This window comes from Beta vulgaris, chromosome 6 (assembly GCF_026745355.1).
Source record: "Beta vulgaris subsp. vulgaris cultivar EL10 chromosome 6, EL10.2, whole genome shotgun sequence".
Lineage (NCBI taxonomy): Eukaryota > Viridiplantae > Streptophyta > Magnoliopsida > Caryophyllales > Amaranthaceae > Beta > Beta vulgaris.
The window spans coordinates 48,385,392-48,529,570 of NC_079207.1; the positions used below are offsets into that span (position 1 = coordinate 48,385,392).

The 144,179-nt window shown below is 37.4% G+C and overlaps 5 protein-coding genes and 2 long non-coding RNA genes across 7 annotated transcripts; 5 read left to right on the top strand and 2 right to left on the bottom strand.

Annotated features, from left to right (window-relative positions):
* Window positions 1-13,816: 13,816 nt before the first annotated feature.
* Window positions 13,817-18,003, top strand: LOC104896700 (uncharacterized). Its single transcript, XR_790505.3, has 3 exons — window positions 13,817-16,658; window positions 16,806-16,983; window positions 17,702-18,003. It is a non-coding gene; the product is annotated as an uncharacterized LOC104896700 (long non-coding RNA).
* Window positions 18,004-20,235: 2,232 nt separating this feature from the next.
* On the top strand, window positions 20,236-23,635 carry LOC104896698 (nudix hydrolase 25). Its single transcript, XM_010683466.4, has 6 exons — window positions 20,236-20,403; window positions 21,795-21,845; window positions 21,931-22,023; window positions 22,166-22,260; window positions 23,051-23,162; window positions 23,260-23,635. Exons 1-6 carry the CDS (start codon window positions 20,338-20,340, stop codon window positions 23,362-23,364), a joined length of 522 nt encoding a protein of 173 aa, XP_010681768.2. The 5' UTR covers window positions 20,236-20,337; the 3' UTR covers window positions 23,365-23,635.
* Window positions 23,636-27,605: 3,970 nt separating this feature from the next.
* Window positions 27,606-29,367, top strand: LOC104896697 (serine carboxypeptidase-like 50). The gene has a single exon (XM_010683465.4). The coding sequence runs from the start codon at window positions 27,704-27,706 to the stop codon at window positions 29,051-29,053; it is 1,350 nt and encodes a 449-aa protein (XP_010681767.2). The 5' UTR covers window positions 27,606-27,703; the 3' UTR covers window positions 29,054-29,367.
* Window positions 29,368-55,746: 26,379 nt separating this feature from the next.
* Window positions 55,747-57,922, bottom strand: LOC125498603 (uncharacterized). Its single transcript, XM_048646836.1, has 2 exons — window positions 57,753-57,922; window positions 55,747-56,023 (listed from the first exon to the last, which is right to left on the bottom strand). The coding sequence occupies exons 1-2, from the start codon at window positions 57,920-57,922 to the stop codon at window positions 55,747-55,749; spliced, it is 447 nt and encodes a 148-aa protein (XP_048502793.1).
* Window positions 57,923-63,814: 5,892 nt separating this feature from the next.
* Window positions 63,815-64,303, top strand: LOC130591845 (uncharacterized). Its single transcript, XM_057395784.1, has one exon. It carries the CDS (start codon window positions 63,815-63,817, stop codon window positions 64,301-64,303), a length of 489 nt encoding a protein of 162 aa, XP_057251767.1.
* A 6,342-nt stretch (window positions 64,304-70,645) lies between these two features.
* LOC130592015 (uncharacterized) lies at window positions 70,646-73,240 on the top strand. The gene is made up of 2 exons (XR_008970048.1): window positions 70,646-71,945; window positions 73,091-73,240. It is a non-coding gene; the product is annotated as an uncharacterized LOC130592015 (long non-coding RNA).
* Window positions 73,241-116,298: 43,058 nt separating this feature from the next.
* Window positions 116,299-116,649, bottom strand: LOC125498602 (secreted RxLR effector protein 161-like). The gene has a single exon (XM_048646835.2). It carries the CDS (start codon window positions 116,647-116,649, stop codon window positions 116,299-116,301), a length of 351 nt encoding a protein of 116 aa, XP_048502792.2.
* Window positions 116,650-144,179: the final 27,530 nt, after the last annotated feature.

The following is a 144,179-nucleotide window of genomic DNA, read 5'->3' on the forward strand; positions in this document are numbered from 1 at the left end:
GTATTTAAATATAACTATCACTTACCACCTCTGTTTTTTTTTAGTTGCAACATTTGCTTTTTCACATTTGCTGAGACGATTCTTTGAACACTAATATCTCATATTGGGTGTAAGTAAAAATTATAAAAATTTGATATTTGGAGTTGTCGCATTGAGACAAATCTAACAAGACCCCACTTGACTATGTTTTTTCTTATATAATAATGCGAGATAGTTCAAAAAAAAGTTGGTTGATGAATAGTGCCACAAACCAAATGTTGCAACTAAAAAAATACGGAGGTAGTATTAATTAGCATAATATAACTATTATTATTACTATTTAATTAGAGTTATGAATTGAGTTTCTAAATGTTAATTGGACTCTTTACTTAAAGCGTTATTTATACAACTATCATTTGTCTATTAATCAATTAAGTAATGGCATAATTATACTTCTTTAAGTGAACTTATATTATAGTATTCGAATGGTTTTACATTTTAATACCAATGTACAATACAAAAATGTTTAAACATATTGATTAAATTAGAGTTTATTGGTACCAAATCTCAAGTATTATTAGTAATAAGAGGATTGAACTCTTCAGACATAGCACATTGCAATTCACGATCATGTGAAGCTTTCTTAAAACTAGTAGGATCAGTAGGAGTAACAACATGCACTGGGAGAAACATTGTTAGAATAATGTTTGGGTTTAATAATACCATGTTTGGCACGAGTTTGCATAGGAGGAGACAAACGCAAAGAAGATGGACCACTTGAAGGAGATAGGGCATCAACATTGGATGAGGACCGTGTAGCACTCGTTTTATGATAGGTTTTCTTGATCGATACTTATAGGCTTCATATCAAGACCTTGTTAATAAGCAATAAGATTTAATCAATTAAGATATTGTTAATGTGCAAAATGATACAGGAATTTAACAAACCTCCTTATATGTTATGACTAACTTAAATGGAGCATTGTTGTGTTGAACTAATCTATTGAGTTACAATGTTCTACATCTGTTGCAACTGAATTAGATGTTTTTGGTTCCATGATGAATTTAACTTAAAGTGATTAACTTAAGTATGGTATTGTTATTATCTTGAATTAAACTTAGGATACTGTCAAAGTAGTTGTTTTGAGTTTCAATATAAATTCAACTTAGAGACGACTAACTTAAACGGAGTATTGTTATATTGAAGCGATCTACTAAGTTACATTATTCCACATTTGTTGCAATTGAATTAGATGCTTTCGTTCCGAAATGAATGCAACTTAAAGATGATTAACTTAAGTAGAAAACTAATGTTATTATCTTGAAATAGTTTATCGCCTTACATGTTGATACATATAATGTAACATCAATTTCTTTCAATTTGACTAAGATACATGAGTTTCAAATTGAATATAACTTAGCTTGTTAACGATTAACTTAAATGGAATATTGTTGTCTTGATCGATTTAACTTATCGATTCACATAGATATATACCTTGAACCAATCCACTATTAACTTATTTTACGCGATTATATATTTTCAGTTTTCAAATGCATAAAGCTTAATGACCTCAACTTAGATTTAATTTAAAGGTGGTCGATGATTAAAAACAGCTTAAGCAATGCAACAATTGTTTTCCTTTTCAATTTTCTTTTTCTTTTTAGAGTTAGACTTGTACCCATATGGCCATATCTACATCAATATAAAAGAGATCTTTACGTTACAGGTTGATCAACGGAGTACTTGGTACAAAGATAGATATGCCTTTTCAACCATTAAAGCAAGTACTTGTTGGCTATTGCATTTCCTCTTAGGCTCTTATATACGAGGGTGTGCATGTTTACTAGCTAGGAATAAAAACACTATCCTTTTCTACACCAACAGTGATAACTACCATTTCTACAAGTGATAACTACCACATTTGTTTCTTTTTAATGTAATACTTTGATTTTGCTAGCTACTATTCACATATATACTTTGACTCTATTTTTTTTTCTTAATATATAAAATAAAAATATGATATAAAGTTGCTCGGTTTGTTTTAATAAATATATTCATAATATCAATTTTGTATAACTTTTACAAATTACCTAATTAGATATATTAATGGTCAAAATTGTGTATTGGCAAACATGAAAGTCAATCTGTTGTAGTGATTTAGATGAGAAGAATTATATATTTTGGCAGAATCTCTTGCCCCTGACTCCCTGATGATAGTTGTATTGTTGGGCGTTAAAAAAAAAAGATAAATTTGTTGTTTTTTTTCCCATAATCTATAAACATCTAAATTATCGAGTAATTTCATAATAAAAATATAGATAATTTGAGTTTTGAATAAAATAATTAATTATAGCTCTAATTCCCACCATGATTGTCGATACGCATACCGCTAATCGAGCTAAATGTGGTCATCCAGCCCCTAGTTCATTGGAAACTCTTGTACTATCAACAAGGAAAACAAAGACATCAAAGCTAAAAATTAAATTAAAACAATTTTTGAGTCAAACAAAATTATAGTAGTACTTCCTTTGTGCCCTATTACATATTTAACTTGACTTCTTTGGCCAAAGTATAATAATTTTTAAAACTTATTATTTTTAAAAGATTTAATGAGATCTGATTTGATTTTTTTGAAGTTATAAAATTTTCATCAAAAATGTTAAAAGCCCCCGCCCTTCAATATTTTGAAAATTTTCGTCAAAAGTTTAAAGCCCCGCCCTCATATCATTCTGATTTTTCATTATGGTTTTCATTTAACTCTCATTTCTTCTCATCTCTCTCTCTCCTAGGTTTTCTCTCTCCCTTCACTTCCTTCTCATTTCTTCTTACTATCTATCTCTGAAGAACCGTTGCTGCTGCTGTGCCTTGTCTTTTACCACGCGACTGCCGCCTCCTCTACTCACTCACCGGACGATCCTTCACTATTTTTTCTCATCTACACAGGTATTTTTTTCTGGTTTTCCTTTTTTTTCGATTGAATGGGATTTTTGCTTAATAAGTTGAAAATCTTGGTTTCAATTTTGGGGTTGTTGTTTCGATCTGAATTTGGGGTGAAATTTCGAATTTGGGTGGTTATTCGGGTGGATTAGGGATTTGGGTTCATAAACTAGTTCGAATTTTGTGGGGGTTTTATACTTTTGTTCAAAAATTTTGGAATAAATCGAATTTATAGCACCATTTTCACCAGTTGACAAAACTGGATGTCCAATCAGACTATTCAACACTGTTGATTTACCCGCACCGACATTGCCAAGTGCGACAACATTGAAGAAAGTGGAGTTACAGCGAGACGACGACACAGAAGTATCATCAACATCTTCATCAGCGAGCACAACAGATTCATGTATTTGGGTTTTATATCAGGCTTTGAGAATGAATTGTAACTGACAGAAATCCTTTTGATTGTTGATGGTTTAGTTGGGGAATAATTGTAAGAGGAACTAATGTAGGATGAAGTAATTAGTCATATTCCTCAGACTTTTAAGGTTTTGGCTGGGATTAAAATATTTCCTCATATGCTATGAAGATAAATGGTTGTCCCTTATTTACATTGATTGAATTTTGAGCCCTAACTTGCCTTTTTATTTACCTTTCGTGAAAAAAAGAGAGTCTGAGCTCTTAGCATGCTTTTGCTGAGTTGTAAAATCATGAATGTTGAATCTAGGATCTTATGTTATGTTGGTCTGTGATTTGTTCTCTCGAACCACCCTGTCTTTTCATTATTGTTGAGGGGTTCTCTGTTTTACTACTCAATGCAGTGAATTGAGTTACTTTTGTTAGGAAGGTCCCGATAGTAGGTAACTATTACTTTGCTGTTCATTATTTGCTTTTTTTCTTTTAGCGAGTCTAAGTTATTGATGTTTTTTAGCGTGGTGTTTGCTTTCATATAGGGAAGTAACCTTCTTTTTCTATACCATAATAACCTAGAATTGCGTTCATATTGATCTTTTTTGTTGTTTGAATTTGCAGATTGGATTGCGTTCAAGTTGAAGTTTTATGTTGAAGATTCACTGAAGGTTGAATGTCGGTTGAAGATGGAATTTCTACATATTTTTTATTTTTTTTTATTTCCTCTTCTGAATGTTTGTATCAATTCGTCAAAATTGTTAGTAATAGTATATATTTTCTAGTTCCTTTATTAATTTATAATGTTATTTTTTTTTTGTTGATGTAAGAATGTGCTTGTAACTGTTATTGTACTAATAACACAATGTTGACGCTTACAAGTGTCTATATAGTAGCTTCAAATTGCGACATCTTCAATTGGAATGATGCTAAAAAGCCTCAACATTTTCGAAGCCTATGAGTGTCGTTAATTATCGATGGCTAAATGTTCGCCGCTCCTTTAGGGAGTCGATAATTTTTTATTTCGATGCTTATAAACGTCAAAAAATCCCCAAAAAATTGTCGAAAATGTGGAAATTCTAGTTGTTGTTGCATCTAAAAACATTCTTTAGCGACAGACTTATGGTTGCATTAGATGCAACTCAAAATTAGAGACGAACTTATGGTTGCCTCTAAATATAAATGGCCTTATCACCAATGTAACATGTGTGCCCCAAAAAGGTGGCATTATGGGCAACCTATAATTACTGACTGGCTTATGGTCGCCTCTAAATGTAAGTGGCTTTAGCAGCACTATAAGTTATGTGCCTAAAAAAGGTGGCATTAGGGGCAACCAACAATTAGCGACAGGCATATGGTTGCCTCTAAACAGAAGTGTCTTTAGCGGCACCATAACTTGTCTGCCTCTAAAAGGTGGTATTAAGGGCAACCTATAATTAGCGACGGACTAATTAGAGGCAGCGAGAAAATTGCTTCTAATCACCATTAGAGGCTACAAATATATATTTAGATGCAATTTTAGATTGCCTCTATATGTAGTTTTTTTGTAGTGATTTTCCCAAGATATTGAGTGTGATTTTAATTGGAATAATATAAACTTGTACCCGTTCTCTCGCAATAATACAAACTCTTGATTATTTTTAAATAATACAAACTCTTGATTAGTAGGGCATGATCGGTTAGTCACTTGTTGGTGCAGGTAAATTGCTTACGTGACACTTAATTCTTCTTCCTTGTTTACTCTGGTTCTTCTTCCTTCGTTTTTTTTTTCCATTTCATTCTTCTCTCTTGCTCCCCTCCACCGTCTTTCTCCCTTGCCCACCCCTAACCCTACCCTCACCCCCACCCTTCCTCCCTCCATTACCCTTTTCTCCTGATAGAGCCTCCCCCTTCCCCCAAACAGTTGCTACCCCCTCCCCTCCACTGCTACCTATCCTTTGACCACCACCTACACCAAAATTGCACCTCACCCAGTCGAATTAGCTCCCCTCCACCATTGAAACAACCCGTCACCCACCTATGAACAACCGCAACACCCAAAACAACCCACTTACCTGAAATCAGACCCCCTACCCATTACCCACCGTCCTACCCCATAACAACCCTTCACCCACAAGAAAATGGCCCCCACCTAACCCACAACCTTATCCCGAAATCAGCCCCACCTAAAAATAATGGTGGTGATGTTTTGCTTTGGCGATTTTTTCGGGATGGTTTGGGGTTTTTATTTTGTGGGTGATTGGAGTTCGTGGTGGTGAGTGTGGTATTGGTAGGATTTGGTGGGTGGGGTTCATGGTGATTGAGGCTGAGTTTTGCGTATTTCAGGAGTGATGGAGTGGAGGAAGATGGTTTTCAAGGCTGGGGTGGCTGGGATTGGTGGTTTTCGGGGGTGAGGTGGTTGGTTTTGGTGGTTTTCGGGGGTGAACGAGTGGTGGGGATGGTTTTCGGGGATGAACGAGTGGTGGGGGTGGTTTCGGGGGTGGGGGAGAGAGACGTGATGTTTTCGAGGGGTAGGGGGTAGGGGATAGGAGTAGTGGTTTTTTTCGCAGGTGGATGAGGGGAGACATGGTGTTGTCGGTGGTTAGGGTGGGGGAGGAGGGGGAGGGGGAGAGTCCAGTGGTTTCGAGGTGGGGTTTCAATTGGTAGGGGAAGGGGGGAAGAAAGAAATAGATTTTCGGTATTTAAAATTTTTCTTTTACCTATTTTACAGGTTAAAGGTCACATTTTCCTACTGAAGGAATTTTAGGAAAAAGTTTGTATTATATAAAAATAACCAAAAGTTTGTATTATTGCGAGAGAACGGACAAAAAATTATATTATTTCAGTTAAAAAATCCATTAATGTCCATTTGAACTTGAGCCTTGTGCATAAACTCTTTCCTTATGCATAAAATCTTCCAAAATGTCTTGTTATTCCTTGATGAAGTCTTTTATGCACGATATGACCTTGGAGACAACACGTAAAACATAAAAGAGTGCATTCCAAGGTTCTAAAAGATAGCTAAAAGACTAATGAATAAATGAGCTTACTCTTATGAGCTAATGAAGTTACTCGTATGAATAAATGTGGTTAACCTGACGGATAAGGTTACTCTTAACAATAAAAGGGTGTTACCCTTATAACCAAATGTGGCTTATTACTTTTATAATTGAAAAAGGATTGTAATTAGTTTACTCTTATAAACAACAAGGTCACTCATATGAATAAATGAGATTACTCGTATGAATAAATGAAGTTACTTTAGTGAATTGGGGTTACTCGTATGACTATAAGAGTCGTCATATAATTAAATGAGTTTATTCGTACAAGCGAATTGTGTTTCTTTTACGATTTGACGAGGTTACTTGTAAGATTAAACGAGGTTATGTATAATAAAATAAGGTTATTATTCCATAAAATTAACGGGGTTACTCATAATCTAGGCTACGCATAACAATAAAAGAGGTACTCTGATAAACAAATTTGTGTGGTTACTCTTATTCGTATGAATAAATGTGGTTACTCTGACGAATGAGCTTACTCTTAACAATAAAAAAAACATACTCTTATAAACAAATGGGGTTATTTTTATAACAAAAAGGGGACAATAATCATTTTACTCTTATGAACGGATTATCAAGGTTGGTCGTATGAATAAACGAGGTTACTTTTGTGGTGGTTACTTATATGATTAAATGTGATCGTCGTATAATTCATCACTTTTCTCATATTTCGCCGATACTAGTCAAACAAAAGTGGAAAATCATCAACTTTATAATGTTTTTAATAACGGCTCACGCTTTATGAGTTTCTCATATGATAAAATGTAGTTACCCGTACTCTTAACAGTAAAAGGGGTTACTCTTATAAACAAATGAGGTTGCTTTTATAACAAAAGAAAATACTAATTAGTTTACTCTCATGAAAGAATGTGTTACTAGCATGTATAAAAAATATGGGATTACTTGTATGATTGATTGATATCAGTGATATGAATAAATGAGGCTTATTTATGATTAAATAGGGTTACTCATAAGATTAAAAGAGGTAATAACTCATATGAATTAAGGAGGTTACTCCAAAAAAAATATTTTTATAGTTATGCATAGCAATAAAAGGAGGTTACTCTTCTAGATAAATATTTTTACTGTAATATAAAAACAAAAGAAAATACTACTGAGCTTACTCTTATGAACCAATGAAGTTACTCATATGATTATATGTGGTTACATTTGACGATGAGGTTACTCTTACCAAGAAAAGTGGTTACTCTAATAGACAAATGAGGTTACTTTTATAATAAAAGGAAATACTAACCAGTTTACTCTTGAGAACAATTGAGTCAAGTTCAAAAGGCCATATCTACAGCAAACTCAACATTTTGGGAATATTCAAGTTTGAGATGAAAATTTGGCTCGATAGTTGAAGAAACTCAACACTCAATGATTTTGGTTTGATGATTTATTGGTTTCAATCCAATAATCAAGTTTTCTATTTCCTCTCAAAATCGACTGAGCCAAAATTATATCCTATATATACTCCTATCTCTAGGAAATCTAGATCAAAAGAAAACAAAATAACTACCAGTTGTAAATAATGACAAAACAAAGGAAAAAGGTGATCCTCCTAGGATCATTCACCCATCAGTTGATAATAACTTATCCCACTACACACCCAATAACTATGTGCATAAAGAATAAAAAGATTAAGTCTAGGACATATTCATAAGACACATAATATACATATGCACACAAATCTTCAACCCCCCCTCCCCTTCAAGTTGGAGCTGCTATAAGAAGGCCCAACTTGCAAGATAGATTGTTGTGCTGATTTTCACCAAGAGATTTTGTCATGAGATTTGCTAATTGAAGATAGGATGAGATGCGAAGAGTGTTGATGAACCCATATTCCACATTGTCTTTGACATAGTGACAATCAACGCCTAGATGCTTTGTTCTTTCATGGAAGATTGGATTGTGAGCCAAATAAAAGGTTGCTTTGTTATCACAAAACAAGTCAATTGGTGTGGGAATATCCACTTTTAATTCTTCAAAAATGCCATGAATCCATACCAATTCACTAGTGGTCTGAGACATGCACCTATATTCAGCCTCACAAGAAGACTTAAACACAATTTTCTGTTTCTTTTTCTTCCATGGAATTCGACAGTTGCCTGGAAACACACAATATCCTGTGAGGGATCTTCTTTTGAAAGCACATTTCCCGCAATTTGAGTCACAATACCCTGTAAGCTTAAGTTCTAAAATTGTAGGATAGTAGAGTCCCCAATTTAAGGTCCTTGAGAGAGATATAACCACATGTAAGCCAGCTTGAAAGGTGTGGTTTTCTTGGATATGACATGTATTGACTGAGTTATTGTACAGAATAAGAGATGTCGGGTCTTGTAAGATTGAGATATAATAACCTCCCAACTAATCTTCTGAAAATTTCTGGCTCCTCTAAGGGTTCACCTTGATCAATGTACAATTTCAGTCCCTTTGGAAAAGGAAATTTAGCAGGTTTACAACCTTGCATTGCACAATCTTGTATAATATCAGTGATGAATTTCCTCTAATTCATAAGTGTGCCCTTAGGACTCTTGGAGACCTTTATCCCAAGGAAATACATAATCTCACCCAGATTCTTCTTTGTAAATTGCTTGTCTAGTTCTTCAATTAAGCATGTGATTCCATCTTCATCAGCTCTAGTTATGAGGAGATCATCAACATAAACAAGGACTTGGGTGTCCTTGCCTCCCACAATCCTTGAAAACAGTGAGTAATTTCTTTTGCACTGATAGAAGCTATGATTCGCAAGGCTCTTGGTCAACTTAACATTCTATTGTCTAGAAGCTTGTTTCAAGTTATATAGACTTTTCTTTAATTTGAACACCTTCCCATCACTTACTATGTATCCTAGTGGCACCTTCATGTACACTTCTTCTTCTTCTAAAAAGCCATGTAGAAAGGCATTGTTAATGTCTACATCATGCAATGGCCATCCTTTGATTGTGGCAAGGGCTATCAAACTTCTCACAGTTGTAAATTTTGCAACTGGGGAGAAGGTGTGCTTATAGCCCTTCCCATTCTGTCTCCTCGAGCCACTAATCTTGCTTTCAACTTTCAATCTCTCTATATTTCCATCGGGTCTAAATTTTACCTTGTAGACCCATTTGGAATCAATAGCTTTGTGTCCTTTAGGTAAGTCAACAAGCTCCCAAGTTTCATTCTCTTCTATTGTCTTTAGTTCATTATCCATTGCTTCCCACCATCCTTGATCTCTTGAGGCTTCTTTATAACTATTTGGCTCTCTAATTTTCTACACATTATTTAGAGATGATATATACTCATTGCAATACATCTTTTCATCCCGAAGTTTTGTCTTCATGAAAGAAACTGATGAGTTTCTCTTCCTTTACTTCCCTTTTTGGGAAACTCAACCACATAATCTTGTAATTTTGGTGGTTGAACTCTCACTCTTATTGATTTTCTTGCCTTTGGTGCATCATGTGTATGTTCAACATCAGCTGCTACCAACTATTTTGTTCAATCTGCTCAATAGCTCCTTCTATTGCAGCATCTCCTTCATCTTCATTTGTATCTTCTTGTTTTGTAATTTTTCATAAATTCATCATCTGTCAGCTCAGTCACAACATTGTGTTCATCTTTTCTCAAAGCCATCTCAATTACATCTCACTTTTCCTTAGCATGAAAGGCAAAAAATTGTTCATGGAATATTACATCCTTGCTAACATACACCTTTTTACTCTCCGAATCCATAAGCTTATACCCCTTTTGGCAGTATTGATAATATACTCTTTATCCCTCTTTGCAAATTTATCTCTAGGTTTCTTGCTTCCACTTCCATAACAAAGACAACCAATCACTCTTAAGTGATCATACTTAGGCTCATTTTCCATTAAATTCTCATACGGAGTCTTCCAACTCAACATAGCAGTAGGTAGCAAGTTTATAAGGTGTGTTGCAGCCAAATTACACTCTCCCAAAGATGATCAGGTCAATTTTCATGCAACTTCATTGCTCTTGCAGTCTCTAGCAAGAATCTATGCTTCCTTTCCACCCTGCCATTTTGTTATGCCTACCTGGCATACTTCTTTCATGAAAAAATCCTCTGTCAACGAATACTCTTCCACATTGGCTTTTGAGTATTTCAGTTCCATTTTCACTCCTTACAGTCTTGGTTGTAGTGTTAAATTGATTTTCAACATGAATCAGGAAATTTTTAATGATTTCCTTTACTTGTTCCTTGTTGGACATTAAACGAGTCCAAGTCACCCTACTGTTGTCATCAACAATTGTCAAAGAATACGTGGAACCTGTAATAGCTTTAGTCTTATATGGTCCCCGCAAATCAATATGGATCATATCAAACACATTTTCAGCAATAGATTTACTTGGCATTAATGGCAACCTATGGTGCTTAGCAAGAGCACGAATGTAACAAAAATAGTGTTTTAGATGCTTACAATTACATAAATAAATATGTTGCATTTTGACAAAGATATATGCCCAAATCTTGCATGAAAGAACTCTAGTTTTATGTTATCTTTACTCTTCTTCTCTTTCTTCTCGTCAGTCTTAGCAACATTACAAAAATCTTCACTTATGTTCTTCCTTTTCTTCTCTTCACTTGCTTCATTCTTTATTCCTTAATTCAGTTTAAACAGATCCTGCTCATTCATGCCACTAATCATCCTCTTCTTAATGATAGGGACCTGTAAATGACACACATTTTCATCAAAAACAAATTCTATCTTGCTCCCTTGCAGCAACTTGCTTACAGACAACAAGTTATTCTTAAAATCAGGCACATATAAAACATTTGGCATCCAAATGTTATCTCTCAATTTCACATCTCCTATCTCCTTCACTAATTTTATTGTTCCATTAGGTAAGCTCAATCTCACGTGTTTCTTTAATATTCTTATATTTCCTTCCAAGCAATTTTTTGTTGCCTATCATGTGGTCACTTGCTCCCGTGTCCACAATCTGCACATTTTCATCACTTTCAAAACAAACAGTAGCATTTGAGGATGAAATTTTACCTGCAAAGTTGGTGAAACCTTGCTTCTCACCCATTGCTTTCATGATTCTTGAACTACTGCTGAAATCATAGCACTTTCTACTTTGTTCACACTCCCTTTTCCTTTCTCTGAAATTGCATCCAGAGGTGCATTATCTTCATAGCTTCCCTGCTCTCTTCGTACATTTGTTGCTTGTTTGTTCCTCACTTTCTATAAATTATCATACCACTCAGGAGCTCCCTTAATCTTGAAGCATTCATCCTTTAGATGCCCTCTCTTCCCATAATGATCACATCTTTTCAATAACTTTTCCATCCTCTTTTAAGTTCACTCGAAATCTCTTTTTGTCTTTCAGCTTGAAGCACCAAGTTGTATGCTTTGTTCATTGGCAGAAGTAGATCCATAGACAGGAAGTTTGTCTTCATTTGATTATATCCATTGTTCAAACCCAACAAAAACTTTAGCAACCTATTTGTTTCCTCCATTTCCATCATCTTCTTAAGAACATTACACTTGTATTTCTCCGTAACACCACAAGTGCACACTGGTATTCCTTTAAGACAAGAAATTTGATCCCATAGAGCCTTCAGCTTGCAGTAGTAATCCCCAACAAAGAGGTCATTTTATTGTAGTTCATAAAGTTCTTTCTTCAGTTGAAAGAGTATGGTGCATTTGTTTGCCCATATCTCCCCAATATCTCCTCCCACAGTTCCGTAGAAGATTCACAAAAACCAAACAACTTTCGGTTTCATGGTTGCCAAGATCCAACTCCTCACCATCTAATATGCTCTTATCCAACTGTGAAGATCATCTGAACTTTCATCAGGCTTGACAAACTTCCCATGCAACAATCCAAGCTTATTCTTTGCTCCTAAGGCAGTTTTAACATCCCTGCTCCAGTTTGCAAAGTTACTTCCATTAAAAACTATGGTACCCGGTGTTGTAGTTCAACTTTCATTAACTCCTACGAACAAAGGGTCCTTGTAAGGATTCATGAGATGAGTCTCATTTCCTTCATTCTTCTTCTTGTTTCCTTTTTCCTCCATTTTAGTTCTGCTTCTTTTCTTCTTCGATTTTGAGTTTCTCAATTAGATCATATAACCTTGCTCTGATACCATGAAGAAACTCAACACTAAATGATTTTGGTTTGATTTACTGGTTTCAACCCAGCAATCAAGTTTTCTATTTCTTTGTGAAATTAGTATTCACATTTTCTCTCAAAAACGGCTGAGCTAAAATTACATCCGATATATACTTATATCTCTAGGAAACCTAGATCAAAAGAAAACAGAATATCTACCAGTTGTACATAGTGACAAAACAAAGGAAAAAGGTGATTCTCCTAGGATCATTCACCCATTAGTGGATAATAACTGATCCCACTACACACCCAATAACTATGTGCATAAAAGAATAAAAAGATTAAGGCTATGACATATTCACAAGACATATAATACACATATAGGGGTGAAAGTTCGGTGTATGGTTTGGATTAGGGCATAATCCAATCCAATTCGAACAAAATTTGAATTTCATTCCAATCCGAATCCAAACCGATTAGAGTTTGAATCCGATCCAATCCAATCCGAATTTTCATACTTTAGATTGGATCAAATTCAAATATCCATTTTTTCAAAACTATAGTTTTTCGATAAAGTAAATTAAGAACAATAGCAACCTAATAGATTTAACAAATGAGAAATTGAGTGCTGTTAGAGTTTTAGGGGAAGGCTTGAAGTGATAGGCCTATTGGGATATGGACTAGGCTTTTCTAAAAAAGAAATCCAGTTTAGTACTTAAGCTCAATCCAGATACATAATACAAGGCATATTGCTATTCGGTTATATTGGATTCTTGGATCCAATTACCCTCAATCCAATCTGATCAAAAAATCCAATTTTTCAAAAAATCTCAATTGAATCCAAGCTGAAACACAGTTTGAATTCGATCAAATTACTAATTTGGATTGGATTGGATTGAATTTTGGATTTTTATTTGAATAACTTTCACCCCTATATACATATGCACACAAATCTTCAAAATAGTACCCAACGCCTGATCAAAAACTTAATTCCAATGAAAAATGAGTGAAATATGACATTTTGAAAAATGAGATGACATGTTTTGTCGCGTGCGCGCAACTACACTATGTCACCGACCTCATATAAGAAGCACTCCCTTATGATGTTTTACTCCATGTAATTCACATATAATGAAAGAAAAAAGAAATTGCCATGTCTGTAAAAATAGCCAAAGAGACTACATAAGAGACCGTTTGGGTTTACTAACCTGTTTCTTAAATATGTGAAACCAGTAATTCTCCAAAATCGATTTCTTAAATTAAATTAACTAGTTAACTTATTAAAATAGTTGTTGAGAAATAAGCAAACTACTTCTAAGTAAAATCGGTTTCCTTGATTTTTTTTTTAAATAATTTGTTTTCCAACATAGTACTGTTGCTACATGGGGTAGATTTCCTTTTTTTCGTATATTTTTTAATGTGGTAAAAACAATCAATGCTTAATTAGATTAGAATAATACTCCACATGTCTAGAATAACGTAGCCAAGTGCCAACTGCTAAAGCCATCACTGCTAAGCAGCCTCGTCGTTCGTCCGTCCGACATCGACGTCAACGATTACGAGTCCGACGAAGTTCGTCATGATGCTCCTCCATATTCGCGCCGAGATCGTTATTTTGATTATCCTGGTTCGTTTCCCCTTTTATTTTTCCAGATCTAATTTTGCTCTACGATTTTCTATCTAACCTAATATTAGGATTGTTGTCTTTAACGAAATCTGGTTTTGTTTATTTTTAATGATGGATTTGGTGTTGTTTTGATATGTGAATTATGAAATTAGGGTTTTTTGTATGAATTTTGTATTCATATTGTTTTCATTTTTAGATTAGAGTACCATGTGGTGGATTGTTGATGTCGGCATGGGTTGTGTGAGAGGTAAAATAGTTGGTTGTTGACTTCGCTGCTTCAATTGCACCATTGTGGTCCTTCCTTTTATAGTCATCATCACTTTTCTTATAATTATTTTTCTTTCTTTTTAAATTCTATTATGTAAATCTCTATATCGTAATTCCCAAAATCAAATCTCTATCAAAAAGTGTTTTTTTTTTACCTCATTTTGGATAGATTAAACCAGAGAATGATACAACGAAGTTGGTTACCACTTACCAGGTACGATCTATATGCATTGTTTTTTTAGTTCTGATTTTGCTAGCTTGTGTAGACGCCTGTCTCAGTACTTCTTCTTATCTTATTAAATTACTTGTCTTTTAGTTCTGATTTTGATTTGATCAATTGTATAGTATAATTCTTATTCTGGATTTCTAGTTTCATGGTCTATTTGCTGCAAAAATCTATTTGGATTTTAATATACGAATTTTCTCCTATTATTTTTTAAGTTTCAAAGGAAAAATAGAGATGACTCTTGGTAAGATAAAGTCCAAAACAGAGAGAAAATCAAAGAAAATGAAGCATGTTCCAGGTAAAAATTCCCCTTTGTTGCCACCAAACACCATGAAGAATCTGGGTTTGATGAGTTTAATGGGGCTCGATTTTCTGTGGCTATCTTTAATTTGTCAACAACAATTATTGAAGTTGAAAATATTGCTTTACCAACTAGGCAGCTACTCTGAAGATTCTAGGGCTTGGGCTTGTTATGATCATTGTTATGACTCTAGTGACTGAAATGATCCATTGATATGTTGCTTAAGTTTAGCAGGGAAGGAAAATCTTCCTCTTATAATGGTCTCATACTCTTATGGGGGATGCTTTACGCAACTATATATGGTTCGAAGTTTGCTGCTACTTGCTGTTTTAGTTAACGAGGTTGGTGTTCTTATAGTGTACCTGATTGTCATAGGTGCATATAATTTGGGTATTCCTATCGTTTTCTTCCTACTCTTATAGCAAGAAGTTACTCTTCTTTAGTGATTACTTGTGAATATATGATGTCGAAATTGGATGAGTCCCCATGTCTTTGAGAAATGATTTTGTGGATGTCCCATGGTGTTATTGACGGATTAATATTTTTGGGGTTTGATGTTGAATTTTGAACCTGAATGCTAACTCTACAGGGTGTGTGCATTGTTGTTTGATTCATTATAAGTTGTAGTTTTGTACAACTGGTAGACAATAGTTTGGGTTTTCGACTGAATTTCATGAAGGAGCTCAATTTTTTTGGTTAATAGTCTTGTTAATTTATACCACTTCTAAAAAACTAATGAATTGTGGTGGACTAATTGTCTACTTGAGACTTTTTTGGTTTCATTGTGATCTTGTTAATAGCATTACTTACTGCTATACTATTTTGATACTGATTGCAGTGAGTTTGGTTATATATCGTTTTCTTGTGGTACCCCTAATTTGTATCATCCATTACAGGATCTCCCTCAAATTCCCTAACATGTTAAATTGGGTGATCTCAAAACTTGCTATTTAAGTTTTTCGTATATATTGTCAGTATGATCCATCATGAGTGAGTTTGGATTTGTTTTGTGCATGTTAGTGTTTAGTCGAATGTGGTTGGTAAATGATATATGCTGTAGACCTAGCTCCTATAAACATGAAATGGGTTTTCCATTGTTCAAATATCCCCATGGTAAAAAAGACTTGTAGAAAAGATAACTTTTATACACATTGGATGCCAAAATTGGAAGGGGTGACTAACCCTGACCTGCTAATATAATGTGTTAAGGGCTGTGATAATATGAAGGGGGACTAGCCATGACCTGCTAATATAATGTGCTCAATCTTACGTTTGAAGTCGATTCTCAGACGACACGTTTAGATTAGTTCAAGCCATGTTTCTTTTGTCATAATACATGTAGTCATCTCTTTCATATATTTGTTATGCTGCTTAAGTGGTGCTCTTAATATAAATGCCATAGGCGTTGGTGCTAAGTAAATTCCATATGTTGGCACTGATATGCAGCAACAAACAATGTCGGTGATTTACCTTAGCATTCTTTAAGACAATGTAGTGCAAAAGCACCTTAAAGGGATCCAACGTTACTGTAATGCAGATGCAAAACTTAGAAAAATGGCCTCTCAATATGTTCAAAAGTTGCGAATGGCCAGCTATCAAAAGATCGATCCACTCACGAATTAGACATGGATGACCAAGCTAAAGTGTCCAGCTGTGGGTTGAGCGAAATAAAAAGTCTTTGTTGTTCAATCATGATTCATATGACGACGATCCATTAAATTTTGGGAATTCAAACTGAGTGGCAAGTGCAATAGATGATATAGTTTGGCATCGCAACAGATTCAACCTTTGGATTAGACCAGCTTAGGGTAAGTATAGATATTTGTTGTTATTGAATCGTTATTTTGATCCCCATTGTTTTTTTTTTTCTTTTGCATATCTAAGTTATGTTTCGTAGAAAGATAACTGGTTATGCTTTCATCATGGTACTTATATATGCTATTGCTTGTATGCAGTAACCTTTGTCCACGCTTCTTGTGCTTGATTCAAGACAACATACACTCATTATTAATGTTCTGTTCCAAAACATGATTTACTCTCTCTGAGCTCATATTTACAGCGTGTGATTAGTGGATCCAATACTTCACAGAAAGTTCTCACATTTCATGCACGTTGCTCGTACCAAGTATGCAGGTTGCCAAGGCTTTTCCTTATCCTTCATCTTCTTTCATCTCTCAGTGTGTCTCAATAACAAACTTGTCTCGTACATTTTAATCCTTGACAAAAGTCTTGTTACTGTTTCATTATCCCCGAAAGTTTAGCGTGTCTCTCACAGCAGGTCCTACCTGGTTACAATGATGATTGATAGAATGTGGCAACTTTACAAAGTAGGCATACCCTCTCCACCCTCTACTAACTGTTAATTAGTTTAGCCCTTAAAATTTATAATTAAATGGATGTATGTATGCCTGGATTTATTAATTGTTGAAGAAAAAGGCATTTAGGGGATTCTGGTTGGTTTTTTAATGATTAGAACTGAAACCTTCATTTGAATAGTATATATGTATCTAATTCTGGATTATGAGGTTGTTGATGTGAACATTTTAGTGTTTAGGACCTTAGGGGGACTCTTTGTTAAATTGGTTAAGTAGGCTCTACATACCAGTCTGCATCTTTACTTTACTTAGTCATGGGAGTAGGCTTACATGTTTTAGGTGCTGCTGATAGGGTCCTTTCGTGATGGAGCATAACAATCTCTAGGGGAGAGTTAGAGAGAGGATAATTTTAATGGAATATTTATGGTTGAGATTAATATAATTTAATCGATTTGTTATTTATGATTTTGTATATAAGAAACTTACTAATATTATATCATAGTTCTAATTATAATTATCTGAAATTATTTTTGTAGCGTACTTTGCCGGAATTCCTAGCACTTATTTGCAAGAGGTGATTGACGAGCTAAACCAAACACAAGACGATGGAGATTGAAGACGACGATCAAGTTTGAATTGTACATTTTTATTCAATTATTTTAGAATTTTAGTTTTAGTCGATAGCATTTGATTATAGAAACTTTATTTTTAAGACATTGGAAGAAATAGATGTTTTGAGTGAAATTGGTTTTGTATATGAATTAAATGTTGTAAAGATTTATTTTGACATGATGAATAAAGCAAAAAGGAATTTCTATTTAATAATATTGTTGTAGCTATTTATAGAATGTTGTAAATAAAAAAAAGTGTATATACAAGGAGCCGCAAATACAAGAGTAGTTACAGGATAATATATGTATACTGTGACATTCTAATTTTTTTTTTTTTTAGAAAAAACGTGTAATAAGCCTAAGAAATCGGTGGTGGTCAATAACTGGTTTCAAAGGGTAAGGTAACGAGACTAGTTTTTAATTTTAACTAGTCTCCTAACCTCTTTACATATTATATATACGCATATCTAAGAGACTGGTTTTACCTATCAATTAGTCTCCCAAATAAACAAAGAAAAACCAGGTATTATAACCGGTCTCCTAATCTAGGACATATGTGAGATGGAGACGTGTTGTAGTCCAGTTTCCTAGGCTATTTTTAACCGATTTCGTAGACGTTTTTTGTAGTAGTGTGCATTGTTTAAGATTTGATATTGTGACTTCAAAATTATATAGTAAAGCATTAACCAATAAACTAAGTAATATTTAATGTTATTATTTTAAAGTAAAATATTATTCAATATATATTTTCTTGTCTAGAGCATAGCGGAACCTAAAAACTAGTTTGTGTTTATGGTTATACATTGGAAAAGAAAAAGGGAGATAAATCGCGAGAGTGCTTGACAAGATCTAGCCTAATAAGATTTGTACAGTTTCCTAAAATTGCGGCCATTACCAGCCAAGTAGCCAACCCGTCAACCTGAGTGCATGGGGGCTACTCTGGCAATGTCATAATTGCACCATTTGACATAAAAGAGGACACTTCCAAAAGCTTTTCTCAAAGTCAACTCTTTCTCACTAAAGCGGTAAAGCTCACCACCACTTTGTCTTTCCATTTTCTATATGCTTTACTTATTTATTTATTATTATCCAACTACTATTATTGCTCTGATGCTTGCTACAAATTTACGTTTGTCTAAAATTCAGCAAATTTTACTAGTCTCCAGATGCAAAAAGGTCAAGTCATATACACATGCGCAGGATAAGGACCTTCTCAAAGTATTTTTTTTTTCTTGAAAACTTTTTGTTTTTAAGAATTAATATTAAAAAGATCTTATTTGATTCCAAATAATACTTCCTCCATTCTTTTTTAGATGTAACATGTTTACGTTAGGCGTTAGATACTATTAAATTTGTCTTGTAAGAAACTGCCTATTTTTAAAGTAAAATTAAGCAATGGTAAGTCCAATAGACAATATTTAAATTAAATGTCTTTTAATTATTTTTGATTCATCCAACTCTCTTTGGTTGTTAATTGCTATTTCTATATAAAATAAAATATAGTCATGCGAGATCTTGTTGGATTCGTCTTGATATACACTTTTCAAATATGTGTTTCTTGTAATTTTAACATTTATGAAGTTAGAAATATTATGGATTGAAATTATGTCTCAACAAGTGTAAAAAGTCATACGTTACATCTACTAAAAACGGAGGGAGTATTGCATCTCCTATTTGTCTATTACTTTTCATTGCTTCATCTCATTTGATTTTTAAGTCACTATTCGATTAGCGATTTGACAACATTAATTAATTAATTTATATATTTTTCTTGTAGAATAATTTGACAATACTTGGTTTTTCTTTTTAGAAAAATAACCAAATGTTTTTGATAAACGCGTATGTCAAAGAATTTGTATTTTTCTAAAGGTTTTTCCATTTATAAGTTATTTTACTTTGAGTTTACATAATTGAATGATGCAAAATTTCCAAATCTAATTTGTATAACTAAAATTATAAAAAATTATTAATTTGAAATAATTATTGTGCAGCGAATGCATTTAAGTTCTTTTACAATATTTTTAATTATGAACATGTAAAATTATAAAATATTAATATTTGACAAATTTTATGTCGAAATGAATCAAGACTAGGTGTACTTTTCCTTATATATTAATTACAAATGATGGTCGATATAGCATGCAAATTAAATCGTGATAAAATACAAAGTGTCTCTATTATATATGACAACTCTTGAACACTTTGATGTCCATCTTTTTGACCAATATACCCCTAACTATAAAAGAAAATACAACACCTACCACTTTACAAAGAGTTCTTGTTGGGCTCTTAGGTGAATGGCCTTGTGCGAGGGCAATCAAGAGGATATTCATCTTACCACGGGTCTTCAAAGGTGAAAAAAAAAAAAAAAAAAAAAGAGAGTAAAATGAGGTTGTTTCCCCCTGGCCCTGGCAGTTGTCTCTCTCAATCCTAAGTATAATACTTCCAATACTGTTAGACTTTTTTGTTTTAAAAGTTTTCAGTTGCTTCTTCTATGATCTCATCATCAAATTTTCTCACTTCTCTCTCTGACTCTCTCCTCTCTTTCAAAAACAATAAAAATGGAGGGTCTTCCTTCAGGCTATCGTCCTAATGTTGGAATTTGTCTAATCAACAACGATAATCAGGTATTCATTTTCCCGATTCACTTTTGCATCTTTTTATTCTTGTTGATGCCAAAAATTTATGCAATCTATATGTATATATTCTATTTTTATTTTTTATTGGATTGTTATAGCTATAAAACTCGAAATCATATTTTTATTTTTATTTGTTTTGGGATAACATATAAATTGGTAATTTTGAGAGATCAGTTTATACATACTTGAAAAAGGGATTATATAAGTAGTAAGGAGCAGTTAAAGACTTAAACTGATTCTTGTGTAGGTTGTTTCTTTTCTTATTTCCTTCTAAATAAGGACTTCATGCTTTAGTTTTTCTTTATATATAATCATAGGACTAACTTCATTTTTGTTTGGTTCAGATTTTTTTGTTTTTCTTGTTCTTGGTTAGGGTGCTAGCTGCCTAGCTCTGTTTATGGATTTTGATTGAGTCTTATTATTATAATATGGCTCTTTAAATCTAACATTGACGAGTCTGCTTGCTTTATGTCCGTGATATTCCAAGCAAAGCATATCTCATATCGCGATTGTATATTTAATCTTTTTTTTTTACTGCATATTTAACAAAAAAAGATCGAAGTATTAAAAAAAAGTAGAACTAATAAATTACATAGTCTCAATTATTTTGACTGTATATTTTTTTTTTTATCTTTGTTATGAAAAAGCCACTTATTTATGCAAATCAAGGAGATATACATGGACTTTCCTGAAATTGACAGCCAAATCTGACCCAAAAAATAAGGAACTCAAATCTCTAGTTTGACATTGATGTACCATTTGTGTGCCACTTAGGACTTGTTCTCCCCAGTTTATATTCGGTTCAGTTCAGTTTTCTCTCACATATCACTATTCATTTCAGTTCAATTCAATTCAGTTCAGCTGTTTTATGCCGAAGAGAAGAGGCCCTTATTGCATAAGTGGCACACAACTTATTGTGATCTTATGAAGTGTAATGTGAAGATGAATTAATGTTGCCAAAAGAAAACAGAAGATGAATTGATGGTCTTCCCGTTTTCTTATAATTATATTTACCATGGGATTAGGTGTGTGCATACTGTAATCTAATTGAGGGATGGGTAACAACTTGCATATGGAGATGTGCAAAAACGTTCACTTTTTGGCATGTGATTTGTCCAATAAAACCCTTTTAACTTGAGCCAACCCTTACACCCATCACGCTACGCAACGCTACCTGGTCCATTAACCAGGTCTAACTATGAATATTCCATGGTTAACTTTAAGTTGGAGATGTAATTATTGAACTAATGATGGTATGGGAAGGAGATACAAAAAGAGCGAGAAAAGTAAAGGGGGACGAGATATTTCTATTGTCTATCAGTTTTTCCCTTAATTATTTGCTGCTTCATCATTAATTTGTGAGAGTGATCATCATGCAGATTTTTGTGGCATCGAGGTTGAATGTCCCTGGAGCATGGCAGATGCCTCAGGTACTATACTTCAACATCTTCTTTATTCATGATTAATCTGAGACTTGTATAGAATGCTTATCACTTGTTATACGACTATAATTAGGGGGGGATCGAAGACGGTGAAGATCCTAAGTCTGCAGCCGTAAGAGAATTGCGAGAAGAAACTGGAGTTACATCTATTCATTTCATTGCTGAGGTCAGTTACCCAAAATGTATCAGATTTTATCATGTTGGCATTATCTTAGACAAAGTGCAAATTTCACTACCACTTTTTTTCTTTTTGATTTGAGTTCATACATCTAGTGTTTCCCTTTTAACTGTTTCTTATCAAATGGCAGGCCCCAAATTGGTTGACTTATGACTTCCCTCCTGCTGTAAAAGCAAAAGTGAATCGCTTGTGGGGTGGAGAATGGCATGGGCAAGCACAGAAGTGGTAAGCCATCTTAATCACTATGAATTGTCTAACCTCCCTAATCCTTTTAGTTCTATGGCGGACCAGTTTCAAAATTATGATGCCTTATATGCAAGTATGACTCGCTCACTTCATAACCAGATTTAATACTCTAAGTGTATATTTAGTACTGAAACAAAACCTCAAGTGAACTTGTTCACAATCTAGGTAGGTCTGTGTATGTTATAAGGTAACAGGGGAGAAATGAACAGTTCCTAAAACTTTGAATTGGATGTTATAAAAGCTTAAGACTTTTTTAATATGGAAACCTTAAAAGTAGTTTCCACTTTCCTTTTTGTCAGTTCTTGGTAGATAAGCATATGATCAATATACATATGACCAACTTTAAGTTCATTATACAATATATATAATATGACTTTCAAAATCTTAAAACCAAAACCTTGAAGTGACATTGATACCAATCGACCCCTGTGTTTATGTTACCCGAAAATTCTGATTATTTCAACTTGTCTAGCATTCTAGTTTATGTTACTCAAATAGTCAAACTCTAAGAGTATTTTTCTCTAAGTTATTAAACTTAACTTACCATAGGATTAACCAGTCAACTAATTCAACAAGTTATATGGTGTAGCATCATGTATGTTGCTTTTAGATATTAACACTATGCTTTCACTGAAAGGATGTATATCAGGATCTATATTGCTAAGCAATAGTTCTAAGTCGTTCCCACTAGTTAGTTTGAGCTCACGTTCGAGTCTTAGCTAGTAAATTATGATATTTATCGATAATATATAAATTTTGATAAGGACAGGTTCCTCATGAAGTTCACAGCAGATGAGCGTGAGATCAATTTAGCAACTGGAGAAGCGGAAACAGAATTTTCAGAGTGGAAGTGGGCAACCCTTGATGAGGTCATTGATCAGGTAGGGCTTAGATGATGATGATCTTCAAGGAATCTTAATTAAGCTATATTAGTTCAAGTTTTAGTAAGATATTAGTATTCATATTTCATTTATACAGGCAGTAGACTATAAGAGGCCAGTATACGAGGAAGTTATGAAAACGTTCAAATCACATATCGACAGCAACCCTATATCTGCTAAATGCAAGTCAGCTAAATGGTAAAACTGTACGGCTTAAAAAGGCTGCATTTCTCCAAATATCTGATTTACCATTGCTTAATCTTGAATTCTTGATACTGTAAATCATATCTCAATCTTCTGTAAATTAATATAGAAGTTTCTTTTTATCATATGAGAATTGCGAATGTGTAATACTTCAAATTCGAGGGATTTCTGGACTGCTAAAATTTAATGTGCTAATTGTTCAAATTGTAAGTAGTAGCATGTCAGTTTGAGAGCTGTCTCTGTTTAATTCATAGTTTTAATTGCTGTTACCTGTCGCTTAGACAAATTTATTTCTTTTTCTTCTGAGCTAGCTTTATCTTCTTTGTATCCTCTTGAATTACGCAAACACTTGCAGACCATCAAAGGTGCCTTGTATTGATTTCCACTAACCACTAGTACCTAGTCACACACACACACACTAGTCACTGTCGTTAATGCTTATCACCAACCATATTTCTCGCATCATTGAGTTGTAGACATAGTGGTATGGCAAATTATTGATGGTTTATGTGAATCTACATTCTCTTAAATTTATCTTTTAGTATTTGAACTTGTTAGTTCTTATTAGACTCTATACGAACTTTTCCGAACAAATTATAATAATAAAGAGAAAAATGTGATTTACATAAGTGTGTATGTATTTACCTTAATGAGGCATATTTTCTCCTACTCTAAGTTACACCTCATAGGAATATTCTCCTAGTATTCTCTACTGCTAATCATTGCTCATAATTAGCTATCCTTTGTACAACATGATCATGTTGTTTCTCCTTTAGTGACACTATAAATAGTAGTCCTTTGTAATCATTGCCTTTAAGGTTTTTTTAGCAATACAAAAAATACCTAGTTGCGCCGGCTGTCTCTACTTTTCTCTTCTCTATTCTCAGCTCTATCAATAATATATATACTAGAATTTTTTGCACGCGATGTGTGCTTGAATTTTTTTCAAAACAGAAACTCGATTTTCTTCGACATAAAAGTCAAATTTTGAAAATTAGACATACGAAGTATAATTGTTTTTAGTTGCAAAAATTGACTGGTTTAGTTTATGTCATTTAAGTCTCTCACCATTATTTATTTTTTATTTTTACTTTTCAAAGTTAAATTCTATGAACAAAATAGAAATTTCATTAAATTTATTTATGATTTATGATATTATAATTTTTAAGTTAATTTTTGAATTAAGTACAGTACTTCATAAATTGTAAAGAAAGTGGACACTCTGATATTAAGTCAATTTTTTCATAGGTTGTAGTTTGTAAGTTTTTGTAAAGTTTTTGTAAAGTTTTCTCATTTTAGTGATTTGCATAACGTAAATTATGCAAATTTATGATTTTAGTTGACTTGTGAGTGATTGTTATAATTATATTTTTGGTATTTTTGTTTGAAGCCCGGCCCCCTTTGATTTGTAAGTGAATTTGTAATTTAGAATGGGAAGGGGGGTAAAATAGGTATTTCAAAAGAGGATGCCATTGCTCCCTTCTTCCCTTATATAATTAATAGATATATATATATAGATATATATATATATATATATATATATATATATATATATATAATATTATAATAATAATATATATATATATATATTATATATAATATATTATATATATATATAATATATATATAATATTAATATATATATATATATATATATATATATTAAATAGATATACAGTATATATATGAATATTAAATATATATTATACATAAAAATATTTTTAGATTGGACTCGACTCCAAAGGGGTGAGTTCAAATTCAGTCCGAAAATATTTGAACTCGAAAATTTGAGTTTGAGTCCAGTCCAAAGAGATTTTAGTTGGATTGACTTTTGGACTTTTTGTAGTCCGCTTACACTCCTATTAGAAACACCTTGGTAAGAAGAATAACCTTACTGACTAGTATCTCTCGTAGGTCAGCCAGCCTAGCTACACATGTCAACGTTTGATAGTAGGGGGATGTAAATAAATCCATATCCCCAAGCACAAGTAGGTAGTGTGGTACGAACTTGTGACTTCAAAGTCGCAAGGTGAGTTCCTCCCACCACCTCCACCAAGCAAGCTTGGTTGAGACACGATTTTGTGTCCATATGCGTGAGAGAATTAGGAGGTAGGAATAGGGAGTATTATATGGTGAGAGGTATTTATGAAGTAATAGGTACATAAAAGATTTTAGATAAAGACGAATTTTCATAAAAGATATTTTGAAAATATTTTAAATAATTAATAAAACTAATTAATATAATTAAGTAACTTTGATTAGAATGGAGGGGAAAAGGATTTTAGAAAATAGGGTTTCATAAAAAAATTTATAAAAATTTCTGAAAATGGATTTTTATAAAACTATTATAAAAGGTTTTTGAAGACACTTTTATAAAATTATTTTAAAATGTTGTAAAAAGTGGGTTAGAAAATGGGTTAAAATATGGTTTGAGGTCAAAATATTTTATTTTAGGCTCATTTTTTTCTCATTCTGCACCAATTAGAAGAGAGGTAGTAGTTATCACGAGGTAATAAAATGGAGAGACAGATTGATAGTAGGTGTCGAGGTGCAAAACATGGATTATGCACTTGGATGCACAATGCTCATTGGTGCACCCTAAAGAATACATCATTCTTATAAAAGAACACATACTCTAAAATCAAAGAACATGTAAATTTCCAATTACAAAAGAACATAGGTCATAATGAAAGAAACGTATAGTATGAACACGTAGGCTATGTTCAGTTCAACTTATTTTTGCTTATTTCAGATCTAATCAGATCAGATCAGATCAGATCAGAAAAAATAAGTTCAGATCAGATCAGATCAGAAAAAATAAGTTCAGATCAGATCAGATCAGATCAGATCAGATCAGATCAGACCAGATCAGATCAGATCAGTTCAGATCATATCATGCTTATATTTAAAAACTCATTATTATTAAATATCTTTCACTACATATTAATAAAAATTATAATAATTGAATATTAATAAAGTACTCATTGAGACGAATCAAACAAGACCCCACATGACTATATTTTTTCTTATATATTGAGAAAAATCTAAAAGATTATCTCTAATTGTGAATAGTGTCAAGATTCTAAGTGAGAAAGATAAAAAAATACAAAGGGAGTATTATTATTTACTAGTACATTTGTTCAAAAGAATTATTATTGTTGTTGTTGTTGTTGTCTTATTAATTATTAATATTGGTAATTATTATTAATCTTGTTGTTACCATTATAAATGTCATTGTTATTATTATATTAAGTTATTTTGTTGTTATTAAATAATAGAAAATTAAAAGCCACGTGTTAAGAACATAAGATTGACGCAAAAATAAGAAATATATAAATATGATATCTCAAATTCATGACAACGAAACTACTAAGTTCGGATTACATTTCAAAATAAGCTAAGTGTGAGATACAAATTATAAATTTAGATTCGGTATACCTCTTCCTACCGAATTCCAAATCTCTCTAGCTATTTGAAGTTGCACGATATTTATTTATTTTTTGCTCAAGTCATAGTTGTTTGTATATCTATTCTATTTTATATGGAAAAAAAAGAGTTAGTTTGCCGACTTCTCAAGTGTGAAACTTTTTTTTAAGGGAAAGTGTGAAAACATTGTATAAGTGCTCTTATAAAATAATGACTTGAGTTATATAATTATTTTTAGTAATAATAATAATTATGATTATAATTATTATTGTTGTTCTTATAATAATGATAATAATAATAATTATTATTATTAATAAAAGTTGTAAAAGTTGTAATAGAAATAAAATGATAATAATAGTAATACTATAAAGAAGATCTTATAATGTATTGCATAATAATGATTTACAAAGTAATAATATAATAGTAATAATATATTTTATATAAATAAGATCTTGTAAATCAATCATTCAGATCAGATCAGACAGATCAGATCAGATCAGATCAGATGTCAGATCAGATCAGAAAAAATAAGTTCAGATCAGATCAGATAAGTTCAGATCAGAAAATTTCAGGTGAATCAAACATAGCCGTAGTCTAAACTAAAAGGACATACCTTATAAATTTTAATTTTTTTTAGAAAAAAATCTCGCTAACAATCATATTTGAAAAGGTGAAACAACTTGCAATACATGAACTTGGCCACTTGGCTACATGTTACTATTTGCGGTCTAGGTGTATTTGGAAACATGGTAGACTACTAGACTTGTTCAGTCGCCGTCATGCGTCACTCTCACGTGAATACTTTTACTCCTATCATTGCACTCACTATTGAGAACTTGAGATATCAACTCCAATGCTAAACAGCACCACATCACACTAAGAATACACACACACAATTGTCCACAAACAGAATGGAAGCAGCAAGATTCATAACTCTCATCCTCTCATTCTGTATCCTTGTTCTCAATCTATCTCCTCCAACTATCTCATCATCTATCCCAGCCGAAGCACTTCCACAAAAATCAGGTTACCTAATAGTTAACCAAACATCTAAATCCTCTATTTACTACACTTTTTATGAAGCACAAAAACCCATTACATCTCTCTCAAAAACCCCACTTCTTATATGGCTGCAAGGAGGTCCTGGCTGTTCCTCCATGGTTGGAAATTTCTTCGAACTCGGGCCGTGGCGAGTTAACAATAGAATTGAATTAGAAAGAAACCATGGTGCTTGGAATCGGATCTTTGGGCTACTGTTTTTAGATAATCCAATTGGAACCGGGTTTAGCATTGCAGCTTCTGAAGAAGAGATTCCAACAGACCAATATGGTGTAGCTAAACACCTTTTTATTGCCATCAAATCATTTATTGAGTTAGATAAATCTTTATTTGGATCTCGACCCATTTACATAACTGGGGAAAGCTATGCTGGGAAATATGCTCCAGCTATTGGGTATTACATATTAAGGAGAAATAGTGAGGTTTCAGAAAGTGAGAGGGTTAATTTAGCTGGGGTTGCAATTGGGAATGGATTAACTGACCCTATAACCCAAGTGATGACCCATGGGTCAAATGCTTACTTTAGTGGGTTGGTGAATGAAAAACAAAAAACCCAGTTAGAGGAAAGTCAAAGGAAAGTGGTTAAGTTGGTTATGGAGAACAAGTGGAGTGAGGCAACTGATGCAAGGAGTAAAGTGTTGGATATGCTACAGAATATGACAGGGTTGGCTACTTTGTATGATATGACAAGGAAAATACCATATGAATCTTATTTGGTAGAGAGGTTTTTGAGCAAGATGGAAGTGAAGAAGGCATTAGGGGTGGAGAATTCGACGGTTTGGGAGGAATGTAGCCGTGTAGTTGGCTCAATTTTACATGAAGATGTGATGAAGAGTGTTAAATACATGGTGGAATTGTTGGTGAAAGAGAGCAAGGTATTGTTATATCAGGGCCAAAGAGACCTCAGAGATGGGGTGGTTTCAGTTGAGGCTTGGATGAAAACATTGAAGTGGGAAGAAATTGCCAAGTTTGAAGATGCTGAAAGGAAAGTGTGGAAAGTGAAGGGGGAAGTCGCTGGTTATGTGCAGAAATGGACAAGTTTAACACATGCTGTAGTGTTGGGAGCAGGGCATTTTGTGCCTACTGATCAGGCTGTTCATTCTCAGGTCATGATTGAAGATTGGGTTCTGGAAAGAGGGGTTTTTGCCAATCAAGAAGTCGATTTTGAGATTCGATCTCGACATCCCAAGAAATTTCTTTGATGAATGCAAAATGATATCAGATCTTTTAGTCTTAGAACAAAAATAAGTTGCACTGTGGTAGCTTTGACATAGCAAGAACAATGATAATGACTTAAAAAAATGTCCTTGATAAATGATGTAAGGGTTGCAGGGAAAGGTGAAGTTTATTCGATATCTAATTCCTGTTTATGCAAACTACACGATCAATAAAAACGGTAGTGAAAGACTTTGAGAGTCATGTAATACTAGAAAAGCTGGACCTACAAACTTATATTTCGTTTCAAAAGAGAATTTGCAATGGGTATATGCTATATAATGTCGACTTCATTCTATTACCAATGCTCTTGCTTTAAGTTTTGGTGCATGCCATTGAGAGGGGAGACAGAGGAGGGAACGAAATGGAGGAAGAAATGTAAAGATTGAGGTGGTTGCATTCATGACAAAATCAATTGCCCACAAAAAATACTCCAGTTAAAGGTGGAGTTTATTATTTGGGGGTTTGGGCCAGATGCGGACCAGGCTTAGACTTAGAATTCTGCTCAACAGGCCTAGTGAGCTAAGGCATGGCCCACTTTATGGGCTTACTAATGATGCCCTTACCCACCCATTAACAAGGGCGGGGATCAGGGATGCAAGTGGGGCGGGTCTCCTGCCTTGGGGATGGGGATGGAAATGGATTTTAAGTTATACCGCCCCACCCCGCCAATACCCACCCTACCTGCCTCATCGTTTTTAAATAAGTTTGAGTCAAATGTCAAAAATATCAAAAAATCAATGGCCCTTTACCATGGGAAAAGACTAAAGAATTTTGGGCTATTTCATCATTTTTGTATTATTGGGTCGTTTCATCATTTATGTATTTTTGGATCGTTTCATCATTCATGTATTTTTTGGTCGTTTCATCATTCATGTATTTTTTGGTCGTTTCATCATTCATGTATTTTTGGGCCTTTTATATTTAACAATGTCAAAAATATTGTACATGTTTAGTTTCTTTCAAGGTGGGTCTAAGGTGGGGATTTGGTGGGTGGTGGGTGGTGGGTGATGGGGCGAGGAAAATGGGGATTAGGCTGGTGTGGATACCCACACGGGTGGTGGGGGCGGGAATTGTTTTATGTTCATACCCGTCGGGGCGCAGATAGAGATAGCCTTTGTACCCGCCACGAGGATGAGGATGGAGATGTGGGTTATATTAATAGGTGAGGATGGGGATGGGAAGAACAAAATCTACCCTACCCCGCCCCGCCCTTGTTGCATTCCGGTTGGGGATGTCCATGGGCTAATGGGATTGTAACACATTTTTCGATACAATGTAGAAGTTCAAAATTAATTTTTTAAAATTACGATTTATATCCTCTTTATCATGAACTTTGTTCCTCTTTATCTTATCGTCAATAAATTCCTAAAGCAAGAGAGGAAGGGTGGATTCTGAAAAAGAGAAGCAGGAGTTTGATGCCGAAACTCGAAAATTAACCATATATTAGTATCCTATATAGGGTATATTAGCGGGCCATAATAAATTATATAAATAAACTCAATCCAAAGATCATACTTATTAGTTGCAAATGAAAATATAAACATATACTACCTCCGTTTTTTATCATGTGCAACGATTTGACATAAAATAGAGAGGGAAAATGTCTAATCGTTGCAAATAATAGAAAACGGAGGTAGTATTTCCTATGTAACCAAATAGACGTTACACTTTTTGAATATAGTTGTAACACGCAGACACGCTAGATGTTAATTGAAACTTGTCAAATGACAAAATACATATAAAAATTTGAAATCTACTTCTCCCTCCTCCCCGACCGTCACCCTTAAACCATCCGCACCCACCCCTTAAACCATCCACACCCACCCCTTAAACCAACCCAGCCCCAACCCCACCGTCAAACCAACCCAGCCCCAACCCCACCCTCAAACCACCCTAGCCCCAGCCTTGAAACCACTCGCCAGCCCATCCCCACCCCCACCCCTGTAAAAACCACCCCCTCCCCCCTCGCAAATTACACGATCAACAAAACTGAGGCATGGTAAGTGGTGGTGGTTTCAGGGGCAGAGGTTGATTTTTTGAGTGGTGATAGGATGTGGTGGTTTCAGGGTGGGGTTGGATGGTGATCCTAGGTGGGATTTGGTGGTGGTTTTGAGGTGGTGGTTTTGAGGTGGTGGTTTCGAGGTGATGGCTTGATGATGGAGTCATGTAGGAGGGAGAGTGATTCAGAGAGAGTGGCGGAAGAGAGAGAGAATGAGGGGGAAATTTTGGTATGGTGGTTGAGAGGAAGGAGGAAAAGAGAAAAAAGAAAAAGATTTTTATTTACATAAGTGCTATATACAACAAAAAAAAATTGCTAAATACAACATCTAAAATTATGCTTAACTTAACCATGGTTAATTTTAATTAAAAAAAATCTTGTACACAGGGGTGTAGCAATGCGCAAAATACGTTACCATAAGTACTTGTGCACACATGCAACGTGTCACATTTATTTTTAAAGTTGAATGTGTTAAGGTTGGGAAAAATTCTGAAATAGGCCTATCGCATCTCCCTAGCATAATAGCCGGTGCCTAAAGTTTTCGTGTTAGGTTATATTATATGTTTGACGCGGTATGGGTATGGCGGGAATGAGATCATTTATCATAGATGACCCCCCATATAGGGTGGTCATTTGTCATAGATGACCCCCGTATAAGGGGGTCATTTGTCATAGATGACTCCTCCAAAGCAGGGTCATTTGTCATAGATGACCTCCCCAAAAGGGGGTCATTTGTCGTAGATGACCCCCCCTAAAAAGGTATCATTTGTTATACATGACCCCCCAAAGGGCAGGTTAGTCTTTAAAGATGTTTTGTTGTATTTAGCCTTTTTTTTTGCTGTATATAGCACACCCCTTTATTTATTTATTTGTTTGAATTAAAATTTAAATACTAACTGATGAAATGACGATAAGTGTACCCGTTTTTCCTTTTATTAATTTGCATCGGTTTTATGTATAACTAGTTATTATGCCCGGGCTATGCCCCGGGTAAGAAAATTTTCATTTATTAATATTGTACTTTGATATAATAGCACTAAATACAACTTGGTCTAGTGGTTAAAACTTTAGTTCATGAACTTGAGGTCACGGGATCAAAACCTATACTATGCAATTTCTAATTTTTTTATTGCACATGGATTACATGAATTAAAACTCCCTAGGGAGAGCGCCACGTGGAACCGTTTCTGATTTACGCACGCCTTTTAATATATTAATAATAGTTATTAGGCCCGGGCTATGCCCCGGGTAAGAAAATTTTCATTTATTAATATTGTACTTTGATATAATAGCACTAAATACTACTTGGTCTAGTGGTTAAAACTTAAGTACATGAACTTGAGGTCACGGGATCAAAACCTATACTATGCAATTTCTAATTTTTTTTTATTGTACATGGATTACATGATCTAAAACTCCCTAGGCAGAGCGCCACGTGACACCGTTCCTGATTTACGCACGTTTTTTAATACATTAGTATAGATATAGATGTTTGTCTTATTAAAAAATAATTCAAAGGTTATCTTATTCAGGTGAATCGATAAAATTTTCTATTATTTAGTTAAAAATCCTAAATATAATTTAAAGCGTGCCCTTCTAACTTTCAATACTGTTTCAAATATAGCTCCACTACAACAGTCCACTAGCAAAGAGTAGTTTTTGTCTCTTCGTTTGCTAGATCCGCAAAACAACACTTGTTTTTACTCTCATTTTGAGATGATTTTTGTGAGAATAAAATGAAGTATTTTTCTTCTATTGCTTATACACAATCCCACAATACGCATATATATGTGGATTCTTCCACTCTGGGAGAAGTCAATCATCTAATAAATTGATATTTACCTTAGTAGGGTGATGACAATCAATCATCTATTAACTGCATCTAATTGGTTGATATCAATCAGTATTGATTAATACTTACCTTTGTTGGGTATTATGCAATCCTAGTTAAAGAATGATTACCAACTTAAATTAGATTTACTTGGCATTTATTTGATAAAATATTATTCAAATTTGTATCTTACTGCGACTCTATAGGTCCAATTAAATCTAGTAGTATTATTCAAATTACAGTTTTTCACCAAGTACCCCGAATTTTCAAAAAATTCACCAAGTACGCTCGATGTTTTCAAAATTCACAAGGTATCCTTGAGTTTTGTGTTAATACATCAAAATGCTCTTAATGACTAACGGAGGTTAACTCCATTAGTCATTAGTTCAATTAAATCCTAATTACCCTACCTAAATCCTAATTAACCTAACTAAAACCCTAATTCCTAACACGAATGCCCTAACCCTAACCCCACCACTATCCTAACCCCAGCACCACCCAACCCCCACCACCTCCCCCACCCAACAGCGGCAGCAGCACCACAACCCCACTCCCCGGCAACCCTCTGCGAACGCCATCCAACCCCCACCCCCGGAACCCATATCCTATCCCCCACACCCTCCCTCTCTCATCCCAACCCCTGCAAAATAGTAGCGGCCCAGATATGGAATCCAAGGCAAGCGTCGACCACAATTGGAGATCGTAAAAAATGTCAAGGGTGGTGAGGCTTTCAAATGCAAGCAAGCGGTTGGCGAGGGGGGTGTGTGTGGCAGGGCTGGTGGAGGGTGTGTGGGGTCGAGGCTTGTGGGGAGTTAGGGCTGCGAAGATTAGAGGCGCTAGGGTGGCGGGGTTGGCGGAGGGTGCGTGGAGTCGAGGGCTGTCGGGGGCTAGGGCCGTGAGGGTTAGAGGCGCTAGGGTGGCGGGGTTGGCGGAGAGTGCGTGGGGTCGAGGGTTTTGGGGGTTAGGACTGTGAGGGTTAGAGGCGCTAAGGTGGGGGAGGGGTTGCTGGTGTGGGGGGAGGAGGGGTTGTTGCGGGGGAGTGGGGGGCTGCTTGGGTGGGGGAGGAGGGAAGGGCTGCATGGGTGGTGGGAGGGTGGATGAGGGGTGGTTAGGGTTAGGTTTAGGGTTTAAGGTTACAGTTAGAGGTATAGGTTAGAATTAGGGTTAGCATTAGGAAGTTAATTATGGGATAAAACAGAAAATTAGGGTTAATGACTAACATCAGTTAACGCTGTTAGTCATTAAGGGCATTTGAGTGTATATACATAAGACTGAGGGATACCTTGTGAATTTTGAAAACATGGGGGGTACCTGGTGAAGTTTTTGAAAACTCGAGGATACTTGGTGAAAAAACCGTTAATATAACATTAGTATACATATCAAGATCCGCTTCTAGCAAAGCATCATGATAATCTTAATTAGAATGGGACATGGACAACATTTCTATAGTATAAGAGGAAAATTACATCTTGTTTACTCTCTATCCTTTACATGATTCATGGTGTCTAGTACACGCACATGTTGTCCAGTTTGCATCACGACATATGACAATACCAAGAACATCAGTCATTAATGTAAGAAATCATTGGTAAGCCCATGTTTAAGGAATTAACTTATGAAATTATATGAGAGAATTTATAACTTTCACTTCTTCAAGATTTCTCTCAAGTGGCACTAATAGAATAATTGTTTATTGCTGCGGGTGGTATCGCTGCAATTTTGCCCATGCGCAGTAATATATCACGTAAAAAGAAAAGGTAAAATATAAAATAACATATTGCTGCGGTTTTGGCCGACACCGCAGCAATATGGTTTCAATGGAAATTTTTTGAAAAAAATTGACTATTTAAGTAGACATATTGCTGCGGTTTCTGGCAAGAACCGCAACAATATATTAAAATAATATTAAAAAAATATTTGAACGTATTGTTGCGCTTCTTACATAAGTAGCAATAGACTTTTAATTTTATGCCCAACTAGGTTTCCTTTTACTTCACTCATTTAACCTTAGGCATCACTCTCTCTCTATCAGCGTTACTTCTTCTTCCTCCTCTCTCTCTCTCTCTCTCTCTCTCTCTCTCTCTCTCCTTCTCTCTCTCTCTCTCTCTCTCAGCGTTACTTCTCTCAATCCCAATTCCCACCCATGACCCATTAAATTCCCATCCAACTTTTCTCTCTCCTCCTCTTCATCCGCCATTTCCGACCGTCGCTCATGGCCTACAGTTCTAGGACGTCGCTCATGGCCTACAGATCTCGGCCGTCGCTCGTCGTCTAGCCATCTTCGACTTTTATTTCTCCTCCTCTTCATACGTCATTTCCGACCGTCGCTCGTGGCCTACAGATCTGGGTCGTCGCTCGTCACTTATCGTCCAGCCATTTCCGACTTTTCTCTCGGTCGTCGCTCCACCAGCAAAAATCCGCAACTGGCGACCACGCGAAGCCCAACGTAACCAACGGCCCATCAAACACACACACAAAACTGGCGACCATGCGAAGCCAAGCGAAGCCTCGTCGATGTCGTCAATCACCGGCCAGATCTGGGTGCGAAGCCTCTTATTTGATGCTCGTTTTAGTTTTTTTTCCCTAGATTTAATTCTTCGATTGTAGGTTTTTTTCTTAGATTTGATTTTTTGATTTTCTTCTTTGTAAGTTAGGAATTGTTTTAGTTCCTGGAGTTTAGGTACTGTTATAATTTTCATCATCTTTGTTTTCTTTGTAAGTTAGATACTATTACTGTTATAATCTAATGTTAGGAGTTTCGATTTTTTTCATTTATTGTTAGTTTCATCTGTTGTGAATGAATGTGGTGTTAAGTTTCTCTTAAAAGATATTATGCTCATTTGTCATGTGAATTTGGTGGATAGTGGATGGGTTATTTGCTCGATTTTAATTTTTCAAATTTAATATCAAATATATATTTTTTTACCTGTACCATGACATATTGCTAGGATTTTGTGCAACAACCGTAGTAATATGTCTTTTTATTATTATTAAATACAGCATATTGCTGCGGTTTTCCCCAGAAATCGCATCAATATGCTTTATGAATCTGATATAACATAAACATATTATTACGATTTTGCCTAGAAACCGCAACAATATGTTCAGATATTGCTGCGGTTTAAAACCGCAGCAATATATTAATTACCTATATATTGCTGCCGCCTTGATTGATGCGTGGCCAAAACCGCCGCAAGGGCCACTTAAGGACCGCAGCAATAAGCATTTATTCTACTAGTGTGGGTCAAATCCAATACAATTTGTCAACATGTAAATATTGATAGGAAGAAACCCAACTACGACATTATCAGTCACAACTTTCAATTACTATGTGGTCCTAACTATACGTCATATTTTATACAAACGGTCCAACAGATAATTGACCTGATGTACATGGCAGGTAAATATATTTATTTATGTTTTTAATTAGCTAAATAGCCTGATTGACTCTCATGAACCCCTTTTTTTAAAAAAACATATATTTAACAAATTTATTTCAAGGTTATAAATTTTGTTTTAAAAAGGGATAATCAATTAATTAAAATAGGCGGAATCCGTTTTCGAAAGAACACCGTTTTTGAGGTCAAAAAGACTTTTATGTTCGGTTAGAACGGTTACTGTGAAAGTTTGCATATTAGTACTTGTTTCGGTCGCATTCTAGTGATTTGCGCTCATAAAGGTAGTTTCCAAAGTCGTTTTGCAAAAAAAAAAAACATCATTTTTGAGGTTAAAAGTACCTTTTTGTGAGGCTCGGGACGCTTACCGTAGAGGTTGGCATACTGGTACTTGTTTCGACTGCATTGTCATAACCGTACCCCACAAGTTGATCAACATAATATTTTTCCACAAGAAACGTCATTTTGGAGGTTTAGATATGTCTTCCTCAGGCACTTACTGCTAAGTTGTCGTATTGATACTTGTTTCGATCGCATTATCCTTATTTGTGTCTCTTAAGGGTGGTCATCGCAATCCGTTTTGACCTAAAAAACGGTTTTTTAAAAACGATCTCTGTCGACCACTCTTATGAGACACGGATCAAGAGAAAGCGGTCAAATCAAGTACCAATATGCCAACTTTCACGGTAAGAATTCAGAGCCGGGTAGAAAGGTGTTGTAGACCTCGAAAACCACATCTTTTGCGAAAAAAGGGATTCATCAACCATGTTATGGGATACTTGTAACAGCCCGTTCCGCTAGTAAATACACTTAGATTCACTAACACAATCAATGCTCAATAACTCGAATTAAACATTTACTGCAACGGAAAACATAAACCTAGAAAACGATGTCTTGTGGGTTATTGGCCCACAAACAAAACCTTATATAAGACTTCAATTACACTATCTCACTAAATCCCAAACGATATATAAGAAACTATTCCTTAATTGACTATCTAAAATACAAACTCAATCCATAAGATACGACGACATCTTTATCTTGCTTCACTTCAGAATCCTGAGCTTACAACACCAAACCTGCAACAATGTTTGACTCTGCCACCCACCAAATGACAGGCCACAGAAATGACAACACCATCAGCAAAGCTGAGTACACACTGTGTAATAGAAAATACAAGTTTAGGTGTATTTTGAAAACTAACACATAGTTATCGTAACAGATAATACACTCAACTTAGTTGATATATTTCACAAAATCAGATCGTTTGGCATGAAGCGAGTGGAGAGGGTACCACGCAGTACCAGCTGTCTCCAAACTATGAGGGTCGTCACCCAGCCTTTTATTGTTATGCTTGCAAGACTTACCCGGACATGTCCTATAACGCCAGGAATTCGCCCCTCCTGGAAGGCAACACTAGGGACTCTACCCGCCCTAACTCGGTGCCTATTCATGCCTCACTTTCATATTTATAAAATAAGATATTTAATGATTCATACTTGAATCCTCAATACTCAACATAACACCATATTCGACCTTATCTGGTCTTAACTCATATCTGAATCATTCTCTTATCATACCAAACATATTTTGAAAATATAGTTTTCGAACGACTTCGATAAATGAACAAAATGATACTTTTATAACAATCCAATAGCAATTCACAACTAACTCACAGAGATGTATCTATAATCATGGCCATTACCACAAACGATATATGATATCCAAAATTCAATATAACGCCAGGGAGCATTTAAATATATTTTGCTAACCCAAAGGTTACCTCAACTCTAGAACAATTATACGAAACCTCCAAGCATCATAACTTGATTTCCCATATCATCTTGAATTATATACGTCTACATAGCCATTCTCCAACAATCTCACGATAACATCAATAATCAATAACCAAACTAAACTCCCAATTCACAAATTATCAACCTTTAACATTCTAATTTCCTTAATCCTTAATTAATATCTATAACTTCGATGATATTAGCTACATCGACTTGCATCCCAATTCATAATCATAATTCCAAATTATATAACTAAACAAACTAAACATAACTCACAACTGTACCTAAATCAAGCACCTAATTGTGCTACCAACAATTATATTGAGAATATAAAGCTAGCTCGACTCGTAAATAAACCTCAATAAACTGATTTCTATGTTGCACTCAAATCCTTAACCAATATATCAATTCCAACATTATAATCTCCTTCATAATTCCGAATGATACTCCATTCCAAAATCATCCTCCAATAATCACCTCATAACAATAACAATAATCAACAACCAATCTTAACTATTCTAATTATCTTCTTCTAACGCAACCATTATGCTAATAAAACTGAATCCCGCAAATAGAAATTAATGAAGTCATTCCCATAACTCATAACTCGACTTCATACATATCAACTCCAACTACAATAATTATAACAGTTTCCCAATTCTAAGATTAGGACTTCCCTCGCATCATCAACAACGACTATCCAATAAGAACGATACAACAACAACAATAGGCAACAGCTTCACAGCAACTCCACCACAACCACAATGACAGAACAACAATAACCCAACAACACTACTACAACAGAGCAACAACAACAATAGCAATCCACAACAACTTCACCACAACCACCACAACAACTCCACAACAACAATAACATAACAACTCCACCTTAATCATCATAATTACTCCACAAGTCCATGTACTAAACACATTCCATTAAGAATCATAATCGTAATGACTTAGTGTATAAGTGTTGTTTAGGTCAAATGAAACATCTCTAATGAACCTTAGCATGTTATACTCATGTAATATACTCAATATACACATAATAAAATACACATCATAAGTAAATTCATTTCATAGACATGCTTTACACTAGAAAGAAACAATCACCTAACATAGGTATGGAAATCTCTAGGGTAAAACCAAACTAAGTGTGTACCTTAACTAAGGATGCTTAAAGCCACGAAATTCCTTAATCCACTTGGTTAACTACTCCTACAGCTTCCCCTGAATGTATAAAATGCTAAAGATTAGTTTCAACAAGCTTATAGATATGAAAAACTAAGCTTAAATACAAGAGGTGTAAACTGTTGAACTTACAGCAACTTATGTGATCTTTCAGCAAGGTTTTCTATATGAGTTTAAGGTCTAAAGATTGGAACCAAAGCTTGAACTACTTTGTATGGATGTCTAGAAGAGTTATATGTAAAGAAAAGTGGGTGTCCAAGAGGAAGAAATAAGAGAAAAGAGACGAAAATCCAGAACAGGCTTTTATAGTCTGTTCTGGCGGTACCCCAGGGGAGGGAAACCTCTTCTGGGCAAGGTCGGTTTCTTGGAGTTTTTGGATGATTCTTGCTTGAGGTGTTAGCCTAAGGTGTTGGCTTTCATGCATAAAAAGTTCTGAGAGATCGACACTTAAGTAGCTGCTAAGCAGCTTTCTTTGAGGATAGGTCTGAGCTGTAATTTCAGCTGGCCAGGTTTTACTATGTAAGCAATTTACCTTATTAGCCACGTAATTCTTGGGATAAATGACCATTTTAACCTTAAGACATCCCAAGCATGTCATATATCAAGTTTGGTTAGGTTCTGAGCTCGGATTCAATCCCGAAAGGCTCTTTAACTGAAGTTCTCGTACCCGATAAAACAATCTCCAAACGATTTTCATAATCTTAATGTTTAAGGCTCTCAAGGACTTTCTAACTTATCTATTGGTTTCCAAAGCCTTCTTATCCAATAAGAATGATGGTTCTTATCCTCTTTGACCTTTCTTAACCATTAAGAAAGATATACTTATCCACAAGCTTCTTAACCTAAGAATGATGTATGCTTATCCACAAGCTTTCTTAACCATTAAGAATGATGATGCTTATCCAAAGTTTCTTAACCATTAAGAATGATGATGCTTATCCACAAGCTTTCTTAACCATTAAGAATGATGATGCTTATCCACAAGCTTTCTTAACCATTAAGAATGATGATGCTTATCCACAAGCTTTCTTAACCATTAAGAATGTAATGCTTATCCACAAGCTTTCTTAACCATTAAGAATGGTAATGCTTATCCACAAGCTTGCTTAACCATTAAGAATGATGGTCTTATCCACTTTTAGCTTTTAAATAAAGGTTCTTAAAAACAGGGCTATAACAATACTAATCACGAGAATGTGGCCGAAACAAGTACCAACATACCAACTTTCACGATAAGCATCCCAAGCCAGACAAAAAGGTGGCATTGACCTTGAAAACGGTGTTTTCTTCAAAAAACAGGACTCCACCAACATCTCGTATAGGGTATGAATGATGACAATGCAGTCGAAACAAGACCTAATACTCCAATTTTATTGGTAAGTATCCCAAGCAGGACAAAATGATGTATTGACCTCAAAAATAACATTTTTTTTTTTGCTGAAACATACTCTGCACGCCATCCTTATGGCTGCATAAATGACGAGAATGCGGAAGAAACAAGTACCAATTTGCCAACTTTCAAGCTAAGCTTTTCGAGCAGGATAAAAAGTGTTTTCAACCTTAAAAACTAAGTTTTTTGTGAACATGTAGTGCATGATTGTAGGCGTGTTTTTATTGCATACGCTGGATGAGCGCATATTTAACTACCTCCTTGTGAAAGTTTTGATTGAAAATCATTTTGAATTGAAGATAAGGCGCCAACAAGTCTTTAAAGGAAGACTCATAAACCTAATTGGATATTGAAACATCTTAGGGACAACTTTGGAATTTATCCAATGTATATTCTCCGTCATGATTCCATGCATGGTCAATGAACCATATATTTAAGTTCGGGGGTAAGAGTTAAATAAATGTACAAAGGTTATAAGGGACTGTGACTAAATCATAGGAGGTGATTTCTTTGTAAGCTCAATTGAAAGGTATTCCTAAATAGTCAAATATAACAAGACTTGCGAATAAGAAATATAGTCCTAAAGGTTGACTTTTGAAGAATGCATGGATGAAAATAATAGATGAAAGTGTATGTCTTAGTATGTGTGTAATGACTTGATTTGATTTTGTGTGCATGCCTGAAATTGATGCAAATTGTGTGGATCGGATATAGTTTAGAAAATGATCCTATTTTATGGGAATATTTCTAAGGGAGCACTAGTGTATTCACCTGTGTGTTGATGGCATCAAAGATGACGTTAAGTGTATGTGTGATGTTACGAATCTAAAGTGATTAAGAATAACCTTTAATAATATGGACAAAGTATATAGCTAAAATAGTTGTAGTATGGTTATCGCAAATGATTTATCCAATCGATTCCAGTTCGAACAGAGCTCCAATTAATTATCTTGTATATAAGGTTCAGGAAGATCATGATTATCTTGCATCATCAGAGACTTTGAAGTCTGAAAATCATCAATATATTGTTCAAATGAACCTTCTTGATGTAGTTTATTAAAATTTCTACCACATTTCAACTAGAATTATCCTTAAATCTTACATTCACATCAGTCACAAAATCAGTCGAGTCAAATCCTTTTCTCATAGCCAAATAACTAGTAACCCAACATTCAGCTTTGTCAACCTTATGTAAGGATGCTAAATCTACCTTTTGTTCATCAAAAATCTTACAAAGTATGAAATATTTACTACATTTTTTAATCCACAATCTAGCATTAGAACCATCAAATTTAGGAAATTTAAATTTAGGAACAAACTCAAGAAGCCTTGTTGAACTTCTTTCTCCAGTTTCAGTTTCAGACCTGGGAGACTCACATGATCTCATGTTATTCCTCTCCTTTCTAAGTTCTCTAATAGCTTAAAGCATTTTTGCCATGGATTCTTCAAGCAATTTAGATTGTGCTTCTTGTTTTCGAGATTGCTCATCCAATCTCTGCTCCATCATCCTTAATTGTTCCTCCATTGTAGAGGATAAGCTTCTAGTTGAAGGCATTTATACAAACAATAATTTATGCACACTTAATTTTTGGAGCTAGAAAAAAATATATTAATGGTAGAAGTGGGGCTAAAAAAAGAAAAGCTTTTATACCATTGTTACAGAATATACTTCAAATGATCAGAATGTTAGAATCAGACAACTGAAAGAAGAGAATAGAAGGAAAGATAGAAAGAGAAAGAGAGAGATTTGTATATTTCATTTAGTGAATTATTACAATGAAGTTATTTCCCTTTTATAAGATGTAATCCTCCGTAATTTTATGAATTTTATAAATATATTTTAATGTATATTATATGTATTTTTAGTGTACTTTAGTATTTATATAATTGATTTCTTAAAAGGTTGACTATTTGAAAGTCAAAATAATTATTTAATGATTTTGTGTAATCAAATATTTTATTTAGTCATGCTTTGAAAAACTACTTTATAACTAAACTAGTTGAGTTGAATTAAACAGATTTTAATATTAGGTTAGAGGATCCGAAACCTTATAACTTTTCCTATGAACATCTTAATTAAACTAACCCATCAAAACCCAACTCCTTATTGAACCCCTAATGGGGGAACCTATAAATATCCCTTTACTACACAATTCCCCACACATTAAACACATTTTATTTTCTCTCTCGTCCTCCCTCTATTTTTTGGCCCTTTCCTCTTCTTTTCTTCTCTCTCTTTTTCTCTTCCTTTGTCTCAGATTTCTTCTCCTCTTCTTCTTTGGTTTTTTTTATTCCCCCTCAAGTTATATTTAATGTAAAGTTTATATTTTAATAATTGTTTTAATATGTTTATGTTTAAATTTATAGTTAGTTGATTTAAATGTAAATCTAAGATTATGTAGTTTATATATAAAGTAATTAAATTTCAGATTTATTAAATATGTTCAAGTAAAGATTTTAAGTATCAGAGCATGAAGTTTTAGGGTTTTATGAGTTAAAAAATCCTAGTAGTATATTATAGTTTGTGAAATTGAGTACTCTTATGATTTTAGTTATGTTTAAGAATGTTTGAAAAGGGTTTTATTATATTATAAATTGCTAGAAATTTTGTAAGGATGCGTATAATGGAGTTTTTATGATCAAAGTATGAGTTTTAAAGAGTTTTTAACAACTAGTACAGTGGTACTACACTAGGAGGCTTTAATAATTAAGTTTTAATGAGGGGAAATGTATTTAAACACTTTTAAAGAGGATTAATTTAAAGTATTTTAATATCCCAGAAAATTTATTGAGGTTATGTTGGTTATTTTAGGCAAAGAATTTTCTTTAGGCGACTTTTAAGCTTGTGAAAGTGGCCTCTCTATTTTTTTGCACAAGGTGCGTACATACATATGTGTTGGTTGGATTAGTATCATGTCCTAAGAATGGGATTTATGTAGTATCATGTATATGGAACTATTTTGTTTCATGTGTGATTTATATTCAATTGGATTTGCATGTTTATACCATTGTGAAACATGCTGATTATGATAATGAAATTATGTTTGTATGGACGATTGATACAAACATATGTGATTGGAAACTTTACTTTATTAATTAATTCACATGAGGGATTTATATTTATGTTGGAATTGGAATATGATTGAATCATGTTGTTCCCTTTGGTTTATTTAATTACTTAATGACCACCGAGGGCCTTATTTGGTAAATTGGTTATTCACCTATGAAAGGTTGGTTAGTTGTTGACTTTGTAACACCCCCGATAATTCTCTCTTTTCAGAAATACCTTTATAATATAAAACTTAGAGAATTACCAAAGCATTATCGCCCATGTGATAACGTATCGGCTTATTCAGAATTTTGCAGCGAAAAACATATAATTAAACTTTGAACTTTATTATAAATAAATAAATAAACAAGTACTTAATAATCAATAATCTAAGTAAGTCTTATTCAAACCAACTAAATAATGTATATTTTTAATAATGCAGGAAAATAAAATAAACCAGTTACACATTCTCTCCATTCCAGATTCCCAATGATGCACATCTGCGAACATGTAATGTCAATACTTTACTAAATATGCTCACCAGAATGGGTCATCACAAGATCAATAAGGCAAAACCATGATCACACACACAAACAAAGCACGTAATCAGCAAAGTTGAGTACTACATATTAAAACATAGGCATTCCTAACATGATACTAATAAATAACATACAGGGATAAATAATAATATAATCATATAATAATCTGCAGATAAATTTAACTGAACTAAACTCTAACATCTTTTTATTATTCAAATGGATAGTTATTGGACAGAGCTGTCCCACCAACAATGCCTTCATTAAGAAGACGAAATACAGGCGCGACTCTGTATTCCAGAATGACCTGCGATATCGAGGAACCTTTGAAACAAAAGAGGGATGGTGATCAATCCATCTCCTAGAAAAAGTCATGGGCTGCCACCATGTACTCCAACTCCCAATGTCCACTCTAGACGTGCATTAGTCTAAAGTCTACAACTATTCTCATTACACTTTACGTTAATGCCAATTATTACTTGTTGTACATACAAGCAACACATAAATAATAATCAAATAGTCACAACTGAACTTCTTTTGTCTCAGGATTTAATAAGTGATCACAACTTACGACCCAAGATTATTTTCCTTTGATTCAATCCATCATATTTGTTGAACCTAGCCAACAATCCAACTTACCTTTACAAGGCATAATTTATCAACTTACCAAATAAGGCCCACAGTCCTCAAAAGATAGTGAAAATAACAATATAAGGGAACATATGAATAACATGATTCAATCCCTATAACAAATATTAATTCCTCATGCGAATCAATAAATAAAACTCCTTTCCACATGCTTGCATCAACTATTCCATACAAACATGAAATCTTTACTCATAACAAATCTCAAAATCACATGCTTGCACACAGGCATAAAACATGTAACAATCAATAATACTAGAAATCGCATATGAACTTAACAAGTTACTATACATGATACTAAAATTCTTTCTCCTTAAATCAGGATACTAATCACATATAGCACACAGGTATGTACGTACCTTGTGTAAACTAGTCGACATGCCATTTTTAACTCCTTAAAAGTCTCCTACAGAATATTCTCCGCCTAGAAATCAATATAAACTAAAATCAATACCCTTACATAAAAATACAGCAACTCTAAAATATTTAAAATCCCCTTTAGATATATTCATAAGTTGATTTTACTATCAAAACTTCCATTACTTTTAATTCCTAGCATAGTACTACCATACTAGTAATTAAATTCTTAAAACTCCATAAATAAAATCCTTTCTGAAATTCCAGCAACTCTAAAAATTATAAAACCTTCTTTAAACATATATAAACATGTTTAAAATCATAATCTAAATCAATCTCATAGTATCTAATATGCTACTATGGTTTTCTAGTAATTAAAACCCTAAAAATCCATGCTTTAATGATTAAAACTCCAATCTAACCATAATAAACAAATCTGAATTTTTATTCTTATAATATATAATATACATGAATCAAGATTACTTATTAAAACAGTAAATAAAAACCAATAATCATGATTAACATTTAAACAAAGCATAAAAACATAGTCTTTAATGGAATCTTGAGGAAGAAGAAAAGAAAAGAACCAACAAGAAGAAGAACAAGAAAACGCTAGAAAATAAGGACCCACGGCAGCAGGCCAGCAGCACAGATGCACGAATTTCAGCGGTTATAAAGAGCTTTGTGACGTTTCTTGTTGAAGAAGAAACGTTACTTGAAGAAGAAGAAAGGAAGAAAGAACTTGAAAGAGAAAAAGAGAGAGAAAGCCGTGGAAGAGAGAGAGAGAGAGAGAGAGAGAGAGAGAGCCATGAGAATTGAAAGTGGGGAGAGAGAAAATAATTCTTGTGTGGGGTAAAATAATTGGGTATTAGGATATTTATAAATGGCTTCCTTTTTGGGCTTAGGAAAATGAGTTAAGGCTTAGTGAAAATTAATGATGAATAGGATAAACAAATTAGTTTTTTTATCATCAATATGACTCCTTTTCCTTATTGGGTTCCTCAAGTCCATTAGACTTCTTTTCCAAAGCATGCTTAATTAAAATATTTTCACCTTTCTTAAACTCTTAAAAATAATTTCATTTGACTTTTAAAATAGTCAGCCTTTTTATTAATCAAATTATTTTAAAACTAGATTATGTTTAAATATAAATATATAAATACTAAATATATTTATAAAATCCTTTAAAATCATGGGGGATTACAGACTTGGTTCAACAAATAAATAAAGGTTATGTATTTAATATCGAAATTAATCTTGGACTGTTAAGTTGATGATCACCTTATCTAATCGTAAGATAAAAATGGAAGTTTGTGATTCTTTGATGATTATAGTATTTGTCTTACTTGTGAGTCGTAACAAGAGAATAAATTATTAATCCTGTAAAGTGAAACGTGGATAGCAATACCTTTAGACTTGTGCACATTTGAAGTGTTGGACAATTATGAGTTGGAGTACATGGTGGTAGTCCATGGCTTTTCTTGGGACCGGATTGATACTGTGTCCTATTTTTATTTTAAAAAGTTCATCGATATTGTAGGTCAGGGGAGTACGGAGTCGCGCTCGCAAAGTCGTCTTCTAAATTGAAGACCAGTTTTGGTTTATACAAATCGTTCCATTGACTATTCCATCTAAATTAATTAATTTATTAGTTGTCGAGTTTAGTTATATAAAAGTAGTCTGCGGAGTTATTATATTATTATTATTTACCCATGCTTATTATTTATTAGTATCATGTTAGGTTTTATACTTATTTACTATGTAGTACTCAACTTTGCTGATTACATGCTTTGTATCAGTGGCGGAGCCAGGATTTTCATTCAGGGGTAACATAGTATAACTAACCAAATAACAGTTCATAATATCGAACATAATTCAATTTAACCTACACTTGTAACCCTTTTAATAATACGGCATTATATTATTATATGGTTCATAATACTATATTCATGTAAAAACTCTACGTACCCTACTATTATATCGCATCCCTTATCAAGTTGGAGAATTTTTCTCCCGTATAATGTAAGTTTGAAGAACTAAAAATAAGAAACTAATGAAAAACTTAAAGTTGATTTAACAGAGGGGTACAATATAGAATTAAAAAAAATTCAAAGCTACAATTCGAAAAGAAAATAATATTCAGAATATAGCGTAGAAACTGGAAAAATACATGGGTAGTATATCAAAAAAATCAAAAAGATTCTCTTTATAATATGTGATTTTTATAAAAAGCCGAACCCTTTTATTCGAAATTAGGAGAGTGTAGAGTATTTATAATATAATGAAAGATAATTATAATTAGAATAAAGTTTGTTGTAATATGAAGTGTTATATTGTTTAAATTTACAAGTGTAATTGTGGAAGATGGGAAATTAAGGACATAGGAAAAATAAAAGAAAAAGGAAAAGAACGAAAAAAGGCAAAAGGAAAAGTAAAAGAACGAAGAAAAGGTAGAAGGAAAAGGAAAAGGAAAAGGAAAAGGAAAATAGAAAATGAACAAAAAAAAAAAACTGAAAAGAACAAAACATCACACGCGGTAATCGAACCTGAGACCTTCAGGTCGTGAAACACACCCTCTTACCACCGCGCCAAGTTCATTTCATCTGTAATTCACTGCTCGATATTGTATATAACTGTTTCTTTTTGTTTTTTGGTTCCAGCGTTTTTTTTTTAAGGGCATGTGCTACCCCTTGTTACTAAGTAGATCCACCCCTGCTTTGTATGTATGTGTTAATCATGGGTTCGAGAAGTGGAGAGCTTGTGTTGAATTTTATTATTTTCTAGTTGACTTTGAATATATTGGTTGACTTTTACATTTGAGGTTGACTTTTAACTTTATGGTGGTTTGTCTTTTGGATTTGACTTTTTGGTTGACTAAGTTTTATTTTCAAAGTTTATTTATTGTTAATTTTTGCTGCAAAATTCTAAATAAGCAGATACATCGTTACCACACACACGATAATACTTCAGTAATTCTTTAATTTTTATACTAAAAATATTTTTTTGGAAAATAGAGAATTGTCGGGTTATTACATTAGCTATAAGATACTAAACAACAATAATTCTGAAAATTAAAAACATAATTCATAACAAAAAAAAAACAGAATTCTTAGCGGAAGATGTAACTGAATTTAGCGTCGCCAAAACTCTCTCGAACTAACTATAACAAAATCTCAATTATGTTAACACTAATGGAAAAAAGCCCATCTGATCCGGTCAAAATCTGGCTTACCGGTCGGGATTTGGTAAGATGCGAAGACTAAGCCAACTAAAATCAGTAAGCGATTGTCCGAAAAAGGAAGGTGATAACCCGGCTGTAATGCCCCGAATTTTCAAAGATTATATTATTATTATTTATTAAGATTTAACATTATTTCCACTTAAAATTATTTTATGATAATGAGATTTTATTTGTTAACTATGTTTATTAAAATAATGATTTCATTTAGTTTCGATTTATTTTAACAAGTTTCAATTAAATCATTTACTTGTTTTATTATTCATTTCATTATTTCTAAATAAATTAAACTCTTTATTTGATTATGGATACTCTTATACAAATTGCCACCATGTTGTCCATCCACATTACTACATTAGTAATCCAAAGCCCAATAATCCATAGTCCATATGTCCTTTGGCCAAAAAGAAGAAGTAAATTAAAAAAGAAAAAAAAAAGTGAAAAACAGTTTTTTTTTTTTCACCATCTTCCTCCCTCCTTCCTCTTCTTCTAATTCAGCAATAAAAGAGTCAAATAGTCAAATGGGTCAGCAACTTTCAATCTTTGTCGGTAAAAATCAAATCTTTCCAACCACATTTCAGATATTAGCCAACCACATTTCAGATATTAGGGGGTAAAAGTTTCAAGAAGCTACACCATAGCCTCACTTCCTTCATTAATGGAGCTTGACCAAGCTTAAATTTTCTGACCAAATCCCTCTATAAATACTGAAACTTACTCACTAAAATCCTCAAGCAAAGAATCTAAAAAGATTTGCTTCAATTCATCTCTCTCCCTCTTTAATTTCTGAATTTCTGTTTTTAAAAGATAAAATAAAAAAAATTAAAACCCACCATTAACAACACCTTTGAATCACCACAGAAAACTCGACCGCCTCGACCACACTTCGCGCAACCGCGCCAGTCACCACAAACCGCCGGAAAAAAAACCACCCTCGAAAAGCCAACCAACCACCCAGCCTTCAATTCGCGCGCCCCCTGTAGCCCGTCGCAGCCTCCTCTGATGCGTCGTGACCCACGCCCAGCCACCCTCGACCCCGCGCGAACCCCCGCCTGATTCCCCCTCGCTTGAGATCTGCCGTGCGCCGGCCAAACTCCACCCACAAAGCACCTCTTCGAGCCTCCTCTGTCGCCCTCCCCTGCTTTCTCCCTCCTTCGTTCCCTTTTTTTTTTTTTTTTTTTTTCTTTTGGTTTAATGAAACTGATTCAATGAATCAGTAAAGTCACCCCTCTCCCTTTATTTAGTTTTATTAGTTTATTTCTTTTAAAACAAATGACTTTCCTAATTTAGCCTTTTCTTTTAAAGTTAGTCTATTTAAATTGACTTAAATTTTTTATAAATTTGATAATGTTTTCTAATTTTTCTAAATTAAAACAAGGAGTAGCATAAAGTTAGTTTTCTATATTTAGAATAATTGTTTAAGTTAATAAAAATTAAGTTGAAGTAATTTTATGAATATTTTAAATTGATTTCATATATAGTGTGAAAACTATAAATTTAATTTATAAACTCTCTTAAGTTCATTAAGAATTTCCTTAAAGTTATTTGAAATATTTAAATTATTTATTTATAAAAAGGGGTTATTTAGGAACTAACTTAGATCTCGTTAATATCTATTGTAGACTCCGATTTCGTAGGCAAGGACTATCAAGAGCGTTAATACGTTCGTGAACTTAGCTTTGGGCACGCGTCACGAGGTAATCTCCGATGTCCATCTAAACATAGATCCCGTTAGTGTAAAACGAATTGATTACGTGATTATTATGTGCTTATAAAATTTATAAGTATGGACTATAATTATGAGTTATCGACTTAATGCGGATTATGAATACGAATGACAAAATGGACAACGACTATGTATTTTGATTATGAATCATGACTATGGACGATGTACAATATGACAACGATGTTTATTATAACGTTATTAAAACCGGTTAATGTTATTTAATAATGTTATGATTATTATTATTATTATGACTATTATTGTTATTTTTCTTTATTACTTTATTTATGAATATTATTATTGTTATTAATATTGAGATTTTATGGAAGTTGGAATTGATAAGAAATTGTGATAACGAAATGATTATGAATCTGAAATGATAAATGAACTCAAATGATTGTTACTATGAAAGGGGTTATTAAAATCTCTATGAATGGATTGAGATTATGATGGATTGAATATGTTCACACTGGATTGAAAAAGATGACATAAATTGAGCAAGATGATGTAAAAGATGACGTAAATCTATATGTGAATTATGTGATGACGTGAATTAAAAGATGTTAATCACGTAAAGTGAAATATCGGAGGGAAATGATGAACAGGTTGCCCTGTATGAGTGGTTCAGCGGCCCCTACAGGTTCTCTGGTTACTATGCTGATTATTCTGTTACTATCTTCCTTCTATCTTGTTGTGATCTAAGTAGAAGGGGTGTGCACACTAGGGACTCTGTTATTATGGCCACTATGATATCCGTAGGTGGTTAAAGGGGTTCGCCCCGGCCTACAAGTAGGTGGTTACAAGGGTCCGCCCCGGCCTACAATGTTGAAGTAAGTGGTTACAGGGGATTGACCCCGGCTTACTGGCGTTCTCTTTTCTCTCCTTGAATAATTGGATTAATTAAATTGGTGATGTGATTATTCAGTGTATGTATATGTGTATATGTACTATGACTTCCAAAACTATTAATCTACTATTTTACAAGGTATTTTCAACTTAAGTATTTTACGGGATGGAGTTGGAATTACTCAATTTTTGTGGGAGTTTGTCTCTCTTGTCTCTTTTTAATGTATTTGTGCAGGTGGGTGATCGATCAGGGGAACAAAAGGGAGATCACTTAGAGTTGTCATCCACTTAGCATATGATTAGCTTCCGCTGGAACTTTGAAACTTAATTAATTAGTGATGTTTAATGAACAATTTACTTAGTTGTAATGATTAATGAATTTGAGTTGGTGTGTTGTAACTTAGCCTTGCATTTATTTCCAAGGAGATAATTGCAGCGGTAGCACCACCCGTCGAGTCAAACCCTCGTGGATTTATTTTCCCCCGAAAACCCGAGTTTTATCGAATAAGAAAGGGTTCGGGTCGGTGAGGGTGTTACAAAGATGGTATCAGAGCGGAGTTAGATTAACTAGGTAAAGATTAAAATTCTTAATATAGAAATTAAGGAAAATGAATCAAATAGGTTTAAACTTAAAATTTGATTAGGAAGTGAAGATAATAAAACATTTAGGAGAAATGAATTAGGGTTAAAATATGATTTAAGGGTTTAGTATGGGTACGAATGGGTTATGTGTGCATGTATGAAAGTACTCGTTAAAGGTACTTATTAATTGTTTATATTTTATTAGATGGCCAGGACACGTATGACCGCCAGGAAATGCACCAGAACCCCTCGTCAAGGACCTTACCTTCTAAGAATGAGGGTAGGAGAGTCGATTTCAGCTTATATCTACCGGTCACGTCTAACCATGAAGTGTTACCATCTCAATGAAGGTCACGGGAATTCAAATTACCTCACGCCACCAAAACAAGCCGATGTTTTAATTCACACTCTCCCCAACGATGGCCATTATGCGGGACTCAAGAACGAATACTCTGATATTCTGAAGAATGGAAGGCCAAACTACGAACGATACACATGGAAAGAAAAGTGGTATCTCACATTGAGCTACATGGAGAAAAGAATGCTTGATGCTAGAGCCAAGTGGCTTAATGACTACGCAACTTCCGATGATGATGAATCTGACTACAGTGACAATGAAGAAAAACAGAAAGAAGCCCTGGCCACCAATCGAAAGCCAGGGTGAAAACGAAAACGAGGATGAGGAAGAGGATCCGTCTGAGTATGAAGAATGAAACCTAAAAACCTAGCTAGACTTAACCCTTAAGAATCTAAGAAAAATCGTGGTAGACTTATTAAATTTAGTGTCAACTTATTTGCTTTGTGATGCTAGTGTTTCTTAGCTATGAAAACTAAGATAATTTTTGTGTGATGAATGAAATGTGCATGATACTCTCCGAGAAAATGACCTGATGAACTTTTAGTATGTGAACTGAGTATGCTGTGTGGAAATGAATGAATTGAATGAACCTTGATTATGTGTTTTTATGTGAATTAGCCTTATTATTTAAGGATCAATATGAATGGTGGGGACACCAACGTGAATAACGCAGGTAGCTTATGCAATACGTTTACACACGATCTAGAGCGAGACGACAAGAAAACCAAATGACCGAAACTCCTGATCAAGTTGGAACGCGCCTAAGGACTCTCGAGCAACTAGCTCAAAACTTTGGCTTAGTTCTTCAAAATCAGCTGAACAACAACCACCATGGAGATGATCCGCAAGCTGCCATGGCGAAAAAGATTTCCTCTTTGAAACCACCAACCTTTGTTGGTAGAGAAGACCCATTACTTCTCGAAAATTGGATAAGATATTTCAAAAAGATTTTCACGGCCACGGGTACGCCTGAGGCCCAGAAAGTAGACCACACAACCTTTTACTTACACAAGGATGCTGATACTTGGTGAGAAAGTGTAGGACCCATTGTTAAAGCTCAAGAGAAGTTTAGCTGGGAAGCGTTTAAGGTAGCGATTAAGGCTTGATTCTTCCCCGAGCACATTCGTAGGCAGAAATACAATGAGTTTAGTAGGTTCAATCAGATCTATACCATGAGTGTGCAAGAGTACTCTCAGAATTTTAATGAGATGCTCCTCAATCAAAGAGTACATAAGCAGGTTTTGAGTTAACAAGAAAAGTACCAGTCACAACGTTAGCATCGGTGGCAGCTTCGACTCGGCGCCTGACATTGATTCGTCCACTAGTGTAGCCTCTATTGTCATTCCTTCCGAAATTTCCATTCCCACTTCCAAAGGGGTGGTTGTCATGGTTTCTGTTCTTGGCAGCATTTCCTCCACTGGGCGGTTGTTATTGATGTTTTGAATTCTGTTTCCACCTCCAATGTTACCAGTGTTACTTTTGTTCACATCGGTCCATTTTGAGCTTGCCTCTTGGGACAGCTGAATGATTTGTGACCAACTTCTCCACACTCGAAACACTTGATCCTTTCACCATGATAAGGGAATCCTGGATGGCTCTTGGTACACTTCTTGCAAACGAAGTTCGGGAAAGATTAAAATTGTTAATATAGAGATTAAGGGAAATGAATCAAATAGGTTTAAACTTAAAATTTGATTAGGAAGTCAAGATAATAAAACATTTAGGAGAAATGAATTAGGGTTAAAATATGATTTAAGGGTTTAGTATGGGTACGAATGGGTTATGTGTGCATGTATGAAAGTACTCGTTAAAGGTACTTATTAATAGTTTATATTTTATTAGATGGCCAGGACATGTATGACCGCCAGGAAATGCACCAGAACCCCTCGTCAAGGACCTTACCTTCTAAGAATGAGGGTAGGACAGTCCATTTCAGCTTATACCAGTTACGTCTAACCATGAAGTGTTACCACCTCAATGAAGGTCACGGGAATTCAGATTACCTCACGCCGCCAAAAAAGCCAATGTTTTAATTCACACTCTCCCCAACGATGGCCCTTATGCCGGACTCAAGAACGAATACTCTGATATTCTGAAGAAAGGAAGGCCAAACTACGAACGATACACATGGAAAGGAAAGTGGTATCTCACATTGAGCTACATGGACAAAAGAATGCTTGATGCTAGAGCCAAGTGGCTTAATGACAATGCAAACTTCGATGATGATGAATCTGACTACAGTGACAATGAAGAAACAGAAAGGAGCCCTGCCCCACCCATCGAAAGCCAGGGTGAAAACGAAAACGAGGATGAGGAAGAGGATTCGTCCGAGTATGAAGAATAAAACCTTAAAACCTAGCTAGACTTAACCCTTAAGAATCTAAGAAAAATTGTGGTAGACTTATTAACTTTAGTGTCAACTTATTTGCTTTGTGATGCTAGTATTTCTTAGCTATGAAAACTAAGATGATTTTTGTGTGATGAATGAAATGTGCATGATACTCTGCGAGAAAATGACCTGATGAACTTTTAGTATATGAACTGAGTATGCTGTGTGGAAATGAATGAATTGAATGAACCTTGATTATGTGTTTATGTGAATTAGCCTCATTATTTAAGGATCAATGTGAATGGTGGGACACCAACGTGAATAACACAGGTAGCTTATGCAATACGTTTACACACGATCTAGAGCGAGACGACAAGAAAACCAAATGGCCGAAACTCCTGATCAAGCTGCAACGCGCCTAAGGACTCTTGAGTAACTAGCTCAAAACATTGTCTGAGTTCTTCAAAATCAACTGAACAACAACCACCATGGAGATGATCCGCAAGCTGCCATGGTGAAAAAGATTTCCTCTTTGAAACCACCAACCTTTGTTGGTAGAGAAGACCCATTACTTCTCGAAAATTGGATAAGAGATGTCGGAAAGATTTTCACGGCCACGGGTACGCCTGTGTCCCAGAAAGTAGACCAAGCAACCTTTTACTTACACGAGGATGTTGATACTTGGTGAGAAAGTGTAGGCTAAAGTTTTCTTGAGCTTTAACAATGGGTCCTACACTTTCCCACCAAGTATCAGCATCGTCGTGTAAGTAAAAGGTTGCTGGTATACTTTCTGGGCCTCAGACCTACCCGTGGCCGTGAAAATCTTTTCGAAATATCTTATCCAATTTTCGAGAAGTAATGGGTCTTCTCTACCAACAAAGGTTGGTGGTTTCAAAGAGGAAATCTTTTTCGCCATGGCAGCTTGCGGATCATCTCCATGGTGGTTGTTGTTCAGTTGATTTTGAAGAACTCAGACAATGTTTTGAGCTAGTTACTCAAGATCCTTAGGCGCGTTGCAGCTTGATCAGGAGTTTCGGCCATTTGGTTTTCTTGTCGTCTCGCTCTAGATCGTGTGTAAACGTATTGCATAAGCTACCTGTGTTATTCACGTTGGTGTTCCCACCATTCACATTGATCCTTAAATAATAAGGCTAATTCACATAAACACATAATCAAGGTTCATTCAATTCATTCAATTACACACAGCATACTCAGTTCATATACTAAAAGTTCATCAGGTCATTTTCTCGCAGAGTATCATGCACATTTCATTCATCACACAAAAATTATCTTAGTTTTCATAGCTAAGAAATAGTAGCATCCCAAAGCAAATAAGTTGACACTAAAGTTAATAAGTCTACCACGATTTTTCTTAGATTCTTAAGGGTTAAGTCTAGCTAGGTTTTAAGGTTTTATTCTTCATACTCGGACGAATCCTCTTCCTCATCCTCGTTTTCGTTTTCACCCTGGCTTTCGATGGGTGGGGTAGGGCTTCTTTCTGTTTCTTCATTGTCACTGTAGTCAGATTCATCATCATCGGAGTTTGCGTTATCATTAAGCCACTTGGCTCTAGCATCAAGCATTCTTTTTTCCAGGTAGCTCAATGTGAGATACCACTTTCCTTTCCATGTGTATCGTTCGTAGTTTGGCCTTCCATTCTTCAAAATATCAGAGTATTCGTTCTTGAGTCTGGCATAAGGGCCATCGTTGGGGAGAGTGTGAATTAAAACATCGGCTTTTTTGGCGGCGTGAGGTAATCTGAATTCCCGTGACCTTCATTGAGGTGGTAACACTTCATGGTTAGACGTAACCGGTAGATATAAGCTGAAATGGACTCTCCTACCCTCACTCTTTGAAGGTAAGGTCCTTGACGAGGTGTTCTGGTGCATTTCCTGGCGGTCATACGTGTCCTGGCCATCTAATAAAATATAAACAATTAATAAGTACCTTTAACGAGTACTTTCATACATGCACACATAACCCATTCGTACCCATACTAAACCCTTAAATCATATTTTAACCCTAATTCATTTCTCCTAAATGTTTTATTATCTTGACTTCCTAATCAAATTTTAAGTTTAAACCTATTTGATTCATTTTCCTTAATCTCTATATTAACAATTTTAATCTTTCCCGAACTTCGTCTGCAAGAAGTGTACCAAGAGCCATCCAGGATTCACTTGTCATGGTGAAAGGATCAAGTGTTTCGAGTGTGGAGAAGTAGGTCACAAATCATTCAACTGTCCCAAGAGGCAAGCTCAAAATGGACCGAATGGGAACAAAAGTAACACTGGCAACATTGGAGGTGGAAACAGAATTCAAAACATCAATAATAACCGCCCTAGTGGAGGAAATGCTGCCCAGAACAGAAACCAGGACAACCGCCCCTGTGTAAGTGGGAATGGAAATTTCGGAAGGAATGACAATAGAGGCTATACTAGTGGACGAATTAATGTCATGAGCCGAGTCGAAGCTGACACTGATGCTAACGTTGTGACTGGTACTTTTCTTGTTAACTCAAAACCTGCTTATATACTCTTTGATTCAGGAGCATCTCATTAAATTTCTGAGCGTACTCTTGCACACTCATGTTATAGCTCTGATTGAACCTACTAAACTCATTGTATTTCTGCTTATGAATGTGATCGGGGAAGAATCAAGCCTTAATCGCTACCTTAAACGCTTCCCAGCTAAAGTTCTCTTGAGGTTTAACAATGGGTCCTACACTTTCCCAACAAGTATCAGCATCCTCGTGTAAGTAAAAGGTTGTTTGGTCTACTTTCTGGGCCTCAGTCGTACCCGTGGCCGTGAAAATCTTTTCAAAATCTCTTATCCAATTTTCGAGAAGTAATGAGTCTTCTCTACCAACAAAGGTTGGTGGTTTCAAAGAGGAAATCTTTTTCACCATGGCAGCTTGCGGATCATCTCCATGGTGGTTGTTGTTCAGTTGATTTTGAAGAACTCAGACAAAGTTTTGAGCTAGTTGCTTAAGAGTCCTTAGGCGCGTTGCAACTTGATCAGGAGTTTCGGCCATTTGGTTTTCTTGTCGTCTCGCTCTAGATCGTGTGTAAACGTATTGCATAAGCTACCTGTGTTATTCACGTTGGTGTCCCCACCATTCACATTGATCCTTAAATAATAAGGCTAATTCACATAAACACATAATCAAGGTTCATTCAATTCATTCATTTCCACACAGCATACTCAGTTCATATACTAAAAGTTCATCAGGTCATTTTCTCGCAGAGTATCATGCACATTTCATTCATCACACAAAAATCATCTTAGTTTTCATAGCTAAGAAATACTAGCATCACAAAGCAAATAAGTTGACACTAAAGTTAATAAGTCTACCACGATTTTTCTTAGATTCTTAAGGGTTAAGTCTTGCTAGGTTTTAAGGTTTTATTCTTCATACTCGGACGAATCCTCTTCCTCATCCTCGTTTTCGTTTTCACCCTGGCTTTCGATGGGTGGGGCAGGGCTCCTTTCTGTTTCTTCATTGTCACTGTAGTCAGATTCATCATCATCGAAGTTTGCGTTGTCATTAAGCCACTTGGCTCTAGCATCAAGCATTCTTTTGTCCATGTAGCTCAATGTGAGATACCACTTTCCTTTCCATGTGTATCGTTCGTAGTTTGGCCTTCCATTCTTCAGAATATCAGAGTATTCGTTCTTGAGTCCGGCATAAGGGCCATCGTTGGGGAGAGTGTGAATTAAAACATTGGCTTTTTTGGCGGCGTGAGGTAATCTGAATTCCCGTGACCTTCATTGAGGTGGTAACACTTCATGGTTAGACGTAACTGGTATAAGCTGAAATGGACTGTCCTACCCTCATTCTTAGAAGGTAAGGTCCTTGACGAGGGGTTCTGGTGCATTTCCTGGCGGTCATACATGTCCTGGCCATCTAATAAAATATAAACTATTAATAAGTACCTTTAACGAGTACTTTCATACATGCACACATAACCCATTCGTACCCTACTATAAACCCTTAAATCATATTTTAACCCTAATTCATTTCTCCTAAATGTTTTATTATCTTGACTTCCTAATCAAATTTTAAGTTTAAACCTATTTGATTCATTTCCCTTAATCTCTATATTAACAATTTTAATCTTTCCCGAACTTCGTTTGCAAGAAGTGTACCAAGAGCCATCCAGGATTCCCTTATCATGGTGAAAGGATCAAGTGTTTCGAGTGTGGAGAAGTAGGTCACAAATCATTCAGCTGTCCCAAGAGGCAAGCTCAAAATGGACCGAATGTGAACAAAAGTAACACTGGCAACATTGGAGGTGGAAACAGAATTCAAAACATCAATAACAACCGCCCAGTGGAGGAAATGCTGCCAAGAACAGAAACCAGGACAACCGCCCCTTTGGAAGTGGGAATGGAAATTTCGGAAGGAATGACAATAGAGGCTACACTAGTGGACGAATCAATGTCATGCGCCGAGTCGAAGCTGCCACCGATGCTAACATTGTGACTGGTACTTTTCTTGTTAACTGAAAACCTGCTTATGTACTCTTTGATTGAGGAGCATCTCATTCTTTCATTTCTAGTACTTTTGTTGATAAGTATCGCCTCGAGTCTACCCAGTCCTGTCGAGCCAGTATAGTCTTGCCCACAGGTGAAACTGTTTCTTTTAAAGCTCTCTTCCAAAATATTCCTGTAGTCATAGCTGATACTGAATTAACGGCCGATCTTATCCTTTTTCACCTAAAAGACTTTGTCGTTATCTTGGGAATGGATTGGTTAGCTAAGTATAAAGCCAAAATCGAGTGTCATAGCCAGAAAATATCTCTTAGAAGACCAAATGTGTAATAGCCCTGTTTTTAAGAGCATTTATTAAAAGCTAATTATAATTATTGAGTTAATTATGTTCCGAAAATCTTTTTTTATTTGAGTTGTGGAGTATTATTTCTATTTGTCTTGTTATAATGTATTTATTTATTTAATTTTATGAGATTATTATTATTAATATTTTATATTTTGGTTTGTGCAATTGTTGAGCGGTGTTTCGCAAATTAGAGAACCAAAGTCATTTCTTTCTTTTTGTTGTCGGTTAGATATGCTTGCCCAAATATTTTCTTTGTCGGTTTAGTTAAACAAAGCCCAAACCCTTTAAACCCCCTCTCTCTCTCTTCCGTGTCCTCTGTTCTTCCTAATCTCCCAAAGCTGAAAACCTGAAACCCCAACCCCAATATTTTCTCTCTCTCGTGTGTACTCGGTGCTCCACCGACGAACAGACTGCCGGACCTATGCTGTTGTCGCGCTGCCGGTGCTCGTCGGGGTTCACCTGTTGTCGCGTCTTTCCTTCGCCGGATTTTCCCCTTCTTGGCGCCGTTGATGTCTCGTTTCTCTCTCCTCCTCTGTTTCGTCGCTGTTGTTGTTTTTAGCGGTGCTGCTGCTTCTGCCTTGTGGCGTCGTTGGCGCCACCGTGGGCGTCCATCACCTTGCTGTTGGTGGTGCTCGTTGTCGCCGCTGATGGAGCCCAGTTCCTCCCTTTGTCGTGGTCTCCCCTGCTTCAAGAGCAGAGGTAATGGCTACCTTTTTCTTTGTCCTTGAAATTCTGGTTTTAAGTTTTGTTTAAGCCCAAGTTGTTATTATTGTTGTTTATTGTTGTTGTTATTGGGCTGTTGTTGTTAGTTATTGTTGTTATTGTTGTTGCGGTGCTGTTGTTATTGTTGTCGTTGTTGTGGAGTTGTGTGGTGGTTATGGTGAAGTGTTGAATTGTTGTAGGTTGTGTTGTTGTTAGTAGTATTACTGTTGTTATTCTCAAAAGGAGGGTTGTTAGTTTCTTATTTGCTTAATGAAGTTTGTTAGATTGATTTATGGTTGATTTGGTTTCTAGCTTACGATACTAGCCTAAGTATATTTTATCAGTTTCGTAGTTTTAAGAGAAGGTTTGAGTAGAATAGCTGAAGTTAAGAATTGTTGTTATTTTATAGGAAATCAGAGTTAGCCTATAAGGGTTGTAGTTGTTTCATGAAATAGGTTTAGAAAGTATAGACAAGTCAATACCCTTATTCGAATTATAGGGAGAATGGTTGTTAGTACTTATTATTATGAGGTTATTATTGGAGGATGATTTTGGAATGAAGAACCATTCGGGATTATGAAGGAGATTATGTTGGTGGAATCTGAATTGCTTTCAGGTAACTTTTATGTTCAGTAAATTATTTACTCATGCCCATGTGTGTGTGGATCTTTATTCTGTTTTTGATACTTAAGTTCGTACTATGGCCATAGATATGAATGTGATGATGAATGTCATTGATTGATTATGAATACGCAACTGTTTTGCTGGCTTAGTTTATGAACTGAAAATAGAAAGTGGGCAAGGTATGGGTGGAGGATGGTTACTCTTTGACCTGATACGGTCGGCTACGCTCCATAACGAACCTTGGGGGTAGTATTGTTGGGCTCCATAACGAACCTTGGAGGCAACGTTTGTCCTTTGTCCAATGCCTGTACTTGCCACTGATTTGTGTAAGAGAATGAGCTATGCCAGCGGTGTAACGAGATGAAAATGATTTGAGAAATAAAATGTTTATAACGGGCTGAAGTAAAGGTTACGAGTTTTCCACTTATTTTGGAATTGTGTTTGTTTTGTATTTTCTCCCTGAATTTGCAGGTTTGATATTCAAAGCTCGGAATCGGAAGTGAAGCAAGGTTTTGAGGTCGTCCTAGATTATGGATTGAGCTTGTATCTAGATAGCTGATTTGAGAATAGTTATTTATATTTCGTTGTATATGATATTTGGGAATATTAGTCGAGATATTTGTGTATTTAAGGATATTTTCGCTGCGAAATAATTTCATTAAGAGTTAATTATTGTTTATGGATGTTGAGTGTGTTTCGCTAGCAGCTCGGAAGAGCGGGCTGTTACAAAATGGAAATAGGATATCTTATAAAGGCATAACCTTCCAGCCTGCTATTAAAATAATCTCTACCCTGAACCTTCAAACCTATCTTAGAAAAGGCTACCTAGTCTATCTATGCCAAGTAAGGGACGCAAGCGTGGAAAACGAGGAGTTGACTCAAATTCCGATAGTAAAGGAATTTTTCGGATGTATTTCCTGAAGAGTTACCTGGAATGCCGCCTGTTAGGGAAGTGAACTTCAAAATCGACTTAGCCCCGGGAACAGGACCTATCTCTAAGGCTCCATATCGAATGGCACCCGCAGAAATGCAAGAATTGAAAGTGTAGTTGGAGATTGGAAAAAGGGTACATTCGTCCTAGTGTTTTACCTTGGGGAGCCCCAGTATTGTTTGTCCGAAAGAAAGATGGATCTTTGAGGTTGTGTATCGATTATAGGGAGCTGAATAACGCCACGGTGAAGAATAAATATCCGATCCCGAGAATCGAGGATTTGTTCAATCAACTTCAAGGTGCATTAGTGCTTTCGAGGATCGATTTGAGATCGGGTTATCACCAGTTACAAATTGCTGAAGAGGACATTCCAAAAACAACCTTTAGTACGAGATATGGCTATTATGAGTTCACAGTCATGCCTTTTGGACTCACTAATGCGCCAGCAGCTTTCATGGATCTCATGAATAGGACATTCCAGCCATACCTGGACAAGTTCGTGATAGTATTCATTGACGATATATTGGTGTACTCGAAGGATAGAGAAGATCATGAGGCTCAGCTGAGGAAAGTATTGGAGATTCTTCGAGAAATGCAATTGTACGCAAAGTTCTCAAAATGTGAATTTTGGTTGGAGAAAGTATCATTTTTGGGTCATGTGATATCAAAAGAAGGCGCTTCTGTAGACCACATCGAAGATTCAAGCGGTGATTGATTGGCCTCAACATAAGAACGTCACTGAAATAAGGATTTTCTTGGGTTTAGCTGGATATTACCGTAGATTCGTAAAAGATTTTTCAAGAACAGCCCAACCTCTCACTAACTTGATGAAGAAAACAACAAAATTTCATTGGGATGATAAGTGTGAGGAAGCATTTCAAGAGTTGAAGAAAAGACTTACAACAGCCCCAGTATTGACATCGCCCTTTGGAGTAGAAGGATTTGAACTTTATAGTGATGCCTCAAAGAAAGGATTTGGGTGTGTTTTTATGCAACATGGCAAAGTAGCGGCCTATGCGTCAAGACAACTCAAACTGCATGAGCAAAATCACCCTACTCATGACTTGGAGTTAGGAGCGATCGTGTTTGCACTGAAGATCTGGAGACATTACTTGTATGGGGTGCAGTGTAAAGTCTATACAGATCACAAGAGTTTGAAGTATCTGTATACACAAAAGGAGTTAAATATGAGGCAAAGACGTTGGCTAGAGCTTATAAGCCACTATGACTTGAAGATAGTGTATCAAGAAGGAAAAGCAAACAAAGTAGCTAATGCGTTGAGTAGGAAGAGCGCTCATTCGCTAAACGTTGTGATATTGGCAAATGATCTGTGTGAGGAGATCAAGAGATTGAATTTGGAAATAGTAGAACCCGGTTATGTGAAAGCTCAATGGAATGCTCTTACTGTTGGGCCGGACATATTTGAGGAGATTCGAGAAAAACAAGTTGCCGACAAGTGGCTGAGTAAGTTAAGAGAGATGAAAGAAAGTGGTCAAGCACTAGAGTTCGAGATCGACGACAATGGCGTTGCAAAGTATAAACGAAGATTGTGTGTGCCACAAGACGAGGAACTCAAGACGAGAATCCTAAGGGAAGCTCATAGTTCGCCGTATTCTATACATCCAGGAGGAGATAAGCTTTATAAGGATTTGAAGAAGCAATTTTGGTGGCCTAGGATGAAGCAAGAAGTAGCCGACTTCGTGGCAAAATGTTTAACCTGCCAGAAGGTGAAAATACAGCATATGAAGCCTGGAGGAAAATTGCAACCGTTGGAAGTGCCAGGATGGAAATGGGAATCTATCTCTATGGATTTTATCACGGATTACCGAATACAGATCTGGAAAGAATGCAATATGGGTAATAGTGGATCGTTTGACTAAGACGGCAAGATTCGTAGCAATGAAGGATACTTGGTCGTTGAAACAGTTGGCCGATGCTTACTTTAATGAGGTAGTTAGGCTACATGGTGTTCCGAAGGACATCATTTCGGATAGGGATTCGAGATTCTTGTCTAAGTTCTGGAAACAGCTTCAAACAGCCGTGGGTACATTATTGAAATCCAGCACAACTTTCCACCCAGCAACAGATGGTCAAACAGAGAGAACCATTCAGACTTGGAAGATATGTTGAGAGCATGCGTGATGGATTTGGAGGTATTGGGATGATCATTTGATGTACATTGAGTTTTCGTACAACAACAGTTATCACTCGAGCATAGGAATGGCACCTTATGAGGCGTTGTATGGACGAAAATGTAGGAGTCCTATATGTTGGAGCGATGTGAACGAACTTGAATTTAGGACCAGAAATGATAGAAGAGACTACAACAAGGTGAAGTTGATTCAAGAGCGCATGAAAGCAGCTTGGGATCGAAAAAAATCGTATGCCGATCAAAGGAGACGAGATTTGGAGTTTGCATTGGAGAGAAAGTGTTGCTGAAAGTTTCACCAACCAAGGAGTAATGAGGTTCGGTAGGAAAGGAAAGCTAAGTCCTCGTTATATTGGACCTTATGAGGTATTGGAGAGAATTGGACAAGTGGCTTATAGGTTAGCCTTACCTACAGATTTAGCCAAAGTTCATAATGTTTTTCATGTGTCTCAACTTCGTAAATACATCTCTGACCCCTCCCATGTTATCCAACCTGAAACCATTGAATTAGATGAAACCCTCACTTTTGAAGAACGTCCTGTTAGAATCCTTGATTCCAAGACGAGAAATACTCGAAACAAGGCAATAAAGTTAGTCAAAGTTTTATGGTCTAATCATCAAACCGAGGAAGCAACTTGGGAAACAGAAGACGACATGAGAAAGCGTTATCCTGAACTCTTTTCTGAGGTACGATTATTGAGTTTCGGGGACGAAACTCCTTAAGGGGGACTGAATGTAATACTAACAAAGCGCAAAGTAATGTTTCGTTATATTAAACATATAACTTTAAAGTTCGAGGACGAACTTTGTTTTTAAGGAGGAGTAGATGTAATACCCCGAATTTTTAAAGAATATTTTATTATTATTTATTAAGATTTAACATTATTTCTACTTAAAATTATTTTATGATAATGAGATTTTATTTGTTAACTATGTTTATTAAAATAATGATTTCATTTAGTTTCGATTTATTTTAACAAGTTTCAATTAAATCATTTACTTGTTTTATTATTCATTTCATTATTTCTAAATAAATTAAACTCTTTATTTGGTTATGGATCGGATACTCTTATACAAATTGCCACCCATGTTGTCCATCCACATCAGTAATCCAAAGCCTAATAGTTCATAGTTCATATGTCCTTTGGCCAAAATGAAGAAGGTAAATTTAAAAAAAAAAAAAAAAAAAAAAAGTGAAAAACAGTTTTTTTTTTTCACCATCTTCCTCCCTTCTTCCTCCCTTCTTCCTCTTCTTCTCATTCAGCAATAAAAGAGTCAAATAGTCAAATGGGTCAGCTGTTGGAACATTTAAAGGATAATGGGTTTGAAACTCATATGGGTATGTACTAGAAGAGGAGGAGGTCTAGTATGCAAAAGGCTAGAGTGCATCAAGTGGCAAAACGCATTGATAAACCAAGGGAGACAGAAGACTGGCCGCGAGTCGCGACAGGCGTCGCGGGCCGCGAGTCGCGACAGGCGTCGCGGGTCGCGACTCGCGAGCTTCTTCGCGAGTCGCGACGTGTCTTCTGCCTTGGAATGCGAAAAGATGCCTTGACGGTTTTATGTCCGTTGTGATGTTATGGTCTCATTTTAATGACCTTTAAGGTCCTTTAATCAGTAGATTAAAGGCCTTTGATGGGTGATTAAAATGGGGGTTATGGATTAACTACTCTAGTCAATGAAAGGTTTATTCGTCCTATATAAACCTTGGGATTCCTATGAGTGAGGGTTAGAAAAAAATCAGATTTTCTATACTCTAAAATACTTCTTGCTTAGCTTAAGAGAAACCATGCAATCTTCTCTTGAGTGTTCTTCACAAACACAAAACACAAGTTCTTGTTGATTCACTTAGAAGATCATCTAAGTGGATTGTTTCTCTCCATTGTATCTCATTAGTTATTTCGTGTTAACCCGGTGATCCTAGAGGGGCGAAATTAAACTAATAGGAAAGCGTAGTTTCCGTGCCTTGGAGTGGATATCCGGTTCTCTCATTGATCACACATATAACAATCTATTAGTTTAACTTTCTCATTTTCGGATATGGCTCAAACACTCAAGGACATGACTATGAACTTCCAAAAGTTGGATAAGTTTGAGGGGGTGGGCTATCGGAGGTGGCAAAAGAAGATGCACTTCTTGTTGACCGCCTTGAATGTGGTGTATGTTTTATCAACTCCTATGCCACCACTCCCGGAAGATGGAGAGGAAGAGCCTCTTGAGACTACTAGGAAGAGGATAAAGTGGGAGAATGATGACTACATTTGTCGTGGTCATATTCTCAACTCTCTCACCGACCCGTTGTTTGATCTCTACCAAAATGTGGAGAGTGCAAAGGAACTTTGGGATGCTCTTGAGGCCAAGTACATTTCGGAAGATGCTTCAAGTAAGAAATTCCTTGTTAGTAATTTTAATTCTTTTAAAATGACTAATGATCGGCCTATTATGGAGCAATTCCATGAGGTTCATCATATTTTGAACCAAATAAGATCACATGGTATGGTGATGGATGAGGCAATTGCGGTTGCCTCAATCATTGACAAATTACCAAATTCTTGGAAAGATACAAAACACTTTTAAAACATAAAAAGGAAGACATGTCCATGGAGCAATTAGGAACTCATCTTCGTATTGAAGAGGGGATCCGGGCTCAAGATGGGGTTAAGGATACTACTCCTAGTATTCCTAAATCTACCGTTAATTTGGTAGAGGTTGGTGGGTCTAGTAAGACCAAGAAATCCAACAACAACAACAACAACAACACAAAACCAATGTTGCAAACAAGAAGAGGAAGACCCTCTCTTGTTGGATATGCAATGGTCCTCATCTTAAGAGGGATTGTCCTTCTAACAACAAGAAGAAGACAAAGAACACACAACCTAGTGTTGTTCAAAACCAAGGTAACAATGCACATGTTAATGTAATTGAAGAAATGCATTTTGTTGCTATGATTTCTGAAATTATGTGTGTGCAGGTTGATGATTCTTGGTGGATAGATTCGGGAGCCTCTAGACATGTGTGCAATAACAAGGATTTCTTCAAGTCTTTGAAAGATTTGGATGATGGTCCAATCTTGTATATGGGGAATGATTCTACGGTAAAGGCTAGAGGCATAGGCCAAGTAGAATTGTTGTTAACCTCGGGAAAGACTTTAACTCTCCGGGATGTTGTTATGTACCGGAAGTTAGGAAGAATCTTGTGTCAGGAGGTCTCTTGAATAAGTATGGTTTTAAAGTTGTTTTTGAGTCGGATAAATTTGTACTTTCCAAGGGTGGTATTTTTGTTGGACAAGGTTTCTTTTGTAATGGAATGTTTAAATTTAGTATTGATAATAAAATTGGTACTAGTTCTATTTACATGCTTGATGTTTCTTCTCTATGGCACAATCGTTTATGTCATGTGAATTATCGTAGATTATATGACATGTCTAAAATGGGGTTGATACCTCCTTTCGATTTAAAGTTAGAGAAGTGTCACACTTGCGTGCTAAATAAAATTACAAAAAATCCTTATCCTAGTGTGACTAGACAAACGGTATTGCTTGAATTGGTGCATAGTGACTTGTGTGACTTTCATAGTTCACCTTCTTTAGGAAATAAAAAATATATTGTAACTTTTATTGATGATTTTTCAAGGTTTTGTTACATATATTTATTATTTACTAAAGATGAAGCACTAGAAAAGTTTAAGACCTTTAAAATCGAAGTGGAACTCCAACTTAATCAAAAGATTAAAAGACTTCGAACGGATAGGGGTGGTGAATATTATAATCCAAGTTATTTTAGTTCCATTGGTGTAATTCATGAAACAACCGCCCCATACTCACCTCAAAGTAATGGTATAGCGGAAAGGAAAAATAGGGTCCTAAAAGAAATGGTTAATACCATGCTTTCTAATTCGGGTCTTAATGACGGTTTTTGGGGTGATGCAATTTTAACTGCATGTTACATTTTAAATCGAGTTCCTAATAAAAGGAATAAGACTACCCCTTATGAACTTTGGTGTAATAAAAAGCCTAATCTCAATTACCTTAAGGTATGGGGTTGTAGGGCAATTGTCAAATTGACGGAACCTAAAAGGAAAACTTTAGGTGAAAAAGGAATTGATTGCATTTTTATAGGCTATGCGGTACATAGCAAAGCCTATAGGTTTTATGTCATTGAGCCCAATGACTTTGTCTCTATTCACTCCGTGATAGAGTCAAGGGATGCAATATTTGATGAGACTAGATTCTCATCGATTCCAAGACCAAAGGACATGATACCTAGTACTAGTTCCAATGTTGTAGATGACATTTAAATGATCATGATACTACAACGAAATTAGGAAAAGTAAACGAATTAGAAAAGAGAAATCTTTTGGACCGGATTTTCAACTATATTTAGTTGAAGGGTCAAGGGAGTCAATTTCGACTCAAATTTCATATTGTTACAATATGGAGGAGGATCCTAGGTCCTTTGATGAGGCTATGAAGTCTCATGATTCTGCTTTCTGGAAAGAGGCAGTGAATGATGAAATGGATTCTATAATGGGTAATCACACTTGGATTTTAGCTAATTTACCTCCCGGTTGCAAACCCCTAGGTTGTAAATGGATTTTTGTAAGGAAAAAGAAAATCGATGGAACCATACTAAAACATAAGGCCCGGTTAGTGGTCCAAGGTTTTAGGCAAAGATATGGTATCGATTACTTTGATACTTATGCTCCAGTAGCTAGAATAGCTACTATTAGACTATTGATAGCATTAGCTGCGATTCATGGTCTAGTAATTCACCAAATGGATGTAAAAACTGCTTTTCTTAATGGTGAATTGGAGGAGGAAGTGTACATGAATCAACCTGAAGGGTTTGTGGTTAAAGGTCAAGAAACTAAAGTTTGCAAATTAGTTAGATCTTTGTATGGTCTTAAACAAGCACCTAAGCAATGGCATCAAAAATTTGATGAAGTTGTGTTGTCTAGTGGGTTCAAAATAAATCAGTCCGATAAGTGTGTATATAGCAAATTTGATAATAACGGTAAAGGAGTTATAATTTGCTTATATGTTGATGATATGCTTATTTTTGGGACTGATTTGGAACAAGTGGAAAAGACCAAAGTCTTCCTTTCCTCTAGCTTCTCCATGAAAGATTTGGGTGAAGCGGATGTTATTCTAGGTATTAGAATAATAAGAGGGAAAGGGTCGTTTTCTTTATCACAATCTCATTATATTGAGAAAGTGGTCAAGAGGTATAATGAGTCAAATTCGACTCATTTTGCTACTCCTATGGATCCTAGTATTCACTTGGTTCCGAGTAGTGGTACTCCAATTTCACAATTGGAGTATGCAAGCTTAATTGGAAGCTTGATGTATGCTATGACTAGCACTCGGCCGGATATAGCCTTTGCTATTGGCAAGCTCAGTAGGTATACTAGTAATCCTAGTATGTTGCATTGGCAAGCATTGAGAAGAGTGTTAAGGTACTTGAATAAGACCTTGGATTATGTCATAACATACAAAGAGAACCTTCTATCTTAGAAGGTTACTCGGATGCTAGTTGGATTTCGAATAAGGAAGATTATTCATCCACTAGTGGTTGGGTGTTTCTTCTTGGAGGAGGTGCCATTTCATGGGCATCCAAGAAGCAAACATGTATAACGGATTCCACTATGGCATCGGAATTCATTGCTTTGGCTTCTTGTTGCAAGAAGCGGAATGGCTAAGGAATGTGTTGAGTGAGGTGGACTTATGGGTGAAACCAATGTCACCTCTTGCTATCCATTGTGATAGTGCATCAACCATAGCTAAAGCATATAGTGAAGTCTACAATGGCAAGTCAAGGCACATTGGAGTTAGACATAGCTATGTGCGGGAAATGATAAGGAATAGTTGTATAACTATTAATTTTGTTCGGTCTAGTTTGAACTTGGCGGATACGTTTACAAAACCGTTGTCAAGGGAACTAGTGAACAAAATGAACAAAGGGATGGGTCTTAAGCCTATTGATCAACCTATGGTGAAGGAAAACTCTATTTGATGTCTAATACAACGTTAGATCTCAAATTCAAGGAGGATAGTACTTCTCTAAGAGGTTGGGAGCACTTGTTTAATACATCCCGAGGTTAGTGCTTGTTGCTACAATGATAAAGAGGTTGAATTTTATTCTTAATAAATCTTTGATAAGGTGCTCAATTGTAGGAGCATGTCCGGAAAGATTTACCTATGTAAGCTAGAAGTTTGGCCGCTTCATCAAGTCTAAGGCTTGACTTGGAATGCTTATGAATGGATATGGACACCAAGGCTTCATAGGTGTCGGAGGTTTTAAGAACCTAGTTTATGTTTGTGTGTATTAGTAACTTCAATAATTTGTAATGGTTATATGATTCAAAGCTTTGTCTATCATTATGATCTAAATTATTGTAAAGATTACTTTTACTAAATGGAAATTCAATCGTTAGATATTTCCATGATGCATGAACATGTGTGTTTGCGATTTATAGCAAGTTGAAAAACTTTTCAACATTACCCTATAAATGGGAGGAGGATTGTTGGAACATTTATAGGGTAATGGGTTTGAAACTCATAGGGGTATGTACTAGAAGAGGAGGAGGTCTAGTATGCAAAAGTAGAGTGCATCAAGTGGCAAAACGCATTGATAAACCAAGGGAGACAGAAGACTGGCTGCGAGTCGCGACAACCGTCGCGAGTCGCGACCAGTGGCCCGTCGCGGGTCGCGACCAGCGCCTCGCGACTCGCGACGTGTCTTCTGCCTTGGAATGCGAAAAGATGCCTTGACGGTTTTATGTCCGTTGTGATGTTATGGTCTCATTTTAAAGACCTTTAAGGTCCTTTAATCAGTAGATTAAAGGCCTTTGATGGGTGATTAAAATGGGGGTTATGGGATTAACTACTCTAGTTAATGAAAGGTTTATTCTTCCTATATAAACCTTGGGATTCCTATGAGTGAGGGGTTAGAAAAAATCAGATTTTCTATACTCTCAAATACTTCTTGCTTTGTTTAAGAAAACCTTGCAATCTTCTCTTGAGTGTTCTTCACAAACACAAAACACAAGTTCTTGTTGATTCACTTAGAAGATCATCTAAGTGGATTGTTTCTCTCCATTGTATCTCATTAGTTATTTCGTGGTAACCCGGTGATCCTAGAGGGGCGAAATTAAATTAATAGGAAAGCATAGTTTCCGTGCCTTGGAGTGGATATCCGGTTCTCTCATTGATCACACATATAACATCAGCAATTTCAATCTTTGTCAGTAAAAATCCAATCTTCCCAACCACATTTTAGATATTAGGGGGTAAAAGTTTCAAGAAGCTACACCATAGCCTCACTTCCTCCATTAATGGAGCTTGACCAAGCTTAAATTTTCTGACTAAATCCCTCTATAAATACTGAAACTTACTCACTAAAATCCTCAAGCAAACAATCTAAAAAGGTTTGCTTCAATTCATCTCTCTCCCTCTTTAATTTCTGAATTTCTGTTTTTAAAAGATAAAATAAAAAAAAATTGAAAACCCACCATTAACACCACCTTTGAACCACCACAGAAAACTCGACCGCCTCGACCACCCTTCGCGCAACCACGCCAGTCACCACAAACCGCCGGAAAACACTACCCTCAAAAAGCCAACCAACCACCCAGCCGTCAATTCGCGCGCCCCCTGTAGCCCGTCGCAGCCTCCTCTGATGCGTTGTGACCCACGCCCAGCCACCCTCGACCCCACGCGAACCCCCGCCTGATTCCCCTTCGCCTGAGATCGGCTGTGCGCCGGCCAAACTCCACCCACAAAGCACCTCTTCGAGCCTCCTCTGTCGCCCTCCCCTACTTTCTCCTTCCTTCGTTCCTTTTTTTTTTTTTTTTTTTGGTTTAATGAAACTGATTCAATGAATCAGTAAAGTCACCCCTCTCCCTTTATTTAGTTTTATTAGTTTATTTCTTTTAAAACAAATGACTTTCCTAATTTAGCCTTTTCTTTTAAAGTTAGTATAATTAGATTGACTTAAATCTTTTATAAACTTGATAATGTTTTCTAATTTTTCTAAATTAAAACAAGGAGTAGCATAAAGTTAGTTTTCTATGTTTAGAATAATTGTTTAAGTTAATAAAAATTAAGTTGAAGTAATTTTATGAATATTTAAAAATGATTTCATATATAGTGTGATAACTATAAATTTTGATTTATAAACTCTCTTAAGTTCATTAAGAATTTCTATAAAGTTATTTGAAATATTTAAATTATTTATTTTATAAAAAGGGGTTATTTAGGAACTAACTTAGATCTCGTTAATATCTATTGTAGACTCCGATTTCATAGACAACGACTATCAAGAACGTTAATACATTCGTGAACTTAGCTTTGGGCACGCGTCACGAGGTAATCTCCGATGTCCATCTTAACATAGATCCCGTTAGTGTAAAACAAATTGATTACGTGATTATTATGTGCTTATAAAATTTATAAGTATGGACTTTAATTATGAGTTATCGACTTAATGCGGATTATGAATACGAATGATAAAATGGACAACGACTGTGGATTTTGATTATGAATCATGACTATGGACGATGTACGATATGACAACGATGTTTATTATAACGTTATTAAAATCGGTTAATGTTATTTAATAATGTTATGATTATTATTACTATTATTATTATTATGACTATTATTTTTATTTTTCTTTATTACTTTATTCATGAATATTATTATTGTTATTAATATTGAGATTTTATGGAAGTTGGAATTGATAAGAAATTGTGATAACGAAATGATTATGAATCTGAAACGATTAATGAACTCAAGTGATTGTTACTAAGAAATGGGTTATTAAAATCTCTATGAATGGATTGAGATTATGATGGATTGAATATGTTCACACTGGATTGAAAAAGATGACATAAATTGAACAAGATGACGTAAATGTATATGTGAATTATGTGATGAAGTGAATTAAAAGATGTTAATTACGTAAAGTGAAATATCGGAGGGAAATGATGAACAAGTTACCCTGTATGAGTGGTTCAGCGGCCCCTACAGGTTCTCTGGTTACTATGCTGATTATTCTGTTACTGTCTTCCTTCTATCTTGTTGTGATCCAAGTAGAAGGGGTGTGCACACTAGGGACTATGTTATTATGGCCATTATGATATCCATAGGTGGTTATAAGGGTTCTCCCCAGCCTACCAGTAGGTGGTTACAGGGGTTCGCCCCGACCTACAAGTAGGTGGTTACAGGGATCCGCCCCAGCCTACAAGGTTGAAGTAAGTGGTTACAGGGGATTGACCCCGACTTACTGACGTTATCTTTCCTCTCATTGAATAATTGGATTAATTGAATTGGTGATGTGATTATTCAGTGTATGTATATGTGTATATGTACTATGACTTCCAAAATTATTAATCTACTATTTTACAAGATATTTTCAACTTAAGTATTTTACGGGATGGAGTTGGAATTACTCAGTTTTTTTGATTTTTGGGAGTTTGTCTCTCTTGTCTCTTTTCAATGTATTTGTGCAGGTGGGTGATCGATCAAGGGAAAAAAAAGGGAGATCACTTAGAGTTGTCATCCACTTAGCATATGATTAGCTTCCGCTGGAACTCTGAAACTTAATTAATTAGTAATGTTTAATGAACAATTTACTTAGTTGTAATGATTAATGAATTTGAGTTGGTGTGTTGTAACTTAGCATTGGATTTATTTCCAAGGAGATAATTACGGCGGTAGCACCACCCGTCGAGTCGAACCCTCGTGGATTTATTTTCCCCCAAAAACCCGAGTTTTATCGAATAAGAAATGGTTCGGGTCGGCGAGGGTGTTACACCGGCGATAATTCAGCTAACAAAGCCGTTGGAGAAAATCAATTGCATGAAGAAAGGAAGTAGATTTTGTCAGTTGAGCTTTGTTAGGAGAATCTCCTATAATCAAGGAACGGTTACCATTGTAATTGCTTAGAAAATTAATAGGGCATTTAAGCAGAAAAGCCAAAGAGAAAGATACGGCATATGATATACAAAAGCAAAGGCAAGAAGAAGATTATTCTACACGAGGACATTTGACACTTGTACTTAGATAAAAAACTTAAGCTGTAACGATCGTGGCTCATCCGGAATGACAGTCCCTGATAGTAGATTGGTGGAACCATCTCCACCCGCGGTTTTTACCCACCTTCATTGGGTTTTTTCGCGTCACCATTTATGTGTGTTCTTCCCTTTAGTCCCCATTGCATTTATTCCTTGCATTATCATATTCAAAATCTGGTTAATTCGTCCATAACTTTAATTCTGTCGTAAGAGGCAAATTTTAGCATAAACAGTTTGGCGCCCACCGTGGGGCATAACCAGATCAACTATTGTTCAAACCCATCAAATGGCCGGAACACTTACTCTCGACGAAATGCAGAGTTTATATGACCAAATGAGAGCAGAGATGCTTCAAATAAAGCAAACTAATGAGCGTCTATCCTCTGACTTCTCATCTTCGCAAGAAAAGATTCAAAAGCTGCAAGAGGAGTTAGCGTCATCCAAAGCCTCAAAGGTCCAGTGTCGTGCCAATATGGACGACATCCCCCTTATGTAGAATTATTCTGATTCAGATGGTGCCGAATCCGAAGATGACGCGGAGTTCGAGGACGAGGATCCCCTGAATGACGCAGAAAAGAATCCCGGCGAGGGAGAAGCAGATCCCATGGCAAAGCGCATGATCCTGGTCGAGAGGCAGAATAGGCGCCTGATGAAGCTCATGTCCCAGCTCCCTAGAGCTCCAACGCCAAGCATCGTAGAGCATCCTGATGGCTATGCGGCATCACTGTTCATAGAGAGGATCTCAAAGGCTGTGCTCCCCAGAAAGCTCAATCTGCCCGTCCTCGTTGCCAATTATGACGGTTCGATCGATCCAGGCGAGCATGTCACCCAGTACAAGCAGCGGACGTGGCAAGCGTCAATTCCTTGGCACTTGGTGGAAGCATGTATGTGCAAGCCTTTCGGAGCCACGCTCACCGGTCCTACCCTCAAATGGCTCGGATCCCTTAAGCAAGGAAGCATCAGCAATTTTTTCACTCTAGTCAATAAGTTTTATGAGAAATTCGAAGGCAGTCGCAGCTTGGAGAAGCAGACGAGCGACCTATATGGCGTCGTCCAAGGACCTAAAGAATCTGTTCGCGATTATTATAATTGCTTTAATAAAGAGATGATTAGCAGTAAAGATCTTGATACTAAGACTGCTATTGAATGTTTCAGAAAAGGTCTAATTCTGCGATCAAAACCCTACAACCGTCTGACAAAGTATCCGTGTCAGACGTTCGAGGAAGTCAAGTCGCGAGCATTAGCGCAGATGAGGCTTGAAGAAGATGATGCCATCCTCAATACCATATCAACGCGTCGTGCACCAGAAAATCCCAACGACCGGAAGGCTTTCGTCCCTAAGAAGAATAATTAGCGAAACCATCTGTACAGTCGCCCACATCAGGTAAACAATGTTACTGACATTGTCGATAATACAGGTAGTGACGCAAGGACAGAGTCGCCGACCTTCCCGGATCTCGAGTCCTATGGATTCTCTGTCGATGTCGGGGGAGTCGTGAATGCCTTAACCAAGATCGGAGCACCCGTTCGGTGGCCAAGAAAGAGTGGTCGACCAGATGTGCAAAAAGATCAAACCAAATGGTGTCAATTTCATCATGATCATGGTCACAAGACGGAGGAGTGCATCGCATTACGACGAGAGGTCGTGTTCATGCTCAATAAAGGACACCTTCTAGATCTCCTGAGCGACAAAGGCAAGGCGTCCTTCGAAAGAAATCCTACACAGCCGATTCCGCCTGCGCCACAGACGCATGTAAAGGTAATCAATGTATTTTCTGGTGGGTCTGATGTGTGTGGACTAACGTACTTCGCAGCCAAAAGGTTATCAAGAGAGGGTTATCCCTCGTCCCCCGTTTTTAAATCTTGCAGGTCTAAAGAAGAACGCAAACTGGAGGCGATGGCGATCACCTTCGACGACGATGACGTGTGCGACGTGGAGCACAATGATGGACTGGTCATATCCTTGACTGTAAGTAACTGTCTTTTGAAGCGAGTATTGGTAGATGGAGGCAGCTCAGCCAATATCATATTCAAAAGCGCCCTCGAATGTATGGGATTGTGTGATAAGGATATTACTAAAAAATCCACTGTTTTAGTTGGTTTCAGTGGAGAGGCCCAACACACCGTCAGAGAAATCACATTACCAACGTTAGCCAAAGGCGTCAATCTGTCAACCAGATTCAATGTCGTGGATTGCCCATATGCGTACAACATCATCCTCGGCACTCCATTGATCCACAAATGAAGGCCGTCCCGTCAACTTATCATCAGACGTTGAAGTTCCCGACCAAGTGGGGCGTTCAAGAAATAAAGGGCGAGCAAAAATCCGCAAGAGAATGTTATAGCTCATCGCTCAAACCTCCAAAAGCAGCCATCTAGCAATTAGAGGATGGATCAGCGCCCGACGCACCCAGTGAGCAGGATGTGGATGAAGTGATGCTCGATCCGTCCATCCCAGTTCAAGTCGTTTGAATCGGAGCGACGTTGTCACAAGAAATACGAGGTCAGTTAATTGATTTTTTAAAAGCTAATAAAAATTGTTTTGCCTGGTCCCATGAGGATATGACAGGAATAAGTCCCGACGTCATAACGCATAAACTCAACGTCGATCTCGATCACAAGCCAGTAAAGCAAAAAGAACGCCAATTCGCGCCTGAGCGAAACCAAATCATCAACGACGAAGTCCAAAAGCTGATCGACAATGGAAAGATTCGCGAAGTAAAATACCCAGATTGGCTAGCCAATGTTGTGGTCATGAGCAAGAAGAACAGGAAGTGGAGAGTCTGCATAGACTTCACAGACTTGAACAAAGCGTGTCCCAAAGATATGTTCCCTCTCCCCCATATTGATGCGATGGTTGACACGATAGCAGGTCACGAGGTTTTGACGTTCATGGACGCATATTCTGGATACAATCAAATATTGATGCATCCAGACGATCATGAAAAGACAGCGTTCGTCACCGACAAAGGTATATATTGTTATAAGGTTATGCCCTTTGGTATGAAAAATGCAGGTGCCACCTATCAACAATTGGTCAACCAGATGTTTAAAGGCAAACTGGGCGACACTATGGAAGTGTATATAGACGATATGCTCGTCAAATCCAAACAAGCAAATGATCACGTCCAACACTTGTCAGAAGCTTTCGACGTCCTACGAAGGTATGGCATGAAATTAAATCCTACTAAGTGTACATTTGGAGTGTTTGCAGGAAAGTTCCTAGGGTACATTGTAACACAACAAGGAATCAAAGCTAGCCCGGATCAAATAAGGGCCTCATCAATATCCAATCCCCAAGGAACGTCAAAGAAGTGCAGAAATTAACCGGTCGCATGGCCGCACTGAACCGCTTCATATCCCGGTCGTCTAAAAGATGTCACTTATTCTACGATGTCCTGAGGAAGAATAAAGGCTTCGACTGGTCACAGCAGCATGAAGATGCGCTACAAGAACTCAAAAAATACCTAGCATCACCACCACTGCTGTCAAAGCCTAGCTACGTGACACGGTCGTTGCACGTGCCAAATTAAATACCTAACTTAGCCTAATATAGGGTAAGAAAGGGTCGAATCCACAAGGAAGCAAAGATTAATCAAGGGTTGAATGTGATTTAGCGAGCTAAGACTATTTTTGGGGGTTTTTGAAATTAGTGAATAACTAAGAAATTAGGAACTAAGAAGCTAACAAATAGATTAAATAATCCGAATTAAACTATATTAAAAGGACACTAGGGATAGGGGATTCACGAGCTAACAGATTATCAACCAAATCGTCAAGCCAAGGGGATTCAATAGGGTCAATTAGGGGACTCGATCACTCAAATGCTTCCTAATTACTCTCTCGAGCTAATTAGGAGGACTTAATCAACCGATTTTACCTATTCTTATGGTAAAATCGGTTAATCAAGTATTTCCACAACTCATAGTGATCCAAACGAGGTCCTAGGGAGTCAAACACCTATTCTCATGGTGAAGCTAACCTATAATCTAGCTAAAGGTCTATCTAAGATTTCATTTCTCAATTCTTCACCTTAGATTTCCACAACAATTTCAAATGGTGATTAATCAAATAAACAAGGCAATCAAATTAGTTAGACAACACAATCTCACCCAAAGTACACCCCCAAGCTTGACTTTTAAGGCCAACTCATGGACAAGGTCATCCCCTTCCCCTAGCTACTAATCTACTCACTAGCCATGGAAAGGGATAAATAAAAAGCTTGAAGCAACAATGGTGAAGCAATAATGGTGAAAATCATATCTAATAAGCTAATCATCAACTAATTACTACTAATCAATACCAAAGCAAGATAAAACAAACATAAAAGCAAATAAGAGAAAAGATAGAAGAAATATTCAAAGATGGATGATATTCAAATGCAAAACTCCATTGAAATAGCTTCAATAACCCACATTCAAAAGTTTAGATATAGTTTCTCTCTCTAGGTTCTACTTCTCTCTCTAGAAACTCTCTCTAATTAGAACTAATTAATTTTTAGGAAATTCCAAACTTTTTGAGAATTATTACAAAATTGGTTTTATACTCCGTAGAAATAAGGGCAAAGTTGTAAAACACGAAACAAAAAGAATCGGGATATCTGGGCGTTGGAGCGCCCGCTCCAGGCTTGGAGCGCCCGCTCCAGGCTTGGAGCGCCCGCTCCAGGCTTGGAGCGCCTGCTCCAGCCTCGCTCCAGGGTCGCTCCAATGTTTCTGCCCATTAGTGAAAAGCTTCGACGACGGAGCGCCCGCTCCTTCTAACATGGAGCGCCCGCTCCGGCCTTGGAGCGTCAGCTCCTTTGTCGCTCCTGGGCCGCTCCATGTTACTGCCATTTGCCTCTGTCTAATATGGAGCGCCCGCTCCCCTGCTTGGAGCCTCTTCCTTGCTTATCTTTGCTTCAAAACACTCCAAGAACATATTAGATGGGGGAGGGGGGTAGAATGCACATGCAAATGAAATGACCTATATGCAACCTAATAGTATGCAAATGAACTAAAACTAAATGCTAAACATGAGAATATGAGAAAAGATGGAAAAGGGAAAGAAAAAGGAAACTAAATGGCCTAAAATGAATCTAAATGACCTAAACTAAATGCAAATAAGTGAACCTAAAGTCCACTTATCACTACGGAGAGACGTTACAGCTTTATCTTGCTGTGAGTGGTGTGTCCGTCAGTGCTGTCCAGACGCGAGAAGCAGAAAGTCAGCAGCTTCCAATCTATTACGTCAGTAAGTCTCTGCTAGACGTAGAGACCAGGTATTCCTCATTGGAAAAACTCATCCTAGCTATAGTAGTTGCTGTTAAAAAACTTAGGCACTATTTTGAGACACATACTGTTATTGTTATGACTAACTACCCCATCAAATCTGTCTTGCGACGTCCTGAGTTGACAGAATGCATGAGTAAGTGGGCGATAGCGCTCAGTGGATACGATATTCAGTTTCGTCCTAGAACAACCATTAAGTCACATGCATTGACAGATTTTGTGGCGAACTTTAGCCCAGAGCTAGAGAAGCTCGCAAATGACGAAGGCGCGTAAATTAACCATGTAGACTATAAACCTTGGATACTATTTGTTGACGGATCCTCTAATTTTCGTGGTGCAAGACTAGGTGTTGTGCTAAAGTCGCCACAAGGGGGCAAGGTAGTACGAGCCATTTGCTGTGAATTTGGAGCAACGAACAATGAGGCCGAGTACGAAGCACTTATAGCAGGAATGACATTAGCAGAAGACATGGGAGCAAAGGCGTTAAAAGTCTTCAGCGACTCATTGCTAATAGTTAGCAAAATCAAAGGAGAATTCGCGGCGAAAGATTCTAAAATGGCTATGTACTTAGAGATAGCTCAGCGAAAGAGTAAAGTATTTAACCCGTTTGACATTTTGCCTATACCAAGAGACCAGAATACGCAGACATACGCACTGGCCAACCTTGGATCCTCCTTGAGGGGCATTTCATTCTATTCCGTCCCCATAGTCCATCTAGCAAATCCTGCAGTCGCTAGGAATGGTGGAGAAACCGTCACGACTACGACTGAACGTCTTCAAGACGACGGCAACAACGATTCCAATGCTGATCATGATGTCGCAAATGACAAGGGCAAAGCCACAACAACGAATGACCTCGATAGTGAGGAGGTAAGTGTCAGTTGGACAAAACCATTTTATGACTATCTTACTAACGACATACTTCCAGCAGATAAGGTAGAGGCGCGCAGAATTCGATTTAAAGCGTTGCGATACATGCTCATTCAAGGAGTATTGTTCAAAAAGTCTGCCGCAGGCCCCTACCTGCGTTGTTTGGAAAAAGATCAGTGGAAGCAAGTCTTAGAGGACCTACATGAAGGGACATGTGGAAACCACTCAGGAGGACGTAGATTATCCAACAGAGCGTTGCGTATGGGTTAATATTGGCCTACAATGAAAAAAGACGCAGTAAGGTATGTCACCAAGTGCAATAACTGTCAACGACATGCAGGTATGACGCATAAACCCTGTGAAATTTTACAACCTTCTTTAACACCTTGGCCTTTCATGAAATGGGGCATGGATATAGTTGGCAAATTACCTCCAGCCCCGAGTCAAAAGGTCTTTATGTTGGCACTAACTGATTACTTTTCTAAGTGGATAGAAGTAGATTCTTATTAGCAGGTACGCGACAAGGAAGTGATTTCTTTTACATATACTAACATAATTTGCAGGTTTGGTGTCCCGTCCGAAATAATATGCAACAATGGGTCGTAGTTTATTAGCAATAAAACGAAGCATTTTTGAGACGAATGGAACATAACGTTGTTAACATCAACGCCAAGGTATCCACAAGCCAACGAACAGGCTGAGTCTAGCAACAAGACGATCATTGATACCCTGAATAAACGACTTACATCCAAGAAGGGCAAATGGGCAGAGGCACTACCTTCCATTTTATGGGCTAATCGCACGACACCACGTAGTACGACAGGAAAAACGCCGTTTTCGTTAGTATATGGGTGTGAAGCTGTTTTGCCATCTGAAATGAACGTCCCAACCGCTAGAATAGGTTTAATGATGGAGCAGTAGAACTGCAAGGAGCTTGTCAACGATTTGGATACCATTGAGAAGTTGCGCGACGCAGCGTTAGTGCGTATGGCGGCTCAGCAGCAAATAGTCGCAAGAAGTCACAAAAACGTTCAAGCAAAATCCTTCGTTGAAGGCGATTGGGTCCTAAAGAAAGTGTTTCAAAACACACAAGAGGTTAACGCTGGCAAGCTAGGACATAAATGGGAAGGACCATACCAAATTAGTAAAATAATAGGCAATGGAGCCTACCAATTGGTCCGACGTGATGGAAGCTTCGTGCCACGTAGTTGGAACGCTACGCATCTCAAACAATACTTTTTCCAGTTAAGCAATTTGCTTTGTTTTCTCTACATTTGCAAGAAATAAATGATACTGCTATCATGTCAACGTCGCTAGTTGTTGGCGACCTTAGTGTTATCTCACTGTGTTTTCTTGTCTTTCAGGAAAGTCATTCCCATCTGTTTCAATAACGTCGCAACGGTCTTACGACGCGACACGTAGACGTTTATTTTATTACGCAGTACAATAAAAGTGACGTATTCACTACCTACAACTTTTCAGTTTTTCCATGCTTCAATAAGTGTATCACGACGGATGTCTTGCTATTAAGTGCCACGATTGTCTGCAATGTTTCACCTATTTCCCTAGCAGTCACATGTAAGTGTTTATATGTTTTTCATGTATATTCTAAGTTGCTAAGTTCAAACGTTTCGTCTGAACTACCAATGAAGGCCGACTAAGCGCCAGGCCATGTCCATATAACGTCAGAATAACGACAGAAATGCACGCATGTCACACGAACGAAAAACATAAGATTAATTCAAAAAACACGCAGTTGTCGAAAGTTATGGTCACTCCCATGAGTGAACCAAAAGTACAAAAGAAAGAGTCACTAAGATAAAGCAACTAAAGACTAGGCGTCTAAGTTTTTGTCAGTCTCCTTTTCTGGTGACGCAGCAGGTGGTGGTACGGTGGCTGGGGTTTCCTTCTCAGTCTCCGGTTCAGGCGGCACGTCTGACGCAATGAAGCCGGTGCAGGACGGTGCATTCTCATCCATCTTTGGCGGAGAATCCGCCGTCGCAGCCAGTTCATCCTCACCCATCTAGTCCTTCATCTCTCCCATGTATTTAAGGTAGAGATCTATTTCTTTTTGAGGCGTCCAAGATGTCGTCTTCTTCATCAGGAATTGGTACATAAGCTTAGCCCTGATCCTCGTGGTCACTTCAGCCTCGAGCTCATCTAACTCATTCTTCTGTGCGTCAACCGTCGCTTGGAGATCCTTGATCTCTTGACGTGATGAGCTTTCTAACTTGGTCAACTTGTCTCTTATTTGTTCAAACTCGTCTCCATTTTTCTTTAGAGTCTCCTCCATGTTTTTTATGGTCAACTTGTAGGACTCCACTTCAGATCCCTTGGACTTTATGCCCTAAACAACTTTGTCAACCCTCTGCTTCATGGTCTGATGACCCTTAAGCAGTGTCGACATCTCCCTCTTAGCCATAAGGAGATGCTGTGATGACTGTGCAAAAAGAAAAAGATACGTGTCAGTTCGTAATTATAAATTATTGTTAAACGTCGTAACGACCATAGTTAAACCAAGCGACCATACCTGGAAAAGAAGCTCCAAGCCATCCGACATCATGCGAGGAAGGGTGTACTCCCTTATCCGTTCCTCAGCGTTAGAAAAGAGGAATCTGTCAGCCTCCGGCCATATCGACCTTTCTAATGACATAAAGTCATTGGGGACGATCACAGTGTATGATGGCCCACCCTTGTCAGGAGGGGCCAGGAACTCAGTTTTACGCGTTTTTGGCGCAATCTCTTGTTCGTCGTCCAAATGGATGACGACCGTGGTGTCTTTCTTCGTCGACGTCGCTGACGCAGACACAATGTCGGTAGAAGATTCCCTCTTGCGTTTACGTAGCATCTCTGCTAACGCCTGGCTGTCCATACGGCCTCTAGAACACGATTGTGATGAACCTGTCAACAAATGTTTTGTCGTTAGGATATTCTAATGTCGTTAGAATCTAAAGCAGAAGGAAAAAACAAACTTACCAGATGCCATATATGAGCAGCTGTCTTGGTTAGCAAACAAGATTCGTCTGAACTGTTTGTCTTCCTCTAACGCCTCCAGAAATTTGTCGTAAAGACGTTAGGACTCGTCGCGATACGTTAGCAATTTTGGGTTCAGACCTGCAGAAGAAACGATGTAAGAGTGGGGTTAATGATGCGACGCAAAGGAAAAACAATTGAAATTAAATGAACCTTATGATTTCCAGCCACCAATTAAAGTTTTCCCAGCTTCTCCTAGAGACGATTTCTTCACGAAAACGTACATGTTCTTCCATCCTCTGTCGTTTGATTGAACTCCCCCGACTAATGGTTCTAATCTTGCTTTAGCATGAAGGGCTATCCTATTCTAGGCTTTAACCCTAATCTCATAATAGAGTAAAAGATCGTGAAGAGTAAAGGCTTCTTCCCAAGACGCCGTCACTCTGTCAACGACGCTTAGAATTTGCCAAACTTGGGGCATTATCTGCCCTGGGCTGATCTGATAGATCTGCATCAGGTCTTTGGCTATGGGGGAGAAAGGGAGTATCAGACCTATCTTAAAGGGGTATTCATAGAGCACCACCCAGGTGGTGGGGCATGTCTCTGGTAATTCAGTCCACTCTGCGTTCCTAATAACTGAGTCAACAGGCAAGTTTCCTAACTCTAAAAACCTCATCATATCTTCCTCTGACATGGTCGACAGTTCATCCTCGTTTTCACTTCTTTTTTCTACGACTTTTTCTTTTCCCCTCAACTTTTCTTGGGTTTTCACGAAAGTCCTAATGCTACGCCTACTGGGAGCCATGAACGCGATTGAAGAAAAAGTGAAAGTGCGAAACAAAGAAATTAACAAGCAGTAGGAATTTACCTGGCACAAGAGATCGGTTTTCCGGCGGAGAAACGGATGAAAGTTATGGAAATATTTTTGCTTTAGAGAGAGAAAGATCGGGAGGATTTAAAATTCGATCACACACGATATTTATACTCCCAAGAGTAGTCATTACTTTTGGTTAACGGATTGAAGTTAATGACTCTTTGTAATTATCTTTCTATGTTATGACCTTTGGGTTGCCTTATGAGTGTTTTTTTTATCCAAGTTTCACTGCAGTATTTTTTCCTTATCTGTTGCTCAAGATTTTTTGAGTTAAGTATTTGGTTGCGTCACAGATTTGATTTTTTGATTTTTAAACAATTGTCTCATGGTTTTTGTGTTACCCCATTTCGACAATTGGGGGCGTATGTTATGGCTGATTTTGACAGGATGACATTGACGCGATGACTTGGCGACTTTGACACTAAGACGCGATGGGAAGATGCGAAGACTAAGCCAACTAAAATCTGTAACCGATTGTCCGAAAAAGGAAGGTGATAACCCCGCGATAATTCAGCTAACAAAGCCGTTGGAGAAAATCAATTGCATGAAGAAAGGAAGTAGATTTTGTCAGTTGAGCTTTGTTAGGAGAATCTCCTATAATCAAGGAACGGTTACCATTGTAATTGCTTAGGAAATTAATATGGCATTTAAGCAGAACAAGGCAAAGAGAAAGATACGGCATATGATATACAAAAGCAAAGGCAAGAAGAAGATTATTCTACACGAGGACATTTTACACTTGTACTTAGATAATAAACTTAAGCTGTAACGATCGTGGCTCATCCGGAATGATAGTCCCTGATAGTAGATTGGTGGAACCATCTCCACCCGCGGTTTTTACCCACCTTCATTAGGGTTTTGCGCGTCACCATTTCTGTGTGTTCTTCCCTTTAGTCCCCATTGCATTTATTCCTTGCATTATCATACTCACAATCTGGTTAATTCGTCGCTAACTTTAATTCTGTCGTAAGAGGCAAATTTTAGCATATACAATAATCTTGCACAAGCATCAACGAGATATTTATAGGGAACCCGGATAGGCCCGTATACAGGTTGGCCCCTGTATTTACGGAGAATATTCCATGTATATTCCTTTAGGATATACCCTTACCTTGTATATAAAATCTATCTTTAAGCCCGTAGGCGCTGGTGAATGAGACTGGATCTGGCCCAAGCCCTTGGCAGAGGGCCCGTAGAATAATACCGGCAAGGTATCTGAATAAGACCGTTATGATGAAGTCAGCAGTGCCATAACAAGCATGCAATCACATCAGTGTTCCCCGGTCTAATTAGATTGGTACGAAACTTAGTCAACCCCCATAGAACTAGCCCCAAGCCGGTATGTCTAGCATAGACGTATCATGCTTAAATACTTTATAAACCGACATGGGTGGAGCTGGCTAAAGCTGAAGTAGGAAGCTGAAGCGATGGCTAGGGAATTTCAAGCGTCGCCTTGATATCCGCGTCAGCTGTCAGAGCTTTTAATGAGAAGTTGCATCACATCTGGGTACCATTTAACAACACGTGGCGTGATCGGGACGGGAAGACGAAGGGTCACCTAATACCATCCGTGACTTCTTCTATAAATACGCCTTGAGTGAGAACTATTTTTCACTTCTCACAATTTCGCTCTTGCTCTCCCAACTGCAATGGACTTTCTCTCCCTAAGCTCATCCCTTGCATTCCTGACGGTTGTGACTGAATTCTCTTTCCGGCCTTACGCTACTTGCTGATACTGGTTCATTCTTCCTCTATATTCTTCTTTCCAGGTATTTCTTTCAAGTCTTTCAGACCGTCTTATTTATAATGTCTTCAGATTCTGATTCACAAAACATTTCTAGAACTCCTTTTGTCCTATCTGAAAGTGACGTTAATTCCGATAGCGTTTCCTCTAAGTCCATAGAACTTAGTAATTCACCGATAATAGACAATGCCAGGGAACTTAGAACTAAAGCCCAGCATGACTGTAGTACTTCTGGTAGGCAAGACAATGAGCTGGCAATACGAGCCTCTCCTCTAGGGATGGTAGTAGTACAGGCAGAGGCCTTGGGGGTAAATGTTTATGGACAGTATGGGACCATGTTCGGTTTAGCTGAACACTCTCATCTGCCCCTAAACCGATTTTTGAGATCGGGGAAACCTCAGGTAGGCCAGGACCCCGAGAGATAAGTATGTCTCCCATGCAGTCGGATGCCGTAGATAGCATCGTCCGGTTCGACGAGGAATCTGATGAGGAATCCACCACTCTGGAGGCGGAGGATGACTCTAACCGGGAGGATCCTCCGGAAATTGGGCCGATATCTGCCGGGGCTTGGCTGAATTATTTATGCCACCCAACGAGCCAGGCAGTGCCGCGACCGTGCAGGTGGACGGAGATTGGGCCGATATCTGCCGGGGAAATAAGTTTCCGATAAAAGGACCCCAATATTTCGCCATTCCAGAGGAATACAAATTGGTGCTCCCGGTTAAAGGGAGCTGCGTGACCGATTGTCCTGCCGACCACATTGCAATTTATGCCCATATGCTGGATTTTGGGCTACCATTTCCCCTGGACCCTTTCTTTGTTAAAGTTTTCAAAGCCTGGAACATCTGCTTAGCCCAGTTGACCCCCTTAGGATGGCGGAATTTGATGGCATACGCCTGGGTGGTCCATTATAAAGGGTTTTCGGAAACCTTAAACCTCTTCAGAATGTTGCACAGGATCAAGGAGGACGGCTCCGCCAAGGGGAAGGGAACTGGGAGGAAGAGGAGGTCCCGGGCCGAGGAAGGTGAGGGCCGGGGTGGTTGGATGTCTTTGTACAGAAAGGCCGACAAGTTAACGGTGTACCCTAAACCTACTTCCCTCAAGCATTGGAGGGAGAGATTTTTCTGGGTACGCGTGCCGGATACCTTCCCCTTACGCTGTTAGTGGACCAAACCTCGTTCTCGGATGGAACATATCCCTGATCGCGGCCTTACCCGACAGGATAGAGTGGCTTATGACTTCTTTTCCTCTTCCTCAATACCAGCACTGGAGGGCAAGAAACAAATATCAGTGCCAAAGCACTGGCTGCCCCATGCCACCTATATTTTTAGCAACCATGCGCTGTCGGCCTTAGGCTTCTGCCGTACCGACCCTTATGGTGGGTCTCTATGCTGTCTGCTGCCGTTTATTTGTATTACATTGTTTTTCTTTGATTTTTCTTTTTGCAAACTGCCATGTCTGCCTTGGATGTTTTGTTTCAGGTCGGGATTTTTCAGTGCGCGAGGCTTTGCACGTAGACCATCGCTATCGTCCTCTGAGCAACATGCCTCCTAAGCCCGCTCGTTGTTTTGTTTTTATCCCAGCTTCTCCTGGAGGCCGAGGAGGCCGGGGAGGGCGTGGAGCCGGCAGGGGTTCCAGTCCTGAAGAGGACGACTGGGACTCCATGCCCCCGGTCCAACGGAGGTCCAACCTGGTTCCGCAGAAGAGGAAATCTGAGCCGGCAAAGGAGCAGCCGGCTGCTAAAAAGGCAGCCACAAAAGTCGCCCCCATCACCTCCACGGCTCCTGAATCTACCGCTCTCATTTCTGGCCAGGTCACCCTGGTCGGTAGCTTTTTTCTGCGGTCCAAAATCTACAAGCACGTCACCCTGCCGGAAATGGTACCGGGGTTGGAGCCATTTGCTAAGCCCAGGAAAGTTGGCTTCCTGGGACGATCCCGGCTTGAGTTGCCGGAGGTGTTGAAGAAGTGCTGGTCCCGCTCTCCGGTGAATGACGGGGAAAAGTTTGAGCCTAAGCTCAACGTGTTGGACGACGAGTCCCTGCTGCTCGATCGTCCATTGGAGGGTGGGAACCTGGGCTATCGTATCTTGAAAGCCATGCAGCTCAAGTACGACATGCCGGTAGACGAAGTCTACGCGCTTGCCGCGACGCACGCGCATAACCTTACCCTGGTAAGCTCCATAGATTCTCATCTCTTTTTCTTACAAGTGTGCTGTCGATTTTTTGCTTGTATATTAATTTGTTTGCCGTGTGCTTTCTGCAGTCAGCCCAATCCGGTAAGGAGCTTTGAGATCTCTACCGGTATTTCCAAACATCTTACTTCCAAGAAGTGAAGGATCAAGGAACAGAAAGGAAAAATGACCGTTAAGGATCAGGAAATCCTGGCGGCCCAAACGGAGATGAATGATGCTCTAGCTGCCGAGAAGAAGGTGGATGAGGCTCTTGCCCAGGAGGTGAAGGACCACTCCTTGGTGCTATCCAACAAGGATACTGAGATCCGCCTTCTCCGTGAACAGATTGCAGAGGCGAAGACTCAAGAGCGCGAGGCCGTCAAGGAGTACCAGAAAGGCATGGACTTCGTGTCTCGCTTGCTCAACCGGTATAACGGCGGTTAGTCGGCCGCCATGAGGTGTGTTCGCCACAACCATCCGGACTTTGACTGGTCCGCCATTGAGGCAGCCCACCTTCGCAGCGACTACGAGAATCCGGTGGAGGGCGAGGTCCTGGATGACGGTGTAACTGAGGCTGATATCGCCAACGCGGATCCAAGGGCTGAGTTTGATGAGGGCCAGGAGACCGTCAACGCCGCTGCTGATATCGCCAACCCTCCTACCGGTGATGATAAGCCGGGAGAGCCAGTTGTAGTGGTCGATGGCTCTGAGGAAGACGAGCATGTTACATAGAAATTTAGCTTCCTTCCTTACCCTTCTTGCACTTGGCCACTTTGTGGGTGGTGTGCTTTTTGCGATCATAACGTCTTTTCCTTTGGGTAGCCAAACTATCTTTACCGTTCTGTTAATCTGGTCGTCTGTGGCTGATAGTCTTCTGCAGTTGGCCACCTGTGGCCGACTATTTTAGGGTTGTAATTCTCTTTTTGTTAAAGAAGTATACTTTTATCAACTATGATGTCGTTTGTTGTCATGCCTTTACATGCTTTCATTGTTTAGTCAATTCTGCCGCTAACTCGTCGAAGGTGATTGACCGTTATATTATTAACATAACAAGATTTTAACCGGCATATTCACGAGGGTCATTGTTATGGCTGAATTTTTTGACAGGATGACACTGACGCAACGACGCGATGACTCGATGACATGATGACATCTGACATGATGACAAAGTAATTGTGACCCGAAGACACAGCGAAGGACGCGAGATTGGAGCAGAGCATTAAGTGGTAACGGTCCAGCTAAATAAGGAAGGAGTGTAATGAGCCATAAATTCAGCCGTTGAAGAGCATGAATCAAGACGTTGGAGCATAAGCGGAGAAGATCTCCCATGATTTAAGCACCAAAGTTAATGTAATAATTAGTGAATTCATTTTTGTATTCGTTGAGAAATAGCCAAGGAAAAAAGAGAGCATATAAAAGGGAGAGAGAGGTCATTGACGAGTTTTTTACGCAACATAATTGGAAGAACACTAGAGAGAACTTAACGTTCTTGTAACGACAGTCAGTCACTAAGAAAGATAGTGAACCATATTAGTTTGGTGGATCTCCAACCACCCGCGGTTTTTACCCACCTTCATTGGGGTTTTCCGCGTCATCGTTTTTGTGTGTTCATCCCCTTTGCATTGTTTTGTTGCATTGTCTTTGACATAATCTGGTTAAATCGTCCCAAACTTTAATTTCGTCGTAAGTGATAAATTTTAGCATAAACAGTCATGAATTGACATTTAATATTGTGCAATTAATTTTATCCGGCAGATCCACAAGGGTCATTGACCGGTTTCGCACTCTAATCTATTCAGCAGATCCACTAAGGTCATTGACTGAATGATTATTAATGCCTTTTAGTTTTATCTGGCAGATCCACGGAGGTCATTGACTGAATGATTAATAATGCCTTTTAGTTTTATCCGGCAGATCCACGGAGGTCATTGACCGGTTTCACACTTTAATCAATTCAGCAGATCCAATAAGGTCATTGACTTAGTGATTAGTAATGCCATCTTAGCCTTGTCTGGTAGATCCACGAAGGTCATTGACCGGCAGGTTTAGCTATTTAAAGAGTCGTACATAGAAGATGCTCATTTTATTAAAATAAAACGGCTCTTCCCGGCTGTGCCGGATTTATGGCCTACAATGGTAAAAACAAGAATGCTATGAAAGATTAAATCCTATTGGCAACAATGCCTGTTCTATTGACTACACATATTATCTTTTGAGGACACTAGCGTTCCAGCTATTTTTCAGCAGCTTACCCGACATGTCTTCCAACCAGTAAAATCCGGGCACGATTTCTTCCTTGACCAAATATGCACCTTCCCAATCAGCTGTGAGCTTACCGTCCACGTGTGCTTTCCCGGTTGCTGCCGTGCGTCTGAGTACAAAGTCTCCTATGGAAATCGGCCGGCTCCGTACTCGTTTGTTGTAGGCCTTGCTTATCCGGTCCTTGTATGCTGCAGATTTTAGCTTTGCTGCCAGCCTGACTTCTGGTAGAAGATCTAGGTCTTGTTTGTGTAGCTGCCCATTCAGCTCTGGTTCGTAGTTTAAGATTCGCCAATTAGGTAGTCCTAGTTCTATCGGCAGCACTGCTTCTGCTCCAAAGGCTAGCCTGAACGGAGTTTCGCCGGTGGCTTCCTTTTCAGTGGTCCTATTGGACCATAACACGGCTGGAACCGTGTCGGCCCATGCTCCCTTTAGCTCGTCCAACCTCTTTTTCAATGCATTGAGGATCTGCTTGTTGGTGGCTTCTGCTTGTCCATTACTCTAGGGATGGCAAACCGACGAATAAGCGAACTTGATGCTGTATGGACGCAAGAAGTCTCGTATGGGGCCGCAATCAAACTGGATGCCATGATCCATCACTATGCCCATAGGAATTCCGAACCTGGTGATGATGTTTTGCCAGATGAATTTTTTCACCTGGTTGGTCGTTATCTTCACGGTCGGTTCCACCTCAATCCATTTCGTTAAGTAATCAATGCCCACAATTAGGAAATTCCTACCTCCAAATGCCGGTGTGAAAGGTCCTATTATATCCATACCCCACTGAGCGAAAGGGATTGGGTTTAGGATCGGCTGCAAGTCATTTGCCGGCTGGTTTATCACTGGCGCAAACCGCTGGCACTTATCACACTTTTTGACGTATGCCTGGGCGTCCGCCAACATGCTTGGCTAGTAGAAGCCTGCTCTTAATGCTTTTAGTGCCAGCACCTTTCCGCCGATATGATTTCCACAGATTCCTTCATGAATCTCCTCTATTATCTTCGTGGCCTCATAGGCCGTTACACACCTTAATAGTGGGAGTGAGAACCCTTTCTTGTATAACTGGCCTTGAAATATGCAGTACCAAGATGAGTCCCACTTCAGCTTTTGGGCCGCTATCTTTTCCTCCGGGAGGGTACCTGCCAGCTTATAGGCCACAATGTCGTCATACCATTCCGGGCTCTAGTCGATGGTGTTGACGTCTAGTGTTGGAGTGTCTATGCTTCGTTCCCCCAGAGTTTCCACCATGACACTTCGCTTCTTGTTACTGACGCTCGAGCTTGCTAGCTTTGATAGGGCGTCAGCCACCATATTTTCTGTTCTTGGTACTAATTTGATCTCAAAGCTCTGTAGTCCAGCCGTCATGCTCTTCACCTTACTGAGATACTTCTGCATAACTGGCTCCCGGGCTTCATAGGTCCCCTCAACTTGGCTTGATACCAACTGCGAGTCTGTGGTCATGAGGATCTTCTTTGCGCCAGCCGCAATGCTCAGACTTAGTCCGACCAGGGCTACTTCGTATTCTGCCTCATTATTGGAACCGTATGGCGTATTCAAACATCTCCCCCTCTGGGGACGTCATGACCACTCCTGCCCCAGCTCCACTCTAGGCCGCTGAACCGTCGACTTCTATTTTCCAGATACCGGTGGATTCTGATGGCTCAGTGTAAGTAGTTTCGACAATGAAGTTGGCCAATGCTTGGCCTTTGATGGCTGTACGAGGCCGGTATTCGATGTCGAACTCCGATAGTTCTATTGCCCATTTGAGGAGTCTGCCGGTTGTATCGAGCTTGTGTAGAGCTTTCTCCAGAGGTTGATTAGTGAGTACTTGGACGGTATGGGAGTCGAAATATGGCCATAATTTTCTTGCTGCAATCAAGACGGCATATGCCATCTTCTCCAATAGCTCATATCTTTGCTCTACTCCGATCAGTACGTGACTCACGAAGTATATGGGGCTCTGCTGCCCTTTCTTGTTCACCAACACACCGTCTTTTCGGATACCGACACGTAGAGTTATAATTTATCCCCCAGATCTGGACGGGTTATTGTCGGTAGCTTTTTAAAGTGCGCTTTCTCTTCCTCGAAAGCCTGCTTCTGCTCATTCCCCCCACTCGAACTTCTTATTTCCTCTAAGGATTTTGAAGAACGGTAGGGCCTTCTCAGCTGACTTGGATACAAACTTGGTGAGGGCCGCCATTCTTCCTGTCAGTTTTTGAATGTCCCAGATGCTCTTCGGCTCCGTGAGGTCACTGATGGCCTTGACTTTATCTGGATTGGCGTCAATGCCTCTCTCACTTACCATGAACCCCAAGAACTTGCCGGATCTTACCCCGAACACACATTTCTTGGGGTTCAGCTTCATCTGATACTGCCGTAGGGTGGCGAAGGTTTCCTCCAAGTCAACAACATGCGCTTCCTCTGTCAGGCTTTTCACTATGCTGTCGTCGACGTATACCTCGACATTCCGGCCTTTTTGGTGCTCGAAAATCTTGTCCACCAATTTCTGGTACGTAGCACCGGCATTTTCGAACCCAAAAGGCATGGCTTTGTACGCATAGACCCCGGCATCCGTGATGAAAACCGCTTTATTTCTGTCGGACTCTAGCAGGCTGATCTGATGGTACCCAGAGAAAGCGTCCATGAAGCTTATTAAGGCATGGCCGCTAGTAGAGTCCACCAGCTGGTCTATTCTGGGCAATGGGTAGCAGTCCTGGGGTCAGGCTTTGTTGAGGTCGGTGAAATCAACTTACATCCGACAGGACCCGTTTGCTTTTTTCACCATGACTACATTTGCAAGCCATTCAGGATAGTCACAGGGCTCAATGAAGTCTGCTGCAAGCAACTTATCCACCTCCTCTTTGATGGCTGCATTTTTCTCTCTGGAAAAATTTCGCTTCTTTTGCTTTACCGACCTGACTTCTTCATTCACATTCAATCGGTGCACCATGAATTCTGGGTCGATGCCCGGCATCTCGTCTGCGGAGAAAGCAAAGATGTCGGCATGACCCCTCAGCAAGGAAATCAGGTTCATTTTCACCTCCTTTGCCAGATCGGCCCCAATTTTCACAGTTCTTTCCGGCCTTTCCTGCTTCAGGCTTACTTCTTCTGTCTCTCCTTCTGGGCTAGTTCTCGGTTGATCTATCGGCCTTCCCTCGAAATTCTCCATTGACAGATCTTTTTTAGCCTTGTTTTATAGACTTCGTTTCTTCCGCTCCGAAGGCGGTGTATCAGCAGGACGTTTATGGTCATAATGCCTGAGAGCGGTCAAATAGCATGCCCTTACCGACTCTTGGTTCCCCCGGAGTTTCTCGGGGTTGCCGTCATTTGAGGTATTGACCATTGTGAGGTGGTAGGTTGATACCACAGCTTGAGCGTCATGGATCAAAGGTCGTCCTATGATGGCGTTGTATGCCGCCGGTACATCAACCACGAGGAATTCTACTAGCAGATCTCTTGAGTGAGATCCCCCCCAGCTGTACAGCCAGTTTGATGGTTCCTTTTGGGACGATCGAGGCCCCTGTGAAACCGATAACTGGGTATGAGACCGGTTTCAGACATGCAGTGTCAAAGCCCATTTTTTCGAACGTCTCCTTATACAGTATATTGGCGGAACTTCCTCCATCTACCAGCACGCGATGAACCATCACGGTTGATATCTGCAGAGATACTACCAGGGGTTCATCATGGGGATAGACAATGCCCCTGGCGTCATCCGACGTAAAAGCCATAGACGACATGGCTGGGGTACCGAACACTTCCTTGCGTTGTGGTAGTTCACTTGGTGCCTGACTTCCTTCAAGCTAGCTTTCGCACCATGTATGTTTCCACCTCTTCTTAGTCCACCCGTGATAACATGGATTTCAGTGATCCTGTCTTTGACTAGCCTTCTGTTGCCGTTTTCATCTTCTCTAGATGGGATTTTTGGTCGACCCTTGCTTGGTACTGGGTGAAGTATCCTCTTCTAATGAGGTCTTCGATCCCGTCCTTGAGGTCTTTGCAGTCTTCAGTTATGTGACCGTAATCCCTATGAAATTCGCACCACTTTGATTTATCCCGGCCTTTATAGTACATCTTCCTAGGCCTACGCCAACTGTCATCATCTTTGTGCAACTCATATATTTGGGCATGGGATGTCGTGAGAGGAGTGTAATTGTGGTACTTGTCAGGTCGGCCTTCATGGCCCTTTTTCACAGAGTTACTTTCCTCTCTTCTATTGGAGGTGTCCGGCTTCTTGTCTTTCCGGTACTTATCCTCTTTATGGTCTTTTTCTTTATCTTTCTCCTCTGCTGCAGGCCTCTTAGCATTCGATGCTTTGTCAAACTCCTCCCCCCGGATGAAGTCGTTTGCCTTGCCCAACACCTCTATGAGGCTTGTTAGCTTCTTTCGGCCCAGATAGCTTTTGAAAGGAGTTCCTTCCTTTATTACTGTCATGAGAGCTAAGACATCAACTTCCTGCTGGAGAGTAGGGATGGTCATGATAGCTTCTGCGTTTAAACGCCCGACATAGTCCATTAGACTCTCTATCTCTCCCTGTTTGACCGACATCAGCTCGCCATTGGTTTTCTCCCTTCGTTTGTTGCTAACAAAGTGTGTAACAAACATTGATATAAGCTGGCGGAAGTCGAAGACTGTTGCCGGTGGTATGCTTTTAAACCATGTTTGGCCCAGTCCGGTCAGTGTAGAGGGGAACACCTTGCACCATACTGAGTCAGTGTCGGTGTATAGCCTACAAGGTATTGTTTTCTCACTGGACTGTGGGCTTTGCTCTTGATTTTCTCCATAGGCTCTTGGAGAATAGTAGTGGAGAATGACAAATTCCGCAAAGATACCGATGCTCTTCGCCGGTATTCACTCCCCTTCCTTAGATGAGAGGATTGCTGCTGGACCTTTGTGTCCTGTGCTTCCTCCTCCTCTTCTTCCTCGTCTCCCATATGCTCTATGGGGGTCTTGGAGTTGGCCACTAGATCCTGATCATGCCGGCCTCGCTCTTCCTGGCGGCCCGTCCCTAGTGAACGAAGTTTTCTCACTGGACTGTGGGCTTTGCTCAAAGGTCGCTTAGCGGGCGGACCGGTCGGTGGGGTGTGGCTTGCCATGGCTTGGAAGATTTCCGCAGCACTTCGAAGTTATTCTGGGGTGAACATGTGCTGCAGGGTATGGAAGATGTTTTCTTGGGGAGTCTCAGGGGTTTTCCCACCCTTGTCAGTGGGCGACCGGCATGGTCTCGTGGTCGGTAGCGGAGTTGAGAATCCTTGGGGAGCTCTCTCAATGGGAACATTGTTTTCATCAGTTTCCGGCATCCCAAATTGCTGATAGGATCCATGGGGGTTTTGTTTGCAAGAAATGGCTTAGACTACAAGGTATTGTTCGCCCCTCCTTCTAGCACCAATTGTTCAGGTATGGGACAAGTTTTTAGGGTACGAACCGGGACGCCTCTTAGTCAATCAAGCCGGTTTGAGTTCCTGCAAGAAAGCACACGTAAACTAGCCTCGGGGTTTGATCCGAGGAACACCCCTCCGATGCCTAAGTCAGTTATGGGAAAACCGGTAGATCTCAAGTATAGATTTCTTGGGATTCGTGAACGTACCTTATGACTCAGATCAACAGGGTATTTATAGGGAACCCGGATATGCCCGTATACAGGTTGGGCCTTGTATTTACGGGGAATATTCCATGTATATTCCTTTAGGATATACTCTTATCTTGTATATAAAATCTATCTTTAAGCCCGAAGGCGCTGGTGAATGAGACTGGATCTGGCCCAAGCCCTTGGTAGAGGGCCCGTAGAATAATACCGACAAGGTATATGAATAAGACCGTTATGACGAAGTCAGCAGTGCCATAATAAGCATGCAATCACATCAATGTGCCCCGGTCTAATTAGACCGGTATGGAACTTAGTCAGCCCCCATACAATCCCTAACCATCGTCTGTCTTTATATTAATACCTAATCCCGACTTCCATTCAATCACCATGATATGCATGAATTTCTATTTTTTTTTTTTTTACCAAAAAAAAAGAAAGGCATTTCCATTTTACCCTTGTAACAATGTTACAATGAGAATCGTGCTCTATCACCTTCAACCCCCAAAACACTTCATCAGCGCTCTATTATAAGTATATGCACAAATAAGCAGCACCTTAATGGTATGTATTCAGAGTAGAGATGCTTATAATAGAGGTAAAAATGCAGATACATGAAAGGTTTATAAAAAGCTAAACCAATCTCAGTTCTTTCCCCAATCGACATCCTCCTCAGTTCTCACCCCAAGAAGTTTGCACAGTGTCGTGGCTTATCTTGATTTTATTCAAAGAAATACAAGACTTGAGTGCCATGTCTTAGGCTCCAATTGGTAGGGCGTAAAATATTTTCAGTGTAAAATGATTTTCATGGAAAACAATTTACAATGGAAAACACAATTCCAAAAGTTTTCCGTTGTTTGGTTCCATGTAAGAAAAATGATGAAATGAAAGGGAAAATGGTTTTCCATCATTGAGAGAGTAATGTTACCCTAAGGAAAAATGATTTTACATTCTTTTGTCAACCAAACAATGTAAAACTGAAAATAGAGGACAACAGTTTTTCGAGAAAACGTTTTATGCCTACCAAACAGAGTCTTAAGCACCCTAACTTATGTTGTCATGATTCAAAAATTGTGCTGTCTATGCAAGAATTTATGACAAAACAAACTTAAAAAAGCATCTAGACAAATAGTTGAGATTGGACGAAAGAAAAAGAGAATAGAGATTAAGGGGAAAAGTGAAAATAGGTAGTAATCCGAAAACAAAGGAGAGAACAAGAGGAAAAACAAGAGGAAAAACATAAGAGAAAAGGGAAAACCAGTATATTTATTCAAGATTCAATTTGTCCCACAAAATACAGTAGAAGCAATTTATGCTCTGTTTACATAAATTTTGAGTCAAAATAAATAAAACAAGAAAAAAAGTAATAAAGAAATTATATTTTAATAAATGTATTGAGTACAATATCTGTAAATAGTTTATAATGAAAATAAACTAAGTCCTCTAATTTTGTTCCGTAGCTTGATAGTGACACGTGTTGTCGATGTGGAGCTGAGTGTAGACTGACGTTTTATCAATGCCAACCTAAGTTTGAGTTTTGTTTGAGGGTATTCGAATAAGGGATGACAAAAAATTTGAATCTCAATCGAATGTGTTTGAATGTATCTAAACAATCGGCATGAATTTGATGTGCTTGTTGACTATTTGCAGAGACAATTCTAAGAGAATTTTATGAGATTTTGAGAATAATGATTTTTCGGTAATCTCAACTGAGAGATGTGAGGTCTATCTATAGGGAATGTAGATCCCTTCATGGACTTTTGTAGTTTATGGGTTTGGGCCCGTTAATAGGTTTGGGTCCGTTTATGACTTGGAGTCTTTTTACCTTTGCCACTTGACCTCCACATTTGGACTAGTAATATGGGCTAACCCAAATATCTTAGAATCCAAATTATATTTGTTTAATTTTATTTGAATATGTTATTTAAGTGGTCTAAATTAATTAAATGGGCTAATCACATTTATTTTAGCTCAATAATTAATTCATTTTAATTGTTAAAAATTTATAAATTTTTAGTGTCTACACATTGCGCTCTCGAAATTTTATCACGTACACGATTTTTAATTATTTAAGAGTGATCAGATCTCGATTATTTTTCATAACAATCACAGGACAATTGCGTCGACTTGGCTTGTGAGAAAAATAAGCCAAGGTTAATAAACACCTTGCTCCATCAACACCTCACGTAGTATTTAAGAAGTATATTTTCAATCAACCTTATCAACTATTAATCATTAAAATAATGCTGACAAAAAGAACTCCCTTTAACTTAAGGTTACACTAGGAGCCAAGATACCAAAATCCTTTTTGAATTCCCATGGATAATAGAAGATAGGTTTATTGCCAAAGTGCCAACAAAAGATAAGATTTCTCTTAGCAAAATTTATCCAAATCCTATATATCTTTACTAATGGGAGTGCCCTTAACAAAAGCAAAGTAGGACCCATCGTCCTTAGTATGCAGGTGTTCATAAAATTCCTCAACCAAAGGCATAAACGCATCAAGTTCTTTGGCAAATAACACAGACCATTTCTGAAAATCTAGGGCTTCTTCAACCTCATGCAAGAATTTCTGATTAACCCAACTCTTTGCAATAGAAAAACCAACTAGTATAGACCTATCCCTCAAATCATACAAAGGCGCAGGAGTAATAGACTTACTTTTCTTGGGTTTAGAACCCTTAGCAGCAGTAATAGCAGACACCTTCCTCTTTTTGTCAGCAGGGAACCAGTCTGATTCTGGTTCCTGCTCCATGATCTCCTTGCCTTTGGAAGATTCAGCACCCTTTTTAGCAACCGTCTTTATCCTAGGGCCCTTGCTAGCACCAGCCTTAACCCCTTCTTTCTTAGAAACTTCCCCCTCAACATCAGCATCTGCCTTCCCTTTTAATTTCTCCACTGGTTTGGGTGAAATTGTAGGGGTAGAGATTTTGGACTTGGTGGTTTTGACTGGCGATTTTGAGGGAATGGGTTTGGTAACCGTCTTCTCAACAGACTTAACCGCTTTTGACGGCGGTTTCTTGGCGGCAACCTTCTTTGCCTTTTCAACTACAAAATCCTCCTCCTCAACTTCTTCTTCCTCCAACTCCTGATTTTCCGGTTCTGACTCACCCACCGGCTCCGACTCCTTTTCAGATTCTGACTCCTCTATCTTCTCCGACTCCTCTGGCTTAGACTCCTCAACCTGTTTTGGAGAGAGAGCCTTTGATTTTGGTGTGACAGGCTTTTTGGGAGTGGTGGTCTTGTAATTTTGGTGTAGTAGGGTTTGGTGGGTTTGGCGGTTGATGTGGAAGTAACTGCTTTGTGGTGGTAGATTTTGTTGATTTTGTGTTGTTGATTTTGTAGTGGTGGATTTTGCAGTGGTTGGCTTCTTTGAAGACCACGGTATCAGAGGTACTTCTTCTTCTTCTTCTTCAATCTCCTCTTCTACCACCGGATCAACCACTTCCTTTGCTTGCTTTGTTTAAATTTTAGGAGATTCTTCAACCTCCTTTTCGACCAACCTTGAACTCCTTCTTTTTGACATGATGAGACTGAATTTACTCTGTTGTGAGCACTTGAGAACAAGAAAAGAAAACTTGAACAATTTGTGTTTCAAGAATTCGAGAAAGAAAAGAGTAGAAGAAAGTAGGGTTTGATCGAAAGAAAGTAAGCAACTAAAGAAAACAAAATCAAGAAAATATGTGATCAAAGATAATGAGAGAGAAATAAGTATGATCACATGCAAGAATATATATAAGAAGGTAAGAAAGAAGAAAAAATCAAACGGATTATCCGTTCTTCGCAAACTGCAGTTGCCTTAATTACAACCGTCACTTCATTTATTTTCCTAATTTGAAATTTGAAAAATAAACCAAGTATTGAGAAATAACCGCCTCAAGAATCTTGTTCCCAAGTGGTCTGCAACTGGTCTGTGCCAACTTACCTTTTTAAGACTTATGCTTAAGTACCCAAGTACTAAGATGATCAGTTCAGCATCGCATAAGAACTTTGTAAGCCCTAAAAAGCAAAAAAAAAATGTACAGAAGAAATATATACACAAATGACATCATTTGACTAGCCAAAGGGATAAGTCAAGACCTAAGAGCTCATTGTCTAATCTTAATCATACCCAACAAGGTACGAAGCTTGATGAACACTTCTCTGCTCAAAGGTTTTGTAAATATGTCAGCTAATTGATCTTCTGACCTGCAAAACTCCAACTCAACATTACCTTTTTCAACATTGTCCCTTAGAAAATGATGCCTTATCTCAATATGCTTGGTTTTAGAATGCTGGACAGGTTTTTCGAAATATTGATTGCACTTGTGTTATCACATAAAATCGGAACACTTCCGAAACAGACCCCAAAATCCTTTAGTTGTGACTTTATCCACAAGAGTTGAGCACAACAGAAAGCAACAGCAATGTACTGAGACTCAGATGTGGATAATGCTACAAAATTTTGTTTCTTAGATCCCCATGAAATGAGACAAGAACCTAAGAAGTGGGCCATTCCAGAAGTACTTTTCCTGTCCACAATAAAACCAGCAAAGTCAGCATCTGTGTATCCAATGAGGCTCATGCTGCTGCCCTTTGGATACCACAAACACAAATCATCAGTACCATTGAGATATCTAAGAATCCTTTTAACACTTTAGGTGAGATTCTTTAGGGTTGCTTTGAAATCTCGCACACAACCCTACTGAAAAACTATATCTGGCCTACTGGCTGTTAAGTAAAGCAATGAGCCAATCATACCTCTGTATAGCGTGCCCTCAACATCCTTTCCCTTCTCATCAAGGCTCAATTTTGTAGAAGTTGGAATAGGTGTTTCATAGGACTTGCTATCTTGCAGACCATACCTCTTCAGCAGCTCCTTGAGGTATTTCTGTTGATGGATCATGATTCCATCTTTGGTTTGCTTGATTTGAAGACCAAGGAAGAATCCAAGCTCTCCCATCATACTCATCTCAAATTCGCTCTTCATCAAATCTGCAAACTCTTTACACAAATCAGGATTAGTAGCTCCAAACAAAATATCATCAACATATATTTGGACCACTAACAGATCAGACCCCTTTTCTTTCAAGAATAGTGTCTTGTCAACTGATCCTCTCTTATAACCATTTTCTAAAAGAAAACTGGAAAGTCTCTCATACCAAGCTCTGGGAGCTTGTTTGAGACCATAGGAGCTTTATCGAGTTTAAAAACATGATTTGGCAAATCACTATCTCAAACCAGGGGGCTGCTTTACATAAACATCTTCTTTCAAATAGCCATTAAGAAAGGCTGTCTTAACGTCCATTTGAAAGAGTTTAAATTCATTTGAGCAGCAAATGCAATTAATATCCTGATAGCTTCAAGCCTGGCTACTGGAGCAAAGGTTTCATCATAATCAATTCCTTCCTGTTGATTAAACCCTTGAACCACTAGCCTAGCTTTGTTTCTGACTATAATTCCTGAATCGTCCAATTTGTTCCTGAACACCCATTTAGTTCCAATAACAGACATGTTCTCCGTCCTGGGTTCAAGATGCCATACTTGATTTCTCTCAAACTGATTGAGTTCATCTTGCATGGCTAGAACCCAATCTGGATCCGTTAAAGCAACCTTATAGTCAGTAGGTTCAACACTTGATAAGAAGGAATAGAATGCACAAAAGTTTTGCAAAGTAGAATTCCTTGTCTGCACCCCCTTGTTAATGTCACTAATGATTAGATCAGTGGGGTGAGAGGACTTGTACTTAAAAGATTTGTTCATATCAATGTTTCATTTGTGCCTTCTAATGTTGAACCTGTTCCTGTACTGGTTCCCCCTGTCTCATTGTTGTTTTGAGCAGGTGAACCAGTTTCCATAGTGGTCTCATTTGCATCATCTTCATGTGGATGAGCATCTGAGTCACTATCTCCTTCCCTTACCTCTTGAGCTACCTGATTCTGTGCTGGACCAGACTCTTCCTCTCTATGAGAGTTGTGTGGTGAGCCTGGTTCAGCACTTCTTCATCCTTAGCCCTGTAAAGTTCAGCATACCAATTTCGAACTCATCAACATCTTCAACCTGCACATGCTTGCTGAACATGTTAGTCTCATCAAACAAGACATGGATACTTTCTTCAACACACAAGGTTCTTTTATTGAAAACTTTGTATGCCTTGCTGTGTGAAGAGTATCCAACGAAAACAGCCTCATCACTCCTAGGGTCAAACTTGTCCAAACTTGATTTACCATTGTTGTGTACAAAACATTTGCACCCAAAAATCGTAAATGTACAATGTTTGGTTTTCTTCCCCTAAGGAGCTCATAAGGTGTTTTCTTAGTAAAGGTCTCAACATTACCTATTCAAAATATAACACGCAGATCACAGCCTCAGCCCAGAAGTTTCGAGGAAGACCACTCTCTAGAAGCATTGTTCTTGCCATTTCTTCTAGAGTGCGATTTTTCCTTTCAACCACTCCATTTTGTTGTGGAGTTCTAGGAGCTGAAAAATTGTGAGATACACCATGATCATTACAGTAGGTTACGAAGCTGACATTGTCAAATTCAGAACCATGATCAGACCGGATAGAGACCAGTTGATGACTAATCTTGTTTTGGACTTGTTTTACCAGAATTTCAAATTCTTCAAAAGTTTCATTTTTAAACTTCAAAAAGATTGTCCAAGTGAAACGAGAATAATCATCAACTAACACAAACACATAACTATGACCATTTCGACTTTGCAAAGCGCATGGGCCACACAAGTCCATGTGTACAAGTTCGAAAGGTCTAGTTGTGCTTACAAACTTCTTTGGCTGAAAAGAGGACTTGACATGTTTACATTTAGCACATTCATGACAAATATGATCTGCAGCAAACTTGATGTTAGGTAAACCTGTCACCAAGTCTTGAGATCTCAGTTTATTAGTAAAGAAAAACTCACATGTCCAAGTCTCTTATGCCACAGCCAATGATCATCCTTTATAACACTAAGACAAGTGGCACTGGTCTTTGGAATCTGACTTAAAAATGTTATGTAAAATTGTTATGTCGAAATCCCTTGCAGACCAGTTCCCTTGTTTCAGTGTTGACTATATGACAAAGATTGGTTTCAAATTCAACATGGTTTCCTTTGTCACATAGTTGAGAAATGCTCAAGAGGTTATGTTTCAAACCTTCTACATAGTAAACATCATTAATCGCTTGAGAAAGTGTCTTACCAACTTTACCTATACCTTTAATCAAACCTTTGCTATTGTCTCCAAAGGTGACACTTCCTCCTTCATAGGCTACGAGTGAGAGAAATTGACTTTTATCTCCTGACATGTGTCTCGAGCAACCACTGTCCAAATACCAGTATGGTTTTGCTCTCACTCTAACCTGCACAAACAAATCAAGGTTTAGTTTTAGGAACCCAGACTTTCTTGGGTTCCTTGTCCTTGGCAACTGGTTTGACTCTGTCCTTTCTAACCCAGATTTGTTTTACATTGGTCTTCTTAGTTTTATCATGTTTTCCATTGTTAGACCAATTGTGTGTGTGACCTTTCTGATAAGGCATTGTGAACATGAGACTGATTTCTTTTACATGTTTTTGCTTAGTCCAACAAGTATTAATAACATGACCATTCTTACCATAGTAGTACTACGTGCATGTCCTTTGCAAACACGTACTTACCTCTCTTGAATTCAGAAATCCAAGTCTCATCTCTTCCCAACTTTGGTGGCTGTTGGGAACTGGTTCCAGAATACCCTAATCCAAACCTCTGAGGATTACCAGGTTGTGAGTCAGAATGTTTAAGTACTCTGAGCATCGAGCAACCTGTTCATCTGTCTCAAGCAGTCACTCAAATCCTGTTCCTTGGTTTCAAGTTTCTTAAGTTGAGCTTCATTAAATTCTGCAGCAATGGCAAGATCCAACTTTGCCTTATGAAGCTCATCCTTAAGTTTTGAAACCAGTTCGGATCTGGTTCAGAAGTGGTCGACAATGTTCTTGCCTTTTCTTAGTTCATAATTGGATTGAAGATCACAGATCTTACCCTCATATTCCAAACATAAGTCTTCGACATTAACACTAGGACCACTTGTGCTAGCAAAAAAGCTTTCAAATCCACATACTCATTGAACAATTCTTCCACATCATCAATTAGATATTTATGAGCCAAAATTAAATCAGAATGTTCTAAAGAAAGCTTTTCTGTTTGAGTAACTCGAAATTTATACCTTCAACTTCAGCCTCCTTGAGTTTACTAAATCCTCTATCATTATTTTGATAAAAATCAGTTTTTAAAAATCTGATTGAGGTCTTAGCATCTCAAGCTCAATGTTCTTCTGATCCAAACTTATTTCAAGCTCTGAAATTTTTTCTTTCAGTTCTGTACAAATAAGTTCAAGTTCAGCAGAACGGCTTTCACTTAGGTCTAAGTTTCGAGTTACTTCTCTCAACTTCTTTTTGTTAGCTTTATAAGCAGCATTTCCTTTAACATTTTGTTCAATAGCAGAATCAATAAAATCTAGTAACTCATCTCTATCACAATATCTCATTTGTTCTTGCATATTAGAGATAGTTACCTGTTCTTCGTCGGAAGAGCTGCTTCCTGCCATGAGGCACATGTGTCCTTTCTTTCCTAAACTGGTCTGCTTCTGGTCTATGTCTCCAATCAAGCGTCACACACATTAGGGCTTCATCTTCCTCGCTTTCACCACCTGAATCAGAATCACCCCAGGCGGCTAGCATAGCCCTCTTAGTCATTTTCTTCTCTCTCTGTCCTCCTTTATCATTCTTCCATGCTGGACAATCCTTGATCATGTGTCCAGTTTCTCCACATTTGAAGCAACCAGTGCTGGAACTGGTCTTCTTCAAGTTGCCCTTGTTCTTCCAAGACTTCCCCTTGAACTGCGTTCTGAGACTCCTCTCAAACCTCTTAGCCATGAGACCAATATCATCAAGATCTTCATCATTTTCCTCACCCTTCAAAGCTAACCCACGACTTTTGGTTGTGCTTTCCTCCTTTGACTCCACCAACATCTCATGAGTCATTAATGACCCAATAAGTTGTTCTTGGACAATGTTCGAGATCCTTAGCCTCCTGAATAGCAGTCACCTTGGGCAGCCATTTACCTGTCAAACTTCTCAAGATCTTTTCTACCAAATCTTCATTAGTAAAGTCTTTCCAAGAGATTTAAGTTCATTGATAATTGTCATGAAACGAGTAAACATATCTCTTATATTTTCATCTCGGTTCATATCAAAAGTTTCATATTTAGACATAAGCATATCAACTTTAGATCTCCTGACTTCACTAGTGCCTTCATAGGCTAATTCTAAGGTTTCCCATATTTCCTTAGCAGTAGAGCATGCTAATATACGACTTACCTCATTATCAGCAATACCTTGTTGAAGAAGAGACATGGCCTTTGCATTCTTCTCGAAGGTCTTCAGATCTGTAGCAGTGTACTCACTCTCCTTCTTCTCTGTTCCATCTGAATTGTTAGCCACCTTCTTGGTCCATTCTGATGATCATCCAGCACTCATAGTCTGTGCCAATGATCAGATTTCTCATGCAATTCTTCCACCAAGGATAGTTAGTTCCATTGAACTTTGGTAGCCTTGATCCTCCGGGTCCACTGGTCATTTCTTGAGTAGTCATTATGTCCTCCTTCTCTAGGTGTTACCCTTTCAAGAAGTTAGGCTCTGATACCAATTGTAAGTGCAAGAAACTCAAGAGGGGGGGGAATTGAGTGTTTGTCCGGATGTTGCAACTTTTTCGATTATTGTAAGAACAGTAAAGAACAGTTCTCTAGCAGCGGAAATAAAAGCAATGAATAAACAACACAAGGATTTAACGAGGTTCGACTTCAAATAAGTCTACGTCCTCCACTCACTCACTCTTTTATTAATCAACTCAGAATAACAAAAGAATTACACTCAATCACTTATGCACCTATGCACAAGATGATTCCCCAACTTCCACCTATGGAAGTTCGATCAACCACCAACTATGATGGTTCAAATGAAATTGATCCCTGATCAACTTCCCCAGCAACCTGATCTCACAGGATGCTCAAATACAACAAGGTTTTCTCTCACAAGCAAAATAGCCTCAAATGCTTAGAATGAGAGTAGTTTATTATCTATGTGGTATTAGGGTTTATGCTAGGTTTGAATACTTGAGAGAGAATACTTTTGCTGAGAGAATACTCAAAAATTATCGTGCAAAAGCTTAAGGTTTGAATGCTAGCAGAACTTCTTAAATATAAGTAAGTGTTACATGATATTATGAGAGTATACTTTCCTCGGAAGTATGGAAATTATTCCAAGGAAAATATACTCAGTATAATATCATATAACACACTTAGCATACTTAAGAAATCTTGCTCGCATAACAAACCATGCATCCGTGTATTTTGAAAATCAATTTACGCGGAAAGAAACTTTCCTAAAATACAATGCATAAGTAAATCTTAGAGGACTGGTTCAGATCTGTTCCCAGATTGTTCCAATCAACCAAGTTTTACTTGTAGTTGTGTATGACAAGTATCCGATGTTTCTTGTCATCCACAACTACCTCATCTCTCTAGTTTCAAACCTTTATAGTGCATTAAAACCTTTATACCACTTACATTGCATCTAAGACCTAAAAGTTACAACTTGATCTTGGTCTTCATGCAATTCTTCAAGACTTGGCTTCACTAGCTTCGTCTTTATTCTATCCATTGAACTCGTACTTTGGTACCTACACATGTAAACATAAACATGCATGCAATATAATAGTTCAATGTGGTTTGTCATCATTCAAAACTCAAAATAAGGAACATAACAAATAGTGCTCAATCTCCTATTCAATCAACTCATCTTCAGTCTACCATTCTCTCTCCTCTCGAATGCCTTTAATGTAATTCCTTTGGTTCCGTGGAGAAGTCTTATTATGGAAATATTTAGTGTTTCTATCTCCATCTTTCACTTAAGAAACTCGAAAATGCAAATACCACTAAGCCTCATGTTTTGCATGGAGCTCATCAAGGTATTTTTTCTAGTTTCACACACCTCACTAGTCACTTGTGAGGTAGCCTCCTTTAATGCTTCATGTAAAGCTTTCTCCCCCTTCTCAAATTGTTTATCAAGATCCTTATAACCTAACCTACTCCACACCATAAAAACCTTCGCCACCTCTTCCAATTTCTCCTAGATCGAGGCCCCTCAGCAACCTCCCACGCACCCCTCACAACCGCTTCACATGAATCATCAATCAATCAACATGTTTACCCCTTCTTTCTCACTTGCTGCCTACGATACAAATGTTTACAAGAAGCATAATAGTTGCATGATCTGACTTATATCAAACTAAGTGATCTATGAAGGCATTCGAAAATAAAGTAAACTAGACATGGCAAACAAGAAACCAGTCTAGACCACTACTCAAGTATACCATTACCCAATAAAACGCAACTCCTCCAAACCACAATCATCAATAACGTCTCTAAAACCCCTTATCTCCCTTCTCTCTCTATTTGCACCTCCTTCTTCCTTCTTTCTCCTCATATCTTAACAGTTTACCTCCTACTATAATGGACACACTCACACTGTCACAGAGATGACAAAGTAACCTCCAAGTCTGATACTAATTAGCTTCCTCCGACCATCCATTATGCCTACAAACCGTCATTTATTATTATTTTCACTAGTAACGCCCCCACAAATATGATGTTATGAGAATGAAACTAAATAAAAAGAAACTTTCTCCTTCTTCCAAAAGATAAACAACCCTCCCGATCTACCTCTACTAGAAACACTGAAAGCATTAGAGAAACCAATCCTATTTTTCAGATTTTTAGCAATATATTTTGTTAATTTTCACTAGGGGAAAAAAGCAGAAGGGCTGCGCAAGTAGGGTTGCGCATTTTAAAAAAGCGCAGCCCTATAGTTGAAGGGCTGCGCTTTTTAAAAAAAGCGCAGTCCTTTTGTTTGAAGGGCTGCGCTTTTTTTAAAAAGCGCAGCCCTACTTACAGAAGGGCTGCGCTTTATAAAAAAGCGCAACCCTTCTGTAGGTGAAGGGCTGCGCGTTTTTAAAACGTGCAGCCCTTCACCAGGAAGGGCTGCGCTTTTTTGAAACTAGCGCAACCCTACTATCAATTTTTTTTTCCGATATACACTATGCATGCGCGCCTTATTACTTCATTTCCCACTTTCTCTCTCTTCACTTCTTACTATCCCAAGCTGTGCGATATTCCCACTTTCCCTCTTCACTTCTCTTCGAGTGTTGCACCACCACCACCACCACCACTTTGCTGCCCTAATTCGAGCACCACCACCCCTTCGCGCACAACATTTCGCGCACCACCACCCCTTCGCGCACCACCACCCCAATTCGCACACCACATTTCGCGCACCACCACCCCCTTTGCACACCACCCCCTTGCGCACCACCCCCTTTGCGCACCACCCTCTTCTCTTCTCTTCTATTTTCTTCTCTTCTCCACCATTTGAGTGGTTAATTAGGTATGGATTAATTTTGTTTTTAAGTTACTTTTGTTTTGTTAATTGAATTAAATGGTTAATGTGCAATGTGGGTTTTGTCAATTGTAGGAAGAAGAGGCTAAGGAAGGCAAGTAAAGTTCCAAGTATCTCTTTTCTCTTCATTGCTCGTCATTGGTGTTAAGAGGTAACTACTTTAACATGTAGACAAAGTTGATAATTTATTGAATGTATATGTATTTTTTTTAATGAATATATAATATATTATTTGTTGTATGAGATTGTATGAAAACACAATGTGATTTAGCTATATATATGAAAATATATAACTAGTTGTTTGAATCATCATCATATATGCCTAGATACCCGTTCAAGACTTACTCATTAGGGGTAAGTCTTGAATAGTCCCCGGTTTGGGACTGTTCTTGGATGTTTGATCTCACTTAGGTGGTGAATGTGTGTCTTCTTTTCAATTCTGAGGAAAATCTTGGCTTATCGTTTCGCTACATTGTTCTCTGGGTACATATGTAGATAAGAAATTATCTACATTGTGTACTTGGAGAACTGTAGGGAAATGCTGCCGGATTTTCCTTAGAATTGAAAAGTTGGCATATATTCACTAGTGAGATTAGACGTCCAAGGATGGGTTAGGTTGGAGTGATAAGGACCTTTGACTGCATGCATACAATTGAACATGTGACTATCTTAGCTTGTTGTATACGTGTGTGATTTGAATATGTGAGTGTGTGTACTTTAATAATGATTGATGCATTATAATGAATGTTGTGTTTAATTATTAGAGGTGGTCTTCTTGAATGAGATGGATCGTACTTGGATGTATGGTAGTCGTGAATCGATTGAGTTTGTGAATGGGGTCTCGGAATTCTGTAGAAGTGCATTAGAATATCAAACATCCTCTGGAGCAGTCGACTTTTATTGTCCTTGTTTGGATTGTAGAAATGTGAGCAAGGTTAGTAGTATACATGTGGTTAGGGATCATGTATTTCGCCGTGGGTTTAGGCCTCAATACCATGTATGGATTTGGCATGGTGAGCAGGGGAGGTATATGGGAAGCTCTGGATTAAAGAATGATGTATGTGAAGAAAAAAAGAAGGATGATGATGAGTTAGGGGATGAGAATTTGGATGATGAATTTGGAGATGATGATAGGGATCGGGTAGACGAGATGATACACGAGGTTGAAGATCAGTCGTGTAGACGACCTCGTATTTTTGAGTCTATGTCTAAGGCTGCTGAAAAGCCGTTGTATCCAGGTTGTACAAAGTACACCAAACTTTCTGCGGTGGTAACACTGTTCAACATTAAGTCGAACGCTGGTTGGACGGACTCTAGTTTCACATCGTTGTTGGAAGTTTTAGCTGAGATGCTCCCTGAAGGAAATGAACTGCCAAAGTCGTACTATTATGCGAAGAAGTTGATGTGTCCTTTGGGTTTAGAGTACGAGTGGATACATGCTTGTCCTAACGATTGTGTGCTTTATCGTAATGAGTATGAGCATTTACATGAGTGTCCACGTTGTGGATTGTCGAGGTACAAGCGTGAAGGAGCTGGAGGTAGTGAAGGACCACCAGCCAAGGTGTTGTGGTATCTACCCATAATACCTAGATTTAAGTGCATGTTCTCAATGAAAGGAGATGCGAAGAATTTGAGGTGGCATGCAGATCGTAGGAAGAAAGACGGTATGCTCAAGCATCCGGCTGATTCGCCTGAGTGGAAAACTATCGACAGGGTGCATAAGTCATTTGGTAATGAGGATAGGAATCTGAGGCTTGGATTATGTACGGATGGCATGAACCCTTTTGGCAATCTCAGCTCGCAGCATAGCACATGGCCAGTAGTTTTAATGGTTTATAACTTGCCTCATTGGTTGTGCATGAAACGCAAGTACATGATGTTGTCGCTTCTTATATCGGGGCCCAAACAACCTGGAAATGACATAGATGTATACCTTCAGCCGCTTGTTGAAGATTTACAGAAGATGTGGAACGAAGGAGTGTTAGTATTTGATGCGTATGCTAATGAGATGTTCACTCTGCGTGCCATGCTTTTTTGTACTATGAACGATTATCCAGCTTATGGGAACTTATCTGGGTATAAGACTAAAGGAAAACAACCTTGCCCGATTTGTTTAGATGACATGAAATCTACACACCTTAAAGGCTGCAAACATGTGTATATGCGCACACGAAGGCTCCTTAGCCGCGACCATCCCTATCGGTTTATTATACAATGATGTGAGGCGATCTAGTCAGCCAATCTTTGGTTGGTTATGTCCAAGCTTTGTACGAGATGACAGTTGCGTACAAAACGAAAAAGAGGTGAAAGTATATCTCAGGGATTCTTTGAACGCATGTTCTCGTCTTGGATATAAGATCGTTCTTCTTCCTTACATTGAATTGTATGCTTCTTAAACTGACTTTTTAATTAATTAAATTGACCTATTAGTTGTTCTACGATAACAATAACATTATTTTTATTGTTGTAGGAACCATTGGACACTCATTGCAATATGTGTGTCACGTAACGAAGTCTACCACTTTGATTCTTTACGTAAAGGAACAATACGGTCCTTACTAGTCAAATCATTGTTAAATAGATAGCCTAATCGAAACTATATATGCACACTTAGCTTATTAAATATTAAATGTACATCTAATCTTATAATAATGTGTATTGATGTAGTGTGATGAAGAAGATTACTTCATCTGGACTTCGACAAGGAAAAGCTCCTGTTTGGTATTTAGTCGAGGTAACATGTAATATTTTTTGCATCCTTTTATACAAACACATAACACATATAACATGTCATTTATTGCATCTTTGGTGAATTTTAGTGTCCGGTACAAGAAGGTGGACTTGCGTGTGGGTATTACGTCATGAGGTTCATGCTCGATATCGTCAACTATTGCAAAGATGTTGTTGATCTTCGAAAGGTATGTAACTTTTAGGTTTCCAATTGTTGTTTGTTGTATTTCCGGCTTATTTTAGCCTTTTCGCTCCCAAAATGTAGTTATGATGTGATTTAACCTCAAATTCTCTTTGAACATGATTATATGAGGCATATTATAACTAGTATGTAGATTCTTAGGCTTTAATTTGTTGTTGGTTGCATTTCGGGAACGAAAAGGCCAATTCCGGCCTATTTTGGCCTATTTTGGCCTTTTCGCTCCCAAAATGTACTTATGAAGTGATTTAACCTCAAATTCTCTTTGAACATGATTATATGAGGCATATTATAACTAGTATGTAGATTCTTAGGCTTTAATTTCTTGTTGGTTGCATTTCGGGAACGAAAAGGCCATTTCCGGCCTATTTTGGCCTATTTTGGCCTTTTCGCTCCCAAAATGTACTTATGAAGTGATTTAACCTCAAATTCTCTTTGAACATGATTATATGAGGCATATTATAACTAGTATGTAGATTCTTAGGCTTTAATTTCTTGTTGGTTGCATTTCGGGAACGAAAAGGCCATTTCCGGCCTATTTTGGCCTATTTTGGCCTTTTCGCTCCCAAAATGTACTTATGAAGTGATTTAACCCCAAATTCTCTTTGAACATGATTATATGAGGCATATTATAACTAGTATGTAGATTCTTAGGCTTTAATTTCTTGTTGGTTGCATTTCGGGAACGAAAAGGCCATTTCCGGCCTATTTTGGCCTATTTTGGCCTTTTCGCTCCCAAAATGTACTTATGAAGTGATTTAACCCCAAATTCTCTTTGAACATGATTATATGAGGCATATTATAACTAGTATGTAGATTCTTAGGCTTTAATTTGTTCTTGGTTGCATTTCGGGAACGAAAATGCCATTTCCGGCCTATTTTGGCCTATTTTGGCCTTTTCGCTCCCAAAATGTAGTTATGAAGTGATTTAACCTCAAATTCTCTTTGAACATGATTATATGAGATATATTATAACTAGTGTGTAGACTTTTAGGCTTGCATTTGATTTTGATTCCATTTCGGGAAGGTATATGTCATTTTTAGAAGTACTAACTACGGTAAAATGATTGACTTTTTGTATATGTTTATTCCTTGGTTGTTTTGCAAGGTTTATGCTAGTTCCATACCACGTTTGAGGAACTTCACCAAAGAAGAAATTGACGAAGTTCGGGATAAGTTGGCGTCCCACATTACGATGATTGCATAGGATGAGATTTAGCTCCAACAATGTACTAGTTTCTATCAATCCTATGTACACTTTTTACATTATTATTAATATATTTGAAGTTAATTATTACCTTTCTCCACTTGTCATATATTATCGTATTGCAATTTGCATTTTTTTTCTTGTCCAAGGGAGGTTATGGGTGGGGGTGGGGCTGGTGTGTGGGTGCAGGCTCTGCTGCTGGTATGTGCAGGCTGTGTGCAAGCAAAAAAAAAAAAATATAAAGTGAAGGGCTGCTCTAGTTTAAACTAGCGCAGCCCTTCTAGCAAGAAGGGCTGCACTAGTCCTTCACTAGCGCAACCCTTCTTCTTAGAAGGGCTGCCCTTCTAAACTTAGAAGGGCTGCGCTTGTGAAGGAGGCGCAGCCCTTCTAGCTTAGAAGGGCTGCGCCTTTTTCAAAAAGGCGCAGTCCTTCCAGCTGGGAAGGGCTGCGCTTTTCTAGCGCAGCTCTACTTGAATACTGAAGGGCTGCGATGGAAAGGGCTGCCCTCAAAAAGCGCAGCCCTACTTGCCATTTTCAGCGCAGCCCTACTGCTTTTTTCCACTAGTGTTTATTTCCAGTAGAAAGACAATATCGGGGGAGAGAGAAGAGTTCCATATTCTCAATTGACGAACAGTACAGGGGTTGTCCAATCCAGACAGTTCCAGCATGCAGTATTCATTGTGACCGCCGGGGTTGGTCAAAGCCAACCTCCACCAAAATGTTTTGGCCACTCACATTCTCAAAGGAAAGTTTGCTATGTTATGTTTTAACATCATCACCCTCTTCAGTCCCATTTTAAACGTCCATCCCTTCCCTTTTTTGAGCATTGATTTTAAAATTTCGATGTTCTCCCTTCTCATTAACTTTCGTCATTTTCTTCCACTTTCTACCCCTTCCTTGCTCTACTACAGGACCGTAAGAAGTGTCCATGTCAACATACTTGAATGATTCATTAGCACATGTATGGGAAAGAGGTTGAATACAATTAGTTATTTCTAACAATAGTAGCATTATGTTCCAGGGGGAGTATTGTAGCCACTATTTCTGAATCAGATTGATCCAACCCACCTTGTAAAGAGGACAAGGTTTGCTTAATAGGTTAACCTACTTCATCATTCACCACAATAAGTTCATTAACCTTCGATGCCTCTTGATTTAACACCTTATTAGTGCTGTCATTCCCTTTCACAACAAATAAAGATTTATTGCAGGATTTAGCTCTGAAATCTCCTCCATTTCCTTTGCTCTTCCTCATCAAGGGAGGCTTTCCAGCATGTTCCCCATCCAAGCCCCTACTTCTTATCCTCTTCATCCATATTCAAATAATCCTTCCCCGAATATCCATCCTACCACAAGCAAAACACAAATTAGGAAGTCTTTCATATTTAAATTCCACTCGAGCAATCTTCCCACTTTTATCTTTGATATTTTAGAATATACAGAAGGGTTTCCTCATGTCAACGAGAACACGAACTCTCCTAAAATGATTAAGTCCAAGAAATTCTTCTTCAATTTCAATGACCTAACCATGTCCTGATGCTAGCATCGAAACCTCAGACTCAGTTTTACAATTTAACAACAATTTTAAAATCCTCACCCAAAAAGGTGAGTGAGTCAATTCAACATCTTCTGGTTGTTTTTCCTAGGAAATGTCACTCATAACCAGCATGTTATCCTCAAAACTACATGGTCCTCCTTTCTCCAGTTTCTCTTTATCATTCCAAGAAAAAATGGAAAGCAAACAAATTAGGACCAAGATTACATATCATCAGTTTGTGCGATGGTGACCAGGCTTAAAACATGGTCCTTTTAAAGGCTTCAACATTGAATTGGCGAACAATGAGCAATCTTCCCACCATCAGAAGTGAGAGTTTTTCCACCTCTTTATTTGAACCAGAGCCCATCATATCAACTATCTCATCTTCCTCTTCTTCAGTTCGTAATTTTGAGCACTTTTTCAACAATTTCGTCATCCATTCAGTCGGTAAATTTTCGCGAAAAAGGGAAGGGAAAGCTCCTATTCACATTATTAAGTTTATTAAAGAAAATAAAGTTGTTTCACATGTCGTGTGTGAAAACCAAAACTTTTTTTTTTTATCCTTTTCAATTTCTTTAAAACAAAGGTACTTCGACTTTAATGAGTAACTTTAGGCCTAAAATCTATTTGGGCTTGAATATTTTTAAGTGCGCGTAATCTTTTATAAAAACCTCTTTTAAAACCCCTTTTAAGAAGTAGCAAGTCTTTTTAGTAAATAATTAAACTTTTTAATTTTATAAACAATAAACTTAATTACTAAACATACAAAGTATTTTAACATTCATTTAGCTTTGGACAGAACACACAACAATTCGACTTCTTCTCATGCAAATTACGCACAATTTCTAATTTCACTTTTTTTACTAGGCATTGTTCGTGGTGTGCTTAAACTGTTTCTATGTACTACACCAGAGTAATATTGGTCGTGTATCTATGTAGGTTGGTTGTCACGAGTCTCTGTGTACGTAGAAGAGAAATTCAACTTTAGTGCATTAATTATTCATGCCATGACTTTCAAAAAACATTGTTGAAAATGTTCTTCCAATTTTAGTTCCTACAGCTGACGCATGCGAGGCAACACTGTGGGACCGACTATATATTATAATGCGTGTTGGATTTATTAATAGTCAAATTTGTGTGTTGGCAAATGTATTAGTTAAAATGAATATTTATTAAATTTGAAGGGAGTATCATTTTGTTAGTGCTGAGAGCGTAAGTTATCTTATTTTTATTTTCTGACATTGGCTGAATATTACATAAATCGAACACACTTGAAAAACAACATACAAGCAATACCTCGAGCTCTGCAAGATCTTACACAACAAATACCAAAACTAAAAACATTTAAACTTGGCTTGGATTGCTTGAGTCGGGAGTTGTCTGAATTCTAAAGTATGTGTTCCACACTTCCACTCTTGCAACCGACAAAACATAATTTCTGCCCACTCCGCCGTGACACTATTAACGAATAAAGAAATAAATGTAACGTCGACAATATACTAACCACTTAAGCAGGATTCTCGCCGGAGAAAAGAGGCATCATATCTCTCCCACAGTCCCACGTACTTATTTTTAATTGATGGAGAATAATCTTTGACCTTTTGAACCGGATATATGTATTCATTCTAGACTTCATATGAAATAAAAATCAGTTGATCACTTGATCTAAACATTAAATAGTTAACAACACGTAACATTTTATTTTACTTATATAGAGGATTGGTCTTTGCGAAAACTCCAAATTAAGTTGCCAAACCGAAAATACCAATATTAAAAAAAAAAAATCTCTTGGTTATCAGTTAGACCAGGACTGTCTAACGAGACAAAACTTGGATATCTTGTTTTTTTTGGGCAACAGGATATCATATTTTATCAAACGCATTTTCTAACAAGTTACTTCAGGGTTCCATAATATAATTAAGATATTGTAAGATATTTTGGGTAATAATGTGGAAAGATTAAACAAAATTTTTGCATATGGAAGACTAATGCTCTTTACCATTCATAAACTAAAACATAATATAACATAATTGGAATTTTGGTTTTACAAGCTTACTGACATTCCACTCGTTTCTCACACACAAATATTTGCTCGCAAGATATTTTCTTGATGCACTCTAAAACTCTTGAGGCATACCTTACCACCAAAATGCAATACCTATTTATACTACTCAATATGATGTAGCATGGAGCAAGCTTTTCAACTTTTGAGAGCTATGCCTATAACTGGCATGGTGTAGTCTTTACCTTTGCATTTAATATGGAGCTCACTCATTTTGACAAGTTACTTCACTGTAAATCAAGAGGAACAAAAATGAGTGTGAGCTAGAGTTGTTTTATTTTGACTAAGCCCCACCTATAAGCTTGGAGAGAGATAGGATTTAACACTCCCCCTCAACGACTATTCTCTCTTAGAGTAAGTCTCGAGGTCATACCAAGTTGTTTCCTAAACATTTCAAACTTTGGTCCTCCAAAACCTTTTGTGAATATATCTACAACTTGGTCCTCCGTGTTCACTTGCGTAAGTTCAATCACACCCTGTAGAACCTTCTGTCGGACAAAATGATAATGTACCTCCACAAGTTTTGTCCTTACGTGAAAAATAGGATTCTCCGCTAAACGTATCACAGACTGATTATCACAAGCTAACTTGATTCCTCGATCAATTGGTTGATGCAGATCCTTGAGTAATTGCGTCAACCACACACATTCTTGTGTAGCCATAGCTCCTGCTCTGTATTCTGCTTCCGTACTTGATATTGACACTATTGGTTGTCTCTTCTACACCAAGAGACTGCTCCAGTACCCAGATTGAACACATAACCCGTAGTTGACCGACGTGTGTCGAGATCCCCAGCATAGTCAGCATCACAGTATTCGACAACTTCAATCTCTTTATTGTTGCGGTACAGGATTCCATAGTCAATGGTTCCTTTCATGTACCTTAATATCCGACGTACTGCCTCCAGGTGACGTTTCACCGGTTTTTGCATAAACCGACTAATCACACTTACTGCATAAGCAATATCTGGTTTGGTTAACGTGAGATAGATAAGACTTCCACCAATTGTCTGTACATGTTCACATCTTCTAGATCTCTGCCTTCGACTGAACATAATCTTCCATTAACCTCCATTGGAGTTGACATAGGCTTGCAATCGACCATTCCATATTTTTCTAGAAGATCAAACTAGTACAATAATTGCTTATTGTTGCGGTGGTATTACTGTGGTTTTGCCCATACGCAGCAATATATCACGTTAAAATAAAAGGTATAATATAAAACCACCAAATTGTTGCGGTTTTTGACAAAAATCGCAGCAATATATTAAATTTTTTTAATATATTGTTGTGGTTCTTGTCTGAAACCGCAGCAATATCCCTTTACAGTACAACTTAATTAGGGTTTTTAGCTTTCTCTTACGCCTCTCTCCTCATTTACTCTCTCTCACGCCTCTCCCCATTCAAACTCTCTCTCACACGCCTCTTCCTCTTTTAGACTTTCTCTCTCCTCATTCAAACTCTCTCTCACACGCGTCTCTCCTCTTTCAGACTTTCTCTCTCCGCTTCTTCGATCCTCTCATTCTCTCATCTCTTTCATCGGTCCTAAAGTTTCAAGATCAAGATTTGTTTCAAGATTTGGTATTCAAGATCTGCTTTCTTCGACCCTCTCGTTCTCTCTCCTCTTTCGTCGTTCGTCTCACCAATGTTCGTCGTCGTTCAAGTTCAATGCACCTCTTCGCGGCCCGTCGTCGATTACCCTTTCAAGATTATGACGGCAGCAGTTAACATTTATGCCCTTTCCAGTATAGCGGTGGACGGTGGGTCTGAGAAATTCCGGCCAGTTAATGCTTTGCCTTTTCTAGTTAATGTTTAAGAAATGGGTGATGATCGAGGCTCTTCGCGTCCGTCGTTTCGTTTCAAGATCCCCTAACTTCTTCGATCTGTTTTGTTCTTTTTACTTTTATTTTCTTTATTTTTTGATTTTCTTTATTAGTTTATACTTCTGTTTTGTTTTTTTTGTTCTTTTTACTTTTTTTCTTTATTTTTGATTTTCTTATTTAGTTTTATTACTTCTGTTTTGTAATCGTTTGTATGGCTAATGCAGATCCAAAAGACATAAATTTTAGGAGAGGACATGCTTATTATTTTCACAGCCTGAAATTATTTTCATTGTATATATCTTGCTGGCATCAAATCTACTGCCTTAAATTTTCACTCGAATGACAAAATGCAAAAAAAAAAAAAAAAAAAAAAAAAAAAAAAAAAAAAAATTACCTACACCTGTACCTGTTGCTGCGGTTTTTACTTAAAACCGCAGCAATATGTTTGTTAATTATTATAAAATAGAGTATATTACTGCGGTTTTTCCTATAAACCGCAACAATATACTGAATTTTTATAATATAAAATTAATATATTGCTGCGGTTTTCGCTAGAAACCGCAGCAATATGTTAAAATATTACTGCGGTTAAAAACCGCAGAATATAATAATTACTTGTCGCCCCTTGATTGCTGCGCAGCCAAAAACAGCCTCAATAGGCCACTTAATGACGCAACAATAAGCATTTATTCTACTAGTGTCACGGGCATATTTCTGTTGGCATAGAAATATCCCTCCTTAGTCTCCACTTCAATACCAAGAAAATGTTTTAATTCTCCGAACTCCTTCATTTGGAAATGTACTAAAAGATTAGCTCTTGTTTGTAGAATCTCCTCTTCAAAATCTCCTGTGATGATAAGATCATCCACATATAAAAGAACTATTACCAACTTTCCATCTTAAGCTTTCACAAATAAGCTCGAATCAGCAAGTGCTACATAGTAACCACTCTGCAACAGAAAACCCGCTATATTTCCATACTATACGCGTGGTGCTTGCTTCAAACCATAAAGCGCCTTCTTCAACTTGCATACATAGTGTGGATAAGACTGATTCTCAAACCCCTTAGGTTGATCCATATAGATGTCTCTATCCAAATCACCATGTAGAAATGCATTTTTGACATCCATCTGTCAAAGCTTCAAACAATTACTAGCTGCAAGTGCTAGCAAAACACGAACTGTAGTAATCTTGGCAATAAGGCTAAATGTTTCATCGTAGTCTATCCCATATTGCTGAGAAAAACCTCGAGCCACCAGTCGTGCCTTGTACCTTTCAATGATACCATCAGGTATAGTCTTGACTTTGTATACCCATTTTGCAAGAAATTGGTTGAACTTCTCGAGGCTTTGGCACTAAATCCCAAGTTTCGTTTTGGTGCAGAGCTTGAATTTCTTCTTCCATGGCTTTTCTCCAATCTTTGCTTCGAGCTGCCTCATCATTACTTTACATCCTTAACCGTTGCAGCATTTGCATATCTTGGATTTGGCTTTCTCTGCCATGTGGACCTATGTAGTTCTAGATGAGGTTCTTCTTCTCTTCAAAATCTTCAATTTGACTTGGTCTTTCTTCTTTAGCATTTCTATGATGTGCTCCTGTTTGCCATGGACTTTTCTCTCTTTCTGTTGGTGTAGGTTGAGAGATCTTGTAACAACCTGTTTTCCCGAGTTGTTAGGTAAATACACTTAAGATTCACTAATCACAATCAATGCTTAATAAGCCTCGAATTAAACATTTACTCGCACGGAAACATAACCTAGAAAACGATCCTGGACTGTGGGTTATTGGCCCACAAAACAAAATCCTTTATATAAGACTTCAATTACACCGATATCTCGACTAATATTCCCAAATATTGTATACAACGAAATATATAGAACTATTCCTTAATTGACTATCTAAATACAAACTCAATCCATAAGCTACGACGACATCTTTATCTTGCTTCACTTCAGAATCCTGAGCTCACAACACCAAACCTGCAACAATATTTCACTCTGCCACCCACCAAGTGACAGGCCACAGAAATGACAACACTATCAGCAAAGCTGAGTACACACTGTGTAATAGAAAATACAAGTTTAGGTGTATTTTGAAAACTAACACATAGTTATAATAACAGATAATCACATTCAACTCATAGTTATTATATTTCACAAAATCAAATCGTTTGGCATGAACGCGAGTGGAGAGGGGTACCACGCAGTACCAGCTGTCTCCAAACTATTGAGGGTCGTCACCCAGCCTTTTATTGTTATGCTTGCAAGACTTACCCGGACATGTCCTATAACGCCAGGATTCGCCCTTCCTGGAAGGCAACAGCTAGGGACTCTACCCGCCCTAACTCGGGGTGCCTATTCATGCCTCACTTTCATATTTATAAAATAAGATATTTAATGATTCATACTTGAATCCTCAATACTCATAACATAACACCATATTCGACCTTATCTGGTCTTAACTCATATTTGAATCATTTCCTCATTATCATACCAAATCATATTTTGAGAAATATAGTATTTTCGAACGATTTCGATAATTGAACAAAATGATACTTTTATAACAATCCAATAGCAATTCACAACTAACTCATAGAGATGTATCTATAATCATGGCCATTACCACAAACGATATATGATATCCAAAATTCAATATAACGCACGGGAGCATTTAAATATATTTTGCTGAACCTAAAGGTTACCTCAACTCTATAACAATTATACGAAACCTCCAATCATCATAACTTGATTTCCCATATCATCTTCAATTCTATACGTCTACATAGCCATCCTCCAACAACCACCTCACAGTAACATCAATAATCAATAACCAAACTTAACTATTCTAATTATCTTCTTCTAACGCAACCATTATGCTAATCAAACTGAATCCCGTAAATAGAAATTAACGAAGTCATTCCATAACTCATAACTCGACTTCATGCATATCAACTCCAACTACAATAATTATAACAGTCTCCCAATTCTAAGATTATGACTTCCCTCGCATCATCAACAACGACTATCCAATAAGAACGATACAACAACAACATAATAACAACAGCACATACAACAATAATACCACCTCCACCACCAACAATAACTCCAACACCAATAACACAACATTAAGCACAATAACAGAACAACACAACACACAATACCAGCACAACCAACAAAGAAACCACCACCTACTATGTTCATAACAAACCTAAGTAAATCATATTCCCAAATTTATCACTCCAACTTCTTGAATCATAATAACAAGATGAACCATATTGTTCTACTGAATACTTTGGATATATATACTTAAACTATAAACCACATGATACTAGCTCTGGACACATCATCGTAACCTTTTTAATCATATCCAAACTAATTCATCTTCCAAACTAGTAAACTATTTTAACTATAACCACACACACACACACATCACCACAACAACAGAACAACAACATAATAATCTACCACAACCATCACAACTACTCCACAATAGCCACCACAACTACAACAACAACCATAACAACGGCGCAACAACAACAATAAGCAAAAACTTTTAGCAACTCCACCACAACCACAATGACAGAACAACAATAACCCAACAACACTACTACAACAGAGCAACAACAACAATAGCAACTCCACAACAACTTCACCACAACCACCACAACAACTCCACAAACAATAACATAACAACTCCACCTCAATCATCACAATTCCACAAGTCCATGTACTAAACATATTCCATTAAGAAGCATAATCGTAATTACTTAGTGTATAAGTGTTGTTTAGGTCAAATGAAACATCTCTAATGAACCTTAGCATGTTATACTCCATGTAATACTCAATATACACATAATAAAATACACATCATAAGTAAATTCATTTCATAGACATGCTTTACACTAGAAAGAAACAATCACCTAACTATAGGTATGGAAATCTCTAGGGTAAAACCAAACTAAGTGTGTACCTTAATAAGGATGCTTAAAGCCACGAAATTCCTTAATCCACTTGGTTAACTACTCCTACAGCTTCCCCTGAATGTATAAAATGCTAAAGATTAGTTTCAACAAGCTTATAGATATGAAAAACAAGCTTAAATACAAGAGGTGTAAACTGTTGAACTTACAGCAACTTATGTGATCTTTCAGCAAGGTTTTCTATATGAGTTTAAGGTCTAAAGATTGGAACTAAAGCTTGAATACTTTGTATGGATGTCTAGAAGAGTTCTATGTAAAAAAAGTGGGTGTCCAAGAGGAAGAAATAAGAGAAAGAGACGAAAACCAGAACAGGCTTTTATAGTCTGTTCTGGCGGTACCCCAGGGGAGGGAAACCTCTTCTGGGCAAGGTCGGTTTCTTGGAGTTTTTGGGTGATTCTTGCTTGAGGTGTTAGCCTAAGGTGTTGGCTTTCATGCATAAAAAGGTCTTTGAGAGATCGACACTTAAGTAGCTGCTAAGCAGCTTTCTTTGAGCATAGGTCTGAGCTGTAATTTCAGCTGGCCAGGTTTTACTATGTAAGCAATTTACCTATTGAGCCACGTAATTCTTGGGATAAATGACCATTTTAACCTTAAGACATCCCAAGCATGTCATATATCAAGTTTGGTTAGGTTCTGAGCTCGGATTCAACCCCAAAAGGCTCTTTAACTAGAAGTTCATCGCTACCCGATAAAACAATCTCCAAACGATTTTCATAATCTTAATGTTTAAGGCTCTCAAGGACTTTCTAACTTATCTATTGGTTTCCAAAGCCTTCTTAGCTAATAAGAATGATGGTTCTTATCCTCTTTGACCTTTCTTAACCATTAAGAAGATAGTACTTATCCACAAGCTTTCTTAACCATTAAGAATGATGATGCTTATCCACAAGCTTTCTTAACCATTAAGAAGTGATGCTTATCCACAAGCTTTCTTAACCATTAAGAAATGTATGCTTATCCACAAGCTTTCTTAACCATTAAGAATGATGGTATTATCCACTTTAGCTTTTAAATAAAGGTTCTTAAAAACAGGGCTATTACAGATCTCAATCTCAAGAGTACCACCATATTGACAAGACTGACCTTCGTCTTTCTCGTCCATCTTATCTTGAAGCTTTTCCTCAATCTCCTTCGAGTCTGGCAATAATACAGCTTGTGGTGACCACCAAGATGATGCTTCATCAAACACCAATTTCATGACACGTGACGTTTATCTGTTGTTGAATCGCAACACCTCCAACCTTTCCTCTGATTCATCGTATCCCACAAAGATACAACGAATAGCCTTCTTATCAAACTTGCTACGCATATGCTCAGGAACAAAGACGTAGCATTCACATCCGAAAACTCAGAAATGGCTCACTGCTGCCTTCATCTTTCTTAGCTTCTCAAATGGTGAGACAAAATCTAGTCTCGCCTAAGGTAATTAATTTGTCACATGTGTCGCTATTGTCATACACTCCACCCAAAAACGTAGTGGCACGTTCTTGGCATATAACCTGCTTCTGCATGTCTCTGCAAGATGTTGATTCTTTCTTTCAGCTACTCCATTTTGTTGTGGAGTATTTGGACAAGTGAGCTGGCGTTGGACCTTGTAATAATCTTGCAAGCATTGGGAGGATTATCTGGATGTATACTCTCCTCCGTTGTTTGTACGTAGACATCGAATTTTGCCGCCAACTTCTTTTTCAACTGTTTCCTTAAGCAGTTTGAACTTGCCAAATGCTTCGGATTTTTCTTTCATGAAATCAACCCAAAAATATCTTGCAAAATCGTCAATGAAAGTGATCATGTAGTGTAAACCACTCACTGAATGTTGCTTTATTGGACCAAACACGTCTGAGTGAACCAACTCCAAAGGTTCCTTCGGTTTGAACTTCGAATCTTGTTATGGAAGTTGATGTGCTTTATCAAATTGACATCCAGCGCAAACTATATCCTCCTTGACATCTAGTTGAGGAAGACCTTTGAGCATAGACTTCTTCATTATCACCTTGAGCTTGTTGTAGCTCATGTGACCCAAGCGTGCATGCCATAAATTAATTGTCTCATTTTTCCTCGCCTTGTCTACATATGCCGTTTGAGCAGACATCACATCGACTGATTCAAGACGTTGTCCTCTAAAAAAGGAGAAGAATTTTCCTTCCATCGTCTTGTACACCTTAATGTCACGAGGACCGAAAACAACATGGTTTCCGGATACTGTGAGTTGTGAAACTGAAAACAGATTCTTTGTCATACCAGGAACATGGTAGCCATTTTCTAGCTGAACTTGCTTGTTGTTGAATCGTGGAATCACCACTGCCTTGCCAATATGGGTTATTGGCAATTCTGAGTTGTTTGCTATTATCACAACTCGACCACGCTTATACTCGGACATGCTCATAAATTTCTCTTTGTCTCCAGTCATGTGATTGGAGCAACCAGAATCGATTATCCAATCATCTTTGTAACTGATCATCTTATCATTGACTACGACAAGTGCAACTTCCTCTGGCTCCGTGTTGCAGGATGACACCTCCATGTCGAAGATCTGTTTCTCTTCAACTACATAGGATGCTTGTGCATCCCACTCGACTTCACTTCGACTTTCATGCTCCATCGAAGTTGCAGCATTCCTTTCTGCTGGTTTGGACCAAGAGTCTCGAGCATAGTGTCCTTTCTTCTTGCAGTTATAACACACGACATCTTGCCGTGTTTGATTTTTTCGTTCCTTCTCATCCTGTTGTCGATCTTGTCAAGCTCCCACTCGATGGAAGCCTCCTCTGCGTTGTCCTTTTTTGAATCCCCTGACTGTCTGTTTGACTTGCCAGGTTGATTACTTAACTCGCATGTCTTATCACCTCCTCTATTTGACTTCTTATTGCCAAAAAGAGCTTTCTCTTCATCCTTTAGGGAAACTCCAGACATTTGATTTTCTAGAGCCTCCTGGTGGGCTAACATATTCTCAAACTCAATTAGAAATGGTTTTGTAGCCCAAACTCAAATTGTCGTGACAAGACTACTATATCCAGGCTTTAAGCCTCGGACAATAATCCAGCGCATCCTCGTCTTTGTGATGGGATTCTCAGGATCTAACTTTATGATTTGCTCACACAAAGTTTTAACTTTGGTGAAAGACTGGTTCACCGTCATGTTGTTCTGCTGGATCAACAACAACTCATTCTCGAGAAGCTGAAGTTGAGCATCGTTCTTCTTAGAGAACAAAGCTGCAATGGTGACCCACGCCTCCTTGGGTGTCTTCGCATCCTTGATGCGGTATAATAACTCGTCCTTGATGGTTGCTGCTAGCACATACATGCCTCTCCCGGCCCTAATATTCCACTTCTTTAACTCTTCTAGATCGGTTGATATTGTAACTTCACTACCACCGACTATAGCCCAAAGATCTTGTCCCAACAAATAGAATTGCAAACGTGTACTCCACGCACTGTAATTTCCATTGTTGAGTTTCTCAATTACTAGATGAACTAGCAATATCCGCCATTTGTGACTTGGTGATGCCAGACAATACACAAGTAATCTTGGTCCCCGATTAACAAGCTTCATAGTCCCGGACTGTGCACTAATGGAAAATAACCTCGCAATACGGTCCCCGACCGTTAAGATAGCCAAAAATATTTTTGACTATACCGTTGTGATAATATCGATCCCCGACCGATATTTGCCAAAAAAATATTCCCAGAAAATTTAACGGAACAAATGGCTCTTGATACCAATTCTAAGATATTTTCGGGTAATAATGTGGAAAGATTAAACAAAATTTTTGTATATGGAAGACTAATGCTCTTGACCACTCATAAACTAAAACATAATATAACACTTGGAATTTTGGTTTTACAAACTTACAAACATTCCACTCATTTCTCACACACAAATATTTGCTCACAAGAGCTTTTCTTGACGCACTCTAAAACTCCTAAGGCATACCTTACCAACAAAATGCAATACCTATTTATACTACTCAATATGATGTAGCATGGAGCAAACTTTTCAACTTTTGAGAGCTATGCCTATAACTAGCATGGTGTAGCCTTTACCTTTGCATTTAATATGGAGCTCACTCATTTTTACAATTTACTTCACTGTAAATCAAGAGGAACAAAAATGAGTGTGAGCTAGAGTTGTTTTATTTTGATTAAGCCCCATCTAGAAGCTAGGAGAGAGACAGGGTTGGTGAATTTTAACAGATATGCCTCGTAATAATACTATAATAATTTATCGCAAATCTCTCATCACTTAATAATGTAACTACCTTCAAACTCGTGCTATCTACGTGTTAAAAATTGAAATACAATGGAAATGTGTAGGTTCTCATGACGTTAAATAATCAAAATTTTAAAAATTATAAGAGGCTTTAGTCTTTTAGCTAGTGAGTGTGTACTTTTCATAATTTTTTAACCCATGACGTGATATGTACGTGATTGAATAATATTTAAAAACAAAATCATTAAAATTTTAAGGCTAGCAATAGCTTAACTTTATGCAAGGAATTGTATTAAGAGAATATGTTTACCATATTAGTCTCTTTGTATTACCAAAAAAGTGTTAAAGATCTAACTACTTGCATAAGTCTTTTGATGAGAGATAATTATAAGACCTTATGCTATATTATTTTTAAATGCTAAACAATTGTGTTATACATCATTTATCGTTGACTTGTCACTTTTCATTTCAAAGATCACGTGATTAATACCTCTTTTCACTACACAAAATTAGTTTCTTAATTGAAAGGTTGACAAGGAAATAGAGCATTTACATTACAGAACTCTGATGGAGAGTGTCATCTAGCATACATATATTCGTAAAAACAATTTTTAATATTTTTTTTTTTTTTTTGACAAAGGGTAAAACCAAATAAGCAATTTTAAATATATTAGTATACATAGTTTTCAGCATGCTACTTTAAACATTGATATTTTCTTGACATATTTAATTTAATCAAATTATAAAATTTGATAAACATAATAAATAAATAAAAGAGCTTAATGTGTTACTTCCTTAATTTTTTTACTTGGAACCTTTTTGGAAAATATCAAAATAGTTACCAGCAAGCTCCAAATGTATTTTTTTGTATAACCACATACATTATTTACCCTTAGTTAACTAAATTACCAAACCCTTAAATCAGCCATAACCCCATCCCATTATGATGAATCAAGCTTTGCTCTTATGGCTCCAACCTCTCAGTCCCCTTTCGCTATATAATTATTCTAAAACACAGTTGAGACGATCCTAAATTCGTCTAGTCTTGGGGTCAATCCGGTTATCCGACCAAAAAACCGTCGGGGGTAGGTTATGCCAATATTAAGTCTAAAACAATTGAAATACTCATCCTAGTACTACTAATAGTGTTAAAAATACAAATGAGTTCTTATTTTGTCTTCTAGTGTTTGCGTTTTTTAGCTACTTTGATGTACTTATGCATTCATATGCTACGTATAACTTGTTAGTACTTGCAATTCATGATTCATGCTACTATTTTATTAAGATAATTTAAGTTTTGTTTATTTAAACGAAATATATTATCTTTATACATATTAAATTTAGTTTAACTATTTAGTGTTACTACTTTTCACTAAAAGTTACCTACATCATATAGTATATAATTTCGTGGGTTTAGTAATTAAAAAGCTCCACTAAGTGTTGGTCAGACGTTGGTTAGTCCTTGTTAAATCCGTTGGTCAACCGCTAAGAGGAGAAAAGGTGGTTCCGATAAGGGTGGTTGCGTTGTTCCCATTTTTATGCATGTACTAACTGCTTTATGCACTAAATTTTATTTATATGATCTTGGATACTTTTTGTAGAAAGTTATTTTCACATGATAGTGATAGCTCAAACATAGTACATAGTAAGGAAATATCTTTTCCATTTAATTTTCAAAACTGGATTATACCTAAAAAACATATACACACAATTTATCGAATAGGAAAACTTGACTTTAAAACCGATTTTTCTATTAAGCACCATGAGGAAACTACAAGTTTAAAAGGAATTTCAGAGTATTAAATTACTTAATAAGACATCTATAGATAAATATTTAAATATAGATATATTTATTTTGGTATGATTTAAATATCTTTAAAGCCTCTGTCTAGAGAAGGTCTAGATCATCCAATATATATGACTTGAAGAGATAACCGCTTACCTGGCTACAAAGATTCTCTTTTAGCTATGATTCAAATAAATATTTGCAATGGTCCAATTTACTTTAATTGTTGTCCAAACTTTACAGTAGATTTAACCGATCCATGGATACTAGACACTTTAGTTCTAGATTTCCACCTTCAAATAAATCAACAGTACAATTTAGGGAATATGTTAAATATTTCGAATTAATTCACTGTGTATATTTTAGACTATTATGTTCTCAACTAAATCCAAAATGTTTACTTCATCCCACTTTAGATGAAACTATATTATTAAAAGTCAAACCTGAAAGTGCACCTACATTAACTCCTAAAAAATTAAAATGGAATGAAATCATTATTCCTAAATAATTTTTATTTCATTATAATCCTCCTCTTAGAAATATTGCCTAAAGAAAATTAATCAAATTATATAGAAGAACTAATGGTCAAGTAATAATAAAGTTAGGTACTAATTTTGAAAGACCATCAACTTCTTATGAAAGTAGTCGACCTTCATACGAAGAAAAATCTTCTGATAATCCTCAAACGTCTACTTATGAAAAATTACATTTTGAGGAATCATCCAAATTCTGCTATAAAAACCAAATATTTGAACCAGTAAGAAATCAATCTTCTACTAATTCAAATTCACCTAGTTCTTCAGCCATGAAACCACCTACCTCTTCTTCTATTGATGTTATTAAAAAAAAAATTCAAATAGATTTAGAATATATACATAACGATTTTTATTCAAAAGAAAATAATGATAAAAAGGACTAGTTCTTTGGATTTTTGATCAAATTGCTAGAAATCATGTAAGACTAGAATAGTTTTCTGATATAAAAAAAATTATAAATTAACATTCCTTTTTTCACATGGTTCTCCACATACATCATTAAAAATAATATATTATATTGTTTCAACAAAAATCAAATAAATATGACAAGTAGTTTAATTCAAAGTTGGACTTTAAAAGTTGAAAAATATAGTTCAATCTATTCATCCTCCCTTAACTGAAATTCAAGTTAATAATAATGAAGGATATTTTGTTATGGCCCCTTTATAAAAAGGTTGAGAGGATGATAACTCCTCCTTTGTTAATATAGGTGACATTAAAAAAAAATTCACCAAAATAACTATTCAAACCAGCTTATCATCGCTATTTCAAAACAGATAGAAATGTTATCTACACAACTAGAGTCCAAAAAATCCCTTGAAATTGAAGATATTACATCGAAATTAGGAACATTATCTATAAATAAAAAAGAACGAAAATTTCCCTTTAATATAGCTAACCCACATATTAATACTTCAAGTATTCGTATATATCATCAAAAATATCTTAGTTTACCTGAAAAATAACTCCTTTAATTAGTAAGATTGAAGAAAAATTATCTAGCCTAGGTACTTCTAAATCAACTAATAATATTAATGTTTTAGACATATACAGTTCAAATAAAATTATCAATTTTGATGATGAAGAAAATGAAATTAATAAAATAAACAATAGTTCTTGGAAAAATGTCTCTTGTAGAAATTATTTTACTAGACCTACTCCACCACATATTCAATATGAAGAGCGACATAAATTCATAGACTCACAATATGATGAAACTGCAGTTTACAAATGGAATATTGATGGAAAATCAGAATATGAAATATTAAATGTCCTATCTAAAATGACGATGACTATTACTACTTATAGATCAAGGAATTGTCATGAACATACTATTATATATTTTCTCATAACTGGTTTTACCAGTCAATTAAGAAATTGGTGGGATAATAGTAGTAACATAGGAACACAAGTTCAAATACCTAATCACATCAAAGTAGAAAATAAACAAGCCTTAGATGGAAGCTCAATTATTATTAATATGATTGTTATGCATTTTATTAGAAATCCTAAATAAGAAATGTCAACAAACCAATAGTTCTTACTAATCTTAGATGTCCTAGACTTGATGATTATCGCTAGTATAAAGATGTATTCCTTAGTAATATTTTTAGACGAGGTGATTGCAATCAATCCTTTTGGTAAGAAAGATTTATATCTGGTCTCCCATCTCTATTTTCTCAAAGAATATTCATAAAGCTACGAAAAAGTGCAAGTCAAGATAAAATTCCATATGATAGTATGACTTATGGACACATATTTTCCTTTTTAATTAAAAAAGAAACAATTGCTTTATTCCAAGAATTAGCAATTGAAACTAAATATTCTTTTAAAAAAAGAGAAAGATGTAGAGAATTAGGAAGCTCTACTGCCTCTATCTTTAATGAAAAGAGATATAGAAATTTTTTTCGACCAAAAGACAATAATTAACAACGACCCATACTATAAAAAGACCTTTAAAACACCCACTAGATCATCAAAGAAAATTATAGATCCCAAGAAACCAATTTATTGCTATAACTCTGGATGAGTAGTTGATAGGGCTAACAAATGTGAATTGAAACAAAGGGTAAATTGGCGTGAAAAACACCAACTATTAGCTTGGTGCATAAAACATCACGACCTAAACGAGGTGCGGTGCATAACACAAACTTCATAAGGTGGGTGCACGAAAGTCAGATTCCATTTAAGCCGGGAAATCTTTGATATTTTAATATATTTAGGAAATGTCTGCCACTTAATTAGTTTGCCATTTGGTCTCCCTCTCTTTCTACTTCCACATGTGACCCCTCCTCAAAGTATTGAACCCCAAAAAAGTACTCTTTCCTCTTCATCATCTTCCATTGTTATAATACCAAGGTCACCAAGCTCCATTGTTGTATGAATGAAAGTCACCTAAACGAGTTCTGTAAGTTTTCACATCCTCTAATTAAGATTCCAGATTTATAGAAAAATCCTTCTGACTTGAGGTTGAGTTTGTTTGACTTTATTGATGATAAGGTAAGATTTCTTACTGTGCTTTTAGAGATAAGTTCAGAAATTGTTTTACATTGTTTGGAAATTTATTTTAACAATGAGATTGTTTTATGACGTTTATATGTTGAGATTTAAATAGTTCTCGATAATTATATTGAAACAGTTAATGAGATTATTCATGAGATTTATATTAAAAGGAGGAAGTTCCTCAATACTACCAAGTTGAGATTTTGAAAGGAGGAAGTTCCTCACCCTTACGACGGTTTATATAGTTTTATTATGGGGTTGCCGGTAAGTGGTATTCTCCGAGTTTGGAAGTATGTTGAGTTAACAGTGTCTCAACAATATATTTTAGTAGTTGGGGGTATGTTGATCAATACTCTTGCCATTTGTCTTCCTTCTTGGTACGTTATCAAGTTAGGGGTATGCATACTAGGGACTTTGATGTTTACCTTGTCTTGCCATTTGAAAGTTTTACAGAATAGTTCAGAAAGAAAGAAAGATTGGATTTGAGGTTTCTAGAAAGTTAATATATTTTATATATATAATTTGAACAACTTTTAAATGAATTTGTAAGATATTCCTATATATCTTCCTTGCACATTGAATGGTTTTCTTTGATTACAGTATTATATCTTGCTCAGCCTTTGGCTGTTATTACAGTGTTTAATGTGCAGGGACTTGAAGATAGTTAGCTCCAGTTGGGTTAAAGAGTGTGTTGGATCCCTTTTTATTTAATAGGACTTTAAAAATACTTCTGCTGTTATTTACTTGAGTATAAGATTTATGTTCTGAGTTGTAATAATTATTTTATAGTCTATTTAGTTAGTCTGTAACAATTTGTTAAAACTTATTGGTGATTGTTTTAGTTGGAAGCATGAACGATTGGCTACTGATTATAGAGAGCACGTGATTAGACTTCATGGTGTTCCGAGTGATATTGTTTCAGATCAAGATAGCAGATTCTTGTTTAATTGTTGGCAGAAGCTTCAGGAAGCTTTAGGGACTAACTTGAAGATGAGTACAGCTATTCATCCTACTACAGATGGTCAGACGGAGCGCACTATTCAAACACTGGAAGATATGTTGAGAGCTTGTGCCTTAGAGTTTCAGGGATCTTGGGAGGATAAGCTTGATTTGGTTGAGTTCTCATATAATAACAACTATCATTCAACCATTCAGATGACACCATTTGAAGCTTTGTATGGTAGGTTTTATCATACTCCTTTGTGTTGGAGTGATATTGGCGAGTCAGTTGTGATTGGTCCAGAGATGATTCATGAGACTGTTGAGCAGGTAAAGCTCATCCAGCAGAAAATGGTGGCAGCGCAAGATAGACAAGAGAGCTATGGTGATAAGCATCGCCGCCATGAGGAGTTTCAGGTGGGAGAGAAGGTGTTGCTTAGAGTCTCTCCTATGAAAGGAGTTATGAGATTTGGGAAGAAGGGCAAGTTGAGCCCTAAGTTCATTGGCCCGTACGAGATTCTAAAAAGAATAGGAGAGGTGGCTTATAGACTGGCGTTGCCGCCAGGCGTTGATCATCCGCATAACGTGTTCCGGGTTTCTCAGTTGCGGCGATACATTAGTGAACCTGCGCATGTGCTACAGCCAGAGTCTCTCCAGTTATATGATAACATGACTTATGAGGAGTTTCCAGTTCAGATTCTAGATCACAAAGGTCGAAAGACTCGCAAAGGTGAAACAAAAATCGTGAAGGTGATGTGGTCAAACCACAACTCGGATGAGTCTATTTGGGAAGCTGAGGATGCGATGCGTCTTAAATATCCCCATCTCTTTTCCCAGGTAAATTTTCAGTTACGAGGACGTAACTCCCTTTTTAAGGGGGGTAGAATTCATACTAATTCTTGCATGTTCTTATTGATGGTTTCTATATTAGTAAGTGTTGTTATGTTCATTTGAGTTTATCTATGAATATATGAAGTGCTAGTTAAGATTTTATACATCAAGTGATAGTAGTTGACTAAAGTACATAGTCAATGAGTTGTTTTGCAAAAAGAGAATAAGTTTGGTTTAAGTTTGGTTTTTGAGTGTTATTCTAAGTTTCTGAGCGAAACTTATTTTAGGGGGGGGGGGGGTAGATTGTAACACCCCACATTTTTATACCTATTTATGTGCTTGTTATTTATATATTAAATATTTTATGAAAGTAAATTAAATTATTCTTTTATGAAAATATTAATTTTTCTCACTTTGACTTTAGTTCAAGAGTGTTCAACTAAGTTTTATATTTCTAAAAAGGGTTATCATATAAGTATACACCTCTAGGCTTAGAGGGTAAAAGGAAAACAAATAGAAAAGAGAGAAAAAAAAGGGAAAAAGGAGTTTAAAACCAAAAAAAAGGAAAAAGGGAAAAAAAAAAGGAACAAAGCCTCTACGGGAAATTCCCAGCCCAAAAGAACAAAACAAAATTCCTTCCATCGACGCCCGAAACCCATTCATCCTCTTTATTATCTTCTCCTATTTCATTGATTCAATACCCTAAATTTCATAAATTTTGTTCCACTTTTCTCACAAACAATCTTCCTTCACCTACCTTTTGTAATATTTGATGTTGTGAGTATTTCAAAGACTGAAATTTTGGGTTTTTGGACTTGCGGTTTTCCGGTCGGAATCAAATCAAAGAGCCGTTTTTGGGGTTCTTCTGATAATCTCATCTCATTACTTTCCCTAATCAAGTAAGTCATAATATTAAGTTTTAATTTCGTATTTGGTTGATTATCTGAATTTGGCATTTTGTTAAATTAGGGTTCTTGAATAAATTAAATTGGGGGAATTTGTTTATGAATACCAAGTTTGTATAATTGCTTCATGTTTAATAGATATTAATTATTATACCTACGCACTTCTGCTACTGTTTCTTATTTCTATCCATTATGTATATTTGCTCCATATTACGTATGTTATACATGGATTAGAGGGATTAGAGTAGTATTAGCTTGTTATGATTGGCATAGTTGCATGTGCACTCTATTTATATATGTCGATGATTAGTTACTAATTGTGTTTAGTACTAGCAACTGGCAGCACTATTGTTAGCCATTGATGCTTGTGAATTTTAATATAGTAGTGTGGTTTGATAGTTGATTGTGAACCATGTTTAGCTATTGTTACTATTTTATGAGAATTTGCATGCCAAGAGCAATTCTTTTTATCATTAAGTACAGGGTAGTGAATAGTGATCATCTAAATTAGTGTTTTATGAAGTTCTAATACTGACATATTATTCTTTGGTCTTAAGTACCAATTAGTTATATATTAGTATACTACACATGTACGTACTATCATATATATAGTACGTGTTTAGATTTTTCTTCACCCACAAATGTTGCCACTTTCCTATACGATATGACTATAAATGCGGTATTATTTTAGAGTTAGGATAACTAGTAAGTCCTAATTACATATGTTATTATATTGTAGATTCCTGATTTATAGAAGAATCCTTCTGACTTGAGGTTGAGTTTGTTTGACTTTATTGCTGATAAGGTACGATTTCTTACTGTGCTTGTAGAGATAAGTTCAGAAATTTTTTTACATTGTTTGGAAATTTATTTTAACAATGAGATTGTTTCATGACGTTTATACGTTGAGATTTAAATGGTTCTCGCTAATTATATTGAAAGAGTTTATGAGATTATTCATGAGATTAATATTAAAAGGAGGAAGCTCCTCAATATTACCAAGTTGAGATTTTGTAAGGAGGAAGTTCCTCACCCTTACGAGGGTTTATAGAGTTTTATCGTGGGGTTGCCGGTAAGCGGTATTCTCCGAGTTTGGAAGTATGTTGAGTTGACAGTGTCTCAACAATATATTTTAGTAGTTGAGGGTATGTTGATCAATACTCTTGCCATTTGTCTTCCTTCTTGATACGTTATCAAGTTAGGGATATGCATACTAGGGACTTTGGTGTTTACCTTGTCGAGTGAGCCTAGCTAGCTCATTGGATTTTTATTACTTCCCACTCAGAGATTACGAAAGGTTATATTTGAAAGTTTTACAGAATAGTTCAGAAAGAAAGAAAGATTGGATTTGAGGTTTTTAGAAAGTTAATATATTTTATATATATAATTTGAACAACTTTTAAATGAATTTGTAAGATATTCCTATATATCTTCCATGCACATTGAATGGTTTTCTTTGATTACAGTATTAAATCTTGCTCAGCCTTTGGCTGTTATTACAGTGTTTAATGTGTAGGGACTTGAAGATAGTTAGCTCCAGTTGGGTTAAAGAATGTGTTGGATCCCTTTTTATTTAATAGGACTTTAAAAAGACTTCCGCTATTATTTACTTGAGTATAAGATTTATGTTCTGAGTTGTAATAATTATTTTACAGTCTATTTAGTTAGTCTGTAACAATTAGTTAAAACTTATTGGTGATTGTTTTAGTTAGAACCATTAGCCTTGCGGTTATTATTAATAATTATCGCGGCGTAGCACCTTTGGATTTTCGAGGTTATTTATATTAAGTTGATTTTAGAAGTATTGGAAATTCAAGGTTGTTACATCCTCGGTCAATGGTGGCTAGAGGGACTTACCCTTCCGGTAACTACTAAGGAGCAGAAGGTACGTAATCTGATGTGGTTGGCTGTCTGTGGCCTATTACGCACTGATGGGGGGGGGGGCACGCGTCTCGACACGATACCTAAAGCCCCTTGAGGATCTGTGTAATACTCCGTATTTTTGGAGTGTATTCGTTATAAATATGAAAATATAAAGAATATAATGGAAAATTATTTTAGTATTATTTATAAAAAAATAATACAGTTTGAGTATGCTCACAAATATAACGTAATTAAGCAACCTATTTAGTATACCTAATATTAGACTTAGGAAGGCCACCCTATAAATAGGAAAGAAGAAAAACAAGAAGAAAACAATAAAAAAAAAATCACAAAACCCTATATATCTGTCTCAGCCGCTTTTCTCTCCCTGTCTCTCCCTCTCAGCCATTTTTCTCTCAAATTCGCTCTCCCCTTCTCCCTCACCATTTTATTTACTCTGAACCTCGTCCTCTTCAAAGGTGAGGTCAGAGTGTGTGTGCGACGAGGGTTGTGAAAGTAGATCATGAAGTCGTGCGTGAGCGTCGAGCGTGTTAATCAAGGGTGTGCGAGTGAGCGAATTATGCGAGAGGTGTTTGAAGGACTTGTGCAAGGCTTCGACGAGGTCGGGTTTGTGCGAGCGGTGTTCAGAGTTCGTAGTGAACGTTCGGTTTGCGAGTGGTGTGACGAGTTATGCGAAGTCACCAGTGGTTCGAACATACGTAGGGTTGCGCGCGAGAGTCGTTCGAACACACGTAGGGCTGCGTGCGAGACGTGGCTGGAGTCGGAGTGTTGCGCGAGCGTCGCACAGTCGGCGTCGCCTTGTCGTCGCCCGCCGATGGTTCTGGTGGTTACCTTCTTTTTTCTTTTCCTTTTTTATATAAATTAATATGTATATAATATAATTTCTCTTTTGTTACTTATCATTGTATAATTTGATGTTTATAATATTAAGTTGTAATTTGAGTAAGTTATAAACTAATTTAGTTTGTAAGTGGATTTAAGTTGTAAATCTGATTAAGGTTTGTAAGTATAAGTACGGTATAAAGTTAGTAAAAGAAATCAGATTATTAGTTATAATTGTAATGTTATAATAACCTTGTGATTCAAATCTGATTGTTGGAAGTATTGGATATAAGGATTTAAGTTGAGTTGGTAAAGGTACTATGTTATTAAGCTAAATAAAATCAGCTTTGCACATTGTTATTGGTTTTTGAAAGACGTTAAGATCAATAGAGCTATCAAAGAAAAGAAGACTAATGAACAACAAGATTAGTTACTTTTATACTCCGAAATACTAAGTTTTATATAGTTAGTCAAGTGTTATATGTTAATAATATCAAGGACGTAGCACTGAAGTATTTTCTTATTGGATTAGGTCCCAGTTTCATAAGCGGGGCGTTTAATTAGTCAGCGAAGATTCTTCGTTACAAGGTGTACGCGTACCAGTTCAGTTGCAAATACTAGTATCATGTTAGGTTATGAATTTTTCAATTGGAACCTAGAATCATAATAGGGAAAGATTATATTATTGTGATTGCTTAGATTATTTGGTAGCATGCAGCGTTGTTATTTAAATGCGTAATTTTGTCGTATCATAAGCATGAAATTATTGGATTTGTATTCTTTGATCTATGGTGTAACAATGGTGTTACAAGAAGTAAAGTATTGAGTATTGTATCTAGGGAAGAACATTAAATGATTGCATGCTTAATGTGGTATGAATAAATAATACTAAGAAAGGATTTTGGCAATAAACTTGGAGTTGGATTCCCTACAAGTGATGAACAATTGGGGGAGTGTGGGACTTGTTCTACACTCCTACCCAGACCTACTATGACGACAGTAGTGTCCTTATGAATTTTGATAACTCAAGTAGGCGGAAGGTTTTGTACGATCTTGGGGGTATGCATACTAAGGTGATGGATGTGGGACGGAACGAAACCGTTTTTGCATTTCATCCAATAGAAAAGTATTGGATTTGTATTCTTTGATCTATTAAGGATTAAGTAGCTTGTATGATTCTATTTAGATGACGATGCTCGTTCGTTGCCAACTAAATAAAAAGTAACATGTAATGCTATTGTAGTATCATGTCTAGGAACGATTCTTAATGTTTTGTTTATGCTTAGTATGTCATCTCAATGTTTTACTATGTACTTAGCATAGCTGATTGTGTGTTATTGTGTTGTTTGTTGACCTGTGATGAACCATTGATGCTACAATGGGGAGCAAACTAGGTGTGTTGGTTTTGGTGCATGAGATTGAGCATATGGGGGATATTTTATAGTCCTTGAACTTTGAAACAATTTGATTAAACATTATAGAACTACTATGATTTATATAATTGTGGTTTAAATAAAAGGAGTCGTTTATAATTCTCGAGTTGTAGTTTATATCTTTATTTCCGCAGCAGTTTAGTTTTCATAATAATGATTTAAGTTAAATGTTTTATTTCAATACGTTTCACCGCGGCAGTAACTCTGCCAAAGTCGATGCGACGTAGTTTAGACGTGCATGAATTTTGGGGTTGTTACAAAACTGGTTGTTAGAGTCAGGAGTTCCTATTTCCAAAGAAAGGATTTTTAACATGGGTAGTATGAGATAGGAGCATATAGATTAATCTTACGTGTATTATATCATATGAATGATTTCATTTGCGGTTTCTTTTCGTGCCTTGTATTCGCATGTGTTGTTTGATTGATCACTTGAATTTGTGAAAGATTCTTGAAATCTTCAAATATGAATAGATTAGGAGGATGTACAAGGATAGGTATATTGGTTAAGAGGACTAGGTTAACTTTGAATTGGTATAAAAGATATTTCAAAAATGGTGTTGAACTAAAATCTTATTTTAGGAAGAAATTATTTAATTGATTGAAATTATTTTTAACGTGCATAAGGAGTTCCAAAGTTTAAAATGATTGGTTTACCCCTTAAATATGTATATATATAATATAAGTTTTTAAAACCTTTGATATACAAAAACGTAGACTATTTTATTTCTTTAATTTCGCAGATGGTTTACGACATAGGTCCTAAGGAAAATATGATGAAACACCGAATAGCAGAGGATTGGGACGTCTGGACCTATAAAATGAAAGCTGTTATGGATTATAGGATCATGCAGGGAGAGCCGACGTTAAAGTCTGAGCTTGAGAGGATACATTTTATGCTTCACTTCGTTCCGAACATAGAACCCTATCATTTTGTACATCTTAGGTATGGAGATCTGTGGTCCGAAGAGGGAAGTTTTAACAGGTAGAAACATACCTATTGGAACCAGTACCTTCCTATCGTAGAGCACTTCATTACTGACCTCAAGTATTGCGAAAATGAGTGGAGAATCCGTGAGAAAAGAGGTTTAGACCCTTCTACCTCATCACCTTCTGTTTGAAGAACATACCACGTGGGGGAAAGCTCGGGAGCTAGGACTGTAGATGGGAAACGCCACCTAGAGCTATAAAAAGGGAAGGATATTAAGCGTTTGAGGACGAGTTTATACCCGAGACTACCACGTAGCTTTAGACCTTAGAACTGTCACCTACATTTCCGATGATGAAGGGAATAATAGGACCTATATCCCAGTAATTAAAGAAAATTAAGTTGCACCTATATTAGATGGGGACTGTAATGGAAATGAGCCTACTGAAGGGGATCCGATTGAGGAAGAGCCTGAAGAGGAGGAAGAGCCCATAGAAGAAGACGAGGAGCCTATGGAAGAAGAGGAAGAACCCCTGGAGGAAGAGGAATCTATTGAAGACGACAAGCCTCTTAAGGATGAAGCTGACATGGAGGAAGGAATCTAGAATCCTGAGTCAAATGTTAAACCTCACCGTTATAGTCCCTATTTTCCTCTTAGCATATATTGAGGATTAGAATATCATTTTATTTTTCTTGTATTTATTTATTTCAGTTTTAATTAGGCTTGCATGCCAAGTAGTAAGCAGCATTATTTATTCATCTATATATATATAGTGTTTCTTTAAAATAATAAATTTCCATTTTCAATATTAATACATTTATTTTATTCCTTATTATTGGTTGTCACGTCTTATTTGAGATGTTTGTATTGCAAGTCAATAGAGACTTAATATTTGTTCACAATGAAAACTTGTTATATGTGCAAAGTGTAATGGTTAAGTGAGTAAAAGATTATGCGTGTGTCACTGAGATAACTATTATGTTATTTTCCGCGCAGAATGGTTCGGTTGGGAGGCACATCTGAGACCCCTCTAAATGTCGAGCAATCGATACGGGACCTAGCCCATGGTCATAATCGTGATGGAGACTAGTCTGAAAAGGTTGCCCGTGGGAACGCACCAATACTGGATGGGAAACGGAAACCCGAAGAATTGGATAATTGGGTTGTGGAGTTCGATAAGTTTCTCTTTACCCTATCCTGCACAGATGACAAGACTGTACCCTTGGCTAGCTATTGTCTACAGGGAGATGCCCGTTCTGGTGAACCCAAGCTAAGGGCAACCTCCCAAAACAGCCTTGTTTTGAGTGGGAAACTTTCAAGAAGGCCTTAAGGGACAAGTATTACCCCCATACCTCAAAAAGCAGAAAACCCAAGAGTTTATGATGTTAGAACAAGGGAGCATGTCTGTTGAGGAGTACTACCACAAAATCATCAAGCAGATGAGATTTGCTCCTGAAAATGCCCTTACTGGCGAAGCTAAAGCCTCATGTTTTGAACTAGGACTTACCCTTGACGTGCAAGAAAGACTGGGCGGAGATACCTTCACCTCTTTAGACCATGTGTTTGGCAAAGGTGCTCATCTATATACCATAAGAAAACGAGATGAAGGGGGTATGAGAAACGGAAGGAGAATCTGAACCTTGAGGTTCAGAGGTTCGGAAAGAAACATCATGGGAACCAAAACCACCAAAACTCCCAGAGAAAATTCGATAAGGGACCCAATAACAACAAAACTCACCCCAACAACAATAACCGCAACAATAACACAAAAAACCACAGACCTGAGCATGTGTATAGGTGTAGGAAGTGCCCAAACAACCATCCTAGGAGAGATTGTGAGGGTAATAATAAGGTGGAGTGTCGTGAATGCGGGAAATTGGGGAGGAGGGCATATGAGTGTTACTCGAAGAATAAAGCTAACCCCAATGGCCAAAAGAAAGGGAATTACGGGGACAAGCGTCGGAATGGGAACGGAAATGGGAATGTAACTGGTGGAAATACACACAATGGGAATTCTAGTTACTCCAAGCCAAAAACCAACACCAAAAATCAAGCACTCAATGGGAGCCATGTGACCAATAATCATGATAATAAGGGCAAGGGGAAGCTGTATACTATGGCGGCTAGCGAAGAGGAGGCTCGTATCGATGTTTTCACAGGTACTTTTCCTATCAACTCTATTCCCATACAATTGTTAGAACTCTAGCATTGGTTGATTTCAAGCCAATTTCTATGCCTATAGTTATTCCGTCTGGGGAGACTATTATTGTTTAAGATATTCCTAAAGGTGTCGCTATAAATCGGGGAGGGCTTCTTTCCTTCTGATCTAATATAGTTTTAATTTATCGAACCTAAACGTCATTTTGGGGATGGGTTTGCTTGGGAAGCACAGGGCTAAGATAGCATCTGATGCATATAAGGTAGAACTAAGAGATCCTTCGGGAAAAAATGTGTCATATAGGAGAATACCTCGAGAACCTGGGATTAAAGTTATCAATGCCTTGCAACATAAGAGCTATATAGACAAAGGATGGCCTTTATTCAAGTGTTCTTTGAGAAGGGTTGAGGATGGTACATTGAAACCTGAGGATGTGCTTATAGTTAGAGAGTTCTGGGATATTTTTCCTGAAGAAATACCTGGTATGCCCGCAAGGAGAGATGTAGATTTCACTGTCGACCTAGTACCTGGGACTGGACCTATCTCAAAAGCCCCATAGCGAATGGCTCCAGCAGAAATGAACGATTTGAAAAACCATTTGGAAGAACTACTCGAGAAGGGGTATATTAGACCTAGTATGTCACCATGGGGAGCTCCTGTCTTATTTGTGAAGAAGAAGGATGGTAGTTTGAGGTTGTGTATAGACTATCGCGAGTTGAACAGTGTCACTGTGAAAAATAAATATCCATTACCTAGGATAGATGAGTGGTTTGACCTACTTCAGGGTGCAGGGATGTTGTCCATAATAGACTTAAGGTCAGGTTACCATCAATTGAGGATTGTTGTTCAAGATATACCTAAGACTTCCTTCAGGACTAGATATGGACACTATGAGTTTATCGTCATGCCTTTTGGGTTAAATAATGCAATTGATGTTTTCATGGCCTCATGAATAGGATTTTTCAACCCTACCTCGATGAATTTGTCGTTGTGTTCATAGAAAATATACTGATCTATTCTAGGAGTAAGGAGGAACATGAGGGTCATCTGAGGCTTATTTTACAGGCACTTAGGGACAACCAACTGTACGAAAAGTTTTCAAAGTGTGAATTTTGGTTAAAAAGAGTGTCATTTTTGGGTCATTTCGTCTCTAAGGAGGGTGTGTCAGTAGATCCTGCAAAGATAAAAGATGTGAGTGAATGGCCTACACCAAAGAATGTCACAGATATCAGAAGTTTCTTCAGTTTAGCCGTTTGTTATAGGAGGTTTGTGAAAGACTTTTCCAAAATAGCAAAACCCATGACCAACTTAATGAAGAAGGATTATAGGTTTAACTGGGATGAGGACAATGAGAAAGCCTTTGAAACGCTCAAAGCGAGATTAACTTCAGCACTATCCTAACCCTGCCTAACGGGAATGAGGGATATGATGTTTATAGTATTGCGTCAGAGAATGGGTTGGGTTGTGTTCTTATGCGTGTCGACAATTGAAACCGTATGAAGTTAACTGCCCGACATGCGACCTAGAATTGGCCGCAATTGTATTTTTCTTGAAAATCTGGAGACATTACCTTTACGGGGTGATCTGTCGAATCTTCACCGATCATAAAAGCCTCAAATTCATCTTCACCCAGAAAGACCTTAATATGAGGTAGTGTAGGTGGTTAGATCTCATTAAGGACTATGACTTAGACATATAGTTCATGAGGGTAAAGCAAATGTTGTTGCTGATGCGTTAATTCGTAAATCTAGCCATAGCCTAAATACCTTGGTGGTTGCCAACAAACTTTGTGAGGAATTTTCTAAATCCAAATAGAGAAGGTCCATGAAGGGGAATTAGAAAGGTTGTTGAGTGCCCTAACCATCTAGGCCAACTTTCTAGATGAAATAAGAGAGAGTCAACTTGGAGATGTGAAACTTGAGCGAGTTGAAGCCAAGCTTAAAAAGGGCAAAGGAGACGAGTTTGAAATCCATGAAGATGGGAGTATACACTATAAGGGAAGGTGGTGTGTACCACAAAAGTGTGAAGAGTTGAAACAGAAGATCATGAGTTGGTGTCATAAGATAAATTATTTCGTCCACATAGGGGGGGAATAACTTATATAAGGATCTCAAAAAGATGTTTTGGTGGCCTGGGATGAAGAGGGCAGTAGCTAAGTTTGTTTCCAAATGTCTAACGTGTCAGAAAAGTTAAAAGTGAACACAATAGACCTCAAGAAAAGATTCAGCCTCTAGATATTCCAACATGAAAGTGGAAATTTGATATTCATGGACTTCGTTGTAGCCTTACATAGGAGTCAGGAAGGCAATAATACCATATGGGTAATAGTAGACAGACTAGAGGTGATCATTTTGGCCCGGCCCGGCCCGCTTTTGGGCCGGGTTTTGGGCAGAATTTTTCGGCCCGCGGGCCGGGCCGGCCCGGCCCGGTCGTTTTTTTTTTGTTTTTGGGCGGGCTTTGGGCAAGCTAAAAACGACTTTTAGTCTATTTTTTGGCCCGCAAAAGCCCGCAAAGCCCGAAATAGCGGGCTTTGGACACAAAAATTCGGCCCGAAATTTAGGCCCGGCCCGGCCAATGGGCAAATTTTTTTGGCCGCGGCCCGGCCCGGCCCATGATCACCTCTAAGACAGACTAACAAAGACCGCGAGGTTCATACCTATGAATGACATGTGGAGTATGGAAGCCCTAGCCAAAGCATATGTTAGAAATGTCATTCGATTGCATGGAGTACCCACGAGTATAGTGTCAGATAGATATTCGCGATTCCTCTCGAATTTCTAGAAAAAGGTCCAGGAAGCATTTCATAGTGAGCTATTGATGAGTACAACCTTTCACCCAGCTACAGACGATCAAACAGAAAGAACTATTCGGACCATGAAAGACATGTTAAGAGCTTATTCCTTCAAAATAACAGGGATCATTGGAAGACCATTTGGACCTGATAGAGTTATCATACAACAACATCTATCATGCTAGTATTAAAATGACCCCATTCGAAGCATTGTATGGGAGAAAGTGTCGTAGTCCTTTGTGTTGTAACGACATTAATGAGACTGTGGGTTTAGATCCTGAGATGATTCGGGAGACATTGGATCAGGTACGAGTCATTTAGGAAAAGATTAAGGCTGCACATGACAAGCAAAAATCTTATCCAGATCAAAAGCGAAGGGAAGAGAATTATGAAGTTGGGGAAAAGGTATCGCTTAAGGTGTCCCCAATGAAAGGAGTGATGCGATTTGGGAAGAAGGGGAAGCTAAGCCCTAAGTTCATAGGACCATATGAAATTTTGGCAAGAGTAGGCAAAGTTGATTATCGCCCGGGATCGCCCAACGAGTTAGAAAGGATCCATAATGTGTTTCACGTATACCAACTTCAGAAATATGAACCTGATGAGTCACATGTCATAGAACCTGAAAATGTCGAGCTAGACGACACTATATCTTATGAGGAGAAGCCTATCAAGATCCTAGACCACAAGGTGCGTAACAAGGAATAATGACGTCAAAATTGTCAAGGTGTTAGGAAGAAATCAAAATACTGAGGAAGCCACCTGGGAAGCCGAAGATGTGCTGCGTCTGAAATACCCTGAGCTTTTTCAAGAGGCGGTAAAAGAGTTACGGGGACGTAACTCTTTTAAGGGGGGAAGAATATGATAGAATTTTGCGCTTCCACCCTAAGTCTGTTAAGTATGTTAATTATGTGTATCTACTGCTTATGTGACGTGTGAAAGCTAGAAAACGCTTGTGAAATATTGGGACTTAGAAGTGAAAAAGTTTGTTGTTAAGACTGGCTACCTCAATGTTTCGGGACAAAACTTCCTTCAAGGGGGCAAGCCTGTAATACTCCCTTTTTTGG

What these genes read in the sequence shown, in the direction of transcription:
- LOC104896698 (XM_010683466.4), top strand. Translation starts at nt 20,338, where the DNA reads ATGGAGGGTCTTCCTTCAGGCTATCGTCCTAATGTTGGAATTTGTCTA. An exon ending in CTATTCATTTCATTGCTGAG is followed by an intron (nt 22,024 to 22,165) that starts GTCAGTTACCCA and finishes ATCAAATGGCAG; the next exon opens with GCCCCAAATTGGTTGACTTA. An exon ending in TTGATGAGGTCATTGATCAG is followed by an intron (nt 23,163 to 23,259) that starts GTAGGGCTTAGA and finishes TCATTTATACAG; the next exon opens with GCAGTAGACTATAAGAGGCC.
- LOC104896697 (XM_010683465.4), top strand. Translation starts at nt 27,704, where the DNA reads ATGGAAGCAGCAAGATTCATAACTCTCATCCTCTCATTCTGTATCCTT.
- LOC125498603 (XM_048646836.1), bottom strand. Translation starts at nt 57,922, where the DNA reads ATGGACAAAAGAATGCTTGATGCTAGAGCCAAGTGGCTTAATGACAAC. An exon ending in GAGGAAGAGGATTCGTCCGA is followed by an intron (nt 56,024 to 57,752) that starts GTATGAAGAATA and finishes CCCTTATGCCAG; the next exon opens with ACTCAAGAACGAATACTCTG.
- LOC130591845 (XM_057395784.1), top strand. Translation starts at nt 63,815, where the DNA reads ATGCCGATCAAAGGAGACGAGATTTGGAGTTTGCATTGGAGAGAAAGT.
- LOC125498602 (XM_048646835.2), bottom strand. Translation starts at nt 116,649, where the DNA reads ATGTTCAGTCGAAGGCAGAGATCTAGAAGATGTGAACATGTACAGACA.